At 41.6% G+C, this 123,432-nt stretch overlaps 5 protein-coding genes and 1 pseudogene across 5 annotated transcripts in view; 3 read left to right on the top strand and 3 right to left on the bottom strand.

The window, feature by feature from the left end:
* Positions 1–20,140, bottom strand: part of LOC139282571 (calmodulin-binding transcription activator 1-like) — a 47,361-nt gene extending 27,221 nt beyond the window's left edge. The window contains exons 1-3 of the mRNA XM_070902346.1: positions 20,116–20,140; positions 17,940–18,035; positions 12,741–12,844 (exon numbers count right to left, since the gene is read on the bottom strand). Of these exons, the coding sequence (XP_070758447.1) occupies positions 12,741–12,844; positions 17,940–18,035; positions 20,116–20,140 (225 nt within the window). The remainder of the gene's footprint in view (positions 1–12,740; positions 12,845–17,939; positions 18,036–20,115) is intronic.
* A 2,849-nt stretch (positions 20,141–22,989) lies between these two features.
* Positions 22,990–28,966, top strand: LOC139282987 (dnaJ homolog subfamily C member 11-like). The gene is made up of 16 exons (XM_070902916.1): positions 22,990–23,115; positions 23,791–23,920; positions 24,037–24,110; positions 24,231–24,332; positions 24,568–24,696; positions 24,784–24,906; positions 25,064–25,137; positions 25,259–25,448; positions 25,609–25,694; positions 26,799–26,915; positions 27,021–27,176; positions 27,502–27,571; positions 27,758–27,815; positions 28,458–28,600; positions 28,688–28,817; positions 28,931–28,966. Exons 1-16 carry the CDS (start codon positions 22,990–22,992, stop codon positions 28,954–28,956), a joined length of 1,734 nt encoding a protein of 577 aa, XP_070759017.1. The 3' UTR covers positions 28,957–28,966.
* Positions 28,967–33,112: 4,146 nt separating this feature from the next.
* On the bottom strand, positions 33,113–36,485 carry phf13 (PHD finger protein 13). The gene is made up of 5 exons (XM_070903410.1): positions 36,441–36,485; positions 35,473–35,574; positions 34,119–34,298; positions 33,600–34,032; positions 33,113–33,508 (listed from the first exon to the last, which is right to left on the bottom strand). The coding sequence occupies exons 1-5, from the start codon at positions 36,483–36,485 to the stop codon at positions 33,276–33,278; spliced, it is 993 nt and encodes a 330-aa protein (XP_070759511.1). The 3' UTR covers positions 33,113–33,275.
* A 7,351-nt stretch (positions 36,486–43,836) lies between these two features.
* LOC139283200 (heme transporter hrg1-A-like) lies at positions 43,837–48,370 on the top strand. Its single transcript, XM_070903173.1, has 3 exons — positions 43,837–43,966; positions 45,568–45,735; positions 47,025–48,370. Exons 1-3 carry the CDS (start codon positions 43,837–43,839, stop codon positions 47,159–47,161), a joined length of 435 nt encoding a protein of 144 aa, XP_070759274.1. The 3' UTR covers positions 47,162–48,370.
* A 9,797-nt stretch (positions 48,371–58,167) lies between these two features.
* LOC139282860 (twist-related protein 2-like) lies at positions 58,168–58,743 on the top strand. The gene has a single exon (XM_070902759.1). It carries the CDS (start codon positions 58,168–58,170, stop codon positions 58,741–58,743), a length of 576 nt encoding a protein of 191 aa, XP_070758860.1.
* Positions 58,744–65,221: 6,478 nt separating this feature from the next.
* LOC139282541 (histone deacetylase 7-like) lies at positions 65,222–106,194 on the bottom strand (annotated as a pseudogene).
* Between the last annotated feature and the right edge of the window lie 17,238 nt (positions 106,195–123,432).

Below are 123,432 nucleotides of genomic sequence, written 5' to 3'. Positions count from 1 at the left end.
GCTGGTCTATCATTGGAGGACAAGGTCTGACCTTCAGAGGGGACCCGCCCCCGTCACCTGGTTGGAAGTGAGACATGCGTGTTTCATCCGTCTCTGTCACACCGCAACTCTCACAGCATTCATACACACAGGCTCGGACATATGTGCGCACAAAAATACCCCCCATGTCAAAACTAAAGCATGGTACGATGCACAGGCATGAACAGAGCGCATATGCCCACACATACGCACATCAAACCCAGAGCGGCTCGGTCTCAGAAGAGTCTATGTGGTGGCTGCTGCCCATGTGAGTGATGGCTTTATAATGAAATAGTCACTCTCCCCTCTCCTTCACTCCCTCACTCCCTCTCCTTTTGGTTTGACCTCTTTACTTTCTCCCCCTGTCTCTCCTCCCTCCAGCTCACCCACTTCCCTGTTTTTTTTTCTGTCTCATTTCCCTCTCATCTCCCTTTCGCCAATATATAGAAGTCCAAAATGGTGAAGGTGGCTACACACACACACACACACACACACACACACACACACACACAAACTCACAGTATGGAAAGTAGCACAAACTTTTTTAGCAGAGACCTGAAAGCAAGGAAGAGTCAGCCCCAATCCACTGAGGGAACATCAATCATATTTTTCTAAGACTTCCTCTCTCCTGCGCACCTTACCTGTCCTCTTCCTCCTATCTTGTATTTGCATTTGAGGAGACGGCCCCCTCTCTCTCAGCAGGGGGGGGTGAACACATCAAAGACGGCAACAGGTGTGTGGTGTCAAACACAATGCCAGGACCCCTGCTGTGCTAGGGCGTCTTGGATAAAGCCTGTCAGAGTCCTCAAAAACTCCCACAAAGTTAACCAGGAAAGGGTGCACGCATACACACACACACACACACACACACACACACACACACACAGATGTATACTTGAAATCTCTAATGACAAATGTGTGTTTGCCAGTGGGAGGTGGAAGAAGACAGAGAGAGGGTGAGAGAGGGCTGGGGGGAGGAGGGGGTATCTCAATGAAGGAGTCTCCAGTGGTTGTGTTAACCCCTGATGCCTCATCTCACTGTGAGTCATTCTGCCCTCCGAGGCTCGTCTCTGCTCTGCTATTGTTGATATTATTGTTATTGAGGAGGTTTGGTATGCTAAGGAGAGAGAGAGAGAGAGAGAGAGAGAAAGAAATAGTGTGTGCCACCTCTCATTGGCATAAATACTTGTTTACAACAAGACATAAATTGGCACCCTGTCAGTCAGTCTCTCTATTTCTCTCTCCTTTAACTCCCTTACTCTATTTCCCTCTCTGTCTCTCTCTGTGTCTCTCTCTCTTCTTCTCTCCCTCTGTGCTGCTAAGCGTATTACAACACTCCCTGGTTCAGCCCTCTCTCATTACCATATTCTAATTACATTCGTTAAGGGGAGCATTTGGGAGTTTAATGAATAAATTTGAAAGATGGGTCTCCGTGGCGATCTTTAGGTTTGTCTCCTCCTCAGCCAACTGAAGATGGGAGCATATGTGTGTGCGTGTGTTTATGCGTGAGGTCACGCACCTGTTTGGTATGTGTGTGTGTGCACTCTCAGTAAATATCATTGTACCTCCATTTCAGAAGAAACAAACCAATCTAGTTAACTGCTGGAGCTCACGTGGAGCTCCACTCTCTCTCAAAAAAAATCAATTCAGAATTCTGTTTGTCTCCACCAAATAAAGATTTCATGTTATTTGTTTGTTGTTTTGGGGAAAACTTGGAGCCACCCATGTTGAAGTCATGCATATTTAACTCTCCTCAAGCCTCAAAAACAAACTACCAAAGACAAGCATCAATTTAAAGATGTACAAATTGTCTGCAATCTTGGGTTTATCTTTTCTACCGACGTCAGACCTGGAGGCTTCATACTGGGAGACAGGCAGGTGGAGTTAAAACAATCATAAGGAAAAGTAAACATTAAAGGTTATCAACTCTGCTCCAGTGACTGGCTTCCACTGTTGTGCGGTTTGATCTGTCTCTGCCTAGGACTTAGCCCTGGGCTGTAGACCTGAATAGGCTGTTACTACGGGCCTTGCACTCACTCTTTCAGGGTATTACAAAATGTAATATACCTTTCACTTGGTTTAATAACGGAGTCCCAAACGCATTCCCAATTCTGATGATTGCCAGCTTGTGCTTCAAGGAGTCAAGGAGTGAATGAGCAAAATTTAGCTATTGCTCAGAAAGAACTAACAAAATGATGCGCCTTTTCTTTGCCAACTGCCATTGATAACTGACAATTAAACACAACCACGAGCAACATAAATAAATATGCAGAATCTAATCTAAACCCTTCCCCACAGAATTCACTTTTACTGCGTCTGCACTTGATTAAAATGATGGTATTTTGTTCTTTGGCTAAATACATTATTTTTGAAATCCCAGAAAGTGTTCGCTCCTTTTCTTGTTGACTGGAGCAGAGTCATAACCGCAAATCAGGAGTCAGCAGAATTTGGGCAGTGTCTGGAACTTCTTTATTGCATCTTGTGGTAAAAAGTATGGATGTGTTTCATTTTGAATTCCACTTGATGTAGACCGATCCATCTTGAAATTTCCCCATGACTTTCACTTGGCTTGAAACCGCCGCATGAAGGACAGACTGTACTCATCCATAGCAAACAAAATACATGAGCAGTGAGATGGTGTAAGCGATAATGTCTGATGAACATATGCTGTGCCATTAATAGTTTATAAGTGTACGGTATAGTGTATCAATAGATCCAAAGGGGCTCCTCTTCACTGTGGCTACAGTATATTTACAGTGATGATGCACCGCACAAGGTAGAGCCCAGTGTCATCACCCTCTCTTCCAGCACCGTGACTCATGCAGTGGGCGCAAAAGTATGTTAGCTATCTTTAAACTTCTATATAATGTAAGATACATGTATATAAATAAATAACAGGGGGAGATGAGAAATATAACCAACATCTTCACTGTTTCGACAGCAGCCATTTTCGTTTGTATTATCGTTTTCATCTATTAAATTCATATAGTTCTGGCAAAGCCATTTAATAATTGTTCTAATTTAGAGATTGAGGAGGAGACAGACATCAGTCATCGCCTGCCGGGCTGTCCTGATAACTTTCCACCCCATATGAACTGTAATGGACTGTGACTTTCTAGTTCAACATGCAATGATACCTTCGAGCAGACGGAGACGGAGAGCTTACAGCCTCACAGAGAAAGTGATGCCGATGTTGTGTATTGGACAATGTTAAGACTTGCGAGCTGGCATATACATATAAAAAAACATACTGCCAGAGCATGTATGCTGCCAACAAGAGGCAATCGTGCAGTTAGGCTTAACACTAGGTAATACCTGTTTTTGGGCTGGGAAATCTTGCCGTTGCCATGTTTCTCCTGTCTGCTGGAGTAGTGAGCTTACACTTCCACTGGATAACAATCATTTTTGGGACGGAGTGATTTTGCTCAAAAGAATTACAGGAAGGAATTTCAAAGACGACAAAAGCAAAAAACTTTCACTGTCAAACACCCAAAGGCATGAATGAACACTATTCTCAATCTCTGTCACTTGGCCAAGAAACAAGTGAGATGCTCTCCCTTCCATATGAGGTGTTTATCGTCCTCCCACCCACCGCTTCACACTGTACATTCAAACAATTAAATATATGCACTGTCAGTATGCAAATGCGGCATCAGTATCCCGTATATAGTTGCCTCCTTAGAGTACAAGATGATGGATGATATATTACAGCTGAGCTGGCCTTAGACTAATGACACAGCTGCATTACAATACACAACTTAGTACACAGCTAATATTGTGTACGCACAGAGACAGAACACACACAAATGCCACCTTGTTTAATCCCCCAGGAATCAGTGAAATTTGATTACCGTGACTTTTACAAACACACTGCATATGAGAGTAGACATTCCATACATCAGCAGAAGGGAGGAGGGAGCGGGAGGAAGAGGAGGGTAGAGACACTGAGACGGAGAAGTACGTGATGCTGGGCAGAACCGCAGTTTGAGAGGAGAAACACTGGACACACACTGTGGTTTCCTGAGTGAAATGCAACACACACACTGCATGTACACAGTGTCTCAGCCTATAGCTCTATTACGGTAAATGTGGGAAATGGTATATTTACCAGTAAATGTACTCTTCTCCCTGGATAAATCTTGTGAATGTGTACATTTCCAGGATAACGTTAGTGGAAAATGTCACAGCACCATGAGATTCACAGTTCTCTCACTATGGGTTTTTTTTTTTGTGTGGATGTGATGTAGTAGAAGGCCAATCTGTGAGACACGGGAGAGCCAACAGAGTAACATTACAACACCAGACAAACGGCGAAAGTTAAAACTTTGTGTGTGATGAGGATTGAGGTAATTTGAGGCATTTGAAAGGCAGATGTGGTGTACTTTTAGTTATCAGTACGTGTCTATGACCAAGAAATTCATGCCTCATTTATTTTATATTATAAAATCATGTGGATTTAAGCAACGGTGCCTAAAAATTAGTCTTTAATTGTGAAAGAAACTCCATGAGGCCAAAAAAAAAACAGTTGATGAACACTGTTCACAGTGTGCGGTAAACACGGCAGGAGAGCTCCATGATAATATGACTTCTCAAGTCATTAACAGAGAAACGCAGGCATTAACAGGTTTACCTTGAGAGATGCTACCAGTGAATGTTAAACATAACCCAAGTCTGTGGTTGATCGACAATTACTACTAAATATTCATATTTACTGTTCCCCATATACACATCACCGCTATCAAATCAAATGTACGGAGAGCAAGATAAGATAAGATAAGATAATCCTTTGTTAAACCCACAGTGGGGAAATTTGCAGTGTTACAGCAGCAAAGAGGATAGAGCAATAGCAAGAAGCATCAGTAAAAGTGATAGATAGATAGAGTCATTGATAATAAGGCAAAAGAAATTAAAGTGGTTTGAAACAGCAAGGGAAGCTGCCATTTTTTAGCATTATATTATATTTTTGCTTGGCAATAAATAACATTGATTTTGCAATTAAACAACCACATAATCTTACCAGTTTTAATTAAAAGTAGAGCTGCAGCCTGTGAGTGGCTATTAGTGGGTTGATGCCTATGAGGCCAACACACTCAGATCCATGTGATAACACATAAAAAAAACGGACAATTTGACCTCTCAGCAACTTTATAGAGCACAAACAAATGTGGTCTGATACACTCTGCCGCCCCTTTGCAATAGGTCTGTATAGTTTGATTGCTTTAGTATTAAATGTTTGCTTTTGCACATATTCTCTGCCAACTTCATATTTGTGTCTTGAACAAATGTTTACACGTTTTAACTGTCTGGATTAACCACGAGGTAGGCAGTTAATAATGCTGTGTGTAAATTTACAGAGGCAACTTTGCATGGAAAACACAAAGTGTGTACTCATTGGAGAACATCCCAAAATATTTGTGCAAATTGCGGTTTCTCTAACTTCAAGCATATAAATATTATGTTGCACTAGAAATAAGAGAGTCATAACTATAATCTGTCCAAATAAGCAGTGTGGAAAAATTCTGTGGAGACTGAATCTACATTATGCCAGCAACAGCAAAATAAAAAATACATAAAATGTAAAATAGATAAATGCTCTCAGTGCAGAAATGAAACCACACATTGAATTCATGTTGAGTAAAAGAAGGACTAGGCTACAATTCACAAGCTAATGATCAATATGTTAGGGCTTTTTTGGTGTAGTACAATTGTCTGGCTGAAATATTTTCAGAGAGGCTTGGCTGAGTTGTCAGAGAGATTTTAAATATATCCACAAAATATGTGACATAAAGGAAAAGCTATTGTAGCAGCTCCCACCCACTACTGCTGGTGGACAACTCCATAATCCTTACACAACAATGAAGCCGTATCAATCGCCTGTAAAAACCTCTCCAACGACTCATGTAGAACTCATGCAGTCTCAGGTGTCCACAGATATGCTCACATTAATTTATAGTAAAATACTGCTAATAATAATAATTGTATGTCTGGGGACTGCCGCAGAGTGAGCATCGGCAAATAAGCATGAGTTTTTCTTGCTCCGTATTGTTGGACTTGTGCGCCATTATTTGCATCAAACCCAAGACGACAAGCTGGAACTGCATGTAAAAAAAAAAAAGATGTGTGACTGAAACCCACCTTCGTAAAACATGAGCAGAGAGTATGAAATATGTATTGACTTCAGAAATCCTGAACTAGGCATATTCCTTTATAGGTCTCTAAGCTCCAGATATTATTAAGTCAGAAAATGAAGACGCTAAAGAAAAACTTCATCAGAATCAGTAGGGTTCCAGTACCTGTGGTGCTTGATTTACAGTGTGATGTTTTGTTGACATCTCACTGTTATTTGGGGATGTAAACATGCAAAATTGCCTTCTGCTGCTGTAAAAATATATTCCACTCCTAAACCCCTTGCTAAGTCTGAGGAGCAGAAAGTTATCAAAGTTAAATAAAGTTCTAAAGTTATCTAGACAAAGCTCTACACATGCAGTACAAGCACTCAAAATAGCAGTACAGGGACCATCTGTGTGTGCGCGCACATGCACACACATACACATTTTAATGCTTCATCTGTCTCCAATGAATTAAATCTAATTTACACAGGACTCCGATATTACAGAGGTTCTACGTGGGGACATTTAAGGACACAAAAAGTATTGTCTCCACTGCACAGCCTGACTTCTTATTATAGCAGACACTGCTGGTCATTCACTTCTTCTTGGTTGGGCTTGGAATATAACAGGAAGTTAAAACACACTCAAACACACACACACATGCAGGGACACATAACTGAGCTCAGGCACGTACACAACACCCCCACACTCACAGCCACACATTCCCACTGTTTAATATATTTCTGTGTCTCCAGTTAACAATATTTTGTGTCAAATTATAGTGGGCAAGATAAATAGTGGGTCTGTGCGACATGGAGAAAATAGAACAGGAGGAAAATGTGGGGCTTCCTGTTGGGTAGGAGGAGAGCAGAGAGGAGAAGAGAGGAAAGAGAGGAGAGGAGAGGAAAGGAGAGAGGATAGAGAAGAGGAGAGGAAAAGATGGAAGAGAACAGATGAGAGGAGAGGAAAGGAGAGAGGATAGAGAAGAGGAGAGGAAAAGATGGAAGAGAACAGATGAGAGGAGAGAGGAGAGGAGAGACAACACTAACTCCTACCTCAGACACCTGGCTTTCCCTGACTAGACTTGTAAAACCTGGTTAATCCCAGCTCCTTGTGAACTTGTGTGTGGTGAAATATCTGCATACTGATCCCAACAATCCATGAGGCATCTACGCACATGTCCAATTTACCGTCCACGGCCCCATTTGCAAATGAAAAGCTTGCTGGATAATTACATGTATCAACAAGGAAATTACATTTATGAATAGAATGAATCTAATTAATTTTTTGCATTGCTGCACATGTGGTTTGGTCAGCAGGACATTATGGACGTCTGGAGCTCGAGCGGAAATGGAAGTCACAACAGTCACAAAATGACGTTGAGTGTTAATTGGGCTAGGCTTGGCTCAGAGAGAGACGGAGAGATAGACAAAGAGGAGGAGAAAGAGAGAGAGGGAGGGAGAGAGAGCCTGGAGGACTAATTAGTGATTATAACTTGGCGCTCTCCAAACATAAAATATCTCTCAACCCAAAAGACAGAGGAATGATTAAAGATAAAAGAATAGGAATCAAACACAAGGAGCTGTGAAACACCCCTCTGGTATTGTGTGTGTGCATGTCTGTGTGTGTGTGTGTGTGTGTATATACATGTGTGCAAGCATATGTGTGCACATGTGAGTGTGTGTTGGCTTCTTTGCCCCCTCATTAAACCATGCTTTACTCTGGTAAACGGCAACAGCACAGAGCTCAATGTCAACTGGAGAGGTTACAGCCATAGGCAGGCTCTGGGACACACACACACACACACACACACACTGACACGGATACACCAAGTCTCTCACGAACATGTTATCTAATAAATGCATGAACGGCACACCCATTTCATTTTAAAAATGAAACTTTCGGTAAGTTTCCAAAGGCGTTACTTTTGCCTTTGTTCTGACGCAGCAGACAAAATGGAGAGTGTCAGCCTCTCTTGGCCCCGTGCCAGTGTGAGCTGGACATTAGCAATTCACACATCAAATTCATAAATCAAGGGCACCCTTCACCACAGTATAAATGGATCATAGAGGCCTGCAACTGGCTGTCTGCTAACTGTGTCGCTCTGGGTTTCCATAATGGATCCATAGTATTTTTTCACGTAGTCTGGTAACTGACATTTCACGTCATCCCTCCTGTGTAACTTCTCTTTCAGACGCTTCTCCTGCCTCATGTTTTACCTACAGGGACAGAAATGGTAAATATTGCTACGGAGAAACGTAGGAATACAATGCATGCATATTTCATTCAATGTATCTATTTAATGGCTCTCAAACAACAATAATGACATGAATAATAAATTAAACGTGCACGCGCACTCACACTCACACTCACACTTACACAGACGGAGACACACAGAGCTTTGTTTGGGCTACAAACTGGAGCTCACACAAGCTGAGATACCACAGCACACACACAGGTGAGTGTGAGTGGGTTTCTGACATTTCTACCTGAGATCTAGAGCTTTTGTCCTTCACCAATTGTTTTTTTTTTTTTGTCTGTGGTACACATTTGGCTTCGCAAGCAGACGTACCGACACTGTCACGTCTCTCTTATCACCTCCGACGTTCTGAACAATCATGGACGCCGTTTGTGTCACGTGCAACATCGATCTCACCATTAGCAGAAACACGCACGCACGCACACCACCAATCTGTTACCATGGCAACACCTACCTTTGATGCACACACACGCAGACACAGGAGGCAGATGGGGCAGTGGACTAAAATGTATATGCTTTTTGATCTGCCTCTCATTCGAGCAATCATGTTAGTGTCATACAGCGGCACAGCCAGACATGAGCGTGTGTGAACTGTCAACTAGCTGCCTTCACGCCAAGCAGCTACCAATATATCGCAGTTCTACAGTGAAAACACTGCATGATTCAAATCAGATTATTTCATCATCGATACAAAAATAATGCCATCCTCTCACACTTGCTTTTCGCACCCGTGCAGTTGAGCGACATGAGGAGCAGACTCACATGCAGAAGCATTGTGGCATAGACGGCTGTTGTCTGTGTGATGTACTGAAGTCTGTACCAACACGTTTGACAGTTGCATCATTCGTAGTGGGGGGCTCTGAAGTAGAAGCCTTTAAAATGCACATTAGATCATGCAGTGACATGCACGTCCACATCGTGTGTGTGTGCTTGTCTCATAGTTTGAATTTAAGCTTTCGAAAGGGAATTTTACTCAGTATTCAACTCAGTCTAGCTTCTTAAAATATGAAGGGTCCTCACATGAGTAATCATATCTTTTCATGAGCTTGAGTCCCAGGACCAGACTCTAAAGTTTGTCTTTGTCTACATCTGAAAAAGTTTAATAGCCTCCTTATTTCAGAGCTCCATAGAATTTGCTGAAACCAAACAACAAGTCATTCCCGATGGTTGGATAAAACAGGCTCTACCATCAGTCTGTCCACCTGAGTGTGGTTTGTTATCTAAAACTAGTCTATAGTCTATTACCATGGACAGATACACATACACCCCCAATCTATTATTGAACAAAAGGCTCACGCCTCCGCTCAGCCCTTCAGGGAGGAATCCATCCCTCCATCCCAGAATAATTTCACACATCAGTAGATACACAAAAGAGAGAGAGAGAGGGAGAGAGAGAGAGAGAGAGGGAGGAAGAGCGGGAAGGAAGAAAGGGAAGGACAGAGAGGAGGAGGAGTGGATGGGGTGAAAATGTATGGGGTCACAGCTCAGTGCTCGTGGGAGGCCAAGGTGTCGGGGGGAAGCCATGCGTGACAAAACAGAGATCAGAGCATCATATGCAACCGCGCACACGTGCGAAAAAACAAACGCACACGCACACAGATACCCACACACTTGCACAGACAGACGCGTGCCAAGAAAAAGGTGAGAATAAGGACATATCAGATGAAGACTTGTAAAGATTGGGTCTGACTTAATCAGAGGAATCCTCATCCAAACACAGCATGGTAATGTCTTTATCTATCACACTCTACTTCTTATTCACACACACACACACACACACACACACACACACACACACACAAAGGATAATCCTAATTCTACATGCAGACATGTATAAACAGCATGCAGAAACCAAAAACAGTGAGGATGAGGAAACACAAAACCAGTTCTTGATTTCCTTGTGCGTAAGCGTATGGAAATGAAGAATTCTATGGCAAACCACTAAAGTACAGATGTACATGCACACACAGACCCACACCGAATAATTACCGGGCATTTTCAACACACCATTTGTCAATAACACATCACCACACTTCCTGAGCAACATCTAGACCAGAACAGTATTATATTTTAACACACACACATTGATGGAATGCGAAAATAAACTGAAAGCTTCAAATTTAACAGCTGACTTGACAGCCGCCGCCAGATGACTGGTCTGGAAATCCCACATCGTGTTATGCTACAATCCACAACACAAATCCTACATGTGTATAAAAATTTGATGACCAATGATGATTTCAATTTTCAATATGCTGCTGATGAAAACTACTAGATTTCTTGCGACGTCTGCAATACAGACAGATAAAAATCAACAAACACAGAAAAAAAAGAAAATCAATTCTTTTGTTGCAGCGGCTACAAAATAATCGACCGCAATAATCTGGAGCTGTGCATATCCCTAACAGACACACACACACACACACACACACACACAGACACACAGGCAGAAACACATATACACAGACTGAAATACATACATGCACCAGACGCACAGCGAGCATACACACGACTGAAAGCACCAAGCAAGAGGAGCAGCAGACACAATGGAGTGTTTAAGTATGCAGGAAACTTTATGCCTGGGTGGAAGAGGAGCTTTGAAGGAATCCGCTGAGGGACACCCAACCTCCCCCTGAACTGAGCCTGTACCTCCTCAGCAGAGAGAGAGAGAGAGCCATGGAGAGAGAGAAAGAAAGGGGGGGGGGGGGGGGGGAGAAAACAAAAGATAAAGATTGAGAGGACTAGATGGTGAGTTGGAAGGGAGACGAATGGAGAGAAAGGGCAAGAGCGAGGGCAGAAACAAGGTGCTTTGGTCTAGTCCCTGCGCCTTGTGCACAATTGCTCTTGGTTAGGCTGATGTGTGGAAGTCCCTAACCAGCAGCGGTCACGTTGTTCTCAGTGGTACACACACACACACACACACACACACACACACACACACACACACACACAAACACACTCAAACACACACACTGCCTTTTCCGGTGAGCACACTGTTCAGTAGGCGCTATGCTTAACTCCCAGTATGACCTTCATTGAGATGGATTGCATGAAAAATGTAATGACTTTCCTGAGAGAAAAACCACAGGCCAAATCAGCTTTGCATTGCATAACAATGCTGGACTTGGTAATCAATAACACAAACACACAAACACACATCCATAATGGAGTGCACAGCCTGCACATGGAGAAAATGTCTCAGCAGAGGCCAACCACATCACAATGGATAGAGCAAACCACCAGTGGAGAGCTGTGCAATGCATAAACAAGGAGCTATTGACGATAAATGCCTGCATCCATTTCCACCCATCAAACACTTCCCTAAGCTAACAGCTTAAGTCTGGAACAACATGCAACTCTGAAAAAGCTTTTCACACTCCAAATGTTTAGCTTAGGGTTATCTTTGGCCGTGAGTAAAGAGTTGCCCCAACCTAATTTGGCCCCATTTTACATTGTACCGCTTAGCTAGCAGCACAATTTAAGTTGTCCATTGTTCATGCTGTAAATATGATGCTAATTTTGGCCCAGAGCAGGGCAAACTCAGCCCTAACTTAATGAGTGGTAGCCATGAGTTTGTGTGAAACCTCCAACAGTCGAGAGCACACTAAAAGTTCTAAAATGTGGTTAACATTAAGTAAAGTGAAGTGCAAAAAGCCCTTAACTTACTTTAACTCAACTTGCTTTTATGATAAAATCCTCTGCATGCACGGTCACTGCTTTTGTTGTTTATACCTCACAGACAGCTTTTCATTTTTTTTCCCTCTATTTTTTGTTTTGGCGGACAACATTGCACAATGTAACTAGAGCATCATTTCACACGTAACACAAAGCAGAAAAAAAAGAAACTCTGAGCAGAAATGTGCCACACATTTAACAGCTTTCTATGGTTGCATAGCAACAATATTAGGCTCAGATAACAATCTCTATCCTACTGACCATAGGGTTTTGAACCCAATAACACAACACAGTGGAAACATTCAATCTGTAGCCTCATTTCTTGCTTCTCAGCCTCTAAGCCCTATATAGTTTTAGACCCAGGAGCCCCTGATTCTTACGCCTTAACCCAGAGTTGTTTGGATTACAAAGCGAAATAGACAACAATACCCCAAATGGAAATGTACAGTCAGTGGGATTTTTGACTGTGAGCTCAGGTTGCTGTTTTTTTATTTTTTTTTATTTCTTGGTGTCACAGTTTTAGGGTCCCATAATGAAAAGCTGCCATTGTGTTTGTTTACCTCCTCTTCATCTCTCAATGTGACATTAGCTCGAGATGAGTCACCAGCAAAAAAAAAAACCACTGAGTTCGTCTCGCTGTCATGGATATTTCCCTCTTGAGTGTGTCTCATTCTCACCTCGTTGGTGTTCCAGCGATGGCGCTCCTTGGGCAGAGAGGAACATTTGGGTAGACACTCGAGCAGCTTCTTAGGAAGGTAGATCTTCAACTGGCCTGGCTCATCTGGAGCGGAAGGGGAGGTGGGGGAGGAGAGGGGGGTGACGATAAAGGAAGATAAATGAGGGATGAGTAGGAAGAGGAGAGAAAATTCTCATCAGACACAGAGACATTGTGAGAGGAGAATACCAAAATGCAGCATCTGCGGGATCTGGATGAATAAAATCATAACAAACTTTTATTTTGGAGCATTTTTAATGGCGTGATGTGACCTTAAGCAAGTGAATTTGCACAAATATTTGCTCAGGCCTACGATGGGCATAAGCTTTATTCATTTTGTCAAAAGAAATGTGGGTCCATCCAGTACTTGATCTGTGATAACTTACTGGGAATTCTGAATTTTTGGCATAGCATTGAAAAGAGATGTCAGACTGATACTTGTGTGGACCAGTAAGTTCATTATTCCTAATCAATGAAACAGGAGAAGCCAGGAAATTGCACACCAACTATGTTTAATATTTCCACGTCATCTTCATGTCTTATTATACCTTTAATCACTTGTGGATGATTCACAGTGATGTAGACAGGTAAGGTTGATAATCTTGTCAATCAAGGTACAGGGTGCAAACAACAGTTTAAGTGTGCAGAGCGCAGAGGGAGTGGCAGTGCACTTATTTTTGGACAGCAGGTGGAGGTACACAGCGCACCTGAGGCCCACCCGGAAACAGATTTGGATTAAGAAGAATCCATTATCATACATTATCGGTGCATTTGGGGTTGGTAACAATCATGGCCAATCACATGGGCATCTCTCATCCCCTTTAAAAGCAAAGCTTTCCCCACAGTGTTATACAGACAGTTTGGTAATGGAGCAGAGACTCCAGACTTGCTCCTCCTGAGAGGAAACTAATATTCTTGTGCGGGAGCTAGAGAGTCGCAAGTACAAATATACAGCAGCCCAAATGTTGCTACGGAGAGGGGATGTTTAGTTTGAAGTTTAAATCATGTTTCTGGACATACTGAAAGTCCTGGGAGCGCCAAGTTTTCTGTACGTAATGATGCAGGTGAGATGACGTAGGCAGGTAAAAAAACAGCTTTTAACCTTTACTTCTTTGGCATTATTGCCTTAAAGGATAAAGTCCGGTGATATTCATTTTTTTCTTATTATCAACAAATCCCATAAAAAGACCAGAATCAACAATGAATTGAGCCTACTAACAGCCTGTGTAGCCAAAGCCTATAAAGCTGATTCCTCTCTACCTCTGCTGCTTTTTTCACATCATTGAGCCACCCCGTTGCACTGGGTGACATGTTCTTCATTAGGGTGAACGTGGGTACAGCAGTTTATTTTGAGTCAATCCCACACTGACTGTCCTGCTCCCTTAAATACTCACTAGAGCACCAAATCCGCAGCTGAAAATAGTCCCCAACAAAATGTACTTTTTCCTCCTGTTTTGGTAACGTTTGCTAAAAACATGTTTAAAGAAACATTTTAAATGTAACTACATATATATGACTCTTGTTTGAAGTCTTTAAGTCACAGACAGGACAGGGAAGTATTTAAGTATTGAGAGATAGACTAACATATTGTTGGTTTTGGTCTTTTCATGGGATTTGTTGACAATGACAAAAGTATAGCCAGCAACCTTTTTTTCACTGTAATACAATGTAACTGCAGGTGGAAGAGCAAAACAGGCAAGCAAAACATGAATAATAGGGGTTTGTGTCATTTTGGAGAGAGCTATAAGAGTGCACCATCACCAAAACTTTATGGTGCTGCTGGATTAGCAGCTCCTCTCCTCCCACTGCGGAGCGCGGAGGATCACCAAAATACCGATTAGGCACAGGTGAGGAAAAAATCCCATTGCGCCTCAGGAAAATACCACTTCACCAGCGCATAGCGTCCGCTCAAAGATAGAGCCCCTGGTGTGTGTATGTGTGTGTGTCTGTTTGTGAGTGTGTGCCCGACGGGTGTGCTGCTCAGAAGTCAAAGAGAGCAAGCACTCAAAGGTTATTGATAAGCATTTGAGTAGAGGGCGTCCATTCATGACTCCCCTGGGAAGATAGGAATTATACTCTACCTGAGGGCAAATGACAGAGCGAGAGAAAAAAGAGAGATAGGTGGGGTGGGAGGGTCAGAGCGGGAGACAGAGAGAGGCAGGGAGACAATGAGCCAGAGAGAGACAGTTAATGAAGAAAAAAATGAAACTTAGGGAGAGAGAGAAGATTTAGAAAGTACGAAATTTGCAAGGACAAGAGATGGAACAAGGTAAGACAAAGACGCAAAGAGAAAAAAGTACTGTAGCTGGACAGGAGATGTGTGTGTCTGTGTGTGTCTGTGTGTGTGTGTGTGTGTGTGTGTGTGTGTGCTCATGTGAGTATGTAGGTGTCTAAGCATGTGTGTGTTTGTGTCAGTAGGAAGTGTGTTCAGGCACGTATGCTCCCCCTAATCAATTATGCATTTATTAATAGAAGACCTGAGAAGACAAAATTTCAAACAGCTGAACGGTGCAGCAGCTTAGTTAAACAGCTGAATGGTGCAGCTTAGTTAAAGCCTAATTTCTTTTTTAGCAGCACTCCAGCCTCTCTGCTATGAATGCCAATCAGCGTTTAAACCCCACCCCTCCTGGCTATAACCCCCTCCCCTCCCCCTGCTGTTCTGAAGAATTCTCATCAGAGCCTCGCCTTTGAAATGTACCAGAACCACCACATCAAACAAGCCCATTGCACATGCGTAGGCACACACACAAACACCCGCACGCACGCACACACACACACACACACACACACACACACACACACACACATATACACACATATACACACACGCTCTTACATGCAAACGGACACACACATACACACACAGTGCCTGCCGATCAAAGAACGCACATCACAGTATTTGTCCCAGAGTGGCGTTTTTCTACCAGTGACCTTGGTACCGAAATCCCTTTCAAAGCACACCTTCACGGACACGACCATCATCTTAACCTATCGTCACGTTTGCTCTCCCCGCTGACGAGGAATGGAAGACCAACTTTGCAGATTTGTTGAATGCTAATGAGCTTTTACACCCCAAAGGGTTGTATCTTGTATTTCTAACAATCCTGAACCAGAGAATGCGTCCCTGTTTTAAAAAATTCAGCCTGGGAACCGTCGCAATCGTCTTTTCCATCTGTTCCAAATGGCTCTCGGTGGGGCTGTACTACGGTGTGACATGGGGCAAAAACTTCTCTTTTGTTTCTGGCTACCCAGGAAAATGAACCATCCTGGGACACGGGGAAAACACATCTAAATATGGAAATTCTGTGCTGTTCATATTTATATTTGTATTTGAAATAATAAAACAGTTTCAATACCTGCATTGCTTTATGTGAGTCCCTCAGCAGTACGCCACGAATTCTGGCTGTACATCGATCACTAACTCAGCTGCTAATCTAGTAAAAAAGAGTCCAAAAGAGTGACAAAGCCTGAATGCTAATGTGGAACTGCTGGCTCATTAAGTCACATAGAGGTATTCGTGCTAAAAAGTGTTCGACCAAAGTGAAACATTGCTTTGGTAGCCTATCAAATGCCATAATTTAGACTGGAATCACACAGAAGGGCGGCCTCCGACTGATGAATATTTTACCTCATAAAACTGTCATCTCCATATTTAACACAGAAACAAGCCAATGCCCTTGTGAGATGGCTGTCAGTTAATTATAAAACTCTCCTCAGTAAAGAGAGAGAAAAATGCTCCAAATGCAACTCTTAACTCTCCCCCTACTGATATTAGGAGGCGTCAGGGGAAATTTTCACATTTTCCCCCCTTTTCGGGATGAAATTAATGTGACAGAAAGAAAGGCTCATTGCACAGCAGCTAGATAGAGGGATGGGAGGGAGGGCAGGAGGGAGAGCCAGGGCAGGGAGAAGAAAGGGGGGAGCATAGCATGGGATGAGCGAGAGTGCAGGAGGAGGGAGGGAGAGACGAGAGAAAGAGGGAGAGCAGGGGGCGGAGGGGATGGGGGGGGTTGAGAGATGGGCGTGCATGCTAATTTTATCATTCTGCTGATAAACTTTTCCTCCAGTAATCCTCCAGCTGGGACGTGAGAACAGATAGGAGACAGGGATAGGCTCGGGAAGTCTCAGCTCATATTAAACAGCCATCCCAAACAGAACTCTCTGTTCTATTCTATTCTATTCTACTCTATTGTTTTTCAGATTTGCTCTTAATTCTTTATTTGTTTATTTGTGACAGTCTGGTTTTCTCTCATCCCTCTTAACAAAATAAGAGGGTCTGGTGCAGGTATGAGGCCATCTGGTCCTTTTGAAATGAAAAAGGGGTTGGGGTGGGGGTGAGGGGGAGTTGGGGGTGTGTGTGTGTTTCCACATACCTTCCCCCTCTATACCCATAAACCCCACCACCTCCTCACTAAGCAGCATGTCTGTCTGCTCCTCCTCACATCTGTTTATTTTCCTCCACTTTATCCCCCTAACACACACGCAGAGGCAGAGACATGCATCTCCGTCATGTCCTCTGAAATCAATAACCAATCAAAGCAATCATTGCCTTTATAGTCCCTATAACACCCCACAGCAATCACACACATGCCCAGGACAACAGTCGCACGCATACAAGACCACGCGGCGACCCCAGATTACACACTCCATCTCACCTCTAGTTTATCCAGGCCCATTGAGGATTATAGATACATAATGCCATGTGTACAGATTAGGTATGACAATAAACTACTGATAGCCAAAGTAAGCCCTGCCTTCTCTATGGCTATGTGCAGTAGTGTGTGTGTGTGTGTGTGTGTGTGTGTGTGCGTGTGTATGTGGGTGCGAGCGCCCACTAATACTGTACTGGCATGCATGAATAAACATGATGTGTAACAGAGCTGAATTGGAATGACGTCTCAGCAGAGAGACACAGAGATAGAGTGTGTGTTTGTTTTGTGTATGTGTGTGTGTGAGAGAGAGAGAGAGCAAGAGAGAGTGTGTGTGTGTATGTATGTGGAAGTGTGATCTGTTACAGAGCAGATGAGAAGGAGACCTCGGCTCCCGCATCACATCATTCTGCCAGAAGGCTTTTATACTTGCTCCCAGAGTCACCCTGCGCTACAGACAAATGTGCGCGCGCACGCACAAACAGTGTGAAGAGTGTTTGTGTGTCTCTTACTGTTGGCGTCAGTGTCGTCACTCTTGGGAGGGGTGTGTCCTGTGTAACCAACGGCAATCCTGACCATTCGCTCTGGATTTCTTATCTTCTTCAGTCCTACAAAGAGGAAAAAGAGCGAGACAGAGACAAAGACAGAGACAGAGACATATTTAGGAGATGCTCCCGACTTTGGTTTCCTTGGCAGTCGCCACACCTCACCTCATTCTTCCTCCTCTAAAGCCCCGAAACAAAACTCCAAGTGATATGCATGTGGGCTGATCCATTTTCTGATCCACTAACTTGCATCCATTGTGTCCCCTGATCGATTGGCCACAGTAGATACACTGCCTCCATGTGTGTGACTAACTTGTACCCAGCTTTAGTTTCTCTTCTCTCTCATCATTTCTCTGTTTCCCTGACCACTGTTGCTATGATACAAAGTAGACCAACCAGCGCGGAGGGAGATGGTCTTCCATGCTATATGGTGGATGTTGTTCTCATGTACTCTGCTGATCAGCTGCCACGCACATCTGCCAGGAGATGGAAAGAGTGGATGGCTGTCTCCAGCCTTCGTCGCCCCTGCGATTCACTTGGCTTCCATTCAGCACGACTGAGGCTCGTAAATTATTACGTCCTCTCTACACATAACACTCAGGGGGACGTGGATAAAAAACACCCTCATACAGTCTGTTTGCGTGTGTGTAGGTACAGTACAGTATGGGCAGGAGGATGGTTTTATATTTATGTGGTACAGTGCCTGCTGATCGGCCCATGGGCCATCTGTCTCATCTACAGTTCTTGTCTTTTCACGCAACGGGACTCTCAACCCACAGCCTTCCCTTTGCCTCTGGCTACACTCTGCATGCACGCCTGCACGCTTGTATATACGTGTCTGACTTCTACGTGCTGTACGCCTGAAAATGTGCCTCACAAATGTATGATAATTGTGTAGTCCAAGTTATCCAAAAAATTGCCCCTTAGACAAATTTTGCTCAGCATCACTCCCTAGTGGAGAGAGGTTAAAGACTCCTGTCATTTTCAGGTATCACTTTCAGGAAGAGATCGAAAGAATCAATTAAGAATAGTCTAATAATAAAACTGATGTCTACAGCAAAATGTATGCCGTATGTCATTTTAGCTCTTAAGTTGCTGGGGGACTGCGTGTCATGCATAACAACACATTCAGCTGTTGTGTTTATTGGCTTAACAGGGACGTGTGATATCAGGAGAACAGGCAAGAAACGAAAGCGATAGTTAGAGCAGACTAACAACCAGGGCATGTTTATAAACAAATGTCACACACACTGAGTAAGGAATGAAGATTTCATCAACCCATGAGTTGAGATGGAGATAATATTGCCATGGTGATTTTGGCCATCCCTTAAATAATTCATGAATGAATGAATAACAGTCTGAACAGTGTGTTAGGCAATAATGACCCCAGGAGTTCAGCTAAGGGAGTAAAAATTTAAACTAGATTCATAGCCTACATGATATGACCTAAAACTGACACACATATACATACACCCCCCTCCCCATCCCCCAATGCAACCGATACTCACCTTCACTGCCTTAGCAACCATAAGCACACATCAACACCAAATGAACACAAACATAAACACACACGCGCGCGCACGCACACACACACACACACACACACACACACACACACACACTGGAAATAAATGCACAGCTGGTCTCGGAGGTTGCGTGCCTGTGAAGAAAGGAAATCTACGATTCAATAGACTATTTTATGCTTAAAGAGAGATACAGAGACAGATTAACACACACACACACACACACACAGAAAGCATCTGAATTCCTTCAGCGTGAACCACTCTCATCCTCTCTCATCCCCATCCCTTTTATGCTAAACGCTTCAAAAGCACTCATAAACCAGCTACTCAGGGGGAACGCTGGCAAGCATCGGACGGTGAAAAACTACCCTATCCCGACTCACTCAGAGCCCACCGACAGAACAACTCTCCTTCCGTTATTTATTTTCTGTCGGTTAACCGTGCTCCACATAGTCGCTGGTTCAGCACCAGCGTCCGTGTTTTCGGGACGGGCTGGAAGAAAGGGAAAGCCCCGCCGTTATCTCTCTCCCCCTCTATGCCTCCGTCCCTTCATCGCCTCGTCTGAACTCCGAATAGCAGGACTCTGCCACCTCAAATAAAAACCGTTATTTCTCTCTTACCTTCCGGCTTGTTTTCGGCAGCCATTTCCCCTCCGCCGCGCGCCTCATCCCTCCTCCTCCTCCTCTTCCTCCTCCTCCTCCTCCTCGACTCGACCTAGTGGTGGTGGAGGTGGTGGTGGTGGGGGGGGACCACGCGCGTGCACAGAGAGGACAGCTCAAGGAGGGGGGCGGGGCTGTGAAGAAGGGGTGGGGGGGGCGAGCCTGCCGCGTTCAGCGAGACTATTGGCCCAAGCGGCGAGGATTGACAGCGGGGATCCGTGATGGTGACTCGCGGAATTCTCCATCCCTCCGTTTATTCCCGTTGGCCCCGCCCCCTGACGTACACGCGCACTCTTCCTCGCTCTCTCTCCTCTCACGTCACTGAACGACGTCTGTATTCGAGGACACCTTGACAGCCTCCCACAGCATCATCATCATGCTCATCATCGTCTTCTCTCTCTCTCTCTCTCTCACACACACACACAACGTAGGCCTACGCACACAAATAGCCTACATTACACACACATACAAACGCGCGCGCTCATTTCTTCACATGCAAACCCAGTGGACTGGTGAAAAAAATGCGATGTAAGGTCGCATCTCACCATAAATTATGAACCCCTCTTGAATCTAAATGACAGGAAAGTGCCTGAAAGAGAGTTTCTGGAGGCGCGGGTTAGGTTTTTAGATGGGCTCGCGGCTGCTGTCATTCGCTGTGGTGCTGAAGCTCGCGGTGCTGAAAGGACAGCTCCACACGCGCCAACACAGGCTGTGCGTACTCGCCACCTGCTTTCTCTGAGCCGTGTTATTGAATTGAAGTGATGATAGGTCGGATGAAAACTTATAGGATGAAATGAAAAACATGCCCCCCTCCCCGATTCCCCTTGTTGTTGCCTATTTTGGCTCGAGCAGGAAACCGTTGTATCCTTGCTGTAATATTCCTACGGGAAGTTAAGTTTATAACGAGCCAATCACAATATACTCTCGCTGATACCACCGTTTTATAGCCTACTATCCCCCCTAAATAGTGCGGCTTAACCGGGACCATTATGTTCTTCAAACCCACACTGTTACTCTGTGCCTCGGGGTAGAATTTCGCGTTTGCACCAAAGCCTTGTGTTTGACAGAGACAAAATCCTCTCCGTAGACACGCTTCACGGAAAACTGAGGTTTTGAATGGTTCGTCTACAGCTACGTATGCTTTGTGCAGAGGCACACACGGTTCTTGGCATCGACAGAGTTCAAGCAGGATAATTGACAATGATGAACATGTATAGGATATGTAGCCAAAAAAATAGATCGATTTAATTTAATCTGATGGAATGAATGATGCTATATGCAAAAACGTGCAACAAGAAGACAACTGTCGTTTCATATAAACAACAAATCTGTAGCGTACAATTAATGCACCGCATTAAGGTTGGCAGCTTTTTCTATTCAACTTTTAAAAGGACACATAATGAAATATGGAACAAATCTGTTATTTTGAGTAGTAATGGTGGTGGAAAGTAAGTCAATTTACTCAAGTAGGCTACTGCACTTAAGTATAATTTTGAGGTATTAACCCAAGTATTTACAATGTATGACAAATAATTAATTCAGAATGGTCTAAAAATAAAACTGATGTCTACAGCAAATATTCAGTGCTGGAGGTCGTTTCAGCTCTGAAGTTGATGTGGAGTCCTATTCATGAAAACACAATACTTTACTTGCACTCCACTACATTTATCTGACTTGGTACTTGTCAGATTAAAATGTTCATCCAAAAAATAAATGAACTTCTAAAATAAAACACATTTATATAGATACCTAACAGTATTTGTATAGCTCCACCATGACTCGCAACAACATTAAAATGCAGCTTATATGTTGATGCATCAATGATAATAATCCAATAATGTGACGTATACAGTGGTGGAAGAAGTTTTCAGATCCTTTACTATATACTGAAATACTAAACATACAAAAAACAGCCTACTCCATTACAAGTAAAAGTCCTGCATTCAAAATGTTACTTAAGTAGAAGTACATAAGTATTATCAACAAAATGTACTTGTAGATGTATAGCATCAGTGTTGTATTATTAGTTACAGTTATTCAACCCATAGCAATGCATACTATTTGATAACCTGATAAGGTTTATTTGTAAAATTTTAATCTGCAAAATAACTATAGTTGTTAGATAAATGTAGTGGAGTAAACAGTACAATATTTCCTACAGAAATATGGTGGAGTAGAATATAAAGTAGCACAAAATGCAAATACTTCAGTTAAGTTCAAGTACCTCAAAATTAGACAGTGATTAAGTAAAGTACTTAGTTACATTTCAACACTTATATAACAACATGCAGAAGGGGGACATTCTGCATAATGACTACTATGATAGGTTTTTATTTGTAGGATAATGAAGTACATTATGGAACTTTTACATACGAACCAAGGACCCTCATGGTTTTTAAACAGGTCCTGTGCAGGTTAAGGGGAAACACACTTCGACTCAACAGTTAATATGTAGTGAATGGAGAATAGCTTGTGTTGACAGTGTAATTCCGTGAATAGCTTATAAATTGCTTTAAACACTCCGGGTGAGGTATTAAAGTAATTTTCCCACTTAACTGCACGGTGGTTGTTCAGCCAATCAGCATTGAGAATCAGTGTTAGCCAGACGAGACGACAGCCCTCGGATTGTTTTCAATGAGAAATAAAGGACGTAAAAAGACAGTGAGGGATGGGTTTTTTTACACATTGACAAATACAATACCTTCTAAAGAGAAAAAAACTCTCCTCACAGTCGTCTGTCTTCTTGTATGGAGGTGTCAAAACTGTTTAGAGCTGAGCTGAATCACAACCAACAGAGGGCGACAGAACAACTTCCGCTCCTCGTATGGCTGGCCAATGAGCTTCCAGGGCACTGGAGGGGTGGGCGTGACCGGACCAAACGCAAAGATGGCGGCGTCCTTAGATGATGATTTTGAGTTTAATAACCAGGACTACTACTCTCTACTCAACGTCAGGAAAGAGGTACGGTTTGTTCTGTTTTATAGTGATGCCGAATGGTGACGGGCCTTTCGCCTTGTCTGTCGGGTATATTTCCATTGAGAGAGCGGACTGCAGTCGGTGCATCATCCTTCAGTTGAACAACGGTCTTCTTCATCAGCACCATCATCCGTGGAGGTTGAGACCGGTTGAAGCTGCAGAGGCATGAACAGGACAGATTTTTCAGCATCTACTTACCCGAATGCAGGCAGTGTTTACAAAAATATTATGTCTGCATCGATGAGCACCTTTTCATTAAAGTAGTGAGACTGAGAGGCCTGACTAGGACTTATACTTGGGCGTTCAACTGGATAACGTTAAGTAGCATTGGGTAACGTTAGTTACTGAGGCAGACACCATATCCTGGCATGAAGTGCATTATCACACGTTTACATTCCATGTTTAATGTCTGTTTTTCAATGTCTTTAGAAATACGATGCCTTCTTGTGGAGCTGAAATGATATGTCGATTAGTCAATCGAGTGAAAATTAATCTGCAACAATTTTGATAATTATTTTCAAGCAGAATTGCTGGTTCCAGCCTCTCAAATTTGACGATTTCCTGCTTTCACTAGTCTTATATGATAGTAAATTGAACTGTTGACCTCACCTTTAAATACAAAAAAAAAAATAGTGAGACCCGTACTCTCTCTTCTCATAGGCTACATTGGAGGAGCTAAAGGCGTCATATCGGAGGCTGTGTATGCTCTACCATCCTGACAAACATCGAGACCCAGAGCTGAAAAGCCAGGCTGAACAGCTTTTCAACCAGGTGCACCAGGCATATGAAGGTAAGGACGCTTGCAGGTACACATCAACTGGAATTTAAACCATTGAGTTCAACATTTGTATTGTCATTCACCTTGAAAAAACACAGAGGAAACTGAACAGTGTTTCGCCCCCTCAGTGCTGAGTGACGCTCACTCCAGAGCCATCTATGACATCTTTGGGAAGAAAGGGCTGGAGGTGGAAGGGTGGGAGGTGTGTATTCTGTCAAACGTGACCTCTTTGTCTTAAAGTTGAGTGGTTTTGCTGCTACAATATACATACAGCATGAACATATGTTCACTACCAATATCTTATGGCGATTATGCCGTGTAGGTGGTGGAGAGGAAGAGAACTCCAGCAGAAATCCGAGAGGAGTACGAAAGGCTGCAGAGAGAAAGAGAAGAGAGGAGACTGCAGCAAAGAACTAACCCCAAGGTTTTCTGAGTCACACCACATCCCTTTGTCAGCTTCACTACTTTCACTGTATTTCTTGTGTGGGCCACCACTTTTATGCAGATAATATTACTAAATACATTGTGTAACACCACTCAGTTTTGACTGTGGATGGTTTCCACATTAATTTCATTATGTTCTTCACCCTTTTATGTCTTTCTTCATTCTGAATTTCTCCCCTGTTACACCCCCCCCCCCCCCCCCCCCCATTATTCAGGGCACCATCAGCGTGGGTGTGGATGCAACAGACCTGTTTGACCGCTATGATGAGGACTTTGAAGAGATGCCAGGAGGAGGGTTTCCTCATATTGAAATTAACAAGATGCACATTTCCCAGTCCATAGAGGTACTACAAAACACAGCTGCTCACCCGGGCCATGGTCACTGTGGTATTCTCTGTTTTATCAGGCGCAACTTTCCTGTCTTTCTTCAGGCTCCTTTGACGAACTCCAACACAGCGGTGCTGTCTGGTTCGCTCTCTACACACAATGGGAATGGAGGGGGCAACATTAACATGACCGTACGAAGGGTTACGTCAGCCAAGGGCTGGGGAGAGGTACGCACACAAACTACAAAGTACATGCTACATATAAAGCACAAATATAAACTACAACCTATTGAGGCATTTTTGAAGAGACATTGGTATAATACAGATTTTCTGTAGTAATTTTACCCATCTGCAATCACTTGTTTCTGTGTATTCGTCTCTGCAGGTGGAGCTGGGTGCAGGTGACATACTTGGACCTCTCATTGGGTTAAAGGTGTTTCGCAACCTCACTCCACGGTGGTAAGGCTGGACTGTTTGATATAGGGGACTATAATACATACTATATTAACATATGAAAGGCATTCTCCGTCTCTTTAATATTCTCTCTTTTTATCTCCTTTCTGTCATTTCCCCCGTCCAGTTTCTTGACAGCCCAGTGCGGTCTGCAGTTCTCTCCTCGAGGTTTGAGGCCGAGCTGTTCTTTGATGACGGCACGCCACCTGGACCAGAACACCATGGGTTATCTGCAGTGGCGCTGGGGACCCAACAGCGCCATGACCACCAGCCTGGTCCGAGACACAAAGAGCAGCCACTTTACTCTAGCTCTGCAGGTACACACAAACACAAGCACAAACGCATATACACTGAAGACAGGAAGGCATATACAGTAAAACAGCTATGGGTGTCAATATGGTAAATATGGTTTGTACTCTAACTGAAATTTGACTTATGCATCCTGTATTACTTCTCTCCCAACCCCACCCCTTCCAGCTGGGTGTGCCTCACTCTTATCTGATGATGAGCTACCAGTACAAGTTCCAGGATGAGGACCAGACCAAAGTTAAAGGCTCTGTGAAGTACGTCTGTGTGCTTATCCTGTCTTAAAGGACTTATTCTCTGTAAATCAAATGGTTTAACGGGCAGGCGGTGTGCAAAAAGACAGCAACGCAAAAAAAATTCTGTTGATCAGCTGATGGGATTTCCTTGTCAAAGTACTTAAGAGAGCAACTTAACACGCTGCTTCTCTGCCTGATATTTAGTTATTCTTTAAGTGACTCGAAGAGATTTTTTATTAAATTTTCTTGTTTTTGCAAGAAACTTGTCAAATGATTGTGACATAACAAGCTTTTTTTTGACATTGTAAAAAAATGTTTCACAGTCAGTATTTTTAAATCCTAGTTATGTCAAAATCAAAAGAAATACTCGTGATTATTAGTGAACAGGACATGAGAACTTAGGTTTCATGGCCTTACATATAAAACATCCTATATAAACCATTTAATTATGTGACCTTCAAATCACTAATTTCATACAATTTATTTTATTTGAATTTATTTGATAGGGACATTGCAATTTAACATAGTTTCAATACAGAGCATGAAACTGATGTACTGCACAGAGAGTTTATAGCTAATTTTCAACTCTTGTCCCTAGTTGAGCGTTTACATTTACAGTGTACTTATAATATACAGCTGTCAGTATGATATGGAAATACAATAAAATACACATACCACAATACACCAATACACATACACCAAGAGTACAAGAGTAATATTTAACTTAAAATATATTTCTAATAATAATGATAATTTATTTATAGAGCACATTTTAAAGAACAAAATACAAAGTGCTTTCCAGAGTTAGGAAAATAAAAGACAATGACAGGACATTAAAAGAGCTGCAGGAGATAAAAAGCAAGATGAAATTATACAACAAAGTAGGAAAATAAAAAAAGAAGTAAACTCATAATAAAAGAAATAAACATTTATAAATACAGAAATTAATGTAATAGGCAATTTAACAAGACAAGAAAGAAAATATTCAAGTTCTAAAAACAAAGCCATTAGCCACACATATTTGATCCCGAAACATTTTAATCTCCGGATGTACTGGCTGTATGATTTACTGTCCCACTCTGCTCGTGTTATTGTCTTCAGTAACTGCTGTTCCTCCCTTTTCAGGACAGGCTGGTTCGGTACTGTGGTGGAATATGGAGCAGAGAGGAAGATCAGCCGACACAGTGTCCTGTCAGGCACTGTCAGCATTGGCGTCCCTCAGGGAGTCACGCTCAAGATCAAGTACTGGCTGAACCAAAAAATGATGTCACTCTCCTCTGGGTCCTTACCTCACTGCATAATCATCTAATATGTGTATGTGCTTCTTGTCCTGGTGTTTCCACGCAGGTTGGCGCGTGCCAGTCAAACATACCTGTTTCCAGTCCACCTAACAGATCAGCTGCTGCCCAGTGCTGTCTTCTACGCCACTGTGGGACCGCTGCTGGTCTACATGGCCGTCCACAGACTGATCATCATCCCATACACACAAGCACAGAAAGAGGAGTCAGTACATCTCCTCCCCTCACAACCTCTCATTTTAATCTGGCACTCAATCAGCAACTCACTTTTCCACAGTAGCAGAACATTTAAATTTTAACATAATGTTTTTGTATGTGTGAGGAATGGTTTGATTATGAAAGTTCATGTTCTTCAGCTGAAGGCAACAACGCTGCCCGGAGTTGGGCAGAAATGTAAAATTGTGGTTGTGGGTGTCATTAATACTATCTGGGGTTTCTTTCACACTTACACTGTCATCATAGAGAGCCTCCGCAGTGAATCCCAGTGGGTGATTGTTGATGTCTGCTTTGTGTGTCTCTATGCTTCTCAGAGAGCTTGAGCTGCAGAGGAAGAGCTCAGCCACAGACATCGCCAAGAAGAAGCAGGAGGCAGAGTCTGCTGTGAGTACTCGCACTCACATGCCGACTCACAGTCATTCGCTGTGTGCAGGGATCATTGATCATTGATTCTAGCTTCAGCTCTCCTCATCACGCCTGAAAACCTCTCCCCTATCCTCTTCTATGCTGTTCTCCCCTGCCCCTCCTCCTCCTCCTCCTCCTCCTCTTACTCCCTCGGCTCCTCTGCAGGTTCTGCTGATGCAGGAGTCTGTGAGGAGAATCATAGAAGCAGAGGAATCCAAGATGGGTGAGGGAACACACACACACACACACACACACACACACACACACACACACACATACACACACACACAGACGCTTGACCAGGGTGAGAAACTGAGAACCTTTTTTAGTTTGCAGCCAGTCAAAACTTGGTAAAAATCCAAGTTTGTAATTCAAACACATTTCTCGTGGTTGCTAGTAGCTGCGTAGCATACTGCAGCTCCAGGATTCAGCCTTGACTTCCATCATCTACTGCTGTGAAGCAAGTGATGATGATGCTGCAGTGTTTACGTAGGTTATGCTTGTAAGTCTGCACACAGAACACCAGAGTACACCGGCATAAATCAAAACTATGATTTCAGTGTGCTAATGGATTATAATGGAGTTATATTTGTGTAGAGGGTGCATGTGATTATTTGAGAGTCACTCACTTATTTCTTGATGCTCTGTCCAAGAAGTGGAGGTAGAAATTGCATAGTAATGAAGTCGAGGTAATGTACTAGCAGGACTGTTGTGACATAGGGCGTAACTGTCTGTCATATGTTAGGTGCCACTGGTATTCAGTGCATTATTCCAGTCTGCTCTCTGTTTTAAACTGAGCATCACAATCTTACATATATCTACACTCCCAAAGCACTTAACACTTACACTATTTATTACTGTCTAGGTCTGATCATTCTGAACGCCTGGTATGGAAAGTTTGTGTCTGACACCAGCCAGAAGCAGGAGAAAGCAAAGGTCATCGACGTCACGGTGCCTCTGCAGTGCCTGGTGAAGGACTCCAAACTCATCCTCACTGAGTCCTCCAAGGTGCGTGTGTTTTTTAACATGTCAGTGTGTCCATTTAATTATCTGCAAATCTGCACACGTTCATATGAGTTGTTGCTTTGTGTGCAGGCAGGGTTGCCGGGCTTCTACGACCCCTGTGTAGGAGAGGAGAAGAGTCTTAAATTACTGTACCAGTTCCGAGGTGTCATGCACCAAGTCATCTCTGCAGACACCGAGTCGCTACGGATACCCAAACAATGTTAGTATGCAGCCACTTTACCCAAGACCCAGTATTATTATAATGTTGCTACACATGAATTACAACATGACTAAAGCATCCATGTTCAAATTCATTTCTTTTTGTCTTTTCAGCTCACAGAATTGAGTCCGAGTCCTAGGAGCCCGCCACTGTTGGAGCACCTGAGGGCAAATGCAGATAAAAACAGACTTTGTGTAAACGGGAGAACACAAGGGTGGAGGAGACACATCAACAAGAAGTCTGTTTTTCCCCCTCTGGCCCTCCTCTGTCATGGTATTAGTGAGTCCGTTTATCGAATTCCTCCACTCCTCCCTTTCCTGTGGGCCGTCGCCGTGGTTCAGCAGAATACAGGAGTCAGCTCAGAGTTTCTACAAGGCTGTTAACCCTTTGTGTCTCTAGTCCTCTACACCTGACAGGGCTGCTCAAATATCTGCAGGAGACCAGACGTTGGCCCTGAACATAGTTTTATATATGTGTATATATATATATATATATATATATATATATATATATATATATACATACATATATATATATATATATACGCACTACACAGAGGGACTGATGCTCACTGTGGAAGTGGTGACCGTTCCCATCATCGATGAGCTAGAAGTGCACAGATACATTTAAAGATGTGTCTTGGCATTTGTTGAGTATGAGCTGTAGTTTTACTCCATGTCATTGTAGTCTTTGTTCTGTATGTGTATCACCCTGGTAGGTTTGAGTCTAATATTGTTATAACATACCAGTCATTTCACTAACTCATGCAAATGTCTAGAGTAACACTATGCAGGATCATGTCTCGGTGACCCTGAGGCTGGCCCGGCCTGAGGACTGACTCTGTAACTCATGTTTTTGTTTACTTGTTGACGAGTCTCATCCTAATTTATTTATGCCTTTTAGTGACATGTCTGCTGCTCGTGGGGGTGCCAGTCAGCAGGTGTTGCTGGTGCTCAAAACTTATATCTGTGACGGTCGGGGAGGCAAAGTGATAGACACGCCCTTTGATGGTAGCGATCCAACCAAGGAGAGATGGGCTTGAATTCTTCATACAGGTTTTTTAATATCTCCGGCTAGACTACAGTTTAAAGGCAGAAATTCCACTGAAATTTGATTTGCGTAAGTGTTCATTGATTATATCTGTGCAGTTGCAGCCAAAACAGAATTTCTTTCTATGAGTTTTAGGACAGTGAAGGTTATAGTTTGTATGTCGCTGGTGTACATCCAGCACTAAGCCCTATTTTATGGCTGGGAAGCGACCAGTAGAGGGCGTAGGTCAACACTTTCCCTCATTGAGGTTCAGAGAGGTTGACATAGGGGAATCCAATGTTCTATGTTGCACTTTCTGTTCAGATATAGATAGGTGGTGTTGCATAGTCCTAAAATGTTTAATATCAAATGCACATTACATCTATGAACCCATATTTAATCAGACTTTATTCCTTATCCCGACCTGTTTATGTGTCATTAGTTGTGAAGGTGGATTGACACTGTAACTACAAAGGGAAACGCAGAGAGCAAGAGTTAGTAAATGATTCCTCAATCCCTTGGGGGATCCTGTCATGGGCTACAGGGAATCCCTGAAAACACTATCACAACCTCTACTGTAGCACACAAATGGTATTTTATTAAGTTCAAAGGTAATATTTTGCACAAAATGTACAGTATTTACAAACAATATTAAGAGGCTTGTTGTCATGAAAGTGGTGCTGAAGCCTCTAATTGAAGCTGTACTGAACTGCAGTGTTTGCGTCTAATAAGTAGTGACGAGTCTGGTTGACTTATATATGGTGCCCTCCTTTGATTCATTTTGGTTTTGCTGTTGCTGTGATTGACCTGCAAGACCAGAAGGTGTGAGCAGGCTCAAAAATAAAAGCAGAAAGCATTGAGATGGATACATTTTGGTGTTTAGTTGGAGAGATGTTTGTCTCTCCCCGTCCTTACAGTGAGATCCAGAACAGTCTTGTGTTGGGGGGGGGTCACCATTACAGCAGCCATTTTGCACTGATCATGTTTGTAGTATTTGTCTTCTCTCTTTTGTTTCAAGTGTGCTGTAAAGTACTTTGTCAGGTCAGCTGGTCACCTCTGCTCTAGTGCCACCATGAGGCCAGCAGAAAGACTGCCCATCCCATCATCCGAACTGACCCACATTAGTATATAAATGTACTGTATGGTTGAGAAGCCTGTGTTCTCTCTCCTGTAAAGACTACAATAAAGATGAACCGATCAGCTTCTCGTTTGATTTCAAGAGCATTGACGACAGACCAGCCAGTTTAAAAAAAAAAACAGAAATGCAGTGCAATATTATAAAAGAGAAGAAGCACCAAGTTAAAATGGTAACTCTTTATTTACAATAGTTTACAATAGTTTCACAGAAACAGTTTGCACCACAGTACAGACAACGCTTTCTCAATAAGAGGATAGGACAACCCAGGATCAGAATAAACGAGCTGTATCACAATGAGCATTGTAACATTAATTACACTGATGTCTTAAAGACGCAGACTAAAATTAGAAATTTGAATCCTCAGGTTTTCTTCAAGACATGAATGTCCTGAGAAACGGCAAATGATTGAGTCTTGAAACGTCTTAAAAACATCACGACCTGGGGATTGCTGGGAACAAACCAGTCAACCAACATTTGAAAATACCAGAAGACAAGAGTGCAGAGATGAGCTTAACCACTTTAAACTCTTGGTGGATTTTTTTTTTTTTTTTTTTTTTTTAATACAAACCAAACATTCATTGTGTATGTGTGTTAGTCGTTCCCTGGTCATGTCATTGATTCTGCATTGTAAAACCCGTCCTGGATTAACATCCAAGGTTCTGAGTCTAAAATCTGTCACTCTACAGTATGGCTTTTAATATAAGCAGAAACAACAGCAGATGGCACATGAATAACAAAGCTTAAAATCTTTCATCCAAATTGCAGCACATTTTAGGGAAAAGTGCCTTAAAAACATTTTTTCCATTAAAGCCGCTGTATATGGAAGTCACTGAATACTGCTGTGAAAACGTTAGTGAGGACTGAGGTCTGTTCTTCTGATCTGACCCTTCAGAGACAAAAGAAAATGACCCTGCCCATAGTACCTCGCTGATATCCATCTCTCCATCTTACAAAATACCAAAAACCATGGATCTTAGTTGAGACAACTCATAGCAGCACATGCATTGCCAACACCCGCACACAGTGTTAACCATTCAAACACACACACACTCACATGCAGAATTTCAACTGGACTCTTGAGAAGCTTTCTAACAACACTATTCCAGTTAAGATAGCTTTTGTTTTCTGTTGATACAGGACGGCCATGGGAGTTCCCTTCTATAAATATACTTGTCTCTGAAAACTGTGTCATGAGCATGAATCAGTTGAAAACAAACAAAAAAAAAGAAGGTACATTTAAATAACAGTTTGGAAAATAAAAGTATTAATGAACAATACCACTGTTCAATCCTGTCATGAAATGCAGCAAAAACACCGACCAGAGGCAACAGAAAACACCATCACTGAAAACATCTGTCATGTTATCTGAATCTGTTTTTTGAAATCTGTGAAATAACAAGTTATTTATTATGAATAAACAGAATCCTGGTGAAATAAGAACACTGTTAAATTATTTTTGAAAAGCAAAGTGTGTGAAAGCTCCATGTGTGGCCAAGTAACATCTTGATTCAGAGGAGTAGCCGAGGCTGGAAGACAGTTTGTGAAGTAGAAGGAAGAGAAACGAGCGCTTGGTTCAGCTGTACGGGCTTAAAGCCTCAATGATATTCTTTCACAAGGTCTTCTAAAACAAAACAAACAAGATGAAGCAGATGCAGACTCTAGTCTCTTATCATACATCTTTGTTCTATTGGATTATACCTCAGCTTAATACTATAGCACCATCTGAAGCAATTAACACAAGGCTTGACTTGTTTATTCATTTGAAACGGTTAATTGTGTAACATTAATAGAGGCATCTAAGAGAAATCAAATCCAGTTTAATCAGAAAGACGTAAAAAAAAAAAAAAAAAAGTGAGAAAAGTGCAAACTGTCTTTCCCACGTATCCCAGCATGCACCGTAGTGGGTGGCAGTTGTGAGGCTATTCTCCCCATATGGCAGTTCAAATGTTTCCAGTGTTCACGAGACACCAAGTCTGTAGTCAGTAGCGGTTTGCTGCTATGCTAATGTCATCTACAGACAGACATGCATTCAGTGATTGCCTTACGCACAGAGTCTGCAGGGAAGCAGAGACAAACCTTAGTAAATCTAAAATAGCACTCAAACTGTTTTCAAATGGGACAAGGACTTGGGATAGGTCCACCAAAGTGTTCATAGAAAATATGGGTTCATGGCTGACCATGACGGACAGAGACTGAAGGGTGCAAGACCTGAATTTGAGAAGGGGTCAGTCCAGCAGGTGGAGGGGGAAGCGAGAGTGGAAGGGGTCAAGAGTTCAGGGTGCGGCCTGGGGTCAGTCTAGCAGATGTTTGCGTGGGCCTACGCGTGAGCGGTGGGAGCGGCGGGTATCTGGGGTTCCGTGCGTCTCTCGGCAGCTCTGGCACACATATGTCTCTGGCACGTGGCTCTTGCGGATCTTAGCGCACGACAAGTGGATCCAGGTGTGACACTGGTTACACTCGATCATGGCTCGGCCTGCAAAAGGCTTCATGCAGAAACACGTCACCAGGTCCCACGAGTCGTCATCTGAGAGGACAGGAGAGAGCATACACGGAGTTAACTTGTCACTTTGTCAAACTTGTGACAATGTAATATGTGCACCAATAGGAAACCTTACCTGAGTCCACCATGATGTCCTCATCCTCTCCTGATCCATCTTCGTCTCTGAACACCACCTGTTTCCCTTGGCGGAACACCGTTCGGTTTCCTGAAAAGCCCTCCACCTTCTGTACCTTTACCACCCCTTCTTCTGCGTCTTGACCACCCCAGTTTTGACGATCCTCCTTGGGCTCCTCTTTGGGCTCCTTCTTGCAGGGGGCTGGACTAGGCAGGCGCTGGGGGTGGAGGGGAATGCTGATATCATCTTCAGGCTCCTCTTTGATCGCTCGGCCACCGAAGGAGACGGGGTATTGCAGCTCTGGGACTGCTGAGTGGACCTGCTGAACCCCGCTTTCCACACCAACCGGATGCTCCCTCTCCTTTCTCCTTTTCTTCTTCTTCAGCTTGTCAGCTTTCCTGCGGTCATCTGGGTGCAGAGTGGTGATTGTGTGCTGAAGGAGAGAGAAAAGGGGCACGTACGTCAAAAGGGATGAAGGTGAACATATAAGGCTGATGATGTGACATCAATTCCACTCACATCTTTCTTGCTGTGACTGGACAGAGGAGCCCCTGGCTGTGGACGTTTCCTGCTCCTGTCCTGGGGGACCTTGGGAGGGCGCTGGGGGCAGGAGGTCGGGGGTCCCGGGGTCCAGCCATCACTGTCAGCTGTGCTGCCTGTACTGTTGGGGGGACTGGAACTACTGCGCAGTGGAGAGTCCTGTAACAATAAATGGAGAAGTAAGGGTGAGAAAAACATTGATCCACTCAAAAATAAAATGGCCAGATCCTGAAATATTCCTAATTACCAATCAGGTAATGCTAAAGTTCTATCATGACAGCTTGAATGTGCACTTTTTTTTAAATCATATTGTATTTTACAATTCAGACCTGTATGAGCACTCATTCTTACATGACAGCAATTTTGCTGTATTTGCATTAGCAAAGACATCTGGCGCATTAAAACCAAGTATCAACAAATGTCAAGACAGGTTTGCACCACGTGACGAAATGTGCACAGGCAGAGGTGGCAGAAATGAAAACAAATCTAGCATGTGTTAGAGAGAAACTGAAGAGCAACAGGATGAAAGAAAAAACTTCGAAGGAACAACCACAACTTGAACAAAATGAGTCAGAATCTAGAAATCCATGCCGCTGATCGTGAGGAAGAGGAAGTGAATTTGTTCCACATCAGTTCTGACAAAAGAAAATCTGCTCATACTGGGAAAAAAAGGGGTGTCACACTTTTGTGACCTTTTTTGGTTTAAAAGATAATGACGACAGTAAAAAACGTGTCATTTTCAAGCAAGAAATAGCTACGGTAAGTTCTGGGCGTACGGGCGTGCTGAAACTAAAGTAAACACTTGGGGCCAGAGAAACCACAAAGACAAAAGAATCGGTTTTAAGATAATCTCATTGTCTGGCTATCTCCCTCCCTGTCCACAAACAGAAGACGCAATTCAATGAGCAAAAGAGGACTCCAACGACACAAACAAAGATATGTGACTTAGTTGTTATACAGTTTGCCAACAGTTTCACACTGGTATGCAGGATTTCCATTAACTGATTACATCCATTCAGATTCTTTGTACATTTATTTTTTTCCACAAACATTTTGATTTAATTGGGCAGTGCGGATCTTAGTTTTTTTCCTCTTTGATGACTTTTAGAATTCTGCTATCCATTGTTTTTCTTCTTAGATTTTTCTGCTTTACCAGGACATTTACTGAAGATTATTTCCATGTGGAAACATACTGTACATTTGTACAACAGTCCTCAGTATAGCTGATTAAAACGAGTGCATTAACACTATAAAACAAGCGCCAGTGTAGCACAACAATACAAGTTGTTAAATGAAGATGAGTGTACAGGCACTGACAGCCTCATTTACTCACCTCTTGGGGGTATGGGATGTAACCGGCATAGGCCAAGACAAAAGTGCAAAACTTGTTAAAATCCTCTACTGTCCTCCTCCTTCTGTGTGGCGGACTGAAACCCTGAAACACAATCACGTCATTGAAACATTGGCTGCATGAAACATACACATCCCGACATGGCGTTGACATTAACGAGAGCGGATCGGCACACATCCATAATGTTTCTCTGCAACCTGTCACTCAGCGTTGACTCGATGAGACGTAACAAAATTGAACGAAACAAAAAAAATAACATGTTGCCAAACATAGGCTAAAGTTTGATTAATCGCATGCACACAATTTCTTTCAGTGAACCTTCCTACCAACCCCCACCGATTAACCCAACTGAAAACGACAGCTAATGTTAGCTAGGTCGGCTAGTAAAATACAGCAAATAAGTAACTAATGCTAAGAAGCTAGCTTCTGGCTAATGTCAGTGGAGTTTAACGAGCGAACAAAACTATAAAATTAAATGAAAGACTATTGTAGAGTCACAGAGTCATGAACGTATCAATGTTAGCCAACTGTTAACTGACAGTACAAGCAGATGGCGTGAAAATAATGCTTAGTTAGCTAACGTTAATGTTAGCATGATCCGCAACGATGATGGAATGTTTTCTTTTCGATGAAACGTTAAGCTAGCTTTCAGTCTTACAAATTACAATTTCAAGGTAACACAAACGAATCATCCTTCCACACAATGTCAAGTTTTAGTTACGTTAGAGAAAGTTGACAGTTTGAACTAAGCTTGTCTGAATGCTTGGCGTGTGCAACTTATCTAAATTCTGCACCAGTAGCTACCAGTATGTCAACATTAGCGCAGTGGGCTAACGCTAATCAGCAGCTGCTACATCGTGTGGTGTCAACCTCGAACAAGTTGACGTTTGCTAACGTTGTTAGCATGACTGCAAACTACTCACTGTTAAACAGTTGCATAAAACACTTACCTCCGACTGGAATGCATGGGACGTCGATGGGTTAATGTCACCCATCTTTACTAAAAACCCGACCACCTGGCGATTTATCGTTAACGTGACAGGCTAGAGCAACGGGCTACTCGATGGGACTGTAAACACAGAGGTTACCTAGCTTTTGCTTGCTTGATACCTAACGTAAAAGCTAACGTCAACGTTACTTATGCTAAAACTCGAAGCAACAGTGTTCACTCAGTTTGCCATCACCACCAACGATAACGTTACTAGGACTAGTGCCGGCATCCAACCAACTAGCTAGTCGGCTCAAAATTGTAAAACGTGGCTCCCGTGAACAGTAACCGTTACTACTGTAATTCCTCCGAGCGGTCCGGTTATGTCTCCGTTTCATCCAGTTCACTGACTGCTGGGGGAGCGGTTCACTTTAGCTGTCACCAGCTGCCTGTCCCTTCTTCTTCCTCTTCTTCTTCATCTTCTTCTTCACAGCAATGGCAGTTAGTGAACGAAATGGTGCATTACCGCCCTCTTTTGGTGTGCAGCGTGTGTCGTGGTTTAAGTATTTAAAGATCCCCTCCGGACATGTTTCAAAAGCTATAAAAAATACTGCATTGAAGAATATTTGTAACTACCGGTCACAAGATATCTCCTACTCTCTCCTACACTTGAACGAATGAAAAGCCCATTCTCAGTGTGTGTACTCTGGAGAGTTACATACTGCACCGCCATTGGCTTCCAAACTAGTCACATGATCATGCATGAGAGCACAGAGAAACTTTCCCCCTTCAGCAGATGAGTGTAAAAACATCCTTCTGGTGTCCAACTCTGCACATAAATCACAAATCACATTTTTGAGTGCAGGGGGAATATTAAAATGGGATCCAGGGGTTAATCGGGGGCCCACTCTTGCCGTGCCATCGGCTTGTTCTCTTATCCTTCAATCTGTGCTTCCATGAGAGCTATTGAAAACAGAGAGTTCTGTCATATCTGAAGACATATCCTGATCATCATAGATTTAACCACAAATGCAGTCGTAGTTAAGTAAAAGAAAGTCTTGCCGTGACCCTTGGAGGGCTCCGTAGAATAGACCTCTGGTGTGAGTTGAATTCATTTTAAATTATATTGCTTGTATACTGTAATATAATACATACATTCATACTATATAAGTATATAATTCATATATAATATGGTTATATGCTGTGGAGGACACCAGGATTCATGGAAATGGTTATAAAGCCTTCTACTGATCGATATCTACCGACCGCCCTGCAGAGGGCGCTTTGTGGCAAATTAAAGTGAAAAGCCGCCTAAATCCCAAAGAAGAAGAAAACGGAAGTCCGTTTTTTCATGTTCAGGTTATTTTCTGTACTTTGAGGTTCTACGCGCGTTGCGCGCAGTAGTCGAGGAGGACGTAAAACATTTCGATGTAACATTAGTGTTTAAAATGTTCAACAGCAGACACCAGAATTTGCGGAGCTTTTTAACTGAACGATTTACAGCCGTGGCGGTGGAGATATTTACAGAAATTGAAACTATTGTGGAGGCTTATCATGAGGAAAACAAACGTCTGCGGAACACACTGCACATGGTGCTCAACCCCGAAATAAAGTTATCCAGGATAGGTGTGTCACTTTTGGTTAACTTACAGATTTCAGCCGACTAGCGTTAACTTAGGTATTACAACTTGACTTGAGTTGTTGAATTACTAATTACTAATTTAATGTGTCTGCATCGACCTGAAAATGAGCTAGCTAGCTAAACTAACTTAGTTGAAACGTAAATAATGTAACGCAGCCGTTAGCAGTCATCAGCATATGTTGTTATGTTCTTATGTTAAGTTCTAGTTTATGTCTGATGTAAAATACTCTTTGCATTTTTTACGACATATTTGAGAGAAACCTTACCTATGTAAGTTATACACCCACAGCAGTCTGTCCAATACGATGCTGTAAAGGGAGTTTGTTGTGGTTTGTAAGTGAACTTGTTTTTGCGTTGTGGGTTATATAGGCTTGATGCTGTGATCTTTAACCCAAAACATTATGTAATAAATGTAACTAAGTGCTCTACTTAAGTACGGTTTTGAGGTGACTGTACTTCACTTGACTATTTCCATTTTATGCTACTTTATACTTGTATACAATGTATTGGTACTTAAAAACCTGAGTGCAATAAAAGATCAAACTCAGTGCATACAGCTTAGTTAAAATATAAAGCCATACTTTACAGGCTTTGCATTTTTAAGAAAATTCATAAAACTACCCCACAGAATAAAGTAGTTAAAATTAGCTCAATCAATCAATAATAATAATCTGTCTAAAAGTCGTCATTCAGCATCATGAGTATTTTTACCCTACCTTATTTGTCCCACTACAGGTAAACATCTAAGAATAGCAAAGTTGTCGCCATTGTTCATCTGTCCAACAACTTTGTTTCCCAGTGTGCAAGAAGAATTGCAGTTATACACAAAGTGAAGCAAGAGATGTATAGTTAGTAAATATGGGTGTCTTTCTTTTCCCCCACTATAGATGTTAATCGATATACTGGAGCAACCACAGATGTCAGAGAGCAGTCCCCTGAGCTGAACACTGGGCTGAACCTGGAACTATCAGAACCGTTGCCTAAGAAGCCTAAAGAAGAGGAAATTGAATATGACATAAAATGGGAACAACAAGGGCCGGGGGAAGCTGATAACTTCATTACCCCAGATTGTATGAAAAATGACCCAGAGGAAGAAGACATACCCTGCATCGCTGGCTCATACCACATTAAAGTGGCAGAGTTCAACCCGGACTCTTCAGCCACTCTCTCAGCTGATGAAGTGAATTATGAATATGAGGAGTGTTTCTCATCGGACTCAGATGCAGTCCCAGTTTGCCCACAGCTATCCAGGAGCAAAGATAGCACAAGTGAAAGTTGGGAAGTTCAAAAACATAATAGAAAGTCAACGAAAAAGGCAAGTCTATTACCCAAACATCTAGATCGCACATATATCAGTGTAGGTCACCGGTCAGTCATCAAATGCTGCCACTTCATTGATTTTGTAGTGTTTTTTCACAGGATTGATTAACCGTTGTTGGGGCAGAACGATTTTCTGGTTGAAAGCAAAGTTATGTAGTTGTTGAGCAATTATCAGAGACTCAATTTAAAATGCTGTGTCTGAGGTACAGAGCTAAGGTTTGGGTTACTATTAGGTGCATGTTTGTGCTGAAATGATTAAATGACTCATTGATAAGTCAAGAAACAGACAAAAAATAGTTGTGTACTTTTACAAGCAGAAATACAGATTCTTGGCTGGTATCAACCACACAAATGTGAAGAGTTGTTTGCTTTTTTTCCTTTCTTTTTCTGTAAATTTAATTCGTTTTTTAGCTGATGCTCAGGCTTAGTAAGCACTTTTAAGACATCGCTTCGGGCTGTCGTAACTTGTGATTAGAATTACTAATTAAACTGTAAATTAATGATACAGTGATTCATTCTAAATTATGTAATAGATCAGTCTAGTGCAAATAGGGCTCTGCAGCAAAAGTGTGTGTGTGTATAGTTTGTTGCAGCTTTCCAGCCATGGGAAAGTCATGGAAAATTACAAAATGGAGCAAAACAATGGGTTTCTAACATGTAACTTTATGATCAAGTTACTAAATGAACTGTAATAGGTGTTCCAGGCACCACAGATTCATTTTTGTTCTCGGACCAACTGGCAGCTGAAATTACAGGTAAAGGTAAAGAGTAAATTATATAGGATCTCATAAGGGCACTGAAAACATTGTTTCATTTGATAATCGCTTCCAGAGGTCACACAGCTGAATCAATACTTAATTAAGACTTTTAATTCAGTATAACTTGAGGTTTTCTTCCCTGGTCTCATTGTCAAGCTCTTACTCGATCAAATGAGACACAAAAAGATGCATATCGTTTCTAGGCTTATTATGTTATTATATAAAAACAGTGGGAAAACATCTTGATCCCCTTAAGGACTAGTATAAAATGTTATGTTCACATTGCAAGCCTGGTTTGTTTTTAACAGCTGAAGCATAAAATGACGAGTTTTTCTTTTCTTGGGTGGAAATCTTTCTACAAAATAGAAGAAGTTAAAGCACTCCCTGCAGAAAACCATGCTAGAATTACCGAGGTAAGAATGGTGACACTCTAAATGACTACAGTTTCTTTGACACAGTTCTACCTGTGTGCTTTCATGCTAATGATATTAACCTGTTTCATACAGGATGATGCCCTACAAATCTTTCATCGCTGCCCCTTCTGACTGCCAGTCTTTTTTGGCAAGGCTCACTGAAGCCTTCAAGGATGTTGCTGATGACGAGAAGCCTCTGATAGCCAAGGTGGGCCTCACAGAGGATGTGGAATTAGTGGACTGTGCTTTTGGTAAAGTCCCTAAAGGTAGTCCCCTGTCCTACCAGTGCCCTGTGCCATCAAGTCAGGATTACAAGACGCATGACGACGCTCCCCCTCGACCGCTGCTTCCCCTGTCTTATCACTCACTGGAGCCAACGTCGGCTCTTCCTACCCTCAGTTCCCAGGAGCAGGAACATGTGAACGTCATGCAGATCACCTGGGAGGCAGCACGCGCTCTGGAGCACTCAACACGTAGACGCAAGGAGTTAGTAGAGGAGCTGCGTAAGCTGCGCTTGACCAGCCGCTTCAGGGAGATCTGCAAACTTAAACCAGGACGTAGCCACGCGGAGCACCTGGTGTTCAAGATACAGAAAGGATGCCCGAGGTACAAGATGGTACAGATAGAGGAGGAAATGAAGGCCGAAGCACTTCGGGAATACTGTCGGCAGTTGTGTGTCAACTGGTCCCCCTGCGGAATGGTTGTCCATCCGGATGCTCCATGGCTGGGAGCACAGCCTGACGGGTTGGTGTACGACCCCAAAGAGATGCCCAGTTTCGGGCTGGTGCATGTCAAATGCATCCGGTTCCGGAGCTTCATCGACTGCGGGTTCCTGGTCTTCCAGGACGGAGTCTTGCAACTGAAGAAGGGCCACTCATACTATTGGCACATCCAAGGAGAGATGATGGTGGCGGGGACGTCGTGGTGTGATCTGTTGGTGTTCTCCAGAGAAGACATGCTGGTTCAGCGCATCTACAGAGACGAGGTTATCATCAACGTCATGAATAAGAAGTTGGCTGATTTCTTCTTCTATTACTACCTGCCAAGTCTGTTTTAAACTGATGTCACATCGTCACGCTGCTGTCATGCACCACATGCTGGTTGTAGACGACAATTTGATCTTTTCTGACCACTAATGTTCTACTGGCATTATAAATATGTAATATCTTTTTAGTTTCATTCAGTCTAAGAGGAAGTTTGTTTTTGGTTATGTGTTCTGTAAGATTTCTCTCATTCAAAATTAATACATTTTTCATTTTTTGTATGTTCTTTTACTTTGAAATGCCTGTTGAGACAGCCAGATCCCATGTGCAATTCAAAATTGAATTTGTTTGTATACGCCATGTTTACCCGTCTTACTACTCTCCAAAGGTGCCCTGTTCTAGGGCTGCACCTACTGTAAAGATTATTTTGTTATTATTGATATTTGATCATTGACTTGATTATTCAATTAATCATTTAGTCTACGAAATGTCAGAAAATAGCGAAACATGTCTACCTCAATGTCCCTGAGCCCAAGCTCACATTGATTGTCTGAAGGTTTTCAGTTTACTTTCATGCAAGTCTAAGAAAACCAGCAATTTTATACCTTTGAAAAGCTGGAACATCGTAATATTTGGCGTTTTTCACCCAAAATGACGTAAATGATTGACCGATTACCGAAATTGTTGCTGTTAATTGATTAATCAACTAAATGTCTCAGTGTTCTTTCTCATGTTGGTTGGGTAATGTTCAATCAAGTTTTCAATCAGTGTGTGAGTATAAGAAGTTGTGTTGGCACAAATGTGAAATTTCAATTGACCACCAAAGCAGAAGAAGTGCTAAATCCTGTGATAATGTTACTGTAGTTCGGAAACAGAAGGTTTGAACGTCCAAAAATAAACGCTCTTATATCTAACCTCATTAAGTCTGTCAGTAGTCTTAAATACTCTAGTAGTCTTTAGTCTTTTGTTCTGTTTGGGTTCCTGTAGACCCCGAGCCATACATTAATACATTTTACAAGAATCACTTATGAACTTGATTTTGAACTGAAGTCATGTTTCAGAAGTCCTCTACAGAAAATGAAGCAGTACTTCTGTTTGGAGTCTCGGAGAGCCTAAATCGGTGTGTCGACACATAAATCTATGTGTGTTGCAAGTTCCCACACAGTTGCATGTAACAGTCCTCTCTCTCTCTCTCTCTCTCTCTCTCTCTCTCTCTCTCTCTCTCTCTCACACACACACACACACACACACACACACACACACACACACAGTTGTCTATGTGGCGTCTGAGGATGTAGAACAATTCACATTTACATGTCTTAATGGGTTATTAGCAAACAAAAGGAATATAGCATATATTTTTGGGCCAAAACTTTAAGTAACCATCAATTAGACTGTTTTCTTGATCAATAATTTTGTCCGTAAAATTGTGAAAAATGCCTGTTATAAATGTTCACAGTCCAAGGTGATGCTTTCAAATTGCTTGTTTCATTTGAATTGTTCAAACCCCAAACGTATTCAGTTTACAATCATATATCGCAAAGAAAAACATCAAATCCTCACATCTGAGGAGCTGGAACCAATCAATCGATTATCAGTGTAGTTGCAGATTTTCCTGTCAATAAACAATTTGATGAATTGACTAATTGTTGCAGCTCTAATATATTTGTTCATGCACATACAACATATAAAACATGAACTATTTCCTCATATGGTGTAATAATAATAATAATAATAATAATAATAATATGGTCACTTCCTGACTTTGTCACCTTCATCAAAACATATTTGAAGGAAAACAATTGGATGATTTTGCGATTCTTCTTACTATGTTGGTCTGTGACTCCCCAAACAACGAGCAGGTAAAGTCGAAGACATCACACCACGAAGGTCCATGTGGAGATGTTTTGTTTTCCGTCCTGTAGAGGGCGCTGCGGTCCCTCTCCACGTGAGACTGAGCGGGGTCTCGTTGGTTAATATCAGGTGACGTAGAGTGGAGCAATGTGTCTTTTTTGCAGCTGGATAGAAAAAATACAACACTTATTATTAGAAACGCTCTGTCATGTTTCACACTTAGCCCGCGTGTGTGACAACAATCGTTAGTCAGCAGGACACACACACACACACACACAGCTCGTCACATTGTGTCCTCTTGGGATAGTTTGCAGCTTAACCGGATGCAGTTGTTTTGAAACTAGCAGCTCTCTGCTCTCTCTCTCTCTCTCTCTCACACACACACACACACACACACACACTCGGTTCTCGTCTTGTCGAGCTCGTGTCCTCGCTTTTTTCTGTGATAATGGCCGTTAATAAAACCTACATTAGTATCGGCTATGCCTCGTTCGGTGTGCTCATGGGCTTTTCTGCTTTCCTGGTGTGGAACATCGCGTTCAAACAGCCGTGGACTGCAGCCATGGGAGGACTGTCAGGTAGAGTCAACACTGTGTCTGTCTGCAACTGTTGTCTTTTCCCGTTTTTTATTCAGCCTGTGTTCTAGTAAACCACAGCTGTCCTGGCATGTACATGTTTTTGTTCCAGCCTTCAGATAAACACCAGTGACCCCCTCCTCAGGCTGAATGTGCTCCAGTTACTAAACCTGCTGACAGAGATCACACTTCAGACTGTTGTTGAAGGGCAGACACGTCAACTGTGTCATACCATCAAGTCAAATTATTCTTTTATTAACATCCTGCAGCAGATCTTTCATTCTCACACGGTTTCAGCCACTTTTGACCTAAAATGACCAAATGCCACTTTAGGAATGATGGGGAAATAGCAGCCATAGGTGCTGATTATAACATTGAAGATAAAAAAAAACAAACATATTCTGAAGTGCAGAAATATTAAAACATGGGCCAAACATTACAAAGTTAGCGGTATATGGCCTCAGTTTTTCCTTGGTTTTAAAATGTTATGACAACTTAAGGACCATATCAGTGTTTTATTCCACATATAAATCACCTATACTTAATTCATTTTGAGTCTCTGCAAGTTGATTTTTGAAACTATTGTTTGCTTGGAAGACACAAAAACACAAGTGTTTGGTTGTAATGTTGATTGATTAAGTGTTAAGTGTTGCTGCAATAAAATGACAACAGTATGATCCTGTGAATTTGGAGTCAGTGATTTTACACTGTGAGTGATTTTACACTGGATTGCTCATGACACGGTTCACAGGTTTGCTTTTATAAATGACAGAATGACTATAAGCAACAATTATGCAATTGGTTATATGTTAAGTGTTGTTTCCATGGATCCGACCTTTGAGCCACTGCTGAGGTTTGCGAGTCGATATCTATAACCTCTGCACAGGATGGACTGTGATCAGTTTTAGTGGTTGTTAAACTGTAATACATGTTCCTAAAGATCAAACTGGGACTGACTGGGACTCAGTGAGAGCTGTTGCTGGTTGCTGAGAAGTCGGGTTTGCTCTTACATGTGTCACGGTTAGGATTCACAACACTGTGGCTGTAAGAAAAAAGAAAAGGGGAACACGAAGAAAGAAGTGTGATTCATTGACTCAGCAATTGGAAACATGCTCTGTCACACCACCATAAGTTCATGACCATCCAAACTCCGGTCCAACAGCTGTTACATATGATCAGCTGTGTGTGTGTTGTCTTTAAAGCCCATGGTTACTGCCACTGGTTTCCATTCATTTTAGAAATGTATGATTTAAAACTTTCTTGGATCAAGTGATTCATCAGCAGAGAGTGTTTTTTAAAGCTTTTCCTTGTTGGTGCATTCAAGGAAACTACGACATCAAGGGTTTGAAAGTTGCTAACCATCTTTTCTTAACATTCACATTATTGTTTTCACGACATCCATGTCTGCTTATTATTTGGCTTTAGGGTTTGTAATAAGATAATAGAGTCGCTTTTGAATGCAGTATTTTGAGTATTCAGAGCTCTCAGGTGCTTATTGCAACTGCATTACGACACTAACATGGATCTACCAAAGAGAGAAAAGAGAAAACACCACCAGCTTTCTAAAAACTCCAGAAAGCTAACTTGTCGTGTTTGTCCCTCAGGTGTGCTGGCACTTTGGGCCCTGATCACTCACATCATGTACCTGCAGGACTACTGGAGGACCTGGCTGAAGGGCCTCAAGTTCTTCTTCTTCATCGGGGTTTTCTTCTCTCTGTTGGCAGTCGTGGCTTTCATCGCTTTCCTGTCTATTGCCATCAACACCAAGGAGTGTAAGTTCGCCTTCATCGCTTTCCTGTTTCACATAACTTACATACAAAAGATCTTTATGTTACAGTTGATGTTAACTGCTGTATTTCACCACGTGTTGAAATTGTTTTTCAGCAGAGCATGCAATACTGTAAATAATCACAATAAACTAAAATACTAAAAGATACGGGACAAGTTCAACTAAAAAGAGCCTGGATGACCTGATAAGTCAGATGACTGGTTGGAGAGTCCTGGTGGAGTTTGGTGTCCCCACTCCGCCTCAACCTGCCTCGTTTGGGTCTCCTTCATGTGCAGATTTCCTTCAATTCCCAGAATGCCCTTTGACAACCCTGAGGAAAATTGGTGGAGCAAGTTTCTCCAGTCAAGAAGATATCATTTGTTTCACACAAAATGCAGAGTGCAGTTCGTTTTCATTCCTCAAGACTACTATTAATGGAAATATAACTGTCTAGGTCGTATTATCAAACTGCTAAAAGTGATATTTTGGACATAAGTGAATGATAAAAGTAAAAACCTTTGACTTTTACATCTACTCACAAACCTAAGAATAAAAGCTCTTTATCTAATTTCTTACATGACAAAAATGCTCTTAAGATGTGTCTTTCATTGGTTAAGAGTAAATCCTTGACGGCTGCGGTACAGAAACAGATTTGATCACACACCTTCTGAGACATGTCCTGGAGTGATTGTACAAAATATCATTGGTCATGGTGAATAATAATGATATATATTATTCAGAAATAGGGTTGTGTTAGCCTTATATTTGCATTTGATTTGAATACTTGCTTTAAAGCTGGTATTCTTTCCATTCATTTTCACTGTCTGCACTTGTCAGTGTGGTACTAAATTCTCCGTACAATATGATTTCTTTGTTGTACCTTGTGTAAAAGCTGCAGTTTCTCTCCTTCTTTCTCCAGTTAGATTTTTTCCCTAAGTATACACGATAAATATATTAGATTGTTGTTCATTTCACATGTTAATTTCTACTGGAGATATTAAGGATATCATGCAAATACATCCTTATCTCCTGCTCAGAGCATACACGTTATCAGTCATGTGATCACTTGACAGTTGCTCTCAAAGGGGACTCACTCTGCAGTAAGGAGGAGTCCGTCGCTTGTTAAATGCGTCATATTGGTGACTTTCAGGTCTCTCGCTCTCTCACACACACACACACACACACACACACACACACACACAAGTTTGATCTTTAAAGCATTCGTAATTGTAATTCTTATGAATATGAAAAATAATAATGAATGAATCTAATCTGTGTCTGTGCCTCCCACAGCCCTGACTGACCCTCGGAGTCTCTACCTGTCCTGTGTGTGGAGCTTCATGAGCCTCAAGTGGTCCTTCCTGCTCGCCTTGAGCGCTCACCGCTACCGCAAAGAGTTTGCCGATATCAGCATCCTCAGTGACTTCTAAGGGCACTTAAACATCCTGCAGTTACCACACAGACTTTGGAGTCCACTCACTGCGCTGGCTTCTTAGCCTAAAAGTGATGGAGGACATTTTAAGAGGAATCCGAGGAGAAGCTGAAACACTTTGTTTTGTGGATGAGCACCCTGATCCTGGTTCCTCATTCGCCTTCTTGACCAGCGTCTGCCCCAAACCTCCTCTCCTTTTTTTTTATCATGTGTGCAGGGTTTGTTGTTGACTCGGCCACTTTACAGACAAATCCAGCCCTATTTTATATGATCCTCTGGTGTGACATTTTCACTTCCTTAGCCTCCAGTTTAGTCATGCATCTGCACAAATATGATCATTTTTAACCATGACTCAGCGAAGGGAACTGCTGCATAGCAACACACTGGTAGCAACACACTGGTGGTAATGATCAGTTGCAGTTTCATACTGTGGCCACCAGAGGGCGTCAGCCCTCCAACAATTAACCACCACGTACAGTATGTGTGCTTGACATCCCAACTTACATCTTACATGTTACATTTAATTTTATTCTGGTGCAATGAATGATGAAGACATTTTTTTCCATCAGTGGTCAAGAGATGAAATCTGCATATCACAAGACATCAATCCTGTGGTGAATGCAACGCTTTAAAGTTGATGTACATCCGAGCACCGCTCTAACAGAGTGTGTCAGGGTCTTGCAGAGGGCCTTTCACGTGCAGTTCCAAATAAGCACCACATGTCCTGGTTCATTATATTTCTGAACTATGACGGGGCATTTTTAATATAAAGAATGATTTTTTTGTATTATTTTTATCAGTGTGACAAAAAAGAAAAACACTTGAACAAAATAAGTGTGAAAATGGCGGCCTCAGTTATGGCTTTAATTCACGGCAGTAGTGCTACCACTAATGTGCATGCATGTTGCTTTATGTTATATTGTCCTCACCTGAACCATTTATGACATTTATATTGTTGCTTAATGAGATTATTTTGCTGTTTATCTCTGCATATCACCGCGTCAGAAATGAAGGATGGCGTCGTGCATCCACATGTATCACTTGACTGAATGTAGTGAGTGTGTGTGTGTGTGTGTGTGTGTGTGTGTGTGTGTGTGTGTGTGTGTGTGTGTTTTAAGAGTGTTTCTGAAAGTCACGTTAATAAAATGTGTGTTTTGTTTTTGACATCCCCTGTGCTTTGGTGTGTTTTTGGAATGAAATCTGAAAATAAAAAGGTTCCTCTTTTTTTAAGAAGGAATGTGTTTTTTTTTTACAGTTTCTGTTCCTCTGAAGCGTTTAATTCCTTTGTACTTTGCTAACAGAACAAAACAAAAACAATTTATTATTTTCTTCATAAGACTTGTGACTTCCATGCAACATGAGAGAGTGTCACAGTTGCAGATTGAAGGTGCTGCACATTCTTCTTCCTCTTAAGCCCGGGTCAGGCGGGTCAGTGTTGGGCATTAGAGTGGGATTTGCACCGTGAGAGGAATGAACCACTCTTCCCACCCAGCCGAGCCACAATTGGGAAGAGAATTTTTTTTTTTTAAAAACACCCCACAGCACTGCACACTGCAATCGCAACAGTAAACGCAGGTCAATAACCTGCACTTTGAAGTTCAGGCAATTATTCCACCCATCCACATTTTTATTTTGTCCCTCAAAGGGAAGGTTGAGGGGGTGGGCGCAGAGGATTTTTGGTGTATAATTTTTGTTAAAGCAGCCGCCTGATAGAAAGACTTTGAAGTTGATTTGAAAAATATGTGAGTGAATTATTACGGCGCTATCAGTGTTTGGTGCATTATAACTCATTAAGTCATTCAGTTACTGGACTAATATCTGGTGGAAAAAATGTGTCTCCTGAATGCATCCTGCAGCTGTTGAGGAAAAGCTCCTACTATGTGAAGTATAAAAGGAAAGTGAATCTGGCACAGTGTTTCATTATTTACAAGAAGTATCAGTAACTTTGATCCTCAAAAAGCCACTATCATTATTTCACTCTCTTTGTTGCTTTCCTGCATCCTTCCTCTGTGTTTTAAGGACATTTTTGGTGGTACTTATATCTTAATTGCATTACACTGGTTTGTTTGTAAGCCCCCAGAGTCTCATTGCATCAAGGTAATTGCGATGTTGTGGTTAAATCACCATGGCAACATTTTTTATCTGGCCGTTATAAACTTCGACATTAAGAAACTGAAAAACAATCCGGCTCACTTTCCACTGAGCAAGCTGGGGGCTTTGGAACCAAATGCGTCCTATTAAGTTTATACACCAGCCTGTAAAACCAGTGTGTGTGTGTGTGTGTGTGTGTGTGTGTGTGTGTGTGCGGTATGTAAAGAGAGGGAGGGGTCTCGTTTTATTCAATTATGGGACTCCTTTCTACCCAAATCAAGGAAGGAAGTTGTCTCAAGTGTTGACTGGCAGTCTGGCAGTGCGGTGAGACTGGAAACAATAGTTTATACGTTGAAATAACACATGTATCCTAAACATCCTGTACAATTAGATACTGAAGAACAACAACAAGCAAAATCAAAATCTGTAACAAACAACCTGCAGGGGAAAGTATTCCTTTGCATTGCACATATGCACACTTTTCAGCAGAGGATGTCAGAATTCAAGTATCTCAGGGCAACACAAACTATATCTTTTTGAGCATCCACGTGTCTGAGTCAGACATGCTGATGACACATTAAAGTCAGCAGTTACAGCAGATTTCTCTTTTCAGATTTCTCAGGGTTACATATTTATCACGTCTGTCAGCCAGTGGTAGAAAGAAACTCAATACATTTATTCAAGTATGTGCGAGTACAATTTAAGGTACTTGGGTATTTCTATTTTATGCTACTTTATACTTCTACTCCACTACACATCAGAGGGGAATACTGCTTTTCAGTTTCATATTTTACATTCAGAACAAAACATGTTGTCTGTTTTCAAGATATGATGTACTGTTGAAGATTAAACTGCCCACCAGTGTATGACGCAGTTAAAATGAGCTCCGTCTTGCAACATTAAAGTACTGCTCACATATTAATGCATTAATAATCCAATAATATATTATTACAACTACTATTACAACTTTTACTTTTGATGATTTCAGTACATTTCTGTTGTAAATACTTCTGTGCTTTTGCAGACTTTTATACTGATGTAAAAGTATGGCTACTTTAACTTTGGTCAGTAATTTGAATACTTCCTCCACACAGCTGTCACTGTTCTCTGTGTTGGTTTAACATCAGTTTATCAAAGGCAAAGGTGGAAGAAGTATTGATATCTTTTACTACTTGTACAAGTAGCAATATCACACTTTAGAAATCTTCATTACAAGGGAAAGTCCTGCAGTCATAATTGTACTTTAGCGGATGTACAAGCAACAAAATATACTAAAAGTATCAAAAGGAAAAGTGCTTGTTAGGCGACGAATGGATTATTATTACTGTTGCACAAGCAGCATTTAATTTGAACTACTTTGTGTACTGTTTCTTAGTTTAATTTATAACAGAGCATCTTATTCTTTAGGTTGTAAAGAGTGTGTTCTGTATGTAAAATGTTGATCTTCAAAGTAACCAGTAACTATCTGTCTAACAGTAGCTGAGTAAAAAGTTGCATATCTGAGGTGTAGTGGGTGTAGAGATGCAAAGTAGCACGAAATAGAAATACTAGTACAAGTAAAGTACAAGTACCTCAAAACTGTGTACTAGAGTAAAAGTACTTAGTTACTTCCCTCCAGTAATGAAAGGAGAAGAGGGATTCACAGCTTTGACTTGTGTCTGTGATGCGTGCTGACTAACAGCTCCATTGTGAAATATGAACTTTGGTATTAATAATATCAAAAAAATGAAGCATTTGATCTAAAAAAAGAAGCATCAGGAGGAGAAAAAAAGAAGCTAAATGAAAAGCAAACATCTTGAATTGGTCGAGAACCAGATGGCCTCTTTGACATTAAGAAGCCGCTTTGGCATTTTAAGAAGGCAGTCCCAGAATGATTTCCGAGGAACTTCCGCAAAGCGTGGTACAAAGCCCACAGATATTTAAGCAATATCCATAGCAATTTACTGTTTTATTTACAAACTGAAACATATGTTTCTAGACCTTTGCAGCCCCCCACCCCTCCCGTCTCTCCTTATTACCACACTGATTTACTGCTGCAGGATTTCTCCCACACTATCTGCCCCCCCCCACCCCCCATCTCTGTGTCTGTCTATCTTCATCATCTCCTCCCATCACCCGTCAGTCAGTCAAGCTCTCCCTCCAGACCTGCCTGCTACGTCGATGCCCTACCTTTACACTCAGCTATTGTTTTTTTCCCCCTCCTCTGACTCTTGTATTTCTGTGTGCGATGCTGTCTGTGCCTCTGGGACCACTGCGAGCTCGCATCTGAAACATTTTAGAGAAACACATATTTGCTGTTTTAGAGCACAAAGGGATATGCCATGGCAGAGGCTGTTTGAAGTGGCTTCACAGGGGGAACCAGAACCAGAACGGGGGATTTGAGAAACCATAAAGAAACGTTAGCGCAATGTAACTTTGGTGAATTCATCTAATCTAATGGAAGTGGGGATTGATTCAATGTGAAGGCGCGCCCCTTTGAAGCATGTTGATGTTTCTAATGCAATAGCTCTGTTGTAGAAACGTAGCATTCCTCTCTACCTTACAGACAGGGCTTCACTGTACGTTTGAGAGGAGCGGATGCGTGATAGGGTCTAATCCCGGAGATCCCAGGTTGACACTTCTTCCAGTAACCAGTATTTGAAGTGTGAGATTGGAGACTGCGGCGTTTGACTCCCTGACATGCTCCTTATCTGAAGAAGTTATGTTCAAATTGATTTGTGGTGTGTTTTTTTGGGGGGTGGGGGGGGTCCAACAAGGAACCATGTTTGTAGAGAGTCCAGAAGAACCATGTGTATATATCAAAACAAGAGAGAGCATCTGATCTATAATTTCACCTGATGGTGGGTTTGATTTCCTTTGTGTCCATTGTCTTTTATTGCATTGGTGTAAATAGACATTGGGCGTCATCACCTTACATCTATGTTGTTGTCAGCGTTCAGGTGCACAGGTTTTGTAAAAAAAAAAAAAAAAAAGTTCCCCTGTCAGCAGCGGACTTGTGGCTTGATAAACTCATTTCTGGCGCTGAAGCAGGATTTTCCAACCAGTGAGGCCACATGGTCAGCTCTCATGTGCTGACTCGCTGAGAGTCTTGTTAGTGTTTACAAAGAAAGTGAACCTAACATTGAGTTTGATTAGCTGACTCAGCAGTGAAAATGACTTTCATGTGATGATTTGCTATATATAGTGCTCGATCACGTCAGCGTCTTTCTGCCTGGCTGATTAGAGTCAGCATTATGGACTCTTTTTTTGTTTGTTTGTCATGTATACAAGCACACATCTATTTCCTTTATCTCCTCATAGAAGTTAGTGTCCCACTGTTCTCCCTTTGTGTCGCCCCGGTCTCTCATTATCACATACATGCGGAGATCATCTGACCTGCTGCTTGCACATATGGACATGATGTGATGCAACCTTCGAGCAACCTTTCACACTCTCACACACACACACACACACACACACACACACACACACACACACACACATCTAGCGTTGAGTTTTGTGTCAAAGGAACTCACATACCACTTTAGGCACCCTTTATAATGGCTTTACATGTTGTGGCTAATGGCTTCGATAACAGTTAATAAATGTACTAATGCCTCATAGAAAACTTTTAAGCCATTAATAATGAACACTTCTGGGTTGCCAGGTTGTGACTGATTGGACTTACCTTCTGGAAAAGGGCTGCAGGAGGAAATGGAGCAAATATAACTGCAATTATTACCAAACGGAAAAGGTTTTTCACAACCTGGAAACCCCAAATTTGCTCTTATTAATGGATTATAACGGATCTATAAAGCATTCTTAAATTATGTTCTATATTAATAAAGCCATCACAATGCCCTTTAAAAAGAGTGCCTTATGAGAAAGTGGTACATAAATCTGTCTTAGCTATACACAGTGGATGTCTGCTCTTAACCATCATGCACTGCTTCTTCCCCTGGATGTCCCAGAATGAGCCATACTGCTGCTGCTCAGTGTACACCGGCCCAGCATGCCGTATCCCCAGCTCAGCTGTGAGCTCCACTGGGACTGTTTGTAATGTGCCATGGACGAACCCCAGCACTTAAACACTGTAATCAGAGCCAGAGCAGGATATTGGCTAAATTGCACATGAAAGCAGGGACATTTGAAGGAAGCTTGAGCACTAAATATTATGATAAATTACGGCCTAATACGAGAAGATAAGTCACAGCTAAACAAGAATAATATAGGCTTGCACGCAGCGGGGGAGGGAAGTGCGCTTTTTATATTTGAAAAACACACGTCAGAGGTATCTATAAACATTTGATAAAACAGTCTCACCTCAATGTCCTTTTAGTTGCTGTTCTCGTGCTGTCAATCATGTCACATGATCATGAAGATGCCAGTTGTTGTGGAACTGTAGATGTTCAAATTTCCATCTGTTTCTGAGCACTTTAAAGACCCTGAAAACTGAAGTATGTCCCCATAACATTAGATATTCATGACTGAATAAACAACAATGAAAGTTAAGATTTGAAAACCAGTTATTGTTCATTAAAACAACTTGCAGATCTGCTTCATGAGGACTGTGTGGGTGTGTATTGATCAGATTTGATACATAGTAGCCTGGCAACATGAGCACACAAACAAATGTTTTTGATATTGATTCAAATACTGTGAATGCACAGATATATATAATATATATATATATACATATATCATCTTCTTTCATATGAGCCCAGAGGAGCACAGACAAAAACAGCACTGACAGAAATCTCTCATGTGAAACAACCAAAACTGTTGCAACTTTGTCTGAAGATTTTGTGTATACGCAAAACCCCATTATTTATAGTGAGAAGTTGATTTATAAAATTGGTCTTCAGGGCCTTTACGGACTTCTTGTCCATGTTGGCTTATTGGTCATATAATATAAGTTAGAATATCTTATAAGTTATTCTTTCTATAAACATGTTTCTGTGCTGCCTTTGTTGGCACATTCTCACAAACTCAGCCTTGTGTGTAATCTCTTTATGAAACAGATTTAACATTTGAACACTTAAAGGAATAATTTGACATCCTGGGAAATAGGCTTATTCGCTTTCAGAGTCAGATGAGAAGATTGATACAACTCTCATGTTTTTACATTGAATATGAAGCTACAGCCAGCAGCCGGTTCACTTAGCTTACCACAAAGACTGTTAACAGGGGGAAACAGGTAGCCTCTAAGGTAACAAAACCCACCTTTTTACATGTTGATTTGTGTGAGGATTAAACAAACATGATAAAATGTCTAAGTTAGAGGTGCTGGTAGGCTGATTTTGTACCTTTGGACAGAGTCAGGCTAGCCATTTCCCCCTGCTTTATGCTAAGCTAACTGGTACAGCTACTGGCTCCAGCTTCATATTTAACGAATTTCCTAAAATGTTGAACTGTTCCTTTAATTCATCAGCTCATCAGCTCATCAGCTACTAAAGGCAGCTGAAGACTCGACTCTGTGTTCACTGATGTTCAACTTTGAGCTTTTAATCTGAAAATCTCCACCCTTACACAGTCTGCATTAGATTTGTCTATCATCCACACCTCTCATCCTCGCCGTTAGTTTGTAAGAGCACCCCCCCTTCACCCCACCCAGTCCCATCACCACCATCCCCCACATACCATGCACCTTCACCCCTTCAGCCCCCCCCCCCACTCCTCCCGAACCCCTCTAAGTGGATACCCCACAGGAAGGGCTTCTCCAGGGGGGAAATGGGTCCCAGATGTCTGCCTTTGTGCCACTATAGGCTCCTCGGGAGGGATGGAGCCGTGGACGGGTGGGTATGGGGTGGAGGAGGAGGAGGAGGAGGAGGGTGTAGTGTGCTGTGTGCAAACATCAATAACAGCAGCCAGGAGGGTGAAGAAACTCCCGGGGTGAAGGTGAGGAGGAATTTAATGATTAGTTCCTTTTGTCAGGCCAGTGTGGATTTCCAAACACATCATTTATGATTGGTCACACTGCAGCACTCCTACCAGCTGAGTGCGTCACAGCAGCTCGTCAACCTTTCGGTGTGTGACGGTAATTGAATTGACTGCATTACGAACTTAAAGAAACTGTTTTCCCTTTTTTTTTCGTTCCTGGAGAACTTCAAAAGTTTCAAGATGGCCGCTCTTCAGGGTCAGTATTTCAGTCAGGACCAAACCATATGTTGAAGAGACAGAAACAGACAATACATCGGACTTCTTTGATATTCAAGAACTCGCCCCCACCCACCCACCACCACCACCACCACCTGTGTGAGTGTGTGTAAGCCAATATATACTGATATATATTGATGTGTATGATCTATTTTCAGCTCCAGAAAGGGTTAATTATGACCCCCGTGGAAATAAAACGAAGACGAGAGCAGGGCCTGAGTGTTTAGTGAAACATTATGTCAAGACTCTGACAAGGAAATGAAATGTGCAACATCAATCAGCCTATGAGGACAGAGATCAAACGAGCCTCCACACTCCTGCATCTGGTTCTGTTTGGACAGCCTCACTTTTTTCCCCCTTCTCCCTCTCCTTTCTTCTCCTTTTCTTTTTCCCCTTTTCTTATTCTTCTTCCATTCTCTCTCTCTCTTTTTCTCTCCCCTTCTGTTCTTCTATGCGCCACGACATTCCTGAAGGCCTACTCGCTTCGTTAGATCATTTTTTCCATGATGGTGGCACAAAGCCACGCTTTCGCTAAAGGTAAGCGGCAGCTCCACGAGATTAGCCTCAGCAACAATGACTTTCCTGTCCCTCCGCTGTCTCCACCGGAGCTCCCAATAAGCCCCAATTCTAATACCAGTTAATCCTGGAGTTGACTTAGCCTGTTATGTAAATACAACCTCATATAATTCACTGTCTCTGTCCATGGGCTTGCTTTGATGGCCAGATGAGTTTTTTTTTTTCTTCTTCCAAGTTGATTGAACCCAACTGGGATCGAGCTACTTTCCATTCAACGTCCCTCTCTGAATGAAATGTAAACCAGTGCAATCATGGGGCTCATCAAAAATCTTCTCAACTGCTCTCTGCACATACGCTCCTTCAAATGCCGCGGCAATCACACCCAAATTGTCGGCTAGAAGTTGTCAAGCGGCGTCATATGAGGTTTACTTTCAACCCAAGAAACTTTTGTTGGTAAATAATACATGTTTCTGATGCAACTACTAAAGAAAGAAAAAAAATGTTTGGAGGTGTTGAAATGTAAAGGCTACCATTAAGCATGCTGTCATCAAAAAGTACCAAATTTCTGCAGCTCAGAGCAGCGGAAAACTCCCCGCAAGATTTCTCCACACATGAGTCACTCAAGTCATGACGCATGAAGGTATAAACAGACACAATGTTGGGAAACTGATTCAGATTCAAAGGTAGATTTGCGCAACATTTAGTCATTTGTTAAAATTGTCGGTTGTTTCTACCTTGGTGTCTGAGCACAGATGGAACAAGCGTGTGCTGCATCTCGTCATTTTCCCAAGAAGACCTGTCTGCTGTGTCATGACGGCCGTCGTGCAGAGAATGTCTCTAAGTGGCTGCAGACCCAGATGGGTTCACGGTGTGGAGGTGGAACATGTGTCGGCTCTGCCCCGAGGACGTGGATGGCACAATTAGGTGCTCTCTCACCTCTGCAGACTGAGGTCACTGGGCCACTGAGGTCAGGAGTTATTTAGGGTCCTGTCTGTGCTCCCAACCTGACCCAACGTAGACGACTGAGACAGCTGACGTCAGCAGGGATGTTAGAGGTGTTTATTCACTAAGAAGCAAGCACTGGTTAGGTGTGAGATAACAGATGTCTTTGCAGGTTTTAGTTCAGTGTACATCGGTGTTAACAGCGACAATTGTATGTCAGGAAAAAGCTCATCTTGTGACATTCTTTCCCGGATGCGTGCTTGCACAACCTCACATTTTCTCTTAGATCTACTTAAAGCTGCTGCGGCCAAACTGATTTCTGAAAAATCCTTTTTTTTGGGGGGTTTTGCAGGACTTTACGGTCTGTCATGGCAAAATGTATAATTTGTGCCATTCATAAGCATAAATTCCACATTATAAAGTGCATTGTTGAACCTATAAATCCTCCTTCAGTCTTTTAATCTGCAGAAGTTTTAGAAGACTTGGTCGTCACATTGTGACCCGCGGTTTAACATTTGTTTTTATAGTGTCTGGTTATCAGCATGATAAAAACCGTGGCAGACAAATGTTAGTGTGAACTCACACTTGTTCTCATGTTAAAGGACAAAATGAGCACCACATCAACGCACATGATTTATGACTTTTATGTTGCACACAAAAAAGCTTTTTTTTGTGTGTTCATAAAAATACTGTATAATAATTATTAAATATTAAAGTTTACACTGATGACTGACAGAATTAAAAGGTTTAGATTGATTTCTGTTCTAATAATGATTTGATGAAAGAGAATGGAGACACAAGGGTGCATGCGGACTGACGCTCCAGCCCAAATCTGGAACCCATAAAGCCTCAGACATCTCTGCAACATTAGACACAGCACTTCTTATTGGCTGAGAGGGCCACTTACCCCCTTCCTCCATCACCCGCCCCGCTAACGCACACTTCCTGCTTCTCTGCCTGGCTCAGGCCGAGCCACGCCCTCTGGAAGTCCGCTGAGCCAAAGAGAACTGCCCGCAGGCCCCGGGTTAGCGTTTGGGTATAAAAGAGGCGGAGGTGGACCTGCCTGTCAGATGGTTTGTTGTTGTTCTGTCTGCCAGGTTGAGAGGGGAATGTGAAAGTGAGAAATTTAACAAGGTAACCAGGAAACAGGGCAGCCAGAGCGACGTCCAATCCGATGGAGCTTCAGAAGCCGTAACTTTCTTTGACGAAAGAGAAGACTTTTCTTACACAAGCTTGTCAAGTTCAGGTTTGTTGTCGTTTAGAAAAGAGCGTCTTCCTGTCTTTGCAGTGGAGGCTGAAAGGTTGTTGGTGGACAGTACAATGAGAGAAGAGGTGTCCTGCACCAACTCCCCTGAAGGAGGTCTGGGGGCCAGCGAAGAGGAACTGGAAAGAGGATCAAAGAAGTCCCACCAACAAGGAAATCGAAAACGTTCCCCTTACCCCAAGAAGGACAGCCTCGGTCAGGCAGAGGAGAGCAGCACAGGCAGCCCCAACAGCCTGCTGCCGTCTGGGCCAAAGAGACCGAAAAAAAGCCCGCAGTCGACGGTGGTGTCGTTGGCCCCCACGTCGCTGGGCCCCAGGCTTGACCAGCCCTTTGAGGACCTCCACTCTCAGCGCGTCATCGCCAACGTGCGGGAGCGTCAACGCACTCAGTCCCTGAACGACGCTTTCGCCTCTCTACGCAAGATCATCCCCACGCTACCTTCAGACAAGCTGAGCAAGATCCAGATCCTGAAGCTGGCCTCGCGCTACATCGACTTCCTCTACCAGGTGCTGCAGAGCGACGAGATGGACGCCAAGCTGGCCAGCTGCAACTACCTGGCCCACGAAAGACTGAGCTACGCCTTCTCTGTCTGGAGGATGGAGGGGGCTTGGGCCATGTCCGCCAGCCACTAGGATCCCATCGAATCTCTCTCCTAAACCCTCTCGTGTCCACATCTTCACCCCACCGCCTCTGTCTGTGTTTGCACCCACTTCCTGACCCTCTGAATTCTTCCCTTCTCGGTCTGATCTTAACCTTTTCATCTCAAACCTTTGCACACATTCCTGCTCCATCTGTGTTGCTCCACAGTGATTCACTCCATCTCTACACCAGATGGATCTTTGCAACTGAAACCTCTCACAGCTCACCCTGTTCCCCTCCATTGTTTCCACTGCTTTACCTTGTCTGTCCTACAGTTTAGTCCAGTGCAACAAGACGCTCTGCTGCAGCCCCTCAGGTATGGACCAAATATACAAACACTCACACACACACACACACACACACTACAAACACAAACATGCACATGTGCACACACACGCCTGTATTCACCATGTCATCAGTGAATCAACATGTTTAATGTGTTTTGGTATTTCTTTCCTTCAAAATAGTCTCCAGAGTGTTTCAGTATCTTATCTGTAGCCTTTCAGCTCAACAAATAAAGACCTCAAATGCATTTCACAAACAATACAATCTACAACACATCTACAAATCTGTGCTGGTCACTTATCAGAAGATCCTGTTAAAATAAAATAAAAACATCAACATGTTCTAAACTTTGATTTTATAAATCATTGTGAGACGTGCAGCATATTATGAAAAGGCTAAAGACTTTAAAGAGAAGTTGTTGCACATTTATAACTGCATAAACAGACGTGTTTATAAATGAAGAATAAAATCTCAACAGACTTGTAAACATTTAAAATGTGTGTGATTACAACACATCAGCACATGCTGAGTGGGCCTCTGTTTACATACAGTACTTATTAGTTTTGATATTTACAACGATCAACTTGCATTCAGGTGTGTAAATATACCATGAACTTTGTATATTTTTATTTTCTTTGAAACTCCGAACATTTATGCAAATATACAAAAAAATGTTCTCCAAGGTATATAATGATATTTTGGAAAAAAGTAATCAACTATATTACCATACAAATATATATATATATATAAATATAATTCTGTTGTTCTAGTATGAACATGTTTTGTTCAAACTGAATCCATTATCTTCAGTAGTGAAGATAGTCAATATAAAATGATTACTGAGCACTATAACTGCTAAACTTATTTTATTATTATTATCTTTTTTTTTTTTTTTACTGATTTTGGAAAGTGCAATATGCTGTTAATTATTGGCTGATATTTAGTTGTTTCTTACACAAAACTGATTAATTGATAAATGTTTTGTAGCTCAGATAACAAAAAGTAAGTTATCGAATCAAAGCAAGTGTTGGTTCTGTTTGTGCAAATTATTCTGACATTTTGGGTGGGACTCCTGCAAAACAGATGTCAACAACAAGAGACCTCTCCTGTTAAATAAAAGTCATTTTCAAAAAAGAAAAAATATATATGACAAAAGTAAAACCCTGATACAAACAAACGCTAACTGACACGTGATACAGAATCTTTCATGTGGGATTGCAACACAAAATTCTTCACATGAAATTATTAAAATAAAAAATATCAACAAATGAGATGTAATGCAAATAATAATTTTAACATCAGACAACAAAGTATCAAAATATTAGTAAAAAGAAATAAAAGAAACGTCTCTGAATTCAGTCCAAAGTATATGAACAAACCTCTGCATGTATAGAAACCTTTTTGTCCTCGCAAATACATGAATTATAAACTGTGTGTGTCTCAAACACTTTGATCAACAGGAGCGACTCTTCTGTAAAGTCCTCAGGTTGAAGTGGAAGTCGTGGCCTCAATAAATAACATAAAAACCCCCCACAATTAATACAACAACTGCGATAAGGTTGAACATTGATTTTAAGAAAGCACTTTGGTTGTTTCACTTTTTTAACCAAAATGAACCAACTGCACGTTATCGTCATCGTAATCTAAACTCTGCAGCTTTGACAGACCTCTGATGTGTTTCAGACAAATGTTTTCCTCCAGAATCTGTAGGATTGACTTCACACAGGGTCTGTTTTTTTTCAACCATTTTTAACAGACACCAGATTCCTGCACAGGTACAGCATGAAAGGAGCAAAAGAAAGGGAGAGTGAAGAAAAATAAGTGGAGGCACATCTCCCTCCCCCCCCCCCCCTCTCTCCCCTGCAGCCTTGCCCTCTCTCCTCAGGATCTTGTATCGTGCAATCAGGCCCCGCCGGGGCCCAGACAAGCAGGAACCTTTAGATTGGAAACAGTTGTGAGGTATTAGGAAGGTGTGTGTACCAGGGTTAGGGTCAGGCACACGGACTTGTGTGTGTGTGTGTGTGTCAGCGCATGTACATGTGTGTACTGGTGTGTATTTGTGTTTGCAGTGAGCTTTAATTACCTGTGCAGCAGCAGCAGCGCGCACCAGCATGTGTGAGTGTTTACGTGTGTGTATGTGAACACATCTGCAGATTAGTAAACAGGAATACACTTGCAGATGTTGTTTCAGTGATTGTATCTCTCCCATCTTCTGGTTTTAGTTTTGTGAGACTCACAGTTTCATTTTTGCAAAAAGGCAGCCAGGAAGTCTTCAAAATAAAATGACAACATAGCAAAGATAAGCATTTAAATAAAAAAAAGAGTGATGGGCTAAAATGTGACAAGGTGCAGAGACGCTGCTGTGCTGCAGGGAAATCCACACTTTTTCATCAGATGACAGGTCAAGGCAAACACATTTCAAACTGGCACACACACTGACACAGATCTTTGAGCAGACATTCGCACAGAGTTACACATTATTCAGTGTGCAGGAATCAGTGCATCACAAACGATACTACAAGTACTGCTACACAGGCTACATCCAACATATATACATTACACTGTCCAGACGCACACACATGCAGCCGCCGGCCATGTGCACACTGCAGGTGTTCCACTCCGCATTATTATTAAACCTCCAGTGGCCCCTGCAGCAGACGTCGAGGGCTGGAATGCCAAGGCCCCTGCACGTGAAAGCAGTTCGTCCTTGAACGCAGCGCGGTAGTTATTACCTACCACTTCGCCTGCCCTGCCTGTTATCATCAGCTCTGCAGGGGCCGCCACAATCCGAGGCCTGAAAACTGACCTGAACGTCTAAGTTTAGGAGAGAGCTGAGGTTAGAAAAAGTCTGAGGAACATCAAAGACAGAGTGATCGTGCATTTGTGTGTGTGTGTGTGTGTGTGTGTGTAATTTAAAACAGGGTGTATACATGCATTAAATGACATGTATATTAGTGCATCACTCATATATGTGAATACCCACAGAATGTCCAAAATATCGAGGATATTATCTAAATATTAGAGTTGCAGCCTTTTTTTTTTTTTTTAAGTTTTCTGAACGCTTAAAAAGCCTGCTTCTCTTTATCCACCGTGAGGGGATGGACAAAATAATTGGAACACTTTACAATTTATCAAAGAGTGTATTGTTCAGTCAGAAAGATCTCATTTTGTCATGGTTGTTGAGGCTGTAATTCATGTCAGTGTGTTGGATTGCAGTAAATTATAAGGTGTTCCTGTTATTTTGTCCACAGTTTTTACTAAGAAAATAAGTAGATAACTGGTTTGAGCTGGGTTTACACCATCAGTGTCTCTGTAATATGATATTTGTTTTTAATATTTTCCTTGAGAGTTGACAGCACACACACCATCATGAATGCACAGCGGACAGTTTTGTGCATTTTGATGAGCATGATTTTAGGAAGTGTGGGTGTCTGGCTCAGGATGAGACTTTCAGAATGAGAGGATTGTTCTGTTTGAGTTGGAAAAAACAAAACTCTCCCTTCTGTTTATACTATAATCAAAATGCCTGTCACTGCTCTTTTCCTCTGCCGGAACCCCTGGCTCTGCTGCGTCCATGCGTGCATGTGTGTATGTGTGTGTGTTTTACAGTTTGGACTGACCAGCTGTTGGATGCTCTTCTGTGCATATTAAATCTCTGGCTTTCACTCCGGACTGATCTGGGACCAGATGTAAAGTCTTCTGCGGCTCATCTGCGTTTTAAAAGCCTCGTCCAGAAGTTGTGGCTTCTGATAGTCATCTTTATTTTTAGAGAGCCAAACTGTGAGCCGAGCGCAGGTGGGAGAGTTGTGTGTGTGTGTGTGTGTACGTTTGACTGCTGCATGCATATGAGCTTGTGCATGGATTTGTATGTGTTGGCCTTGTTCAGACAGCTGCAGGGATAGAGAGCCATGGAGAAATGACTTCTGGTTTGACACGTAGGCAATGAAATGCCACACAACGTTGGTCCAAAGTGCATCAGGACCTGTCAAATATTTACATGCGCATACAATTCACAGAAACAAAGAGTTATGTGGGATTTAAAATAAAAGTGCAAAAAAAAGGACATGCTCCCCAAAAACTTCCAGAAGCACCTTTAAATGTGTTTTCTTTAACAATTGTTTCTTGTGAATCTCTTGTGTTTTGGTAGGCGATTTGAAACCTGTGCAGGTGTGGCGGACTCCGCCATTACCAATAAAAACTACGATATAGAGCGATAATCACTGAATCTAAATACATTGAATGGCTACCTCAGAAAAAAGCGTTTCATTTTAGCAAAATCTGTCAGGCAGCTGTCAGGATTCTAACTTTAACTATTTTAGAACCAGAGAGTTTTTCTTTTGGGTAAAAAACAAAAAAGCTAATACAAACAGCAGAGTAGCGGTCTGCACTTTGTTACATTACGTGTCTTTCAATTTACACATTCACGCTCTTATAGCAAAATGAAAGTCATGTGACGGGATGACACCCACAAACACATGTTGAACTCTTTCTTGCTTCTTCTTCTTCTTCTTCTTCTCTCTCTGTCTTTCTTGAAGCACGGAAAGGCACACTGTAATTAGGGAGAACTCAGAACGCTCCAGATGAAATGTTTGCTTGTTAAAACAAGAGAGGAGAAGTTAAGGAGCTGTAGGGATTTTTCCACTTTCCACTCAACAGAAGTGTTTGTTTGTTTGTAGGCACATTTTATAACCTCAACACACATCTCAAAGACTGTTGTGGAGTCAGTGTCAGAATGACACACTAGTTAAAATGTCTTCTTATCTAAAAGCATTAGGATGTTAACTCATCTCTGTGTTTCTCATCTCCGCAGAAAACAGACCAATGGAAAATTCTCTACACTCAAAGAAGAAATCTGTTCCTGCCTCACCAGACAATCCCCCCCTTTTTTTTTGATCTTTAGAAAACCTTTTTTTCTCCCCTCTTTCTCTGGACACGTGCTTGACTCATGACACCGAGATGTATTCCCGCAGCTTGACTCTAACAGTTTTCACTTTGTGTTTCTGAAACGCCGGTGAGGAGACACGACAAGTCAAGCGCTGAACATTTTGAATGATGAAAACAAGAACAAAACAAACAAAACAGCTGGCCTGCGTTGACAATGAAACAAAATGGCTGCTGGTTCGAGTGCCTTGGGTAACACCGTGATAACCATCATCCACCCAACTCTTCGCATCGGATGACTCACTGCCAGACAGACATTAAGATGACTAATGATAATGGCAGAGTGATGGTTAGAGGGCGGTCACAGCCAATGAATGTTTACAGCTAAAATGCTAATAAGCTAATCGCTCTGGCTCTCAAAGCCCCGTCTTGTGGGAAAAAAAGAGGAGCACGAGGAATCTGACGCAGATCTTCTATTTTGTTGTGCTGTAGTAACTGGATAGCTTTCTGCGTATTTGGGGGGTGGGTGGGGGGGGGGTTTAAAGAGTATGTTTGTGAAGTTGGTGTATGCACACTGTATTACTTTAACTCTGCTCATGCTTTACACTTTGGCTTTAATGAAAAATGTCCATGGGAAAATGTCTTAAACCACTGATCACACTTCAGCCACTATTCAACTTCTGTTTACCTTCACTTCAGTTATTAGAGCGTTGCAGAAAGTTGTATTTTAAAATGCAAGAAAATCTGATTAATTAATGTACATCTTTCCTGCAGCTTTAAGAACTATCTTTTCAAACTCGCTGTGAGCATTTCTTTGAATAAACAATGCAAAAGTAAAAGCAGAAAGTTTCTTGTAAAATGTGCCGAAGTGATGATGAAGTGATTCCAGCCATAGTATAGAGGATTCATTTGAAACCATAAGTAGTCTAATTACTGTTTGATCATGTTTCTTTTGTACTGTTTTGCATTTGCTTTTCATAATCTTTATTGTGTCAACTCCTGTGGACAATAAAACTTTTCTCCGTGCTGTATATGAGTGTAATATTTTGATAATCAAAGGAATAATGCATTATGTGGTGGCATTGAGTAGTAATGCAGATATGAAAGGAAGCCGGGTGAATTTGCTAAAATAAAATAATACAAGAATAAACTAATTATCTTATTCAAATGTGTATCATTTACTTTTATTAAGGATTTTTTTGGAAACAAAAATAGTAGAAAAGACAAAGGCAGACAAAAAAATCAACACAAAGTCATTATGTACACTGTACAGAAACCAAATCAGAGTCAGTTATAAGACAACTGGAGTTTGCCTGCAGTTTTAATTAAGATCCAGTTTGTTAAGGCCACCTTCACACAGGTTGGTCAGCATGACACTTCAAGGCACATGGGCTGATAATTTGGTCTCTAAGTACGCACAGGGTTCATTTTTGATATCAAATACAAAAATAAGTCATTTGCATTAATTAAGACAAAAGATAAGACATTAGATAGGTCAGGTCACTGTCATGAATGTAAAACTACATAAAGCTACACTCCTGTGTCGGACTGTCCCACATGATGTGCAGCTGAAACTGCTCCACGCTCTCATTAGTTTTTTTTCACATTTTCATTACATTAACAAAGATTTGACAGGTTTTGAGTTGCATACACAATGCAACATGAAGAAAGAAAGAAAGCAAATATACTGTATTTAAAAAAAAAAGAATCCATAGCACCGTCAAAATTGTGTTAGACATGCAAAGAGCACTTCAAAGACAGAATGTGAATGTATAAATAGAAGTCGTAGTTTTTTTTTTTCCTTTTTTTTTTGAGAAATTAATTTGTTTATATATCCGTCCTGTGCTTTTGGTTCTGTTCAACTGTTTGGATTAAAAAAAGAAACATTCACAAACTCTTCAAAGTCTTTGAAGTTCTTTAAGCCATGCCAGTCCATGGACGGCACATTGTTCTCATAAACTTTGGTTGCGCTTAACCTGTGTCCAATTGCACTGTGTGGATATTCAACTATCTCAGTATTATCGCTCCATCCTAACTGCTAAAATGTTGATGTTTGGTCAGGGAGCAAAGCGTCCCCGACGAACGTCGCTACATCATTGACAAATGAAGGACATGTCGGTTTGTCCTTGTTATCAAAGAAATCAAAGTATAAAATACATTTACAAAATACAGCAGGAATGCTCATCCACAGGTAGAAACACTGGTCCGCTTAACAAACATGATCAACGTTCAGATTTTAAGACCCAAGTCATTCTGATCCTCCCTTCCTGAGGGCGCTGAGTGTGTGATTGTCATAAAGTCTCATCCAACATGTTAAAAATCTCCTGACAGAGAAGCTGTGATCTGCATTGTCACATAAACAATCATTTCTGAGTGGTCACGCTGCACTGAGGCATCATGGGTGATTGCTTTCAGGAGCCTTTCAGAGTGATTACTTCCTCCCGTATTTTTCTCCAATGACTAGAGGTATCAGCTCTTCATTGTGACTAATGCCACCAATACAAACTACAGTATGTCTACACATTTAAGATGCACTTCATCAAAGACCGCCGTGTCTTCTTCTATCTGCCGGGGAGTGATAACAATTACCGCAGCGATCGAGAGTCTTGCTGCATGTGCTCGCCCGACAGGCCAAGAAAGAAGAAGAAGAAGAAAAAAAAAGATTTAAGAAAATATGTGGACATACAAAACAATATAAAACATGTGTATCTCAAACATCACTGTAGCTTCACTCTTACTGGATCTCGTGCTGACATTCACAAAAAATGTGTGTCATAGGTCGAATGAATGTGTATTCAAATAAACTAAAAATATGAGCAAACAAGATGCTTGATTGTCAACATGGCCGCGTCTCTTCCATCTTGTCCAGTTCACATTACAGAACAGTACAGTGCAAAACCATCACAAACATTTCCTTCATTGGATCTTTGTCACATGCGGACAAATTACACCATCATAGCGGGACGCATTTTTTTAAGTGCAGAGGATACGTCTGCTCTCCTTCACTGCCACGTCCTGCGGGGACGACTCCTTCCGCTCTGAGTGATTGGCTCCAGTAAGCCGAGGTGACCTCTGACAACGCCTTCAAGGCTACGACGGTCCGAGCGGTCTCTCGCAGGCCTTGTGGGAGTCTTTTACAAGGTGAATGTTTAAAGTCACAGAGCTGCGCTTTGTCAAGTGTGTGTCCGTGCTACGTCATGTTATCAGCTCCCAATGCTACAAGAGAGTGAAGATCCTTCATTAATCTGCCTCTGGTTCAGTTCAGAGGCCGATGTCCCCTTCAGGAAAAGCCTGTCGAGGCGTCATGAGAATATGAGAGTAGTTTCTCTGTGTGTGTGTGTGTGTGTGTGTGTGTGTGTGTGTGTGTGTTTGAATCAGAGTGGTCAGACTGCAGCCAGTAGTAATGCAGGTGGAGGAGTTTTTGTGAGGTGATGAATACAGTGGTCGAACTGAGGAGGACATCTGCTTCCAGTGATGGTCCAAATGCATAGCTGTGTGTGTGTTTCCTTTGAGACTTGGTTGAAGGCAGCTGTCAGGAGACTCTCCTTCAGAGAGAATCACCTTTGTCTGTCAGTTTTTCTGGCTGTTTCCTTAATAAAAGAGAGAAAGGTTTTATGATATATGAAGTGCGGTAGTGTGATGTTGCTGCAGCAGAAGATATTAAATACGGCGGCGTCCCTACTTGTCAGAGGCGATGACTCCCATCGACAGCGAGGCGATGGCGCTGACGGCCTCACTGTCCGAGTCTCGTCTCAGCCGCCGTCTCTGCGCCTGCAGGTAGGAAAGATCCACTGTGGCGGCCGAGTCCTTCACACTCTGCCAGTACTCACCTGCAGGAAGCAAGGAGGTGAAAAAGAAATAAAGAGGAGGAAGGAAGGAGAAAGAGAGAAAGATTAATGGCCTCAGTTGTTCAGTATTTCAGTGCTGTTTTCATCCTGAATGGTTCCTTGAGGGAAAGTGCCTGCACTGAATTATTAAAAAGCAGTGTTTGGTGTTTGATCCACCAGTTGTAGCTGTTTGATCTGAATATAAGCACTGACTGTGATGTAAACAGCCCGGGGGCTAAATATCCATGTTGATCATTTCAGAAATGTAAACTCAAATTCAATCTGTTCTCTCAGGGTCTCCAGGCCTGAGTCCTGTGACACACAGTGGAAGTAAAATCAATCAGTGTTGGCAAATGTGTTCCTCTATGAGCATGTGTGTGTTCTGGCTGTGCATGCAACTCACATATATTTCACCCCGGGCCTAAATTATGGGCTTAACATTCTTGTGGCTTTGCAAATATTTTTAATTAATCTAATTTGGTTGGGATAACATTTGTGTGCAATCAGGAGGGGATGTTGCGAAGGTCGTGTGCCAGAGAAGTGTTTGAAGATAATTGGAGCCAGGGCGGCCGTGTGTGCGTGTGCGTGTGTGTCTGTCTGTGTGTGGGACGGCTGGAGGGAGGGATGGGAGACAGGGGTGTAAAGGAGGAGAGGTGGCCGGAGAACAGGAGGGACAAGGAGACAGAGGGAGGTGCTAAGTGGAGAAATAAAGAGACCAAAGTTATAGAGAATGAAAATGCAAAAAAAAAAAAGACTTGACAGCTTGTAAAAATATAAAGAGAAACAGATTTTTTTTCCTGTTAATTGTGACTGATGGAATCGTCAAACTAGAAAAATGGATCAAAAATTTAAAAATATTTCCATAACTTGAACAATAGTCAATTTAAAAAAAAATCAAACCGCAAATGTTTTGATGTAAAATGAAACGTTGCGATAATAGCAGATGCAAACAAGTTTTCATTTAAACTACATAATAAAAATTTCTTTGGATGCCTTGAAATGTTGACTGTAAAATCCCTGTAACTGGAGTAAATGGAGTTTTCCTCGTCTGAATTGAAAGTCTAAAGATAGAGGATGTTGTGTGCTGTACAAATTGTGCAGAAGCCCTGCGTCATTTGGGGCTATATTAATACAAATCGACTTGACTTGATATCCTCCCTTGTATAAGGCGGTGAACATGGTGGTAGGACTATCAGCTGGGGCAACAGAAACAGGTGTATTTCTTTGATCTCATCTTCAAATAAAAGCATATACTTCAGCCAACATCAACCCTTTTTCTTGTTGATGTGTATTGGAAGCCATTTATTGTGACATTTCAAAAGTTATGACTGACCTCAGAGAGAGTGGGGAAGTAAAGACAACTGAGACAGTTAATGGAGGTGGAGGAGAGTAAAAGGGAAATTGTGCAGTTGCAGGTTAAATAAAGACGGCAACAATTTTCGAGGAAGAATGGAAACAGCAAATGAAGGCAGACAAAACAAGTTTTGAATTGTTTTTGAATTGAATTGTTTTGAAGTGTTTCAAACACTTGCAAACAACTCGTAGAATGACTAGTAGACAAAAGCAAAAGCACCAGTTTGTGAATTTAATACCTAGGACCCCTTAAAGAAGTCAAAATCAAAATTTGGGGGGAAATTGTTAAAAGCAAATTATTTCTTATTTATCCATATTGCAAAAATGATTTTCATGTCTGAATGTTGAAAGGTGAGGACCAACACAGACTGACAGTGAACATGCAGCTGATGTAGCCTTTACTGGTGCTGCTCCAGCTGCTGGCTTGATTTTGGAGACGTGTCAGTGTGTGTCTATGCCATCGAGTTTGTCTCCTCAGGAGGAAACACAAGTGAAAATCATTTTCTAAAACGTGGAGGGTGTTTCTGCCTGAGCAATCTGCAATCTCGCTGTGTTTTTATCTACTTATCTATTTGTTTAGTTCCTTGTTGTGCAGCCCTACAGTTTTTGCCTGTGCTGCCCAGCAGCCCGCTCAGAACACTTGATTCGCCTGCTAGTCAGGTTGCGAGTCTGGAACTGATTTAGGATAATTGCCGGTAACGGGTCGGTTCCAATGCTGAGCTTTGCAGGTGAGCGGCGGGTTTGCAAAACTGGAAACGTGCAGGACTCTTGACAGAAGGGTGAAAAATTGTTGTGTGTTAACATGTCGCTAATGTTGATGATTTATTCATTTATCTATTTATTTATCTTTGAAGTACTGCCCACAACACAAGCCCCCCTGACTGTCATAGAGTATTTCACACACTGATCAGCACATTGTGTTGCTGGTTGTTCAACTAATTGTTCTACTAGTTGTTTCAGTTGAGATTTCTTTGTTTATGCATCCAAGACTCATTACGACAGAAAACACTTGAAAGTGTGTATGTATATATTTCGCTACAGGTTGTGTTGAGGTGTCAGTTCTCACCCTGAACCTGGATGACTCTCTGCAGCGACTGGACAGCATTTTCACAAGGCTTCTGGTCCAACACGGACTGGGACAGAGGCTCCACCTGGGACACAACAAGCGGTTAGAGGATGGAACATACTGTATATCTCTACCGAAACACACGTACTGTACGTACACACACACGCACATCTCACCTCCATGCCCAGCAAGGCACTGACGCAGGCTTCAGAGGCATCGCAGATGGCTTTGAGGTCATGTCCCCCCTCCAGAGCCAGGACCACCCGACCCCCGGCCAGTGACATCAGCTGACGGGTCAGGAAGCCAAAACCTGGAAGAGAGCAACACACAAACACAGGTTGAGCCAGATAATGACTTCCTCCCTAGATATTGATTAACGATTAAAAGCTTAATTCAGTGTGAAAGTTAGTGTCATTTTCCACACCAGCCTCGAGCTCCTCCTTGAATGTTTACATGCTGGTGTCAGAGTGCCATTCACCTCAATTCATCATATTATTATCATTATCTATTTATTATTTAGTTCCGGAAAACAAAGATTTTCTCAACTCAGAGCACAAACAAACTTTAATTTCTCTCTGAAGTTGCACCCTGGAAGTTTTGGTTTGTTTTGATGAAAACTGCTGCATCACATCTCCTGATGCTAACGTCTGACATCAATACAAAGCAGACTGTTCAGCTGTGAAAGAGCATTTATCAACCTGAAAATAGTCTGTGAGGAATGACCAAGCTTTATGATTTGTCTCACAGATTAATTGGAAGTACCTATTAACACAATCTGGCTTGGTGTCTGCTATCATGCTGCATTCACAATAAGGTTATTAAAATAAAATGCAGAACAACTAAATATTAATTCTAACCAGAGGAAAAAAATAAAAACAAAACAGGTTTGTATGAGGCAGAGGTCAATGAGGAATTTCACCGACACCACAGCACCACAATGAAACAATGAATGTACAAATGAGTATGATGGATTTCAGACTGCACTCTGTGTGATGTTAACAATAATTCACATCTATGTCCATGTCTGTGTGTAAGAGTATGTCAATGTGCACCGCATGCGAATGAGGGGCTGATTGAGCCTTACACTTGGCCGTGACCTTGTAGCCTCCCAGTGATGACGGATGTCCTTCGACGGCATCGAAGCCAGCCGACACCAGCACCACATCAGGGGAAAACTCGTGGGCAATGGGCATCACCACGGCTCTGAGGAGGGAGAGAGGAAACAACACGCTGTAAGCCAAATACTGGATCGTATGTTATGTTCATTCAAGCCCTGTGGGCCGGCTGAAATTAGATAGTACATTTAAGAAATCATGTTTTCAACAGGTGTTTACAATTTGTGAAAAAATGAGAACTTGGAATAGTGAATACTAATAATAATGTGAGAGAGAAAGTCATTATGGGATTGATCAGAACATCATCAGAACAAATTGAAAGAGATTACTTATTGTAATGAACACAATGTTAAGTTGCCTGTAAAGTTAAAAAAACCCCCATCAAACTGAAATCACTGCATAGTTGAGGTGATTGATTTGTGACTGGAACACTTGTACAATGTAAGACTCTTTTCTGGACTGTTAACTGCAAACATTTACTTCATTGTAAACTCAATCCATTTGAAAATGATGAAAGATAAATTATCAAAGGCCATGTTCCAAGTGCTTGATGTCTGTTCTTGATCCACTCCTGGTAAGTGGCCAACACTAGAAGGTGGGGTAGCTCCCAGGTGTGAATGTATGCAACTGTTTAAATGTGAAGCAGAACAGTGCTGAACAAAAAAAAAAGAGCTTGAGCACTCTGCAAACCTTTCCTGGATATATAAAGTTCAAAAACAAGCAAAGACTCACAACGTTAGGCAGGTGGCAAACACTGAAGAGTTTCTGTGTTTTTTTGCGAGTGACACAAGCAGATAAAAATGAGACCCTTGACATATCTGGACTGAGACGCCCACATAGTGTATACTCCACTCAGGAGAGACCACTTTCCTCGCTTCTATGCTCTCCTGCTCACTTCCTCTCCTTTCCTGCTGCCAGTTATTTAGCAAGAACGCACGGTCCATGCCGCGTTTGATTCTCTCTCTCTCTCTCTCTCTCTCTCAGCGGCAGTTCAAAGGCGTTTGTGTGCGTCTGGTTCCTATTAGGAGCTCGTCCCTCTTCTCACGTCACTGACAGCCAGCCATCTGGGATCCATTGGGCCTAATTACGCCGCCTTTGGATTCCCTAACAATGCACCCCCCACTTCTTCTCCTCTCTTCTGCTCCCCTCTCCTCCATAGTTTGTCATTCGTCAGTAGCCACCTAGAAATGCACATGAAAATATGTGCATGCACACATACGTGCTATACACAGGCCAAAATATGGGCATACTCTATGCTCTTCCTTTGAAACTGGATGTTACATGTGTGTGTGCTGTGCTACCGGTGATTAGACTGACCTTAAATCCTGACCACCTTAGTAATTCTCCACACATACAGACACACACACACACACTACGTCATGACACTTAATCTCAACGCAGCTGAGCTTTCTCTTGATTGTACTACAGTCCCACCACCACTCTTGACCACAATATTTCCCTTGTCACTAACACACACCCAAAAACAGACACACATCATCAACAACCGCACTCTGGCTTGTTTTCTGTTCCATCCCGAAGAGAAACGCACAGTCTGGAACAACCCGTCGTCTAAATCATGTATTCAAATTGAATTACAGAACTGGCACCAGGCTAAATACTTAATTGCATAAACATGAATTCATGATGCGTTAAATTTTGTCTGTATAGCGTGTTATGCATTTATTCGCACCACTTAATCCACAGAATGGTGGCAAAGTCCACTGAAAAATGATTCAAACATTTGTGTAGTCAAACATTTGTGTAGTGTGTTTTTACAGAAATCTCTGCAGTTTCATGCATTTTGCTTCTTAAAAATCTTCACTGCAGTTTTTCAAATCCAAATGACATTTTTACTGTTATTGTGGATTTTTTTTGTCTTAATTAGATAGTTGACACTGACAGTGGCAGTAAACATGGGGTTGTTCCGCATGATGACATATGACAAAAGTCTTTGGCCGGATATGTTCCCCGGACATCAGAGCTCCATGTTATGTGCCTCAAACCACTGGACCACCAGGACGCTGCTTCTCCACAGAGCTTTGATACAGGGCAAAGTTTCGACACAATACGGTACAGTACTACAGTGTGGTTAAGTGAGGAAGTTTTACACATGAAAACACTTGCCATTTCCCAAACTGGAGGAAAAATACCAAAACCAGACGCCTGCTCAGGAAAAGACCAGTTGTTTCTTAATTAGCATCCAGAGCTCCAGTAAACACTGGACTTAGTGTTTCCGAGCCTGCCTATTGGCTCTATGGACTTTACCAGTATGGGTTAGCTCATTAGCATCTTTCCTTTGACGAGGCGCCCACCCACTGTGTCTGCGGCACGCAGAATCGGGTACAGCTCACATACTGTTTAATCATCTGGTGGCGAGCCAGTGTTGCTGACAGAAACACTTTGAATTCATTACAGTGTAGAGCACAACCAAACTATATTCATTCAGGAAAAATAGCTTGAATGAAATGAAAAGTGTGGTGAGAGCAAAAGTGTGTTTCACCAACACCTCTGTGTATGGTTTTGTTTTTAGCTCAACAACTAAGGAATCAGATATGAAACCTACTTGAGATACTACAGTGAACAAGATCCAACATTGTAGTATAAATAAATAAAGTATGATAAGTACAAAAGTACTGTATGTCCATATTACAGGTGTTGGATTCCAGTGAAGATGGGACATTTTGAGAGTGGGACAATAATGGCTTATTGTTTGTCCTCCCGGCACACACACTTGTCATTCACATCGTTGAAAAAAATTCCTTATGAAAGTAATATGTTTTCTGCCTTTTCTTGACCTGGTCGTGTTCTCCAGTCTAACATCATGGTACTTCACTGACGGCATAGGTGATGTGAATAACAACCTTGAGAACAACGTAACTCATTTGATTTGAGCTGATGGGACGTCTACGTATTTGATTGGACTGACAATGGCACATGAATGGTTTGGTATAAATGGTTTTCATACTGCAAAAACACAAACTGAAACTTATGGCTACCTAAAAGGTAGTGAAACATAGTTCCCAAAACGAAAATTCAAAAAATGTCACGCTTTTGTAAATGGTCGACTGCAATTCACGCAACAATATCTAATTTGTAACAAATAGGATTGAACAAGCTGAAACACCAGAACCGACCAGATTTTAAATTGTCAGGCATGACAGTATGGAAAGAAATATGATGTGGCTAATGGAGAGAGGTTGAGTTCATTCTTTACCTGAATGCAGCCAGGTACTCTGCATCACTCATGGGAGGGTTCAAACCCCCTGTCCATCCTACATTCACATTGAAGCCCTCGCCTGCATCTGCACCCACCTGGATGGAGGGAGAGAGTGGGGAGAGAGAGAATGAGACTAAGAGAGAGAAAGAGTCTCTGTGAATGTCAAAAAAGTTAATGAGTCCCAGTGAAAGTTGAGAAACTGCGTGACGATGACAGATTTGTGTCAAATGTTCACAAAATCAACACGGCTGTTGCAAAACCTTGCATTGCAGCAATCGAGGAAAAGTGACTGAATCTCTTTAAGGCAACACCAGGGAGTGATTATGATTCCTAAATGAAAGACGGATGGCTATTAATTCAACACCCCTGTCCCTCCATTTTGATTTTGATACAATTTGTCAAATGGCCTTATAAATCACTCTGAGCCACAACAGAGCTACACCCGTTTATGATTCCCAAGCTTTAGGCTATGGCTATACTGGGAAAGATTTCACATTTGGCAACTGCAGCCTGACATATAAAAAACAATGTATTAAAATCACATTGTTGTAAAATGTTCTATTTATATATTGAAAATATATTATTTGTATATAATTGGAATGACTGTGTACTTTATGTTCTGTATATGGAAGTTTAGCAGGTTTGGTATATATGACATGTCAAATAAAACATGCATGTATACTCCCCTCATACCACACACTGTAATTGGTTTTAGTGGATATTTTAGCTGTACTGAGATTGGCACGTACTCTCAAAATGCCAGGCAGCGTCAATGGAGGTTCTCTCAGTTTGACCTCACATATTTGGGGCCAAGAGTGAACTGAGGCCCGTGTCTTGGAAAAAAAAGTTTAAGGATTCCTGCCTCTCTCTTTGTAGTCTTGCTAGCAGCCATTTAGCTATTCTCTAAGCTCTTCACCATCAGTCAATGTGTCAGTTTGAGGGGAGAATGAGAAGGTTGATTGACATATTCTTGGCAACAAGGTGTGGTAATTTCCTTTGTGTGTGTGTATAAATGTGTATGTGTGTGTGTGTGTGTGTGTATGGGTGTGAGAGGATGTTTGAAAGAATGCTGATGAGCATCGCAAAGCGTCTGTCTCCATTCTTCTCTCAGTGGACGGGATGTTCACAGGGCAAACGAAAAACACATGAAGCCTTCTGTCCTCTGCCAACTGGTAATGTACCCGCATGCACACGCATGTGCACACGGACACACACACACACACACAATTCCTGATATTGCTCCAAGTCTCTTACGCTCCTCTCTGTCCTCTTTCTCTCTTTCATGTTTCAAGAGTTGCTGGACTGGATTAGGCCTTCGCTGGTTTCTGTGTGGTACTCTGCACTCTCTGTTATGGATATGACATCACACCCCTACCCCATGGTGTGTTATATACCTACACGGGGGACAGCGAGACTCCAGAGGTTTACCACACAGCTCAACAGAGGTTGAGGGGCCACTTAAGGCAAAGCCACATCCAAGCCAGCAGAACGTTTTATGTACCGTCCCTCATCAGGGGATTTTATGGGAAAACATTGACTATTTTATCCTCATTATTGTGGGGGAGGATGGGAGAATAAGAGGAGGGGATGTGGGGGATTGAATGGGTGGTGGATGCCACCGTGGGTTGGGGTCAATTTATCTGACTGGGGATAGTCATCACACTTGGTTTCTGGTAAGACCGCAGGCAGAATTCATAGGCATCTCAATTTCCTGTATTCAAACATAGGCATGCAATTCGACTGTACACATCCTGTTGTGAAGTTCTGACATCCGAAGCCCTGGAATTTCTTAAATAAACTCGAACTATGGAAATAAACCTACAGCAGACACACAAAATCAAAGTGTGATAGGCTTACGGTGAGTTCACTGGCACTGGCACACAGCAGCATTTGCAGCTAATGTGATATTCTGAATTGTATTTCAAGTTATTTATGTTAAGCCTGAAAAACATTAAAACTATAACAGAAATTCTAAATGACTCTGACAAGACATTTTCAGATTAAACTCGAAGACAAGCACTTTGTGTTCCAATTTATATTGTAACCACCTCAAATTACAGAGCCACATTGCATGGATTCCAGCGGTATTAGTAAAATATGTTTGATCTAATCATGACAGCTCAGATTGTAGTGTAATCCTAAACGCCTGTAATCCATAAGGTTACATTTTTTTCTTGTGCAGTGCAGACTCTTCAATCATGAAAATCAGTCATCATGACCAAATTGAGGATATAATTGGGGCTTTAAATCATGTAGATTATTCCTGGATTTATTGTTACAATCATTCTTCCTGTTTTGACAAGTATATGATAAACACAACGCTTATAAGCTCCCTAATGTCACACTGGAATCACAAAATTACCAACTATTTCTATGCCAACATATCTATATTCACAAGAGACATGAGTGGTATCACTATGAACTCTGTTATTTTACTTTGACTCCTAAGAATACAAATGTCTGTATTATATATCTAGAATCTACTCAGATCACCTACCCTACAAAGAGAACCTGTGTTATATAAATGTTTCTCATGTGTTGTTCTCAAACTATTGTGTTCACAAGAATCTAGGTACATTCAGAGACACACAAACACACACAAACACCCAGACATCACCATGACAACATAAACAAAAGCAGAAAAACACAAGCTCTGCAGTGGAAGACTACCTACCTCACTGGGATGTCCACTACCAGGAAAGAAGTTGCCATCGTCATAGCGATGTAGAGAGATGTAAAGCACATTCGGGTCATTATAGAAGGCTTCCTGGGTGCCGTTGCCATGGTGAACATCCTGGACAATGATTGGATGACAGGTTAGGAAGTTGCCAACGCCTGAAGCAGGTATTTCACACATAATTAAAACATTGATGGAGTCACATATTTGTTCAAAACAATCTAAATGATCACAAAACGTTATAAGAATTAATTGTCTATTCATTTATTTTGAAGTATACATAAAACATTTAACCCAAAATCCCGAAAGCAGGGTTGTCAAACCTGCAAGGCATTTTCCTGTCAATGGCAAATGTCCTTTAATCTTAAAGGCTTTTTGATGAAGCAGGTAGTAATTAGTGTTTGATGCAGTAATACGTCAGCACGATGTGTGTAAAGACATGGTGCAGGCTCATACACACACACATGGTGAACAGAGACGACCACCTGGCCGCGGATCAATATCTGAATATGTGTGTTTGGGTGCATGTTCATGTGACTGTGTGTGACTCTGTGTCTATTCTAAGCATACGTGACAGTTCATATCACACATGTAGAGATAACCTAAATGAACTAAATGACAAATAGGAGTGCTACTGTAGAGAGCTGCTCTGCCTCTGGGACCTTGTTTGTGCCAACGATACAGTTGTGTGCCTGTGCATGTGTGCTTTCATCTGTTTATTCCTGTCCATGTGGAGACCAGTGATGCTGGTCATGCAGTGGGTCCTCACCCAGTCCACAATGAGGATCTTGCTGACATTGAGCTTGTGCTGAAGCTGCTTGGCAGCGATGGCCACAGAGTTGAAGAAACAGAAGCCCCTGTGGACAAACAGACATGAAGAGAGGCAGCCACATGTGTTTATCCGGACATCTTCAGCAAATTAATATCATAGAATCACCATATGAACCTTAGGAACCTCTAAGACGTCTCCAGTTCTGTGGTGTCATGTGGTGGCTATTCAGTCCAGGTTGTGACAATCACAGCACTGACTTTAATGTGCAAGTCATAGACAGAAACTCCTGCCAGGCAAACATTTACTGCAAATATTTGAGAAATGAGGATGTTTCATTTCAAGTTGTTTTGTATTTCATCTTCTACTGCTGACAAACAAATATGGCTTCTCACATTGGAACATTATGCTGACTCTAAAATCTTGCACTCCTGAGAAATGCAGAACCCACAAATTCTGTGACAAACAGAAAACCAGGCTTATCATAAAAATTGACTTCACGTTTCAGATGATAACGTGAGATGGTTTCACAGAAATTAACTCACAACTTGGCGCAGCAGTTCCCACAACACTCACTGTCTACAGTAAAGGTATGCAAAAAAAGTGTTGATGTATGAAAAACAATGGAGGAATGTTAGAAGCGGCAGTGTCAGCATGGGTTGTAAACTGTGAGTGCCTTTGTGTGTGTGTGTGTGTGCAGACGGTATATCATATATGCTGTCCAAACTCTGCTCATCAAGAAAAGTCATTATCATCCCGTAAATAACCAGTGACAAGCACTGCTGAGCACACACACACAGTCCCAGCTGAATGTGGTTACTTGGCTAATGCCTTCTATCAAAGACTGACACAAATCCATGCACACAAATACGCACGCCCACACAAATACAGCGCGCACACACATGCACAGTTGTTTTTGAGGTGCTTTGCTCTGTGTCTTGAAAATTTAAAAGAAACTGAGCGGAGGCCGTAGTTTGCCTCGGGGTATCAGGTAGGCAGCACACATCACACAAACTCAGACTCAGACACACACACATTAAGACAGAGAGACATAGGCTCTCCCCCACACACACACACACACACACACACTCTCTCTCTCTCTCTTGCTTAGAAGTGTAGCTGATCTGTAATAAATCCTTTGAAACACTTTGCAGAGACCTCCTGGCTCCTGGTATGTATGTATGTGTGTGTGTGTGTGTGTGTGTGTGTGTGTGTGTGTGTGTGTGTATGCTGCTGTACTTACAGAGGGGAGGAGTGGTTTGCATGGTGTCCAGGGGGCCTCACCACTGCGAAGCCATTCTGTGAGAGGAGAACAAAAACTTTAACACCTTGCTGCTTTCAGCGGCCACCGCAGTTCACATCATTAAGCTTACACCTGGTTATGCTGTTGTATAAACTCTACGTTACACATGGCAGACAACAGCTATATTGGGGAGCTACCAATGCTATATTCTACTGTATATGATAGTTGTTTAAACCACAACCTGTAATTCCTGAGAACACACAGGGTATTTGGTGATAAGGTATTTGGTAACAAAGACACACCTTCAGCTCTCCTTGTGCCACCTTCAGTGCCAGGTCTGTGACGCAACCTGCAGCAATACGGGAAGCTGCTGATGTGTGAACTTCATTCCAGATGGTATCAATATCTACCTGTCAGTACAACAGTGATGAGACATGTAAAGTCAGTTCAAAAGTCAGTCACAGATGTTAATTGAAGATGTAATCAAAAATTACTTCTGTTTGAATGGTTAGAGAGTTTCTGCATGTTTTAAAAAATAATTTCTTTTGTCTATGAGGATCAAACTATCTGAAGTTTACTTACGACTGCACCTCCTTAATTTGAAATATTAAATTACATTAATAATTATTCTTGTAGTTTATTAAAAAAGAAAAATATGTGATGGGGTCTTTGTTGCATCTATTCTCTCTATAAACCCCATCTTGTGTTTCAATGTTACTCCATGTTTTAAAACTCGCATTGGTGGTGTGCTGCGGTGGAACAATGAAATCAGAGGAATTTCTTTTATCACAGACTTTGCCATCTTGTTCCAATCACCCCTCTCCACCAGAGCAGCCAAGGGCCCGGAAATCCAGGCAGATCAGTCGTCTTATCAACTGACACCCAGCCCCCTTCTTCTTTTCCTACCTCCTCTCCTCTCCTCTCCTCTCATTGTGCTTCGCAACAGTTTTTCATAGAGATTATTAGTCTGTGTTTCACCATATCTGCAGAAAACGTCCTTAGGTCCTGTTTTAAAAAAAAATCATTTTCATTGTTCCGTCTCCCATAGTCCATTGTTGAATGTAATCTATTGTGCTCTCCTACCTTCGCATTTGATCTTCTTTTGCTTCTTCTGTATTCTCAGTCCCTGTTTGCCTAAACCTATTCCCTCCAAATAAAATCCACTTCCACTTTCACTGGCACGCACCCCTCCAAGCTGCAGTTTCTATGTATACTCTCATTCTTCCCTTTTCCCTCTCTCTTTCTTCCACATCTCACGTTTGTACAGCCTTTGATTTCTGATTGGCTTTCAAAGTTATCTTAGCCAAAAACAATAGCATTAGCAATTTGTAGCGGTATTAGCTTAATTGTGTAATGACGTATAATCAGCCATGTAATGTTTGCTGTTCAGTAATGCAATTAGATAAGTGGAAAGATTCCCACATGTCTTGTGTTTTAAAGGGGTCTGTGATGTGTGTGTACGTGTGAATGCGTGCGTGTGGCACTCACCCCAACTCCTCCACATGGTAACATCACAAAAATCCGTTGAGATAAGATTCCTGCAGGAGATAATTTATGCCAACTGTCAACTGTTATGGATGTTTATATTATTATTATTATATTTGTTTTTTCATTATCATTATTGATATTACCAGCCAGTTTGCGGTTGTCCAGTTTGAGGCGGTTGAGCGGGTTGGTGCCGAACAGAAGCACATGCTTCTCTGAATGGACCGACTGCAGCTCTTCTAGAGTGGCCTTCCTACTGCGAATACGCTACACACAGAGATACACAAATACTGTATATATACTGCATATAATACTGACTCTGGTATGCATCTGCCAGTATGTGCGTGCGCGCTATACCTCACACTGGCTCCTGAGACCTCTTTCATGCAGTCTGGACCAGATGCTCTGGACCCTACCAGCATGCTCAGGGTGGCGGCTATTGTCCCCACAGGTACATTGGTGCTTCTGCATCTGAGCGTCATAAACAAGACCTAGATACACACACACACACACACACACACACAACATCTCTTAAACTTATTTTCCGTCCTCAATATTTCATTATCCAATTGTATATGAATTGTAACGTCACCAGTTGATGGGATTCATGGCTTCTTTTCACATTTTCCTGCTAATAAAAAAAAAGTGTCCCTCACCTGTGGTGAAGCGAAGCTGGATGTCTGCAGCAGGGCTGGACAGTGACATGGAAGGTATGGTGGCGGGTGGATGTAGAGGAGGAGGCAGGGAGGTGGAGGCTGGGGAAGACTGGGTCCGAACCAGAGGCTGGTGAGGCCAAATTAGGGCAGGCACAACCAGGGAGTCCAGCTGGAGACCTGGTCTAAGGATCACCTGCCTCTGTGGTTCCCAGGGCAGTGGGTGAAGAGGAGAACAGGGAATGAAGGAGCATTTTTCAGCAGCAGCACAAGGCAAAAACTAACTGGAGTAAACTTCCACATACTCATAAGTTGAATGCCTCTCTGTAGTACATTGCAAATGCTCATTATTTGGTCAATTTAATACTGCTTGTCTAGAACAAGCAACTGATGAAGATAATTCAGCATTGCCAAGCATGCAGCCACAATACTGTAACTCTCACTCTTTTTATCTTGCATAAATAAAGCTACAGCGCCCTCTGATGTCAATAAGGCGGTTCAAACAAGTGAATTCATGTACATAAACTATAGGAATGCAACTATACCATCTATTTTGTCTTTTATCATTAGTCACATGATCAATAATGTATTAACTTAAAAACAAAATTCTAAATATTACACACAATTGTTCTGCAAACATTATTGTAAGAGCTTTATTGGAGGGCATAACACGCATGGCCTGATAATCCGTTAATTAAATACTCATCAGTACCATCAGGGTGCACTAAACCAGTTATGCTACTGGTGTGTACGTGTGTTTATAGTACCTGACTGAGAGAATGTGAGGGCTCGATCAAGCTCTCCCGTGAGGAGGTAGTGGACTCTGTGTCATAAACTGAGTCTGTGCTGGCAGTGCTCTGTCTCCTGCGGTAGCTGTCTTCACACACTGAGCCTGGTTCTGATCCACACACGGATCCTGGCCCAGAACCAGACCCTGATCCACTCTCCTCCAGGTCCATGTCCTCTGATGGGATCTGTGTCAGACGACACGTTTTACAGTGTTTACAAGTGTCTTAAAGTTGCTAATGCTCTCTTTAACATGCATTTCAATACAATTGATAATAATCAATTCTATATTTAGTCCACCAAGTCCACACAAAGACTCCACAGAATCAATCTCATAAAGACCTACCACTGTTAGTATTAGCACTAACGCCTGCCTCCTCTCACCTTGCTCAGGTGTGCATTCTGCTTGAACCTCTCCAGCCCGCTCTTGTGGTATTGCTGGGGCAGGTGGTGCTGGGTGTGTGAGTGATGATTGGCGTTCAGAGTAAGGGGTGAGTGGCTGTAGGGCGGAGGCTCTGAGCGTGTTCGCTCCAGGGGTCTGTGGGAGGGCAATGTAACTACGCCTTCCCTTCTGGATAGGTGACGCTGCTGCTGCTGCTGCTGCTGCTGCTGCAGAGGAATGGAGCTCAAACCATGAACTGCAGAGAAGAGGAGGAGAGAGGAACAGGTTAATATAGATGAGGGCAGGAGAAGAGAGGAGGCAGTGGGGTATGGGTAGGTGGGAAGGCTGAGAAAAAAATACATAAATAAGAATGGAGATAAACATGACAAAAATGGGCAGAAAAAAACCCTAAAATGCAGAGGAGGAAAGTAAAATGGAAATGGAAAGAGAATGATCGGGTGTAAGCAAGGGGAAATTGCATCACCATCAATAGCCAAGTAGAGGGCGCCCTTGTGCTGTCCAGGCAAAAGCAATGTAGCACAAGACAGAGGACATAAATGTTCCTACAGTCTCTGATTGAATAGACCTTTTTCACAGCTGACATTTTGACTTGTTTCAGCCTGAGGAGTGCAGGTGTTCTTTATGACATTGATGGAGCCTTGCCAGTAAGCCAGGAAGCACAGCATCAGGACTCTTAACTTACACACCTAAATGGAATGCAGTCGTTATTGACATCATTAGTTACATCGGTGCTTTTCCTGCTAAAACAAGTCAAAGCCAAAAGGTTTATTATGACTGTGGTTAACGGTTAATATACAGGCTTTTTGTTAGGACTGGCAGGACTTAAATGAAGAAAAGGTGAAAGTGCAACAAAAAATACAAAAACCAAGAAACAATAAAACATTGGCAAATATCAGCAATCACAATGACAGGTTCCTTCCTAAACCTGTTGAGATTGGGCCCTGGATCATTCAGCGACACGCCTTTGAACCAAGCACTTGAATCAAAAACAATTTGGATCCCAGGTTTTTGTGGATGGTTCACCCCATCCTTCTTCTAATGGTGATCAGCATAATGGTTATCAAAGATCCCTTGCATGAACTCTCTTCATGGTAAGTTTCCTTTCAAAAATAATGCTGCAGTGACAAAATCCATCGGTATGCATACTGTCAAGTGTTTGGAAGGAATTTTCTTGGCTGATGAAAATGTAGGAGAGCAATCAAGCTAACAGTGTAATCTTTAACAAATCCCAAAAGGGAGAGGTCAGATCTTCAATCGAAGGTGCGAGCTGATGGTCCCTCTCAGTCCCTGTTCCACCCAAGTGGTTTTCTTGTGGTGCATTAGGGCGTAGCACATCTTCCTATACAGATGGATCATTCTGCTTGCATCCTTTACTGAAACCCTCCTTTAATGAAACCCTCAACAATAACAATATTATTATCCCAGAAGTATGATGAGGTAGTGACAACCTTAGGAGTGTGACCTGACCTGGTGGCTTTAGGTGAATGTAAGGACTCAAGCTTTGTTATACTGCCATGGGGGCCTAACTCAGCGGCAGCTGCCGCCAATCTTTGTATGACCTGGTCCTGCCTCTTTTTCTTGCCATAATGCATCCAGCTCTGCTTCAAGCCGGCTTTCTCTCTTTCATTCTCTCTTTTTTAGCAAATGCTGTTCTATTTGTAATTGAATTAACCAGTTGGTTAAACTCTTTCTTCAGTGCTCCTCCAAGGAACAGGTTTTTGTTGTGACTGGCAGGGCTTTAATCAAGAAAGGTAAAACAAGTGTACATAAAAATAACTGACAATGCTTCTCTTAAAAAGGTACAGGTAAGCAATTATACAGACCACCTCAAATAAAAATATAGCACTGCAATAAACAATTTTCTTTCAATATACACATCACATATCAACCAACTACTAAGAGAACTCAAAACATCTGACACTAACTTTTAAGGTTTTACTAAGGCTGCATGAACAATATCCCTTCCTGATTACAGACAACAAAATAAAAGCTGACACTTCACAATAAAGTCCTTAGATCTTTCAAGTTCCACCACAATTAAGATTATTCAAATGTGCATGTATACACATTCTTTTGTTTTGTCACTTGCGTGTCCAAATGCATGTGTTCTGAATATATGCATATTGAGGTATTTCTGTTTCTGCTGTGCAACACATTTACACTTACACAACTCACGAGAGACAAGTTGGGAGTGCACCAGCCCGGTATGTATGAGCACAGGCTGCAGGCGCTGAGCCAGGGCTGGACTGCTTCCTTCCAGAGGCAAGTAGATCTGATGTAGAGCAGAAACTGCCAACGGCGTTGCTACTCGCAAATCAGCCTGGGGAGAGAGGAGAGGTGATGGTAAGACATACTGGAGAGGTTACTAGGAATTAGGGAAGCCCTCGTTGGTTGCAGCTTAACGCAAACGAGAAAAATGGAGGGTTAGTGCATAGGGCGAGGGCTTAATAGGCCGTTTGCATGTAGACTCATCAACATACACGTCAACAATCAATGTAATCAAGTGAGTAAACTACCACATGACTGATTCACAAGATATGAAAGCAACACAGAGGTCATTAGGGAAGTGAAAGCCTGAATATACCACATGTTTCTATAACTGTTCAAGTGTGCAGGCAATATTTTAGACATTCAGTCTATATCTATGTGATCTGTAAATGTACCTACTTCATCCTTTCAATTGATGCATGTTTCAGGAACATATTTGTAGTTTTTGTTGTGCAATAAAACGTCAGCAGTTTAAATATTGATTCTGAAGGGAACCCTAGAAGGTATCGTTGCTCACCTGTGCAGGAAGTCCGGCAGTGATGTTGGGCATGGCATTGGGGTTGGGAGGCAAGGTGAAATGGGCCAAACTACCATCCTTCAGCAGCAACCTCTGTACCTGAATGAGACAGAAATATTCATTATAGATATACAGAGATTTGGTACAGATAATCACATAAAAATGATCACATCATCCAACAAAAAAACACATTTACATAATAAAGTTAATTTGGATTCTCTTCTTAGCGCCATATTCTGAGAACAACAGGGTGAGCTACAATATATCAACTTACTCACAGGTAATAACTCCTGATTTTGTTAAAATGGTTATTATACAAGACTGGATTTATACTAATGTTTTAATTAGATGAAGAGTGATCAAGTAACATGTGTATTTGTTCAATGGGCCATCTGGTCTTCTCAAATCTCCCTGTTTAAAGCATTGGGCACCATTACTGTACTGTATTTAACATCTAATTAATATTCAACTGTTCGTGGTTGTGTCCTTGTAAAGAGTAGCAACACATGCATCATCATACAGTACGTAAATATGTTTTAAAGTTAAAAAAAAGAAAGCAAAAGGTTTTCTAAAGAAATATCTTATGAATGAATCCATAATGGGAAGATAAAACAGAGGTGCATGAAGGTTGACCACTTCTTGTCCCCTGTATTGTGTTGATGTATGCTTGAACAGGACACTGAATCCTAACCTGCACACTCATCATATGCTAATGTAGATGAGAAAGTCTGTTAAATTACTAGAATTTAATTATAACAGAAGGGCTCACCTCATGAGCAAGCGGAAGGGTTCCGTTATCCGAATGGAGGCTGTCGTTGGGTGAGCTGCACCCTGATGCTGGGGTGCTGCTGGGGGAGGAATCTGGGTGACAGAATTGAAACCCCTATCAACTCATGATAGCCAACACTGTCAGAACAGACGTGTTCATACAGCACCAAAAGACAATCATAACAAATTGGAAAATGAATCAAACTGTGTCAGTACATTATGTGTTGAAATTGCATGATGTGTTTTTAACATAACACATCTTGTAAGTGTCTCGTGTTGAAAGTGAACAGAGATAGAAATGGCACATTAACTTGAAATAACTAAAAGAGCAGTGCAAATAAAACAAAAGCTTAAGATCATGAGAGTGTTCAAGCAGAATGTAGATACTCTACCCAGAGTTTCTGTCCTGTGCTTGACAATTGGAGGGGCACTAATTTTGCGCTGCAGCGGGTTTGGCCTTGTACTGATGAGCTTCTTTAACTTCCACTTCAGAGTGGGCTCAGAGACTGCACACAGACAAATACACAAAAATGAATACATAAAGAAGTATGCCCACGGACATAATTATTGCTAAGGTCTCATAAAAAGGAAATATACCTGTAGCTTTTAAACTCACAGAACTTGATGATAAACATATATCTTCTACACCAGCAAGAATGCTCTCACTCAATAATGCACATACTATAATGATGCACTCAATTTCCATAACAAAACTAAATTAAAGCAATCTGCAGCACAGCTGAACCAAGCAAATACCTTAGCCAATCGCATAGCATAAAAAAGTTCCATGTTTACATTGGTCAGGCTCCAATAAGCCCAAACAAAACAAATCAATCAGTGGCTGGCTCAGAGCAGATAAAAGACAGCTTTGTGTTGTCGCCGAGCCAAATAAAGCACTGGAGGGTGTGTGTGTGTGCTGGCACCTAAGGGTTCTAGGGCAACACAAATAAACAATGGCATTTTGAATGGTTAGTGTACTTGCAGAGATGTACAGGAAGACGAAACCACTCCCACTCTCATTCACACGGTAAGGGAGACCTGCTCTGGACTCTCACGCAGTTCATTTTACACATACCTCAGTTAAAGTTATGTAACTGCTTTGGTCTTTGTGTCTCGCTGTCGCTGTTGTTTTTATGACTGTTTGGTCTCTCTCTGGCCCTGCAGGCCTGGTGCTTAAGGAGTTTCCTTCGTCTCACTGGAAAGGACACTCCTGTGTACATTCATTCTCTCCCTCAATGTCTCATTCTCTAGTCCAGAATATGTAACGTAATCACAGTTTGCTGAGACACTGAAAAGTATCACACTGAACAAAATATCCCACTGAGCTATGCAGTCAGATGACTTTGAGTCTAACTCAAATTACACAGAGCACACCGCAGCAGAACAGACCTGAAATGGAAAATCACCAGTGACCTTCCCAGCTTTAACCTCAGGGTGGGAACCCCCATCACAGACACAAACAGCCAAAGGTATCTCACCTGTCCTGCGCAGGGGAAGGTCTTTACGCTGGTCACAGGGTGTAGGCTGAGGCTTTGGGGACATGTCAGGAACCGGGAGCCTAGGTAACCAAAATAATATTGGATAGAATGCTTCACTCGTGAGTGGGTATGAAGAGATTTCTATTTTCTATTTTGATTTTAATATTGTTGTATTACTTTCATAAGTAAAATCAGAAAAGGTCTTCTGGAGCTCTGCAGTATTAGTAACAATGAAATGTTACAGTCGTATTTTTTGGCGAAAACTATGCTGTGTTTGCAGCTCTCACAGTCTAAGTTTGACTTCATTGAATCAATTCATTCATTCATCATGGAGTTGTGCTCTGTCCGTTTGTCTCTCTCACCTGTATGCTGGTGTAGGACTGCTGTGGTTGGGAGTAACCCTGTCATGGGTGGGCTGGCTCTTCATAATTATGTGTTCCCGAAGTTTCTGCCTTACCAGAGGACTGGCTACAGCACCTACCAGTCAACAAAGTCACTTCATCAGGAAAAAGACTGATTTGGATCACGTATAGCCATAAAATAGCTAGACACAGCCAACAGTGGGGCTATAAAATAATGACAGTGAAATCTGAAGTTTTTCTTCACAAAGTACTGTATATTACTTTAGTCAGGAGACCTCTGAAATAGGATCTAGGATATTTGTCACTTTCCTCTAAGCTCTCTTCATTTCCTCTTCATGGTAAAATTACATGTAAAAACAGTGCAAAGTGTTTCATGAAACAAGTATATGAGTACAAATTTCCTTGGAACCTGAGACAGACATCACATTACTGTTGGAAATCCCCCTCTTTTTCATTGAAAACTACAGTGTGCTATGACTCAGATGAAGAGCACGTCAACAGCCAAATGGTCTTTCAGAGAACCTATGAAAACACATGTATGGAGAAATATGTTACATGTGATACTCACTCTGCTCATTTTTACTCTTTCGTATCAGCTGCTGTAGCTCTTCTCTTTTCCCCTCCTCCATTTCTCTATGCCTTTGTTCAATTGTATACTGAGAAGAAAAAAATGAAGAGACATTGACCAGTACAGCCTACATGTGAGCTTTGCACAAAAACAGACAAACATTGCTACTGCCACATTCTCTGACAAAAACAAAACAAATATCTCTTCAGCAGCAACAACCAGCTGATCCATGATCAGCATTGATCAGACTGAGAGGGAGGTCTGTTTACAGTAACCTGAACTGATTCTTACTCATTTCTGCTGAGCATTCAACCTGTGTAAAGGGATGTGTCAAAAGCAGCTGGCTTGTTCTTGTGGTTGATGTGGATATAAAATTCTGAAGTGATGACGTGCTAATGTTGCCAGATGTGGCAAGACTCGACATAAGTCGAAATTTCATCTGTTCATGTACTGAATGCTGATGATAAAGAAATATTAAGGTGCTTATTTTAATTATTTAAACAGGCCAAAATAAAGAAGACAAAACATAATTCATAGATTTAACCAATGTATTCATCCTATCACCCAACCCTATGTCACACTCATCCCCACTTCACATTTACACTGCTGCTAGTTATGCTTGGTGCTGCTGACTCGATACTGACTCAAGAGTGTTGTCCTCCTGACACACATGTTTGTCCTTACCTGCAAGTGCTGCTGGGAAAACTGGGAGCAATGCTGAGAGGTGAGGTGTCCCAGGAAGAAGGGAGGGTGGGGGGCCAGCATGGCCGAATCTGGGCCTGGATGCAACAACCTTTGGGTCACACTTAGGTCCATGGACATCTCCCCATGTATGGATAATGAAACCTGATTGCTGATGCTCACATCCACTACAGGAGGAGAGAGACAAACACAGTGTTGAGGGGTTCCACTGTCTATGCTTGTGGGTGTCAATGTGGGGTAAGGATTATGTCTCTCTGAAGTATCTGTCATAGATCATAGTCTATTTTCTAACTTATATGTGACTATCAATGTCCTGTCAACAATAGATCAACACCATGGATTAAGAGTATTAAAATATATAGTGCAAATATCTTAGATGTCGAGTTAAAAACACAAAGGGCCACATGAGGAAGCATGTTTTCAACAGATATTCACAGAAAAAGTCCAAGAACAATTGGAGTGCCGTTTGCTGCTTGTGCTTTACATAAACATGATCAAGAGTGCACTCAGTTTATTTGGCAAAAGTGTATGCCCAGATGTGTACTTGTACTTGAACTCTGCACGTTCACCAGTCATATTTCATTTCATTCAAGTCTTCCTGCCTCAAGTGAACTGGCCATTGTCCAACACTGCATTCAGGAAAGAGAGAGGGGTGTTTGTGTGTGTTGGGTTGGAGGGGCACAAAAGAGAGAAAGAATGAAGGAAACAGGGCGGGGAGTTGGATTTGAGCATTGTGTGGTCAAGGCATTTGGGTCAGGTACATCAATCTGTCGTCTCCCTTCCAGGTTTTACTTAAATGAAAGAAATAAAAAGCTAAATTTAGCACGAGTGATACAATTGAACCAAGCCTCAGTGTCCTAATGAAAGACAGATGTCTTTTTATATTTGCATAGGAGTGCGAAAAGGTTTTGATCCATTTATGTAATCCAAAGGCCACTGTAAATATGTTAGAGCAATCTTACTTTTCACCGTGAATGATTTAACTGCATGGCACAATATGAGCCTGATGGTGTCCCAGGAAGAAAAACATAAAACAGACAGCAAGGCTATTGATAACTGGTAGTGAGGAAACATCAGCCTTTTGTTGTTTCGAGTTTTGTGTTGCACCATAACAACAAGACAAAAACATATGCAAGCTCACAGATAACTTGATACTGTTTTCTCGTGTCAATGCCACTGACACCTGAAACCAATAAACGTGATGAAGAATGTTTGGTACTGATACAAAAGCGTAGACAGTTATGGTATGGAAGGAGACACCTTGCTCCCTCTGGGTTAGAGGGACAGTGGGAGAGAGGGAAGGATGTGGAAATTTACTGAACCCGTATGACTGAATGACTGCAACCCAAAATATTACTCAACATTACTCACATAATTCCTGTAAGTGGACGTTTCTTTACTGGCATACCCTGCTGAATTACGTTACCCGCTGTGGACAGCACTGTAACACAGTAATAACTTTGCAATGACAACGCTACCTCTCACATCACAGTATCTCAGAAAAAACATACCAATTATTCACTTGTTTTGGGAGTTATCCAGGAGTTAACAAATAGAAGATTACGATATCAAACTAACTACACTGATAAGGCACATTAAAAAAAAGAACAAAATCAAAATGGCAAAAAAATAACAGTTAAGAAAGTATACGAGTTAAACTAACAGTAGTTCCAACAAAAATGGTGCATTAGCTTATATGAAACCCACAACACTTCCATAAGTTAAAGAGACAACATTATCAGATCTAACTTTCAGCAGTGCACCAAAACGGACACTGAACTTCCCTCCTGCAGGAGCCATACAGTGAGTCGTACAGACCCCGGCAGCGTTATTTGCCTAAAATCCTGACTGACTCAGAGAGAGAAATGATCATGTCTATGAAGGCGTTTCAGGCTGACAGAATTCCTCTGAAGAAGAAAACACTCCCACGGTCTTATTACTGCAGGTCAAGTGAGACTTACACACAGTAGAACATGAAAAAACAGGCCGGGAGTTAATAAGACCAGAGCTATTTACAGTACAAGATAATATTGTACAATTTAAGCCAAGTGGTTTCAGTTCCGTTGTCCTACTTGATAGCCCAATACAGAGTTCATAATAACAACACAATTTGTTCATGGGGACAGCCATATGTTTCCATGTTTTCTGTATGTGTGAGACAGAGAAAAATAGAAATATAGTTTTTGTGTGATGCATGCTTATTTGTACAGCTCATCATAGAGACGTCCTGTAGAAATCATGCCTGTAATTGACACGCTTCTTGCTCTGCACAGTTTTCCTGCATCATTGGAATGCTACCTTGCCAGGTAACTCAAGGAAGCCTAGACATGTCAGACAAAACTTAATCTCAGAGAGACTCTGAAATATTTCAACCTGCCCTGCTTTCAGCTGGTTCACGCCTGCGGGACAGTATGTGATTGTTGAAGCTGACAGGGCTTGATTTTTAAGCTTTGGATGCTTTTTTACTGTAATTTGAAAATCGTGAAAGGTGCAACAGGAAGAACCAGTTACAGCAGAACAGTATATATCACCAGAAGAATGTTGTGTGTTTTCAAAGGAAATCAGACAATCACTGGAGCAGCGGGACGGTGGTGGGGACTCAAATAATCTGCATACACTCTCTGACACACACACGATTACAAAACAAGTCAGCTCCTCTGAGAGAAAGGAAATGATCAGGAAGTCAGTCTTTCTTCTCATCTAAACAGAAAAGAAACACCTGCGGTATATTTTTACCTCGAAAATACAGCGAAGACCAGGTTGCAGCAACCATACGCATCTGAGTTCTGCAGCAATGTGACAGTAAACGTCCTCAGAGAGACACGTGGTCTACATCTACTGACTTGTATTTACTACGTTTTCTGTATCTTTCGGCAATTTGCAAGAAATCTGCAAGAAAAGCCACCCTTTCACACAAATATGTTTGGCTGAGTTTTTGTTCTGACACTGAAGCTGTGACTTTAGGCAGTTACAGTGTGACTCATTATATGACTGGACACAAAACCAGCTTGGTCACCACCTGACACATTAACAAAGAGCCAACTAAACAGTTAAGGTTTATTTCACCCTTACCCTGAAAGGTTTCAAAAGCTGCTGATTACTTCCTATCATCTTACCAGGAGCTCTTACAAGAGGACATTTACAGTATGTACTTGTTTCAACATCACATTACAAAAAAGTAGTGCAATGGTACATTTATTTTTAGCTAACATTGTTTTCCATGGTCTGCTATTCATCAATTGGTCTCTAAAAATGCAAGATACATATTTTAAAACTGAAAGGAAATGCTATTTATATGATAAAATCTGGAACGTTTCAAAAATAAGGAGAACTGCATATAGATAAGATCTGTGTGCGTGCTTCTCTGTCTCTCATTTGAGCGTTGTGGTGCTAAAAATAGGCAGGAGACAAACTTCTGGTTTCTGTAATAGCATATTCGTTTCACAACCATCATCCTCTTTCTGTGTGCCTTCTGCAGCAACACACTGAAGCACTGACACACACACACCTGCACACATGCACAGGCTTTACTGGTGCGCCACCACACGTACACAGACACACACACACTCACACAGAAACAGTGACTTCCTGTTTCTAAAGTTAGTCTGCACCATAACATCCTCTTGGTTCATCTAGGCAAGAAGAGGCTGCTATTTTGGTTGAAGAGCTTCATTGGCTCATTTCTGCAGCTTGAGAGTTACAGATGTCCTTCAACAGTATTTATATCCACACTGTGGCCCTAAAATGTGCTTTGTTTATTGTTGGGCTGGAGTCAACTCAACAGTGGTATTGGATGGAGTTCAGTTTGGAAGTCACACATCTGGTTAAGTGCTAGTTACTATTTGTATATATAAACACTGGCAGCAGGCTTGAGGTTTATGCCTGGTTAGATGAGCAACAAAGCAGAAAGAGCAGGAGTTCAGAGGCAAAATGTCACATGAAATTTAAACAGACACTATTAATATTGTTTCTAGTAAGACATCGAGCATGCCACCTTGTGCTGACTGTAATATCTTCGTGTTGATAACCACTGAGCTCTGTATTAACAGACCCACTCACACATACACAAAACTAAAGATTCAGCAGTTCCCCCCGCCCACCACCTATCCCTCCGTCCATTTCTCCGTCCCTCCCCCGTCCTTACGTTTAGAGGAATCCACAGCTGTTGGGGACATTCTGTCCCTCTGCTTCCGAGCAGCTGGAGTATCAATCTCCTTATGTGTGCATCCATATGTGTGTATGCTTGTGTGTGTCCATCCTATACGCGCCAAGATATTAATAGCTTGCAGTTGTTTCTTTTGAGTGTACACAGCAGGTCTTTGTGTTTGCATAAGTAGGATCTGCTTGTGCGACAGTTGAGGGTACATGTACATGTGCATCAGTGCATCAGTGCTGGCGTGTGTTGGTGCCAGTGTATTAATAGTGCGCATTTGTTTCTTTTAGAGGAACACTGTGGCTCTTTGTGCAAGTTTCAGTACATGTAATCATGCCTGTTTATTTTTAGAGTCACCTGTCAGTAAACACTTGTGTTATTGCGTGTAATCATGCAAGTGCATGTTTGATGACATTGAGTTTGTATCACATATTAATAGCATCACACCACTTGTTTTTATGAGTGTGTGGCGTGTGTGTGTGTGCTTATAAGTGTATTAATAGCATTCCCAATTGCCCACACATGCTTCTGTATGTGTATGGCGTGTGTGTGAATGTCAATAACTTCAGCCTCACACTGTATATATCAGCCGTACTGCAAATGGATGTGGATAGAGAATGAATTTACTACAGCCAACCATGATGATATTGGCTTATATCAACATTGGCGTATTGTTGGGAGATATGTGAACAGAAATTGAAGTACAAACATGTTTTATAGGCTGCATTTTCAAATGTAACCATTTTGTTGTATTTGCTATTTACATTGTAAAAGTTTACATTTGTAAAATTAACGTGTATTGTTATTATCATCCGTGATAATGAAATGTGCCTTTTTTTATGGCTGCAACTATTTTTTATTATGGATTAATGTGCAAAGTATTTCTTGATTAATTGATTGATTGTTTGCTAATTCCTTTGCAAGAAAATGTCCACCACAATTTCCCAAAGCCCAAAGTGATGAGTTTAAATTGCTAATTTGTCTGTCCAACAGCCCAAAACACAAAAGTAGTCAGTTGCAGATTCATTTTCAACCGATCAAATAATCAACTAATCATTCTATACATTTTAACAACTAAATTTGAGGAATACTTGTCAGAAGAGAAGAAAAGATTTGTGGCCGATATGTCATTATCAGATGTATTTGTTGCAATAAATTCTGTAAAGCATGCAGCACAGCTCATTTCATTTCCTCCCCAAGGCTTATGACAATAACGATGATAACAACTTATTATGCCACGACATAAGCCACACATTCCTACACTTGACTGTCAGCAGGATAATAGCACAAGCAAATATGAGATCTTTTTTTCCTTTCTCTCATAGTCATCACTACTGTTTTGTACTAAACTCTCTTCAACTAAAAGTTCAGAGATCAGGCAGCTATAAGACTGCTCTTGATGTTGTGTCCCTGAGGCGGCGCGGGAAAAAGATGAGGGGTCGCCAGCTCACTGTAGAGTTGTGTGTATTTGAAAGGGTGACACAAGCTAGCCTGCTTTTTAGTGTGATTCTTCAGCTTGATTTCTCACAACCAAAACAGACTGACAATTGTTGAAATGGTTTCATTTTTTCTCCTACGGGTTTCACAGGGTCATCTTTTTTGAAGGGAGAAAACAGAGCTAAATTTGGCCCAGGATGCTGTCAGAAGGTTGGCATGAGACCGAAACTCTGTCTTGCCCGAGGACACACACAATATGTGTTACTGCTTCAGGAATTGACACCGATACTTTCATAATCTAGCAGGTGCTAGATTATGAAAGTATGTTGGCACAGCGGATTAGTACTAATACACACCCTCATTCAGACACACCATATACAAATTATCACCTTAACATTGCCCTAAATTATGCAAATTTGGACATGAGCCACCATTTGACCTGACTGGAGCATCAGCTTACTTCCTTTACGTACTTCAAGAGAAACAGTCTAAACATGGACTGATTCAGGTCAGTAGTCTGTGTACCTCATCTCCACCTACAAACACCCACCCCTGCTCTGTGATCCTGCCAATACCAGATGTTGCCTTGGGGAATGTGGCCTTTACACACCCACTCACACACAGAAATACTGACAGTTATTTGTTTTTTACATGTAAAATCCAACATCTCGCATAAGGATGATTTGACTGAGGGTTCTCATGCCCACTTCCTACTGTAAGTTGCCATGTGTCTGCAGTATGCTGGATATAATCATCTGTTATTGCACACTAGGTTCGAGGGCTAAGTACACGGAAGGGCTTCTTTATTTCAACTACACCCTGCACTCCGTAAGAATAAGGTTACTGTCTTCTGGTTCAAACCTGCTTTTACCTCTGGTTTTGATAAAGTTAGTGTCTCTGAACTTTTTTGATTTTCCCTAGTTTTTCTCTATCTTTTGCCATCTCTCACTCTCACACACACTCACACACACACACACACACACGACACACAAGCAGAGCGATGGTCCTGTTGCTGTGTTTTTGAGGAGCAGAGTGTATCACTAGTCAGCTGAGCTGATCTTAAATCAGGAACAGGAAATGTGATCTGGGGCTCTGGCCAGCCCAGAACACTGTCCCTATTGTCAGTGCACTGCTGTGGCTCACACTGGGGACTTTTAAAGGTTATCTGTCCTGGGAAAAGGTTGATATTCACTTTCACAACTAGCCTGCAGGACAAATGTATATCCAAAACGGATACCTGACGATGGCCTAATCACTAAATATGACTTACTATAAATGTAAAAGCCTATCTGGGGTCAATAGAGGGGTCAATCAAGAAGCTAATCGAACAAGCTTCTCTATCAGTGTTTACTCAACCAGGGTTGAACCACTGGTCAAATACATTGGAAATAAGTGATTAGTCCACTAGTGGTGCTAGGTCCCTCACTGGTCATCTTAGTTATCCATGTAGCATGCAAAGTAAAAATAAAACAATCCACTGATCTAGTCCCATCTCACCAACATCTCAATAATGAATAGATTAATCAATTAATGTTTAGTGATTAGCTTTTTTTAGGGCATTTTTTTGCCTTTATTGGATAGTGACAGTGAAGAATGACAGGAAACGCAGGAGAGAGAGGGGGGAAGACATGCAGCAAAGGGTGGTATGCACTTTACCCGATGGGCTACCGAGGCGCCCCTCTCAGTCTGTTTTGATAATCTTTTTGCCATTTTTCAAGAAATGTTTAAATGATAGAAAACTGAATATCTTTGGGTTTTGGACTGATGGTCGGATAAAATAATCTGACTACTTTATCTTGTCAAATTTGAATGGGAATTTTTCAGTTTCCTTACATATTACAAGCAAAACGATCAATCAATGATTCAGATTATTGCAGCCCTACTTCCAAACCTGTACGCAGCATGATATAAAACAGAGAAAAACTAATAAAAAAGAGAGGCATCCGATGCCAGTAAGCATTTAAGAGTCCCAATTTTGGGTTCATTAAAACTTTACTGAATAATATGTACATTCAAGACTTTTACTTAGCCAACTCTTAAGGAAACTCAAAAAAGAAAACTGAAACAACTAGCACACCTCTTCACCTGTTTCCCTCAAGTATGTGTTAAACCACACGGTGAGCTGAAAGCTCAGGAAAGGCTCTAAATAAACACAATCATCTTATGTGCTTTCAATAACTGTGAATTTGTATTCGAGGGTTACTCTATGCAAAATGAAAGCCAGCTTCATACCTCAAGGGCAAGTCAAACAAAACAACACTGATTGCTAGCAACCACATGGCAGTGCAACTGTCTGATTATAAGCATTACCTTACAACTAGTTAGTAAGTAAGTTAGAGAGTGTCAGCCGTAGAGGGACAGAGGCGTCTTATGTTGACATCAAAATGTCTTGGTGTACAAGAACGTAGGCAAACCCCACAGACAGAGACAAACATAATCCCCACTTCTCCACCGTAAGTGGGAATATTTTGCCTTTTCTTTAAGATGACGGTGGTTGAGATTCACATCAACCTTCAGTCACATGAGGCCTATTCTATGACAAAGCCAAACCCAGAGGCTGTCACAACTTGTGGAGCAAAGGGGCCTGTGTGATCAACAGTTTGAGTAAGATGACACCGATCATGTAGCATAAAGGGCTGGTTATTATGATCAAAGCCTTTATTCAGGGATAAGCTTTTGTAAACACACATGCCTGGATACAGTATTTGCACGCTGCAGACACAACCATGCATGCACACATTTACCCATTTAAAGCTATACTAATCACTGTTGGTTATCTGAGATGATGAGAAGAAAAAATAAGGGAGTGAGGGAGAGATCTAAAAGGCAACAAAAAGGGGGTGTCGATTCCTTTGGCATAGCCCACATGAAACTAATGTAACTGTATCCCTGCAACAGCACTAAGGCTATGACCTCATCCCGTCCAGAGAGGGAACCTGGACACATGAGAACATTATTCCACGCATGGCTGCCGTGTGTGTGTATATGTGTGCATGCATGCATGTGTGTATATTCATTTTCTAGGGACCGAAGGGGCTTGGGTGGGATCTAACAATTTTTTACGACTTCTGTCATAATACAGCATAACACAGCTGCCCACCCCATGGTCCATCAAACAAGCAAACATTTGTTGCCTAGTACTGAATGAGTCAAACTTTTCAATGACGTTATGTAGGAAATTCTACACTAGCACTCACAATGAGGCCTTAATACCATACTTACACAATTATTTGCCCTATTTATCACCTTAAAATAGTCATGTTGCCTGTCAGATTAGGATAATTACCAGGGCACCTTGAGTTACACATAGTCAATTAGACAGTCAATCAGGCAGGTAATATGGTACAAAGTAATTCAGACTGCAGCATCTGCCTCTGGGTCATGACCTCATGACATGTACACACACTCTGATTTTGGAAATCATGGCCATTTTTTTTTATTGCTGTAAGGCATTTCTCTTCAATTGAAAGGGGGAAATATCCAACTGCAATTGGAACTGTCAGCCAGGTGAGCTTTTACACCTGTTTAGTTTGGACGCAAGCCAGAAGAAGAATAACGTGATTTTAACTGTGTTTATGGTATGCAGCTGAAATTTAGTTCACATTATGACCATAAAATAAGGTAAACGATACTATTTCAGCTCAAGTACTTAAAGTATTGAAGTTCTTGAACACAAGAAAGCCGTAAAGTGACAGTCAAGACAATTGTTTAATAAACGTATAGCCTTTAAAAGAAAAAGTACTCACAAGTTTTGAAGCGCGTTTGCTAGCTACTTCACAGTGCACGTTAGCAAATACACATAGCCTACCTTTTGGAGGTGAAGTTCAAACGCGACGCATTTTCAATTTCATGCGACACCGGAGAGGCTGACAGAGTTTTAAAGTAGCTATAACGAGTCAGGATAAAAACTTCAGAGTCCAGCTGTCCATCCTGGTCTTCTTGGATCTATTTTTGACAAAACTGGTCGTTGTTGTGTCAGTTAGCTGGCTGGTCTTTTGTAAGAAAATCAAAAACGCTGGTTCCAACCGTCAGCACGCGCCGCAGTCTCAGCTGTGTATACGTACAATAAGCTAAGATCAGCGCTTTAAAATGTTACGGTAATTACGTAAGAGAAAGACTGTCCACCGTCACCGAAAACTGCTCTCCACTTATCTGCCTCCTCACGGAGTCTGCCTGTCTGTGGTGAAACTGCTGATAAAACCTGCTGCGAGTCCCACTTTCATCCGTGCGAGTGCTGCTGGTGTGAGGGCTCCATCTGCTGAACTCTGCTGGGTAAGGATGCCCTGTGTGTGTGTGTGTGTGTGTGTGTGTGTGTGTGTGTAGTTGCGTATCTAACAGTGGACCTTGGGGCGTCGTTACATTTCTCCCAGTGGACCGTGCGACTGGGACGTTTTGTTGGTCAGGCTTTAAAATTATGTCTAAGACCCTCTGATGACTTTATTCAAATTTTAGCCAAAAGGGGACCTGCAGGTGTGAGTGTTAAAATTCACATTCAGCGTTGCCCCTGCAGGCGGGAGCAGGGATCTGTAATTTATTCACACTCCTCCATAGTGGGAATGGCTTGCAGCCAACCATTGAAATAGTTCAGTCCCAAAACGACTCCCCTGATCAGTTTTCAAAAGCACCGGATTTCAAATTTATTTGTCCTCATCCTCAATCTATACTTACAGGAATGCAATATGTTTGTTGATGCATACAAAAAAGGTCCACACTTGTTCTGTACAGTATGACGGGAGTCTGCTGGTACATAATGACACAAGTTAGATAGCATGGAGCGATATCACACTGCAGCACGAATAAATAAAATAAAAATCTAAACGTATTGATCTGGTTTAGCTATCATTGCAATTGTGTATTAAAAAGATTTCAAGAACACAATATATTAAAGCCTCAAATACAACATCATTCTTTACATCCACTTAACAACAAATTCGGTCTTCTTCATGAGGGTGCTGTAGAACCCTCACAACCTGTAAGAGCAAGTATTTATACAGTAAATCCTAGTTTTATTCTTGATATGCTGCTAACCTAACATGAAGCTTGTTCTGTGCCAGCGTGTGTATTCTACTGTACTCCTATGTACTTTTCCTGATTTTACTGTTTTGTGTTTTTATTTTGGGATTTGATCACCTTGTGAAGCCACCTCTGTGGACAATAAAGCTCTATTCTATCTGGGATGCACACACATGCATACATGCAAATTCAGGCATACACACACACACGCACACACACACACACACACACACACACACACACACACAAACTTAATTTACACACTGTTGCCCATTCTTACATGTCCTCTCCCAAACTGAACTCTCACTGTCTCTCACAGTTTCTTCACCCTGCTTGTGCCAAAACAAAGTTAACATCATCATCATCTGAGCCAGCCTTTTATTTCATGTGACTCAGGCTGGTCCAGATCCTAGAAGTTGTTCAGTTCAATTGTGTGCCTAAGGGCAAAATTATGGCCAGAGTTTAAAAAAATTGCTATCAACAACACTCAGTCTAATTTCAACAACAGTATGTCTTTTCCCCTGTGCTCTTGGCAGGACTCAACAGTCCATCCCCCAGTCACGGGGTTGACTGTGGCCTGAATAATTTGAGATACGTGCAAGCAAATTGAATTTCATAGCAGATCTTCCATTTTGAGCAGCCTTTGCTCAAGACAGAGCTTCCTCTCTTTGCAGATGTAGTACTTAACTTACATTTCCCAAGAAATTTGTTTCTGTTTGAAAATCTAAATATCTTAATATGAATTTATATGTATACAGTTTTGTTATGGTCTTCACAAATAATTTCATGAGCCATTATCATCGGGTTATTATATATCGTATTCATTATGTCAACATAGTTGTCTGAACCACAGCTTTAAAGTTATAGCACAAGTTGTTCAAATTATATACAATCTAACATGATACATGTGTTTATTTATTTCATGTTTATGTGTATATTTTAATGTCTATTTGTATATGGACAAGTATGTAGCATAAATCAATGCCACACACCACAGCATTTGTAGCCTAAGCTAATTTGCAATGCCCCTCCCTAGGTGGGCCTTTAAAATACATAAAACTCAACAATAGATACACAAGAGACAGTACAAAACACAAACTCAACAATAGGTATGTACATTAAAAACACGAGGCACCAGATCATTCATGACTACGGGACTGGTCCCTCTTCAAAAACTGTTTCAGTTTGAGTTTGACATGACCCCAGTCAGGATCCAGTTTGAGTTCTGTCTGTAAGGAATTCCACATGTTGATCCCGCAAACAGAAAAAGCTGTTTGGCCAAATGAGGATCTACGTAAGGACACCTTACAGTTCCCATTAGATGCTCCACATGTTACTGAGCCTGAAGCTCTGAGTGGAACCACAAGGTCACTGAGCACCTGGGGAGCCTGGTTAATGTAGGAGCTGATAGCTGAAAGTAAGTGCCAATTTTGAGAAACACTCAAAAGTTGAATGCTGTTCTTCAAATATAATCAAATGTGCCTGATAGCTGATTATGAAATGGAATACAGCCTTGTGAAATTTGGGAATTTACACAGTGAGTCATTCAGAAATGTTTACATTGAAATTACAAGCTGTCACGAAGAACAGATATTGATTAAAACAATATCTAATACAATAAGGGTACTTAGGGGTCACGCAGTTATAATTAACAGGACTGAGGAAGTTGACACCAACATTAGTGTTTCTGTTAACCCGTCATCATCAGATGTCAATAGAGCTGCTTATCTTTCCCCCTCACACTATTTCTACACTGTCTCTGCAGTCATAAGAGTGTGAGTGTGTTGATCTGTGTGTGGGCACGTCCGCCTACCTGTCTGTGTGTACGATTGACTGGATTATGAAAGAAGGATGATTCAGTAAAAACATCCCCACCTTACAGTACAATGAGATTACGAGCGAGATGCTGTGGAAAAGTCATCCTCAAAATCCTCTCCCTAGACGTTCATATAGACACAGTTTTATTCAGAACCCTCAAGAGGATTTTAAGAACAGAAAGCCAGAGCAGTGAAGAGGGGAGAGGACACATATAGCATACATGGGTAGGACTCCAAGGTGGAGTTTTGTGGCCAGTGGGGCTCACTCCTCTTCCAGTCACAGGAAGCCGGTAGGAATGAGAGGAATGCAGTCAGGCAATACGGTGATGGAGGGAACAGCAGTTGCAGGGCAGATTGCCAATTTAGTGAAAGAAAAGGAGGGAGTCAGAGAAAAGATAGGGAGAGTGAGAAAGTGATTAGAGAGTGGAAAAGGCCAGGGTGCGAATAATTAAGCCAGCATTGGGATGCCTTCAGAGCCGAGTAGACACGCTTGCATACCAAAACAAAAGGCCCTGCAGCGGCTTTTGTAGTTGCATGTGGTGCGAGTGTAACTGCTCTCTCTGATATTGACAGTTTGGATGTGGATAATGTGCGTGATATCGGAGGAGTCACTTACAGAAATACCACAGTACATTATTGTGACCCGTGGAATGTGTGAGTAATCAGTCATTCAGATTTCCTGGTAATGGGTGGAGGCTGGGGGTCCGCAAACAAGAACTTGTTTTTGACTGTCCAGGGGGTCATCCTACCTTACAGACACACACATATACACACTCAACTCAGAGACATGCACTGACATGTAGACAACACACACACACACACACACACAAAGAGAGATACATGAAATAGGCATCTTTTTTTAGCTCATTATTTTGGTTTTGCTGCAACTTTACTGTTTTGGTTCAGTCTCTCATCAACAACAATCTTTACCTGTCCAGCACCAAACAGCAGACAGACAAAGTTAGCAACTAGCTAGTGAACATAGTGGAGCATTTAGCAGCTGAAAAGCCAGATCCCTCACGAGTTGGTGGAGACCAAGACATGTTCGCCTCAGCAAGGTGATAATATGTCAGTGTTGTGTTTACAGCTTGGTCCACTGACCCAAAGTGGTCAAGAAAATGCTGCTTTAAATCACCAGTTAATGTGGAATCCAAAAAAGAGAAAAGAAATTCAACCAAACTAAGAATCTACAGATAATCGCCTTGTTGTATGCATAAAAGAAAAAACGTTCCATTACGTAGTAGTTACGTAAATAGTGGTTGTTTTTTAAGTTTTCACACTCTGTATAATCAAAGGCCATTGCACGTGTTCAGGTTGGCCCTGCTAAGCTCCAGCTAGCAGCTGTGTGGTAACTTTGAACTGAGAAGGCGCTGGAGGCTGCTCGCAGCGGTGGGTAGCCTCTAAAGCCTTTCCATTCCCAACAGCAAAGCAAAGTCAACCCACAGAGCGGATAGATAGCACTCAGCACTCGCCTAGTTTCTCTGGAAACTGACTGTGATGCTGGAAAGTGTTGCTGTACGACGCCTTCACACCTCTACGTGCACTCGTGTTGGAAAAAGATCAAAACATAGAGTTCAGAACAGTGTGTACCCCTCTGTTTGTGACATGTGCTTTAAAGTGCTATACATGTCAAACTGAACACACCTGCGAAATGGCGATTTCACTGGAGCTGCTGTGGACTTAATGCTCATTTTTATATGATGTTGTTTATTAGAGTATAGACAAATTAATATTACTTTTATTAGGTGAAACGTCCACTAGCCAAATATGAGAGAAACAAAACATTTTCAAAAATCTTTGTGCCATTTAACTCATGGCCTGGATGATAATGTAAATAGAGAGCAATGTGGAAAAGGCAACAACTTATCACTAACATTTACTTTATATTTCCTGCTAAAAGTGGTCTCCATCTCTGTATAGTAATTTCTGAAACGATCTAGTGTAACCGCTTCCTCAAAATATGTCTGACAGTTTTTCCCTGTACAATTAAACTTCTCCATGGCTGTTGCATTAAAATGAGGTCAGATTCTTGCAGTGAAAATACTTTTCCACAAGGTGGTGGCACTCCAATAAATGACTGCATCTATTGTTTGTTATCTAAACATAAACACAAACAGCAACAACAACAACAACAACAACAACATCAACAATAAAGTGAACTCATTATGTGTCATCACTAATCTTGAGTTCCTTCTTCATCCCTTTAGTGCTCACTTGACCTCAGTTGGGAGCCTCTGCTGTGATCAAAAACCCTCTTAAGACCAGAGAGGACTTAATGAGAGGTAATCTGTTTTTCACCATACTTTTGGCCCACTGTACAGCCAAGTTACTCTACTGTCCTTCGGCAATTTGGAAAATGTGATGGAACAATTACAAATCCAAGTAATTTTGGTTTTGATTGGACTGACACTTTTAGAGAAAGAAAAAACATTTCAAAGTCATTGTTGATGTAAGTTTCTAAGTCAAATGTTTCTAAAGATAAATAATGACATATTTAAGATATATCTTCAAACTTTTAGAGAAGGCTTAAATACTGCACTAAACTAAAACTAAAACACACAGCTTTGTTAGCAATCCGTCTGTGCCCTCAGGTGACACCCACTCAGCTTGATTTAGACACCCGTAGTCTGATTCAGTGACCCTGAGAGAGGGAGAGTTACATATGTCTCCGAGGGCCACTTCTAGCTGACTGTGGCCTCTTAACCTGCTGCTCCTCGACCTTTACAAACCAAACAAACCCAGAGTTTGAGGATTTATCACCATGACAGAAATATAGACTGTCAAGTTCATCAAGTTATTTATACCGTTTGGCTGCTTAGACTGATTTTGCACTTTGCACAGGACATTTCTTTGTTCTCTCCTCATAAGATTAAAAATGGCTTCAGTTTTCAATGTATTCTCACTTTTCATTATCAATGAATCTATTTTCTTGATTATTTGATTGATAATTTGGCCTATAAAATGTCCCGAAAGATTCTTATCCAAGTTCCCAAAGTCCCCAAGATGGTCTTTAAATGTCTTGTTTTGTCCGACGAACTGTCCAAAATCCAAAGATAGTCAGTTTACTTTCGTAGAACACTAAGAAAATCAGAAAATATTTACATTTCAGAAGCTGGAGCCAGTATATTTTCGCCGTGGTTGGATTCTTGCTTAAAATGCATTACGATTAATCAATTATTAAAATGATTGCCAATAAATGTTCTGTCAATCAACTAATCAATCAATGGACTAATCCTTCTTTCTTTCTATAAAACCATACACCATACAATATAACATGAGGTGCAATGACCTCATTTTAAAGGCCTCATTTTCCAGATTTTAAGTGAGACTAATTTCGCATGTGAATGGATTTGGATTAAAAGTATTGATTTGATTATCAGGTCATTTGAGGTACAGTTGAGTGATCATGCTGAAATGTTGGGGTGGCATCTGTCCAAGTCTGTATTCTACTTTTTTTAAAATCAGTATTAAACTCTCTAAAACATCATTTGTGTTCATCACTGCAGGGACAAGGCCAAATAAACCATGAATGTCATCATTATACCGCCATTATTTTCAGAAGAGTTGCAGTCTGATTTATTGCCCCACAAACCACGTAGACAAGGCTCTAAAAATGGAGCAGCACGGGAGAGTAAAAATAGAGCAAAAGTTTAGTGTTTTGGGCGAGAGAGAGAGCAAAGGCTGAGGGCAGCATTTCATCTTATGCAGCAAGATTTATGTACAGTGCACAAAAACAAGGGGGTGGGAAGCTAAACCTGCTACTTGACTAGCTTTTTACCTACTTTCTAATAATTTCTACTCTAATTATAATGTTTTAAGCATGTGGCAGTGGTGATCTGATGTACTATAAAAAGATGCGTCCGTGTGCAAAAGATGTATGCATGACAACTCAAGTATGTCAACATATTTTCATCTTTTGCTCCTAGTAGTGTCCTCGCTTGAAAGTACAGTTGTTCAGTACAGAGGACTCTCGCTCTCTCATCCCTGTCTCTCCGTGCTCGTCTTCCCTCAGCTTTGCAGTGAGGGACTGTTGTTGTTGTGAGTCTCCTCATACTTTGCACTCCTAATATTTTTCGTGGACGGACTAGCTCTCCAGAGTGGGTGGGTCTGTTTCCAATTTTCTCCCCTTCCCCGTCCTGAGAAACCACACTTCCAAAACCAAACAAATAAAACCAAAAAAATGAGGTGCAATTATTATTTTTTTTCTGTTGCTCACCACAATGTTCTTCTTGCACATTTGCAGTGATATCAATGTATAGGGTAGCCGCTACACTGAATCCAGAAAAAAACCCAAGCTTCTCACAGCTGAAGCCAAATAAAGTTGACCCTCTGCCGGCAGTAACAGAGAAGATGAACCGAAGCAACAACTGGACCGAGAATCTTCAGTTTGGGCAAAACTGTGTCCACAACTGCAAAACTGCCCTTTTGCCCAAACAGCTAAAATCCTCTTTTGAGAGTTTAATACATAAAAGATTGTCATACTTTCCTGGTGATCATGGTCATCGCAGGACACATTTTGTACTGTTACACATTCTTTCACAGATAGCTATATTAAGTGCAAATGTGCAACATCACCTACCGGTTTTGGGTGTTGACATCCAGTGAGAGGTCCCGCAGCAGTCCAGGCAATCACAGAGGTAGCAGTCGGACCGGCTGGGAGGCTCGGAGAGAAGAAGATAGATCCTGCTTTGACAGGGGAGTGGTGCTGCGGAGCTGGAGCTCGGCTGTGCAGTGACAGAGGTAGTCACACAGTCAACTGTTGACACAATGGGCTCCCTCTGACTTTTCTGTGTCTTGCACTTCCTCTCATGTGAGCCTAACTATCTCTCTCTCTCTCTCTCGCTCTCTCTCTCTCACATAATCACTCCCCCTATTTTTTTTTTTTTCAGAGAAGACACAGTTGCTCTGCCCTATCAGCCCCCTGTAACTTTTTGTCAGTGCTGCCGCTGCACCAGAAGCTCCGGGGATGGAGGGAGGGGGGTTGTGGAGGTTGTGTGTGTGTATGTGTGTGTGTCGGAGAGAAAGGGAGAGCGACAGATTATGTAGTCGCTTGCTTGTGTCTGACAGACAATAGCAGGAAGTGTTGCTTTCGGATGCAGTACACAGGAGCGAAATAATAAAGCTGCATTGAGAATTACGAGTGAAGACATATTACAGTGGTATCACACTGTGCTTGTTAAGTGAGACCAACAATACTGTAAACAAAAATCTGCAAAGCAAGTTTGTTGTTGGTGTGTCTCACTGTCGTCTTTGACTTGACACTATAGCATAATTTACACCAGTTTTGTAGCCAGAAATGTGTAGCCAGTAAAGTAGCTTTTAAAAAGGAAGACTAATCAAAAAAACGTTCAGTGTAATTAATAACCTTAATTAGTTTAAAGTAGTTGTTCATTGACATGTTTATTTGTAAGTTATTTCAGCAGAAGGGATAAGTGTGACAATCAACACAGCATATTAGTAGTTACTCATTTTCTTTCCTGTACTTGTGAGATAAACTTTCTGTCCTAAGATATCCCGTCTGTCAAATTCAAACATAGAGCATACGTGACATGCAGCCTCATGACCCAGTCAAGCTCTTACTTCTGTGTAAACACACAAATTGAGCATTCAGTGTGATTACTTGCACAAAGCGACAAATTTCACCTCGTAAATTATATTTCAGCCTGAGTGAAATTAACAAGGGAGAAAACAGCCCGGATGTTGGTGATTTACGAGGCTACAATCCAACAGTGTTATGTGCTTCTTTGTTTCATGGTGATCTTATCTCTGCAAACACACAGATAATCTGCCTCTTGGCTTGTATATTAATGTGAGAAACTGGATCATAACTCAGTGCAAACGCAGGTTGGTGATGTAAATGCATATATGAAGGCGCAGTCATTCTGGTAAATGTACATTTCCCCGGAAATACGGGTGGCGAGTTACCGCGTGTGGTTTTCTCACAGATTTGTCACCTCTGTGATCCATGAGATTCATTCATATAAAACTACAACATCAGAGAGCTCAAAAAGACTGCACCTGTGTTTAGTACGTTTGGATGCAACATAACAATAAGTCACGGGTGAGGAGGGAGCTCATGTATTCAAATGGCCATAAAATTCAAACCCGATTTTGTATTGTAGTCCAGCAGTGGAAACACTATTTTTGAATTAATCCATTATTTTGTTTTGATGGATGGATGGATGGATGTTTAGAGGCACCTTAAACCATGGTTGAAATAAGGCTTGAGTACATTTGCTTGATTTTCTTTAATTCTTTGGCTTAAAAGATGGCTATAAGATCAAGATCTGATAAAATAATTACTCAGATCTTCAAATAGTTTTTTGCAAATAGTTTCAAAAAGTTTAATTTTTGATTTTTATACAAGAAAAATAAAAGTATGGTGATAGAACCACTGATTCTTTTGAATACATGTAACTCAGTTCTTCTGTAAGATCTCTGCATGTATGTACGTCTGAATGTATAATGATCAATATCATGTTTTATTCTTCCCTTATTGAATAGACATCTTGAAAGAAGATATCTTTCATCTGACCTACCACAAACCTTTCAGCAGACATAACAATGCCACAGACAGACACAACAAGGCAGTAGCAGATACACATTAGTCCTGTTCAGTTGTATTAACCTGAGTTACTTTTAGGGAGTGTGTGCTCCATGATTTTCTCTGTGGAGGAGAAATACAACTAAAAAGGTCGACAACCCTCCTGACCTCAACTGCTGTGTGGTCTGGCTCCCTTCACTGCTGCGCTACCAGCTATGGATTAGCTTTCTGGTTCAAATGTAACTTCATCCTTTGGGAAAACATACTGACCAAAGGAAACTCATGTTTGGGGGTTATGACCCTTTGTCCTCGCGGCAAGTGAGAGGGATTCTGAGGTTGGCTTGCCCCCATCTCAGTTTCTCCTCAAACAAACTTTCTGAGGAGAGGAGGGCTGTGATGTGCAAATTTCAGAAACTACATACAAAAGCAAAAAAGCAACAAACTGAAACTAGAGCTGTTGCATGTTCTGCCTCATTAGAATAATACCAAAGTATGCCATAAATTTAAAGAAATGCTATTGTCTGTGTATCAGCATTTATTTCCAGATATCCAACTTCCCAGAATTTCCACTTAGCCGCTATGAGAGCATGTGGGTTTTAATATGCATAAAATAAACTATCTGCATTTGATGAACTCACTTTTCAAGCCCTGTGAACACAAATCCCTCACAATCGGGTGTCATCAATGGGAGTTGGGAACTCACAAGGCTGTGGTTGAGTTGATACAAATAGCTGATCCTTTTGGAGCACAGTGAGGCAAAGGAGACAAAAAACAAAAACCACGTCAACTCTGATAAGAAGCAGGTGAGGAGTCCTTGAGGAATTCAATGGGATCTGCATCGTGAGGTGCCATTAAAAACGTCCATAACGATCAGTGAGAGGAGAGCAGTAGGAAAGGGGGGAGCTTTTATCCGCCAGAGCACAGATCACTACAAGAGGAAAGTACTGGAAACGTCTTATCAGCTTGTGAATTACCATCTTTTTTCCCATTATGCATTTGAACTTTTCTACTTTATGATTAACCCTCAGTGGCCGATGCAGTATCTGAGTCTTGGGGACCTTAGAGAAATATAAACATGCTTTTCTACACAACCCCTTGTTTTTCATTTCATAAAAGTTCTTAAATCTTAAATGTTGTCTTAACATGAGCGGGTGCCTAAAAGATTTGATTTATATCTGGATCTGTCAAAAGAATAAGACTGATGATATTTGATGTTTTTGTTATTGTCAACAAATCTCATGAAAAGTCCAAAATTAGCAATGCGATTGTCCTCTCAATACTCTCTGACTTCCTTACCCTGTCTGTAGCTCTCAGTGCTGAGCCCATTTGTTCCTACTGAAGAAGACACTTTTAATAACAGGTCACAAATATTAACCTTAATTAAAGAAAAGGCTTAGTTATTATTAAACAGTTGTTGTTTTTTAATGTTACTCAAACATGAGTAAAGAGTGCATTTGTTGGGGACTATTTTTAGCTGTGGATTAATACACATTTGGTGGTCTTGTGAGTATTTAGTGCCCACATTCATCGTAATGACGGAACATGTCACCCAGAGTTTTAATTATTTTAGGGCAACAATAGAGGTCTGTGGCTAAGAGGATGCTATATCAGGACTTGGCTACACAACGAATACTTGTTAGTTGGATCAATTCATTGTTGGTTTTGGTCTGTCATGGGATTTTCTGACAATAAGACAAATACAGAATACAACCAGACTTTTCCTAAACAAGATTACGAATCTGCCAGCTCTCAGTATGTGACACTTTTCAATACTCGCTTGGTTTAGTATTGAGGTTCAGTAGCAAAACAACAATACAAAATAACTAAACTACACTGTTGCTGTCTGGACCACAAAGGTTGACAACTCATACGAAGGTTACTGTGACCTGTTGAAGACATACACGCACACAAACTGTGTCAAACACACTTCCAAGAATTCTGGCTGTTGTGCTTGTCGGCCTTTAATCAGCCTGAGCGGCGGGCCGGTCCGTCTCTCGCAGGAAGGGGGTTTCCTGAAAGGTCACGGTTGTTCCAGCAGACCAAACACTGGCTAATTGCTTTGTTGTTTGTCGGTTCGGTGCCTGTTTTTTGTGTTGCACTTTTCCCTTTGTTTAGCATTCCCGAGTATATTACCTGAGCCTGTGGCCAAAAAGATGGGGAGGATGGAGTAGGGAAGTTTGAAGAGTGGGAGACAAAGGAGGGGGAGGTTGAGCACTGAACATATGAAGGCAGTGGCCGCTCGGTGGATGCCGTGATTAGGCTGTGAAGGGGCCCCCCGTCTCTCAAGCTAAAAATAGCAGTAGGAAGGTGGTTATGGGACCGGAGGGAGGACTGGAGGGGATGGGACGAACAGGGACTGCAGTAATTGGCGAGAGACAAACAGCTGGGGGAGTGTGTGTTTGTGTATGTGCAGCTGTACTCTGTCTTTCAGGCTCTAGATCCCTCTCAAAGTGTTACATTGCCTCTCTCTCTCTCTGTCCCTCTCTCTCTCTGTCTCTCTCTGTCTCTGTCTCTCTCTCTCTCTGTCTCTCTCTCTCTGTCTCTCTCTGTCTCTGTCTCTCTCTCTCTCTGTCTCTCTCTCTCTGTCTCTCTCTGTCTCTCTCACACACAGCAGGAAGGAAAGTAATGGGTCCCTGACAGCCAGAGCCCTGAAGAATGAAAGAATGTGCAACATGAGGCAAGGGAACAGCTGTATAGAGGAGGGAAACAGTAGGATGGGGGGGTTGATTCACAGAAGAGGGGCGAGGTACAGCCACAGAAGAGATGCTGAAAAAAAAAGGGGGGGGGGGGCTTACTAAGAGTAACAGTATGTGGAGAGGGCGGACGTTTCTGGAAGTGGAATCAACAAATTTATCGGTTTATGTCAAACACTGGTCTAAATCAACCCCAGAGCGTCCTGGCCCAGGACCGGGAGCCCAGCAGATGTTTTGCTCAGCTGTTGCAGAACCGATCGGCCGTTGGGTGGATGTGCCTCTGATTAAGTGGGCTCTCTGTAATGAAGCAGCCTTGGGAACTTGAACGGCTGAGAGAGGCTGAATGAACAAGGCCAATGCAAGGACGACACACTGCAGACCCCCTTGTGTGTGTGTGTGTGTGTGTGTGTGTGTGTGTGTGTGTGTGTGTGTGTGTGTGTGTGTGTGTGCGTGTGTGTGTGTGTGTGTGTGTGTGTGTGGGAGGTAGTGGAAATAACATGAAGTCACCCTGGCTAAGAGGGTACTGGCTAAGAGGGTTTTGGCTCTGAACATCTTCATATGTTGAAGCCGGAAAAGTGTCTTGATGTTAATTTGCTACATACTTATCCACATAAATTTACACCTCAACATTTTTACGAGCTGTTAACCACCTATTTTAGGCGAAACCTGGCCAAGATATACATTTGTACGTTATGTTTCTGCGTCTTTGCCTGTATTTTTATGCTAGAAAGCATCTGCATGTGGTTTATTGTGCCACTCCCATTTTTTTTTCATAAGACGAGCTACATTTTTGTTCCGCATACACACAGTGAGGGAAGAGAAAATAGCATGAAAAAAAAAGAAAAGCAGCACGGCAAAACCACAGTCATGACATACAGCCAGAGGATCGCTGTGCCACACATGTAATGTAGATACAGACACACGCAAACACACAACCCAGATGAGATCATTCAACAGGAATATTTATCTCCAGAAATGTTGAAACACGGCATCAACACACACACACACACACCTGGACCACACTTGTACACTTGGTTTAGAGAGTTTTTACCTCTGAGGCTTCACTTCTTGTGAAATCCCCTCCTCTTCATATCTCTACTGAAAATACTACCGTCGCCGTTGTTGGAGATGACACTCATCGCAGCATCTGAAGTGTGTTTGTAGGTGTGTATGCGCATGTGTTTGTGTGTGTGTGTATGAGGTGAAGGTTTTGCAGGGGCTACATGTCACGGTGCACCTGTGTGCTGACGGAAATGCAGCCCCCCCCCCCACCGCCACCACCACCACCACCACAATACATACACACACGCAAACATACACAAATACACATTGGCCACCTGTATTTTCTCTTATCTGTCTTGTAACCTGGAACACATTCTCACTGCAATTGTGTCACTTGTCACCACTGCACGTTGATTTTCTTTTTTTTTTTGGTGTGAAAGTCAGTAAAAATTAAACACTAGACTGTAATCTTTTCAAATAAAAAACTTTAATAGACGGCCATCTTGGTGCTTTTATTTAAGAATGGGCTCCGAGAGATATCTTTTTAAAATAGTTTTAGTATATCAGTTTGTCTTGGTGAAAAGACAGAACATTATTACAGAGATATGAAGTTTGAAGTACATATATATGAATAATGGTAATATGAATCCCTTTTATGTCTTATATGATAGTGTAACATAAATGTTCATTGTTGACCATGCATGATTTAAGAAATAACAGGATAATATCTGAGAGTATTTCAATGGGAGCTGATCAGAGGCCATGAGTGCACATTTGTGCAAAATGAATGAGTGGTTATATTTCTTTAAAGCTGCTATAATCACACAATGTGTATGTGTAATGTGTATGTGAAAGGTGTCACTCGTAGTGATGAACCGGCTGAGCATTATCACCTGACTCTGCAGTCTGCCTCGCCGCTATGGAGCGTTTCATCGTCTTTTAACATTTTGTTTTGGTTTTCACAAAAATGTTTGAAGTCGGTGCTTCAGACTCACTTTAAATGAGACTCCCAACATCTTTGGAGGACAGTAGCAGAACAATAGATTTATTTCCTTCTCTTACTCTTTGATATAAAAATAAGTAAGTAAGATCAGATTTTGTCTATAATGACTATAACTGACTTTTTACCGTCAGTATTTTCTTCTACCCTCTGTTGATGTCCCTGTGTTAGATGAGCTTTCTGTCTGTTGTATGTAGGCCAGGGTGGCCACAGGGCTGATGAGGAGGTCGACAGGTGTCCCCCTGCCTCCAGCTGTGATCAGAAACACTCTCTGTGGTTTTTACTGAGAAAATGCCTCGCTACAGAGGCATGAACATACAGCTTCAAACCACAGAGCTGCTCACAAACTGTACCTGGCCGATTGCACAATGTAATGTAGTGGTATACATCAAGGTCAAATTGTGCACACACTCACATGATACGCACATCCATCACGAATGCATACAAGCGGCACAACCCACACGGGGCAACATGACCACTTTTACTTAAAGTGACCTGGTTTGCACAGCTGTTGTCCCACTACAGAAAAATCTGTGAGCTCAGATACATTCGCACACCTAGTAGCAGACTTTAATATGAAATTTTGGTTGATCCACAAACCTGTTCATCTGACATTGGCTCCTCTTACGGCAACGTTTTGTGTGTGTGTGATCTCAGTCAAGCCTGAGATGCTAAATGTTCAGGAAACCACAGAGACACTCGGCTCGAGCACCACACAATGACATTTGAGATCATATTTACACACACACACACACGTAATGAGCACATACTAGTCAGGTGGCTAGCTTTTTCCTTGATGTTTAAACTTTTTATATTTACTGCAGTACTATATATCTAGTATACCGTAATCATAGTGCTATTCATGCGATATATGATGTTTCAGTGTTTGTTTTCTGTCACATTACTAGATTGATTCATTGTTGTGTGATCAGTGTTTTTCTTTTATTTTACGCTATATGTTCTCGTCTCTTTTATGGAAACTATTTGCTAAGGTGTAAACAAGACAAAGACTTTTGCTGTTTGTGTGTTATGAGGCTGAACTGTGGTGCATGCTAACATGCTCACAATGACAATGCTAACATGCTGATGTTTAGCAGTTATAATGATTACAATGTTCACCATCTTAGTTTAGCATGTTAGCATGCTAACATTTGCTAATTAGCACTAAACAGCTGAGGCTGATGGGACTGCCGTGAGTTTTGCAGGTATCCGGTCATAGAACAAAGTATTGGACACACTTTTTGACCTGATAGTGGCGGTAGATGATTGGTCAGGAGATTAAAGTTATTACAATTTCAGCCTGAGGGGAACATGATGTCTGAACCAGATTTTGCGGCAATCCATTGAGTAGATGTTGAGATATTTGACCTACTGCTGGGGTTAGAGAAAAAGTCAGCGGTTCTCGAAGGTCAATAGGATTCATCCAATATTTTTGAAATATTTCAGTGTGGACGAAAGTGGTGGGCCGACCGACATTGCCATGCCTTGACCCATGGTGCTTTGTGGCTAAAATGTACATGAGATATAATCAATGTGAACAGTGATCAAGTCAAGTCAATTTGATGTACAAAGCCCAAAATCACAAATCTGCCTGAAAGGGCTTTACAGTATGCACAGCATACAACACCGTTTATCCTTCAACCTCAGTATGAACAAAAGCAAACTGAGTGATTAATTGTACATTTAGGACAAAGCCTGTAGATCATGGTCACAGGGAATGAGAGGCATTTACTGTAAGACAATTTACTAGCTTGAGCCACTGGCTGTATGTTGAGTGTGAATCATGAAGCTGGTGAATTTTGCTGTAATCTCAAAAGATTCTTACTGACTTAAAGAACTTGTTCTCAGTTTCATAATTCAACGCTGAAAACTTTCACTCCTTTTCTAAACTTCAAATAGGTGCAAGACTTTCTCTGGCTCTCAGACTAACAACTCATCTTGGTACTACAGGGATTATTTTCAGGCTTGGGCTACATGAATTGAAAGTAAACCACAAACAGCATTGTCTTCTGCTGTGAAGATTGTCAACAATAAGGTGATTCTGTCCATCCATTCCCCTACGTGAGCTCATGTCGTGAGAAAAAAAACAAAACAATTGAAACCTCTCAGTGTGTTACAACAAACTCAGGAGTTTGTTTTTCACTTGTGGGATTTTACCTAAAATCAGAAAGGTTAATCAGGTTGCTGATTTTGTTCGGCTTAGAGTAGATCCTTTTTCCGACCATTATTTATCCAGAAGTGTTTGGCTGTGCATGCAGGATTTTTTTATAGGAACGTCCTACTTTTAATTCTCACAGATACGCACATTTAAGTCTGGTGCAACCAGTCTAATACTGATCCAGTAGAGCAACTCAGGCCTTAAAGGACTCACTTGTGGCATTTTGATCACTTTCACTCTCAGATTTTCCCACTTCTTAGAATGAAACCAGTGACCTTTTGTATGCAACTATGCAGTTTTAGGACATGCATTGAACCCCCCCCCCCCCCCCGCCCCTCCTGTTTGCTGAGCTCCTGGAAGTCTACATAACAGCAGAGCATTTTATGTTATATAACCTAACCCTGACCCTAACATACACAACTTTAAATCTAATTAAATAAAGAATATTTTTTTATTAACTTAGCTTATTAACTTAGATTTAGAACAATTAAGAAGGCAAGTAAAGAGTTAAAAATAACAACCATAAAGCAAATAGCTAATACAAGAAAAAAATGTGTGTTTTCAATGACAGGGGTTATGTGTGTTCTGGGCACAGTTCATTATTCATTTTGACTTATACACAAATAAATATTTAACTTACAAATACCTCAATGAACGGAAACCGCAGTTTAAGTTAAATCTGTGTTTATTTGCGCACACCTTAGAAATAAATCAGCACTTCCTCCAACTTTCCATCTAAACTCTATAATGAAATCAGGGCCATTATAGAAACCACATGACTTAAGTGGCTAAAAAGTGAATAAACACAGTGGTATGTGTGTGTGTGTGTGTGTGTGTGCTGCACTGAGAGTATAAATATAGGGCACGGGAAAACACAGAGGAAATGTTTGGCTGTTAATGCGACTTTGCAGCCATTATTTTCCAAGGAGAACACTTCCTTATACACACACACACACACACACACACACACAGTTTCTTCCAACTCTGACTTCTTCCTTTTGCCTGGAAAGTAAGGAGGGTACAAGAACAACAGAAATGTTAAAAAGCCAAGATGTTTTTCTTTCCTCGTTGGAACAATGTCCAGCTCCGGGGAAAGGAGATAGAAAAGCAAGTTATTTCTTAGTGTAATTAACATTTTTTTCTTAAAACAATTGTAAAATGTGATGCTCCTCCTGTTCCACATAAATCACCCAGCTTTGCAATAATAAACAATAAGATCATTCACACTGCACTGAGTCAATCCTCGCATGCAATGCTACTGTTAGAAGTGAAGGAGTGAGAGCTGCGTCTCAGAATCTCTCATAAAACGCAGGTTTATTGATGTTCTGTATGTATGTATTTTCTGTCTGTCTCCACCTTCAGCTCTGTGAGAGCAGAGAATGTTATTTTGCCCTCATGGAGGGCCTGAGAGTAGAGAAACATCCACGGGCCATGCATGCGTTCCTCACATTCTGAACCAAAACCACATGGTGGGTTTAGCTCTAATGATATTTGGATGACTTGCATAAAGGGCATCCAACATCCAATCTAGATAAGTGGGCACAGAATCAATAGAAAAGAGGAAAAAAAAGGGTCCTCTCTCTTTCGTAGGCTCACACACAGACATTCAATGCATAGCATGAGCTTCACATTACTGATCCGGCAGCATCCTTTTTTGCTTTGTCTTCTCATCGCGACTGGCTGTTTAGTTTGAAATGAAACTCTCTCTCTCTCTGTGTGTCTGTCTCACACACAGACGTACGAGAGATATGCACACAGAAAACAACACGCCCTTGTTATTACTGGAAAGTCACAACTGACATCCCCCTGCAGGCGGCTATGTGCCAACTGAACAGTCGTACTATAAGCTGGGGCGCAAAAATAAAACACTTCTTATAATGCCAGGGGCATTCTTAGCAAAACATACAGTTACATTTCATACAGAGGCCGCGGCCTATCAGTGTGCAACTGTGCTGCAGTATCTGTCTCTGATGATACGAGGGCGCCACCCATCAGCATTTATACCCCAAAAGACAGAAATAAATGCCTTTGAGGACCACCCTATTGTGCCTGTACACTAGGGCCGCTCTGCACTGTGTGTGTGTATATATGTGTGTGGACGTCTTTATCTGGTACCCATGACCTGTCTGTGCCGCACCCAAAAAACCTAACGAAGTCCCGTAGTGCCGTTCCAAGAAACTGTCCTGGTTCGACCCCGAACACTGAGCGCGCAGTCTGGTGCACCGAGAAGGAGCTCAAATAGCCAGAGGTGAAATTATATTTTGAGATTTTCTTTGCGTATTATTTTTAATCACAGCTTTGTCACATCATGTAGAATGTAGTTGTACTTCAGAGAAAAAAAAGCACCTATGACATAGACACAGAAAATCGTAAGTGAATTATTTATTGAACAAGAACTTTGAAGTTGCATTAACTGAATGTTTGGCCACTGAATGTGGTGAAACAAGCTGTATCAATCAAGTATTGACATTATCACCAAGTTGTTGTGGCAAACATGTTAGCCAACATTTGCCTATTTACACATCTAAAAGACACAGAGCAACATTAGCATTTAGTTGGAGTCGTGTCTCTGGCCACCTGATGAATGTAAGTCCAGTCTCCACTCTTCTTTCAGTTCTTCTTTGGTCTCCACCAACTCCTGAGGGGTATATCTAGCTCTTTAGCTGCTAAATGCTCCGCCGTGTTCACCAGGTAGTTGCTCACTTTGCCTGTCGTTTGGTGCTGGACAGGTACAATCTGTCTTAAGAGCTTTTTCACTGAAAACAGCCTGTAACAGGCTGGAAACAGAGACTAAACCAAAACAGTTAAGTTATGTGCTGGAAAACCAAAACGTTGAGCTGAAAGATGCTAAAACGCTCTGTAGAGCTGAGGGGAACTGCAGACAGTACTTTGTCGCTACAAGCAACCCCTTTCACATTACCCATTAGTCATCTGACCCATTGTTTATATCAAAATATTGATTAGTGCGGCATTAAAGGACACATGGAATTAAATAGATTTCCTCATCTGAAGGAACTGACTTCAGTCGATGGAAAGAAAACTGTGTGATTTGAATGACTTTACATACATGTTTTAAAACAACTGACCGTATAAGTCAACCTGTATAAGGTTGTACTAAATTGGCTGGGCTCATAAAAGGTGCAAATCAGTGCCATTTGATTTTAAAAAATGAATAACATGAATGCAATTTGGTCTGTTTTTTTCACGGAGCCATTTCACATGTGGACATCCTAAACCTGTGCTGTGGCTTGTTCACCTTTACACACCTGAATGCTGCATGAGACTGCTACTCGTCATTAATGCATTAAAAACGTCCCCTGTGGAAAAGTACAGGGTGTACAGTTTCTCGTTGCTCTGTTGTGAGATAATGCAGCCAGAGAGCCCTCACCTAAGGGATGTTGCTGCAACCAGAGCCTCTCTTTTCCTTCATCTAACCTCTTGCACAGACGCAACGGCTCAGCAGACCGCACGAGCGCAACCTTATCAGCAGACAAAAGAAGTGCCTCTGCTTCGTACCAGGGCTGACAATTAACTGTCGCGCAATGACTGGATTTCTCAGATAACCTTTTATTTGTGCCTCCTGCAGATCACCACTCAGGCAATCTTGCTCCATACACGCGACCAGCCAGAGAGATGTGAGCTGAGGTGAGCTCAAATCTCTTCTGGCATATTGTACATGTCAGATATACAGTATCTTCATACAGGCCTGCTGTGTGTGCGTGTGTTTACCAGCACTGTTGTTTCCCTACACATACACCACAGCTCTGTGGTGAGGCCGTCCAGTATGACCCCAATGATCTTAACTGTTTCTGGCTGACCTCAGTGCCGTATCAGTGGGGTCATTAGGTCGACGAGGGAGTACAGGCACATGTAATGACAGATGTTGCCCTCTGGTGGCCAACTGATAGCATGAAAACATTTAAAGTTTCTCGAATAAGACCAACAGTTGAAAACATTTTAAGGAAAAGGAGAACTGTATTTGTGAGTAACAGAAAGAGAGAGAATTTACCAGTTATACGTGCAAATATAATGAACAACAGAAACAGAAGAATGTCAGTATATCTGACTTATCCCCCAGGGATCAATAAAGTATTTCTGATTCTGATTATGTTGCTTGGAAGAAGCAACAATAACACTGGAGGTCAGTGAAGCATGTTACATATATATCATCCTGAAACTCCTCAGCTCCAGCACAGATAATCATTCCAGCATTTATGTATGTTTATGGAAATAATGAGCAAAAAGTGTGAAATATCTGTTGTTTGGGGCGTCCTGGAAGAACGAAGGGTTATGGCACCGACCATAAATTGCAACATCCCTGGTAAATTTGTACTTTGTGCCACCATTTTATTTGTTTCCCCTTTTACTCCACTTTATTTTAGCACATATGTGCAGTATATCTTATTTTACTATCTATATATAGTATATTTGCACTATGTACATCAAGCATCTTGAACATAACAATTGTGTTGCTTTGAAAACATACTGATAAGTGCACATGTGATTGGGTGTAAGTCTAGACTGTCTCACATTTCATCACAATAAGGTGAAACATTTTCAAAAAGTGTCACCATGGCTCTACACAGACACAGAGCTTCATCATGAATCCTTTATAACTGGTGTTGTGTGTGTACTTGCAAATGTTTGTGTGAACTGTGCACATTCATTTCTTATAACAATATACCATTTTTAAATAGCTATTCAAAGACAATAAGCAGCATTTGATCATTAAACTGATACACATATATCAAAGATTTGACATATTCTTAGAATGAAAACATGAAAAACAGATCACGCAGAAGCCCACTGCTATGTACAACTGTTTATTTTTGATTTGCAAAACATCTGACAAAAATAACATTACATAACACCAATTTATAATAGAAAAAAGAAGATCTTTGAAAAAAAAAAAAAGAGACAAAAGATAAATTGCAATTACATTAGAATTTAAGTGACTTAACTTCTTTTGATAATTGGAGCCATATCATGCTGACCTACACAGGCAGTTTATGGCTAATAGATGCATCAGTATGCATGTGTTACAAACATTACATTAAGTGCTTTTGTTGGTTCAGGCATTTTAGTTGAATGTGGCATGATTTGGGTTCACAATGCAGGGTGAGAATTCAATGCCAAATTCAAATTTGCTCCTTATAAAAGATCAATACACTTGGCTGACAGAGTACTAAGTAACAGGCCAATCTCATACTCAGACAACCTTCCCATTCAAATTAAGCTGGGGAACATCTGAAGCCAGCTTCATTAACACCCTCCCCTGCATGAAAAGGGTCTTATTATGGCACACAGCTCAGGATAGATGTGACCATGGCGACATTGTTCCTCAGTATTCACTGATCAATAAAAACTCTCTTATTTCATTCAGTGTTTACCTGAAGCAGTTTGACATGAATACAAAAAAACTTGGTTTAAATTCACCAAAGTGAGTAGTTGCTCCGTTAATATGATACAAGGATCTGAAAGGTTTTTTTCTTCCCCAATAAGCACCACTAAGTTGCGTACGTTTCAAAAGACACAATCTTCCAATGAGGCAAAGTGTCGGGCCGCTGGGTGCCCCGTCACTTCGGACGCTGCCCACATCATGTGGTGTCAATAACACACAACTTGGTGATGCTCGAGATAAAAAGCAGCATTGCATGGATACTGAGGATTTCACTTCTCCTAATTCCCCTTGTTAGACAAAACATCGGGAGGGAATGATGAAGGTGCGGGAGCAGACTATAGGACAGAAGGAGAGGTGAGGACGCAGGGAGGGTATATGGAGGAAATAACAAGAGATAATAAGAGAGACCAGGTAAGGATGGCGTACTACAGAGCAAAGACCATGCTAACAGTACCAAGCGGAGCGCAAACACACCTCCTGTTTCTCCTACTGCCACAAAGTCTTTCAGGTTTGTTCCTTCTTTACAACTGCATTCACTCTGCAAACTTCTCCTCTTCGGTTTGCCATTAAACGCTATAAAGATACAGGTTGACTTCAGCAACGTGGCAACAAGATTAACTGCATCTGTTGCTGAAAATGACCAAGATCACCCAAGGACAGAGTAAAAAGGACAAAGATGCAGAGAAGGATGTCTTTGTTTTTTTTTTTGGAGTAAATGCAGTCTCGCTCGAGCCAGTCTGAGCCCTGTTGGTCAGAGTGCAGGCACTATATTAAAAACACCCCTGGTATTTTGTGCGTTAAAAAAAAGGCAATGCTAAGTCTGAGAAGGAAAAAAAAATGGTACAAAAAAAAAAAAAAACTATGAATGACTTCATTAGCTGGACACTCCCAAATCTGTGAGATATCTCTGAGGTAATCATTGAAGTATGACTCATTAGACAGCAATAAATACCAACACGAATACAAATATTACAAAAGTAAAAACAGAGGCAAATGCTTAATGCTAAAGCAAAATCTGAGCTAAAAGAGGTAGGTTTTTTAGGTAGATTATGGTGTACATCCATTGTGGACACTCCTTTTTTTTTTTTTAAGAACTACATTAAGTTGATTCCATTACAATCCCTGTCCTAATGGGAGGAACAAAAAAAGAAAAAAGAAAAAGACTTGAAAAGCCTTTGCGTGGGAGATGGCCTACTGTTTCCTATGAATGATATCATACATGTTCGTACAGACAGGATTTGTAATGGCAACAGTTTTACAAAAAACTTCAAAAATGTCTACTAACATGATAAACTGTAAAGCTTGCTGGTGATAGTGTACCATAAGTTGTATATATTGCAGGCATTGTTACTGTGTTATGTTGCCAATCTTGAGGAAATCTCACCAAAAGATGGATCCATCTAATTGGTGGTGGATTTCCTGCTGACGTATGGTTTTCAAGTTCCAGTACAAGAACAACCACAATGCAGAGTTAAAAAAAACTTACGGATTCTGAGCAGCCTACTGTGGTAAAACCATACAGGAAACTCTGGAGATGCACCACGTTTATATTTAAATGTCTTTGCATGTTACGTACAGTATGTTGGGTGGGGAATTTAAGGGGGGAAAGGTCCCAAAAACAACATTTAATCACATATTCAGTAATAAAATGGAAACGGGGTTCCCTTCTTATGATAAAACCTAAAGTAAGAATTCCCCTGACGCTATGCAATACTGACCGAAATCTACGTGTTTAATTGGCAGCTTATATGATACATCCTCGAGACTCTTTCCTGTTCAGTTTTCAAATCCCCAAGAGCAACTCCTCTTTTACCCTGTTCTTGTGTGGAGGGAACTCTCCCCGTGGCACTTACATGTTCACCAAAACCTCCCACCGTTTTAAAACATACACAAATCAACACTGCATCTCTATCTCAAAAACAAAATAGAACAAAATCAAAACCCATATCTACATACGGATGTATGTATTCAGAGAAAAATCAACATGGAGACTTTTCAAAACTTCAAAAGTCAGTGTTCAGTAACCAAGCACATCATACCCCTCATCAAACTGACATACTATACATGAGTGGTACTGCCTAAAGACACTCGAGCCTCTACTCCTTAAAAATTCAAATCACAGCAGGGAGATTTGTGGGACACGTGGAATAATAATCCCAATGATTTTCATGAGGAAAACCAAACTCATTATAATTACGTGAATATGGAAACATCCAAAAACGATTAAACTATCTGTGCTATGCAGATAATCTACGTGTCCAGCCCCGACTGTCAGCTTACAGAGTGTCACAGTGACTGAAGGAGAGTTGGAATAAAGCCACAGTGACGGAGAATGGACTTAAAATCCTATGGTAGTTTAAAAAAAAACAAAACCCATGTGGGTTTGAACAAATTAAAGCAATAAACTGTCACAAACTTCTCACAAAGCAGTTGTGAGAACAGCTCAGCTCAACAACAAACATATGCTCTCTCTCTCACACACCATCTTCCACTCGCATCAAAGAGTAACCCTGGTCTGCTGAGATGAAGGTGGCTCGTACGGCCAATCACAGGAACCCTTTTTTTAATAGATGTCTTCTGTCACTCCGCACATAGAAGACAAAAAAGACAGTTTCGCGACTTTCGTGTCATCTCTGCACATGATTTCCTTTGAGCCAAGTTGCTGCTTGTGAAATCATCTGAACTTGGCAGGAATTTGACTTAACAATTCTTTGGGGAATTGTCTTGATATAAAAGACATGTCATCTCATATAATTTTACCATAATCCCACATGCAGCAAGCCATACGTTACTGACCTCTAAACCTAAGCGTTTAAATTCTCTTTGACAGTTTGGTTAACAAGCCATTCGATGCTGTCTGATGAAGCATAAGCCAAAGATGACTGACAGCAGAGAGACGGCATACGAGTTCCTATCATATACAAGCTTATCTTCCAAAAAGCCATGGACAGCATATGAGTTTAGAAGATTATATAATGAGAATATCCATGGCTCTGGAGTCATCATTTCAATGCACTGTAATGTATCAGGTGTGTAACTAG

This window comes from Enoplosus armatus, chromosome 3 (genome assembly GCF_043641665.1).
Source record: "Enoplosus armatus isolate fEnoArm2 chromosome 3, fEnoArm2.hap1, whole genome shotgun sequence".
NCBI lineage: Eukaryota > Metazoa > Chordata > Actinopteri > Centrarchiformes > Enoplosidae > Enoplosus > Enoplosus armatus.
The sequence above is the reverse complement of the archived record's forward strand: the minus strand, read 5'-3'. Positions and strand labels throughout refer to the sequence as shown.

Excerpts from the sequence above, each read along its gene's own strand:
- LOC139282860 (XM_070902759.1), top strand. The coding sequence starts at position 58,168 with ATGAGAGAAGAGGTGTCCTGCACCAACTCCCCTGAAGGAGGTCTGGGG.
- LOC139283200 (XM_070903173.1), top strand. The coding sequence starts at position 43,837 with ATGGCCGTTAATAAAACCTACATTAGTATCGGCTATGCCTCGTTCGGT. Across the intron at positions 43,967-45,567 it reads AGCCATGGGAGGACTGTCAG|GTGTGCTGGCACTTTGGGCC; the intron begins GTAGAGTCAACA and ends TTTGTCCCTCAG. Across the intron at positions 45,736-47,024 it reads TGCCATCAACACCAAGGAGT|CCCTGACTGACCCTCGGAGT; the intron begins GTAAGTTCGCCT and ends TGCCTCCCACAG.
- phf13 (XM_070903410.1), bottom strand. The coding sequence starts at position 36,485 with ATGGGTGACATTAACCCATCGACGTCCCATGCATTCCAGTCGGAG. Across the intron at positions 34,299-35,472 it reads ACATCCCATACCCCCAAGAG|GACTCTCCACTGCGCAGTAG; the intron begins GTGAGTAAATGA and ends TTATTGTTACAG. Across the intron at positions 34,033-34,118 it reads CCAGTCACAGCAAGAAAGAT|CACACAATCACCACTCTGCA; the intron begins GTGAGTGGAATT and ends TCTCTCCTTCAG.
- LOC139282987 (XM_070902916.1), top strand. The coding sequence starts at position 22,990 with ATGAGCTTCCAGGGCACTGGAGGGGTGGGCGTGACCGGACCAAACGCA. Across the intron at positions 25,695-26,798 it reads AAAGTTAAAGGCTCTGTGAA|GACAGGCTGGTTCGGTACTG; the intron begins GTACGTCTGTGT and ends CTCCCTTTTCAG. Across the intron at positions 26,916-27,020 it reads GGAGTCACGCTCAAGATCAA|GTTGGCGCGTGCCAGTCAAA; the intron begins GTACTGGCTGAA and ends GTTTCCACGCAG.